Source organism: Trachurus trachurus (assembly GCF_905171665.1).
Source record: "Trachurus trachurus genome assembly, chromosome: 2".
In the NCBI taxonomy this organism is placed as follows: domain Eukaryota; kingdom Metazoa; phylum Chordata; class Actinopteri; order Carangiformes; family Carangidae; genus Trachurus; species Trachurus trachurus.
This window is the reverse complement of record NC_139914.1, coordinates 13,136,003-13,271,397: the sequence shown is the minus strand read 5'-3', so window position 1 is coordinate 13,271,397 and position 135,395 is coordinate 13,136,003. Positions and strand designations below refer to the sequence as shown.

The following is a 135,395-nucleotide window of genomic DNA, read 5'->3' as shown; positions in this document are numbered from 1 at the left end:
AGGAGCATCGCTTTTTATGTTCACGATTTCAGCAGCAGCAGCGTCAAATCTTGTTGTTGTCACCTCTGAGTTTTCTAATTAATTCCTAAAAAGTTTGCACCTCCTGCCAGATGTTGTGTGTCCTAATCACCGCTCTGTGGCTTCTAGCAGGCACACGGTGTCTCATTAAGGCGTAATCATCAGCCTTTCCTTGGTGGAGGCTGTGGGTGTGTTTTCAACCTTAGTTTTCCTAAACCACGAGGCCGAGAGCGACTTCTGAATTAAAAACTCGGAGCAGGAGAGAGGAGAAACTTCCCAAACCACATCCTAAAACTTTTTTTTTGAAAAAGAAGAAATGATAAAGCAGGGACGTGATGAGAAAAACAAACATGAACACAAAACAAAAAGTAAATGTTTTCACAGGGCTGGAGTCAAACATAAATCACACACACTAAAAAATGTCGGGTTATCTCTGTAACCCAATTTCTGAGTTATTGGTGTTGGGTTAAATTTTGGGGTTATTTTTCCAGAGTATAACACATTTTCAGTCCAATTCCTGGGTTGTTCAAGTAATTGGGTTATTTTTCAGTGAGTAACCCATTCATTGGGTTAAGGATGTAAAAATAACTCAATGTTGTAGTTAGCATAACCCAACTCTTGGGTTGAATATTCAACCCAAAAGTTGGGTCAAAAAGAATAACCCAACCTGTTGGGTTAAAATAACCCCAAAAATGGGTTCATCCTTATTTGAACCAGCAGTTGGGTTATAATTGGATTATTTTTTAACCCAACTGTTTTTAGTGTGCAAATACATGTCCAGCATTGGAAATACAGCAATATGGGTCAACTTCATGAAAAGGTTTATATATTTGCATTGGATAAAAGTTTATTTCAGCACAGAAAACTTATTTTATGCTGGGGTTTTTTGTCGGCTAAACAGATCAGGTATCAACCAATCAGAGGACAGATGTGGGGCGGCCGTCACTCACCTTTCTTGGTATCTTCTTGGCAGCTCACAGCGATCACCTGAGCCAAGGTGAAGGCCAGGCAGACGGTAATCCTATAGCGCAGCGAGGGGCCCATGTCTGCCCCGCCACACACACACACACACACACACACACACACACACACACTCTTACACTCACAGACTCACACACACGCGAGAGAGGAAGTCAGAGAGAGAGAGAGAGTCCGACCCCGAGCTGCAGCATCCAGACTGGAAAACCCAAATATCCCTGAGTGGATGAAGTGGTGAAGCGATCACTGCAGAACTGAAACAAGCGCCCTCTTTACCCCCCCACAGCAGCTCTCCTCCTCCTACTCTCACTCTCCTCCTCTTTCTTGTCTCCTCTCTCATCATTTTTTTTTCTTGTTTTATTTCAGGGCCAGCCTCCTCCTTCTCGAGCTCTGACAGTCGCCTTGGAAGATGTAGCTAATTAAAGGCTGCGTTAAATTTGTCCAACCGAGAGACTGATGAAAGAAGATGGGCTGGATGATGATTATGCTTTTTTTTTTCTTTTTTTTTAGCATCTTTTTCTTTTCAGTACATTGCTGCTTCTTTTCCAGGAAAAAAAAACCTACATTTAACATTTACAGCTTAAACTCCATATGTTGAAACTGGAGGAATCTGCAAAACTGCAGCTCATTCTTTCTTTTTCTATCTTTAACTCTGGTCCTGCATCAGCTGCTAAAATCCCCTGTCAAATATCCATCCAAAAATACTTTGTTTTACTTTATTAATTCATCTACAAATGTTTTTGTTTACTCTACAGACATGAAACTGTGGGAAAAAGTATGGAAATGTGCCTTTATGTTGAAGAAATAGTCCCCGTTTCCTCTTGTTAGCAGTTTTTATGCTAAAATAAGCTAAACTGGTGATAGTTCAACATTAAAGGGACATTGTGTAACTTCTCCTGTTATCTGTTCACGAAAATCGATTATTTGGTTCAAAAGTCTGTTTTTCATTAATCAGTAATCCGTTACACTGTTACACTGATGCTGCATTCACCTGCAGTCGGGCAGACGGCCGCCGGTAACAAACCAGATGTCATTTTAGTCCAGAGAAAGCCGGTAAAACGTGGGTCAGGTAAACATTACGACATCGCCCTGACAACATATTGTCACGTGTATTGTTTTGCCTCGTGCTGATGGACCACTTGTGTGCATGCAGCAGCTGTCGTCCGTCTGCCGTCTGCCCAATTTCAAGTGAATGCAGCATGAAAAATACGATTGAGTTGCTTGCGATATACAACCGCAACGCTAGATGGGAGTAATTCCTACACAATGACCCTTTAAGCATGATATAAGTGGGCCCAGTCTTGCAGATAATAGATCATTAAAGCTAAATAAGAATGTTTTTCCTCACATTATATGTGAAATATCATCATCAATGACATAAATCCCCTCTCAGACACTTAAAGATCTTTTTGCGTGTTTGTTTTCATCTCTACCTGAGACTCGACTTGCTGACCCACATCTGTTTGCTGCAGCCTGAGCGCTTTACAACGTGTGTGTTGTGCTCTTCTGATGTGTTTTCCATGCGGGCCAAAGCCGTGCTGAGTCGGTGCACACCGTCGGTCCCCGAGGTGGTGATTGGGAGAGAAACAAACAACGTCTCTCTCCGTCCTCCACCGGCCATTCCTGCAACAGATCAACGTCGTCGTCCTAACAGGTGATTTTTAGCCCGAGCTGAGAAATCAAGAGACATTTCTGTCAGGAGATGAATCAGATTTCTGCTTGTTTCCTCTGCAAAACATGTCAGGAAGTGTGTGAGGAGAACAGACTGATTTCCCATCAAGGAGGAGATAGAGCCACAGGGGAGGCAGATGGGAAGACAGTTCCTCCATCAGGTCTGAGCCTTCAGCTTTTCTTTTTTTTTAATGTAGTGTGTGGAAGTGGACTGCAAAAACACTGCAAAAACTCAAAATCTTTCCAAGAATATTCGTCTTATTTCTAGTCAAAATGTCTCATTCTACTTAAAATAAGACTCATCACATTAAAAGCAGCTTGTTTTTAGACACTTTTTACTTCTTTCAAGCTGATTTTCACTTGAAATAAGTAGAAAAATCTGATAGTGGAGCAAGTTTTAGTTTCTTATTACGAGCACAAAAAAACCTGCTTTCACTGGCAGATTTTTCTACTTATTTCAAGTGAAAATTAGTTTGAAACAAATGAAAATTATCTGAAAACAAGTTTGTTTTTAGGTGATGAGTCTTATAGAGACTAGAAATTAGACATTTTTTACAAGAAATAAGACAAATATTCTTGGAAAGATTTTGAGTTTTTGCAGTGTAAACACATGTAGAGCTGCTGTTACAGCTGTGAACAGATGTGCACCATTTATTCTGTCTTTTTCGTTGAATTAGTTTGAGCCGGGAGACGATTTACGAGTTTGAGGATGTCTTCACATATACAATACGTCCCGTTCAAATTGTTTAATGTACAATTAAGCTGCAAAATCATGGGAATGTAAAGCCAGATAGACTCAGTCTTCAGTTTTAGGGCAGGACACTAATAGTGACCTCAGCTGCTGAGGCCAGAAAGCAGTTTATACATGTGGTTTTCTTCAAAGCCTCCAACATACAGGCTATTTCTGGATGTAGGCTACTGTATAGACTAGACAGCAGCGTAAACCACAGGAGAGAGATCGGCCCCACCATCGCACAGCGAAGGAGTGGACACACAGTAAGGTGGACATTATCCAAACTAAAAAAAGCTGCAATGAAAAAACATTAGATGTTAGAAAAACCGCAGAGAGAGACATCCCTAAAAAAATTCTGTAATCCAGGCCAACTCCCAGATGTTTCATGTATCACAAGAGTCACAGATTAACCGTTGTAATTGATGGAATTCCTGTAATTTATTGTAAATGTGCAGATTCTGTGTTTTCTATGTATTAGTAACACTTAAAGGGATAGTTCAACATTTTGGCAAATTGGCCCATTGCCATAATCCCTATAGTTTTAGGAGTAGGTTTGTTACCTTTTATAGTCGGTGCAAGCTGTTTTTAGAACAGCGGAGCAGAGCCGTGAGCTGCTCAGAGCTACGCTACGGAGGCTCATTATGGGATTTCTTGGTTTTCTTGGTTTTTTGGGACTGGCACCCGGTTTACTTTTCTTATTCTTGGGAGTTGAGCACGCCTTCCCTCATCAAATACACAATCCAACATCTAACGTTGTGTTATTATCTCATAGTGTGGTGAATGTGCAGGTCACAACTTGTCCACCAGAGCGTTGTGGAGTTGTTGGATTGTGTATTTGATGAGTTTGATGATGAGGGAAACCAAGAAATCCCATAATGAGCCTCCGTAGCGTAGCTCTGAGCAGCTCACGACTCTGCTCCACCGTTCTAAAAATAGCTTGCACCGACAATTAAAGGTAACGAACCTACTGCTACGACTATAGGGATTATGGCAATGGGCCAATTTGCTAAAATGTTCAACTATCCCTTTAAGTGTTAATACATAGAAAACACAGGATCTGCACATTTACAATAAATTACAGGAATTCCATCAATTACAACGGTTAATCTGTGGCCACAGACCTTGAAGAAGGTCACTGGCTCAAAATGCCGGAAAGAAGAAGTGTAAGAAAACTCCTGTCATTAGTTTTTCCAGCTGATTTCCCACGTGACAGGAAGCAGCAGGTTCACACACACCTTGTCCCATATTCGCTTACACACCACCTGCATTATTTAACATCAGCAGCAAACACGAGCAGCGAATAGCTACACCCAGTGAGGCTGCGGTGGTCGTCTTTGGAGCTGCTTTTCATACACAGGACTGCGTATATATATGCTTTTTTCTTTTTTACTGCCCTAGTTCAACCCTCATGCATGTTTTGAAATGTTCGCCTCGGCCACTAAGAACTTTGTGAAGCAGGTGGGCGACACCGGGCGGCTCATCCCCGTGCCCAGCCTGAGCGAGGCCGACCGCTACCAGCCGCTCAGCCTGGTGACGAGGAAGAGGAAGAGGCACTTCTGGAAGAAGAGCAAGTACGCCTCGTCCCCGTTCTCGCTCAAAGACATCCTGGTCGGGGAGAAGGAGATCACAGCAGGTACGGCAGAATAATCCCTGTTTCATCAAGACAGAATTATCAGGATTACATTTCACCTCTGAGGTTAAAAAAAAGGCAGACTATTTTAAATATTCTGTCTCTAGCCCTACTGGAAATATTTTCCCAGAATTCAGCACTTTTTTTACTTGGAAAAGTTTGTTGATCTCCATTAAAATGTAAAATAACATCTAGGTTGAACAATTTTGGCCTTCACATGACTTAAAAACTGCAGATTTTGCACATATTTAACAAACAAGATTCAACAAACAAGCTTAATATTAAAGTTCCTCCATGTTCACAGCAAAATAAAACCATTTTATATAGATTCTCTGCATAATTGGTTTGATACTGTTGCAGGTTACACTTATTTTCAACTCTCTTTATTGATTTTTCTCATATTTTGAACATAATACACAACAGATAGTACAAACATACACATTTACACGTTTACACATGAAGCTCATTATAGTTCAAATAAAAGATGTATCTCAAAATAAAAATAAACAGGTCACAGGGGATTAATATGAAAGAAAAAGTATATAAATATACATACAGTATATACAAAACGGAAAAAAAGAAGAAAAAAACCCCTAAACAAAGCAAAAAAAAACAAATTTCTTTCCTTATATTGAGGTTTAACTTGTCTTATTTAGATATAAACATCTCGTACTTTAATTCTGAGGGAAAAATTTAAATATTTCCAAAGGTTGTGGAGATAATCTGAACTTTTTATTGTGTGTTTTGTGTCTTTAAATGTCATTTGTGATTCAGATTCAGATTATGCGTTTTTCTACCACTTTTTCTATGTATAGTTTGTTCTTTATATTTTACTATTTTATTATGTATAGTTTATATTCTTATTCTTTATATTCTTATACTACATGTTGTTATCGTCACTGTGTGTCTGTGTAATGCTGCTGCTGCTGCACTGTTATTTCCCATCTTGGGATCAATAAAGTCTATCTATCTATCTATCTATCTATCTATCTATCTATCTATCTATCTATCTATCTATCTATCTATCTATCTATCTATCTATCTATCTATCTATCTATCTATCTATCTATCTATCTATCGTTCTATCTATCGTTCTATCTATCTATCTATCTATCGTTCTACTGTATCTATCGTTCTATCTATCTATCTATCTATCTATCTATCTATCTATCTATCTATCTATCTATCTATCTATCTATCTATCTATCTATCTATCTATCTATCTATATCTACCTATCTATCTATCTATCTATCTATCTATCTATATCTACCTATCTAGTCTGTGCTAAATTGAAAAAAAAAAATTAAAGCTGCACCTAGTTAGCTATAGCTTAGCATAAAGCCAAAATGTAAGTGCATGCACATCTATCTATCTATCTATCTATCTATCTATCTATCTATCTATCTATCTATCTATCTATCTATCTATCTATCTATCTATCTATCTATCTATCTATCTATCTAGTCTGTGCTAAATTGAAAAAATAAAAAATTAAAGCTGCACCTAGTTAGCTATAGCTTAGCATAAAGCCAAATTGCAGTGAGATATTCATACAAGACAATACAAAAACAGATAGAAAATAGTGAAATACAAAAGTACAAAAAGTAATTAGGTAAGGGGTAATTAGTATCAATAATAACTCTCTATTCTCTGCTTCTACAGGAGTGTCGTCCTATCAGCTGCTCAACTACGAGGACAAGTCCGACCTGGCCCTCAACGGTCGCCTGGGCAACCACATCATCAACGACGTGGGCTTCAACATCAGCGGCTCGGACTCGGTGGCCGTCAAAGCCTCCTTCGGCATCGTGACCAAACACGAGCTGGAGGTGCCCACGCTGCTGCGCGAGCTCAACTCCAGGTATCCCAGCATGCAGTGCGGCGCGAGCGCATACGTTAGACAGCTGCTCAGCATCATCATCATCATCATCATCATCACTGTGGTGTCACTTAAGACTAATTAGATGTATGATGTATGAAGCTGATCCTTTATTAATTATTAAGTCAAATCATCTCAGTGTGATCAATTATTCATCTTGAGATGGAGGTAGAGGCTTTTATTTTGAAATATATATATGTCCATTTCACATTTCAGTTCAGATATTTTATCTAAATTTAAAGGGATAGTAGCATTTTTTTTTTAAAAGTGGGGTTGTATGATCTACAAATAGCCCCTAAGTACTTTAATTGCAGTAGAAGACTCTCTGCACTCCTCCCGTTAGCAACGCCAGCCCATAATAGCCCTGCCCAGAGATTTACAACATACAGTGTTGTGAACAGACCCAAAGAAACGGCCTATTTTCGTGGCCTAAAAGAGGTTTTACCTTTACCTTTTACCTTACCTGGGCGGAGGGATACGTGAGTTGGTTAGGTCCAAATAAAAACTGTGTTTTTCCTGCACTTTGAAGGGCTGGAAAAAATTATATTATAGTGAACAATGGAACTGTGTATTTTTTTTTCTGGTAAAACCTCTTTTAGGCCGTGAAAATAGGCCGTTTCTTTGGGTCTGTTCACAACACTGTATGTTGTAAATCTCTGGGCAGGGCTATTATGGGCTGGCGTTGCTAACGGGAGGAGTGCAGAGAGTCTTCTACTGCAATTAAAGTACTTAGGGGCTATTTGTAGATCATACAACCCCACTTTATTAAAAAAAAATGCTACTATCCCTTTAAGGTTTTTCCTGACAACATCTGACCTCTGACTTCTGTGTGACAAGGGGAATGTGAGAAGAGGGTTTCCCTGCGAGGATGAATAAATGATCATGTTATCCTACACTGGCAACATACAGCCGTTACAATGCACGGCAGGAAATACACATCACATCATCATCAGGTGTCAGATCTAGTAAATGAGTGTTTGGCAGATCAGAGATCAGAGTTTCTGAGTCTGTTTTTTGTTCAGGAAAGTGGACCTGGATCACTGTCTGATCCGTCAGTCCAAAGAGAGCAGACGCAGCGTCCTCTGCGTGGTCGTGGAGAGCATCCGCACCACGCGCCAGTGCTCGCTGACCGTCCACGCCGGCATGAGGGGGACGACCATGAGGGTAAAAACACACACACACACACAGACAGACAGGGACAGACTCAAAACAACTGTTCTTGGATCAGATTTGACCAAATCATCATCCAATAATCACAAACTACACACAGTTGTTAAACTTAATCCCCTGTATTTGACTTAACAATGCAATTTCCTTATGAATAGGTGAATTTGCCAAAATGTTGAACTATCCCTTTAATGCTGATTAAAGGGATAGTGTAACATTTTGGCAAATTTGCCTATTGCCATAATCCCTATAGTCATAGCAGTAGGTTCATTACCTTTAATCATCGGTGCATGTTGTTTTGAGATCAGCGGGGCAGAGACGTGAGCTGCTCAGAGCTACGCTACGGAGGCTAATGGGATTTCTTGGTTTCCCTCATCAAACTCATCAAATACACAATCCAACAACTCCAAAACACTCTGGTGGCTATGAAATAATCATGTATAATTATGTAACACTACAACACATGAAGCAAATACTCGGAACTACTTGCACTTTTGAAATCACTCCGCCCAGCAGCCGTGTCTGGAATGTAGTTCCAGCTGCATTTGCCTCAAAAACAACTCTGTCTCATAATGTTACATGATTATTTCATAGCGTGGTGAATGTGCAGGTCACAACTTGTCCACCAGAGTGTTTTGGAGTTGTTGGATTGTGTATTTGATTAGTTTTGCACCAATAATTAAAGGTAATGAACCTACTGCTATGACTATAAGGATTGTGGTAATAGGCGAATTTACCAAAATGCTGAACTTTCCCTTTAATCCTGATTTAGGGCTCACTCACTGACACACTGACTTGACACAACTCTCTGCTCCGCTGCAGTTTCAGATCGACGACGGCAGGAACCCCAAAGGTCGAGACAAGGCCATCGTCATCCCGGCTCACACCACCATCGCCTTCAGCATCTGTGAGCTGTTTGTCCGACTGGACGGGCGCCTGGGTACGAAGTCCACCACCTTCACCACCACCACCTTCAGCTCCCTGTCTTTAAACCTTCTAAATTCAATATATTCCACTGTTGCAAACATGAAAATTAGAAAATTGTGCATGCAGAGGTGAAATTAGGCTTTGGAGCGTTGAATGAAACTGAAAGGAGTGTGTTTTCTGAGATCATTAAAGGTTTGAATCCTTTGTCTCCTCCATCAAACGCGGTGGTTTTGTTAGTTGTGGTGAACACCTGAGGCCGTGCAGCACATTCTTACCTTAAAGGGATAGTAGCATTTTTTTTTAAAGTGTGGTTGTATGATCTACAAATAGCCCCTAAGTACTTTAATTGCAGTAGAAGACTCTCTGCACTCCTCCCGTTAGCAACGCCAGCCCATAATAGCCCTGCCCAGAGATTTACAACATACAGTGTTGTGAACAGACCCAAAGAAACGGCCTATTTTCACGGCCTAAAAGAGGTTTTACCTGAAAAAAAATACACAGTTCCATTGTTTGCTGTAATATAATTTTTTCCAGCCCTTCAAAGTGCAGGAAAAACACAGTTTTTATTTGGACCTAACCAACTCACGTATCCCTCCGCCCAGGGTTAGCGCCGCCGATCAGCAGTTGGTTAGGTCCAAATAAAAACTGTGTTTTTCCTGCACTTTGAAGGGCTGGAAAAAATTATATTACAGCAAACAATGGAACTGTGTATTTTTTTTCAGGTAAAACCTCTTTTAGGCCGTGAAAATAGGCCGTTTCTTTGGGTCTGTTCACAACACTGTATGTTGTAAATCTCTGGGCAGGGCTATTATGGGCTGGCGTTGCTAACGGGAGGAGTGCAGAGAGTCTTCTACTGCAATTAAAGTACTTAGGGGCTATTTGTAGATCATACAACCCCACTTTAAAAAAATGCTACTATCCCTTTAAGTTTAAAAGTTACAGTGCTGGAGAAGAGGATTTCATTGTCCAAACTGTGACCACGTGGCCTAATGGACAAGGCGTCTGACTTCGGATCAGAAGATTGAGGGTTCAAGCCCCTTCGTGGTTGGAATAGAGATTATAGGATTCGACCTTTAGATCAAGGTGCTGTTTATTCTCTATGGCTTTGAATGTGGAGGAAATAATGTTGGGGAACAGGCCGGTTAGCTCAGCTGGTTAGAGTGAAAGCCCCGGAAACAGAGCTTTCCCCATCCAATCCTTTTCTTTTTCATTCTTAAAAAGTTTTCCGTGACTTCGATTCCTTCTTTACTCCCTCGTTTAAAATCTGAAATTCAATAAAAGTCTGTCCAGAGTTAGATTTACAGCAGCTTAATCTCACTTTTCCTTCCTCTCCCTCAGATATCTGCGTGGCCCCGGAGTCTCAGGGTGGATTCGAGCGGGAGCAGATCAGGGAGCAGCTCGGCGGCTTCATCGGACACTTCTCCATGGGCCGACTGCGGCGCTTCCTGTCCGGCATCATCTATGGAAACCCCTTCAGAGCAGGTGCACCATCAAACCTCTACTTAAAGTGATAGTTCACCCAAGATTGAAATTTCACTCATTATCTCCTCCCCCTCATGTGGACTAAGGGCTGGGAGAAGTGTCAGAGTCCTCCGTGTCTTCTCTGAGTTACAGGGGGTCTCGGCGTAGCAGTGCATGTCCATATGACGGTTGCAAATGGATACCAACTGTCTACGTAACAAAAAGACACACCAAAAAACATCCAAATACCTCCATGCTGCTCGTCTGTAATGTCCGTCTTGTATTGAAGCCCCGAAATGCGAAACTGTCCCGAAAAAAATTAAATAAGTCTATATTTCAAGCTTGTTTTGTAGCGGACAATTTCACATTTCGGGGCTTCAATACAAGAGGGACATTACATACGAGCAGCATGGAGGTATGTGGATGTTTTTTGGTGTGTCTTTTTGTTACGAAGACAGTTGGTATCCATTTGCAACCGTTATATGGACATGCACTGCTACGCCGAGACCCCCTGTAACTCAGAGAAGCCACGGAGGACTCTGAAACTTCTCCCAGCCCTTAGTCCACATGAGGGGGAGGAGATAATGAGTGAAATTTCAATTTTGGGTGAACTATCCCTTTATTTAAAGGGACATTGTGTAACTTCTCCTGTTATCTATTCATGAAAATCGATTATTTGGTTCTTCAGTCTGTTTTTCATTAACCAGTAATCCCCCCCATCAACAAAGTGAAGTGTTCCTTTCAGCTCTGAATGAGCCGTTCATATCATTCATATCTACATGGAGCGTTACACTGATGCTGCATTCACCTGCAGTCGGGCAGACAGCAGGTCGTCGCTAACAAACCAGATGTCATTTTAGTCACAGAAGTGAACAATACGACATCGCCATGACAACATATTGTCACGTGCAGTGGTGTAGTCTAATTTTTTTTAGTGGTTATACTGCTTTTAAGGTGGGTAGACTGTTCATACTTGTATCACTGGTGGTTCTCAAACTTTTTTACATCAAGGACCCCAAAATTGACAGAAATTAGACCATGGGACCCCCATTGGACAAAATTTTGAAGCAAACACAAGAAATACACAAACAATCAATGTACATTCAAATTAGGCGTACATTTTTGAAAGATTATAGAGAACATTCTGGAAAAAAGTGGTAAGATTTAAATAAATAAATAAATAAAAAAGTTAAAGATTTTTTAGAAAAAAGTGGTAACATTTCTAAAAAAAAAGAAAAAGAAAAAAAAATTTAAAAATTGAGAAAAGAATTCTAGAAAAAGCAAAAAAGTGGTAAGATTTCGCAAAACAATTTAGAAAAATGTGGTACAATTTCTCTCTCAAAAAAGGGGGAAAACAATAATACAAAACGGGGTAAAATTTTGTTGAAAAAAAATAGTAGTAAAAAAGAGTAAAATAGTAAAAAAGAAAAAAAAAAGTTTAAAAAATCTAGGAAAAAGTGGTAAAATTTCAAGAAAAGGTTGTGGACCCCCTTGAACCCTATCAACCCTCCCACTTTGAGAACCACTGCCAAATACTTTAGTTAGATAGTTTTGTTGTACTGGGTATACTGAAGTATGTATGCATTTTCAGTGGGTATACTGAGTATACCTGAGTATCACATAGACTACACCGCTGATCACGTGTATTGTTTTGCCTTTGTCTGCCGTCCGCCCAATTTCAGGTGAATGCAGCATGAAAAATACGATTGAGTTGCTTGCGATCTACAACCGCAACGCTAGATGGGAGTAATTCCTACACAATGTACCTTTAATATATATTATTACAGTATTTTCCCTACACTTTTAACTCGCCCCACTTGTTTGCAGACGACCGGACGTTCGAGGAGCTCACCCACACCGACACCTACATGGACGACGTGGTGACCGACTACTACGAGAAGGCGGCCAGCATGACGGACGTGTCCACCGCCTACCTGAGGGACAGCAGCCACACGCGGGTCAACCTGCTCAAGCACAACATCCCCAAGGGGCCGTGCGCGCTGTGCGGCATGGGCAACCAGCGGCGCGAGACGGTGTACGGCTGCTTGGAGTGTCCCGCCGGGGGACAGAAATACGTCCGGCTGCACGTGGTGCCCTGCTTCGACCTCTGGCATAAAACGCTGAGGTGAAAAAAAGATGAACGCTGCTGACTCATGAGAAGAAGCTTTGTCCTTTCATAGGTTTTTTATTTTCCCTGCTGGTGCGAGAAAGTGTAACTGTTTGGTTTTGTTTTGTGGTATATTGATGTGTTGATGAAGAGAAGGGATCACCGCCGACACGTCTTTTCTTGCATTCAAAAAGAGTTTATTACAAGAAAAAGAACAGTGTCAAAAATGTCGAATCGTGGAGCATCTCTGGTCCAATATCAGATCTCTCCCTCTTGGCCTAAAGCTCTGACCTTATATACGTTTTCTAATTCTCCACCTTCTCCCAGTATAAGGATATGTGTGTCCAAGATGGTCAGACAAAGACAGGATCTAAAAACAAAATCTAACCTAAGCCTTCTGACATTTAACCTCTTGACCAAGCTAACTAAACATAGATACAGTGTCAAGTTTCCCCAAAAACTATGACCCACAGAGATGGGTAGATGACAAGGAACACTAGACACCTAATCTAAACATCTTGCTGTAAATGTATGCATGTGCCTTTTCTCTCTTGTAACATCTGAATTTATTCATATTTATTCCATTCAACTATAAACTGTTACTTATCACAAATGAAGTTCCTATCCAAATGGTGAATTACCTCTGACATATCCCTTAACTTTTAGGCTAAGAAAACACCATGAAGAACATAAGATAATTGAAGATATTAAAGCAAAAATGTTCAGGTGGATAATACACTACATTTTTCTTTCTAAATAAAAGTCACCGAAGCAGCCATGATGACGGTCGGTCGCCTATAAACAGCTTGAGTAACTGTCTCACCTCCTATCCGGCCAAATGTTCCAGTAAAGTCCAGCTGGGTGTCGTGTGTCACTCTGAGGTGTAATGGCCGGTGTTGTTTTCAGTCCACCTTTGGCGCCGGCCCATTTCCACACGTGTGCTGTTTGTTGTTTTGTGCCACAGCAGCTGGACGATGAATTATTCATCACCGGGAGAGATCGTGTGGAGGCCTGGCCTGGTTTTGTTCGGTTCCAAGTGGGGCATTCATCTGGAGCAGGTGGTTTCTGATTTGATAGGGGTGTTTGTTTAAGAGAAAATGATCATGGTCAGCTTTAAAAGTCATCAAATTCATCTTCATTGTTAACAACAGCCTCAGATAAACCTTACATTATTGAGTTTCCTATTAAAATTTACACCAATTCTTTTTTTTTTCATGATTTGTGTCTATCTGTTTCATTGTGGTGAGTGTTGAGAAGAGGAAACGTAAGATTATTTTACAATAAAATAGAAGAAAAATGTAGTTATAAATATTTCATCTTCATATTATATTTAAATCAATTATTTGTTACAGTATGAAGTAAACAAAAGTCATAAAGCTATCTCATTTTCTCACTTTTATGTGATATATACGCCATAAATAATATTCCATTCAGTATAAACTAATTAATGATGTTTTATTTATTTTTTATTTTTTTTTGTGGCCTTGATTAATTTGTTTTTTGTTTTTTTTTCAAAACTTTTTCAAAACTTTATTTAACCGTTCCAATCACAGTCAGAACATTGACCGTGGACAATACAAACAGTCAGGCATCAAGGAAGTAAATGAACAAATACAGTATGAGACATAAAGTGGATGAAGTGCATAAGTCATTACATAAGTAACATAAATATAATAATAAAATAAATGAATTTAAATAAAAAGAAGAAAGAAAATGGCAGGACATATTACATTTCTCCAAATATTTCTTCAATTATGTTAACAGTGTGTATAATTTTTTTATTATCAATTATTTTTAATACATTCAAGGTAGTTCTTGAAATCAATTTCAAAAACAGGAATGTCTCGAGTAAAGTTTCTTTTTTTGCCGTGCTTTTATTTTGACACGCCGCGGGGCTTCCCCTCCCTTCCGCCAGGGGGCGCCGTCACCGAGCGCAAACCCGGAAGTGGCAAATATCAACACAACTGCAACACATGTGGAGGAAGCAGCATGTGAAGTGAACCAGTGGACACATATTATTATTATATTTAACCACCACGGGGATGTTTAAAGTATAAAGAAAAAGATCAGTTTCACCAAGTTTGATGAATATTAGTGAAGATGAAGTTCGCGTATAAGGTGAGTTAGCTGCTGTTTGCTAACTGTTAGCATCCTCTCTTGTACAACAAACTGCGTTTTATTACATAGTTTTAATGTGTTGTAACAGCGGATAAATACGTGTATCAGAACATAATGACTTTCGGTTGATGAAAAACGAAATAAATGTGTTTTATGTTGTAGTTTTCCAACCTGCTCGGAGCTGTTTATCGTCAGGGAAATCTGAATTTCTCTCAAGATGGAAACGCAGTGATCAGTCCGGTTGGAAACAGAGTGTCAGTCTTCGACCTGAAGAAGTGAGACTTTATTATACTTATTCTATTTGTTCTATTATTATTATTATCGTCCTTGTTAATTATGGTTTAAGGTTTAATCCTGACAGTTTTATCTCACTCTGTAAACTGTCTTTGGTTTCATGTTTTGTAATGTTTAACTTTTTAACTTGTTCTGTAAAGCACCTTGTAACTGTGTTTTGAAATGTGCTATACAAATAAAGCTTATTGTCATCATCATTATTAAGTATTTATAAGCTACACAGGGATGCAAACAGCGCGCCGAAAAGCGAAACTCGCTTTTTTCATGACCAATTAGGTGACTTGTGTGAATCGTTCAGATCCGAAGAGTTTTTGTTTTTGGGAGGGGGGGGGGGGGGGTCTCAGCTGGGGTCAGTAAAATGTTTTTCTAACAGGCTGACAGTGACAATCACGTGAAACTGAGGCGAACTCATACATGGTTGTCTCTGGTTATACTGATAACTGCCGACCTCCAATGTTGACGCGCGACGTATCCGCGTGGTATCCGCGTGCATTCGGTCGTTTTTCCCCGTGCATGTCCGTTGCTGTGTCAGGCAGGTGTTTCCCACGGAGCTCTGCCCCGTTTCAGGGGTGAAGGAGAGAAGTCGCCTCCGCGATGTAGAATGTGTTCAATTAAAGTGAAACTAACACATTATATAGGCCTATATGTCCATTACACACTTTTAGGCCTTAAAATGTCTTAAATTTGTTGAATTATTGTGTTCAAGACTTAAATAAGACAGCTCTTAAATTTTCGTATGCCCACCATGGGCGAGCATTTCGCTCGCATTTGCCCCTAAAAAAAAAAAACATGTGTTAACCAGGAAAATCACAAAAAAGAAAGAGCACAACCTGCGATTGGTCAAAAACTACAAATCCCACAATTCTCTGGCCTCCACAATAACAGTAGTTAGTGTAAGTAAGGGAGAGTGGAGCTGTCGGTGAAAAGAGGAAACAACACCACGTCTGGTCCTGTTCTATGTTGTTGGTTCACACCGTCACCGTTTATTCGTTACGTCCGCGGTGTAAAAGGCCGTGACGCAAAGACGCGATTAGGCGCGAGACGCGGTAGACGCGACTTTTTTTTTTTTGCGACGCAATACACGCGATTCTTTTATGGCGACGGGACCCTCGCGTCTTCGTCTATTTCATCGTGTTTTGGTGGGAAGACCCAAAGGGGCTTCCCACTCAAACACGAGGAACGCTTTTTTTTCGCGCGAGCTTTTACGCGCAACCAAACGCGAGATACGCGAGATACGCGATTTAGCGCTCGTTTTCACTCGTTTCAAAAAAAAAATTTCACTACAACAATTTTTTTTTTTTTCTTTCTTTTTCAAAGGAGGTTAAATCGAAAGCAACTGGACTTAGTTATTTACTTATTATAACTAAGTCCAGTTGCTTTCGATTTAACCTCCTTTGAAAAAAAAAAGTATAGGAAGACGTTTCACCTCTCATCCAAGAGGCTTCATCAGTTCATGTAGCATCTGACCAGGCTGGGACTGGTCCAACTATCTGGTGTGGAGACTCAGTATAAGTCCAGTTGCTTTCGATTTAACCTCCTTTGAAATACTATGACCTGGACAAATGAGAATATGCACAGGCCTACAACAACATTTCTGCTCTCACCAACCATGGTTGAGGCGATAACGTGACGCACAGTATACTGTTATGAGACACATTATGCATCCCAACTGTCTTTTTTTTTAGAGGATTTTTTTTTTTACCAAGAATGCGCCCAAAAAAATCATGATCCAGGGGCCAAAATTCGAAACAAATATATATTTTTTTTAATCATAATTCTCATTATTCTCCTGATGTCGGTTTAATGTAAACAGATTGCGCTGATATGCGTCATGTGACAGCGGGGCAGAGCTGCAGCTGCTGTGCTGTGATGGACCTGATCAGACTGGTGGTGGTCCACAGTCAATCAGTCCCAGAGCCTTCCTATTCACCTCCAATGTAGACGCGACGTGCGCGCTCGTTACCCAAAGCGGCGCGTATCCGCGTGCATTCGGTGCGACGGCGCCGCCGTTCCCCCCCCCCCCCCCCCCCCCCCCCCCCGTGCATGTCCGTTGCTGTGTCAGGCAGGTGTCTCCCACGGAGCTCTGCCCCGTTTCAGAGGTGAAGGAGAGACGTCGCCTCCGCGATGTAGAATGTGTTCAATTAAAGTGAAACTAACACATTATATAGGCCTATATGTCCATTACACACTGAATGGGATGTTAAATCCCATGTCTTTATTTCTTCAGTTCATTTTAATAGTAATAATTATGACTAACATTCAGTGAAGACCTAAAAATCAGTATCTCCAAAATGGAAATATTGCAATGGTTTTTATTTTTTTAAAGCATTTTTAATATAGAAATGTTGGCCTTCTGAAAACTGTCCATCTATATGCACTCAATACTTGGTTGGGGTTGAACTACTGGAAATAGACTTTTCTGTGATATTGTTAATGGTGAGCCCCCCCCCCCCCCCCCCCCCCACGACAATTCCTCTCTTTTTTGGTCCTGACCCGTTTGCATCCCTGGCTACAGTGCATAAAATCAACTTTGCCAACATGTTGCATTAGAATTTGCAGTGGATGTGTTTTGCAAAATATGTGTAAGCATGTGTTTTTGTCTATAAACACATGCATTTGATCAGTTTTATCCATTTGATTTCAGACTCAGACTGAAAGTTGTTCTTGTTTGTCTTCCAGCAACACATCCGAGACGTTACCTGTCTCCACTACAAAGAACATCACATGTGTGGGTCTGTCCCCTGATGGACATTTGGCGATTGTAGTAGATGAAGGTAAGATTAAAGGGATAGTAGCATTTTTTTTAAAAAAGTGGGGTTGTATGATCTACAAATAGCCCCTAAGTACTTTAATTGCAGTAGATAATAGGCCGTTTCTTTGGGTCTGTTCATAAAAATTGAAGCATCTATTACAAAAACATTACAACGATTCCATGTTTGTGTCCCAGATGGAGCAGCCTTGTTGGTCAGCCTCATCACCCGCGCCGTCCTTCACCACTTCCACTTCCACAAGCCTGTGAACAGCATCCGCTTCTCTCCGGATGGCAGGTAAATGATTTTTATGGATGGATGGGTTTATTTTTGCTGCTGAACGTGAAAATCACCCATCAGAATTACGTAAAAATAATAACATTACATTCACTGTCGTTTTCTTATTAGGTATCTACCAGTTAACATAGGAAGAAACAATGATTATTTGTAGTAATTATTTATATCATTATTTCATTGTGTATGTATTTAAATTGTTTTTTTTCCCTCTGTCTTTATTAGTTATTTTATGTGGCTTTTTTGTTGTTATGTCTTAAAGGGATAGTCCAACATTTTGGCAAATTCGCCCATTGCCATAATCCTGATTTTTAGGAGTGGGTTCAGTAGAGGCAAATGCAAACAACTCCGTCCGAGTTTTTGGATTGTGTATTTGATGGGTTTGATGAGGGAAATCAAGAAATCCCATTATATTATTATTATTATTAGCCTCCGTAGCGTAGCTCTGAGCAGCTCACGGCTCTGCTCCGCCGTTCTAAAAATAGCTTGCACAGACAATTAAAGGTAACAAACCTACTCCTAAAACTATAGGGATTATGGCAATGAGGCAATTTGCCAAAATGTTGAACTATCCCTTTAATCGTATAGAGAATAAAGATATTGTTGGGGGGAAAAAATTACCATCCTACAGTATATGACCCTGTCTGCTTCGTCTCTCAGGAAGTTCGTGGTCACTAAGGAGAACGTGGCGCTGCTGTACCACGCTCCCGGGAAGCAGCGGGAGTTCAACGCCTTCGTGCTGGACAAGAGCTACTACGGCCCCTACGACGAGACCACCTGCATCGACTGGACCGACGACTCCAAGTCAGTTCAACTGGCTCAGTCTGTCATATATATATATATGTATATATATCGTGGCGGAGATGAATTTTCATAAATCATAAATGTTTGTGTGGCGTTTCCCCCCTGCAGGTGTTTCGTGGTGGGAAGCAAAGACATGTCCACGTGGGTGTTTGGCGCCGAGCGCTGGACCAACCTGATCTACTACTCCCTGGGGGGACACAAGGACCTGATCGTGGGCTGTTTCTTCGAGAAGGACAGTCTGGATGTGAGTTTTTTATAAAAGACAAATGGTTTAAAGAGACAACGAGCAGTTTTGTAAAAGCGAAGCGTTTCCACACTACATTTATGAGCCTCCGCACCGTGAAATTCTTCGACCGGCGCAAGACAGACTCATGTTTTCATTCATCAAGAATTAAAGTCAGAGGTTGGAAGACGATCACATACCGTCGTAGTTCCCACCATAAACGGAGATTCGGCGGCGTTATTCTCATGACTCGCCACAAAACCGAAAGTAAAGAAACGCTGGTCGGCTCGCCCAGCATTTCCACCACCACTAATAATAACAAAATAACCATAGAGACAAAACCATAGATTTATCTAAAATGGACCATTAACAAGTGTGGGTAGCGGAGATTCATCCACATTAACGTGAGACTTTTTTATAACCAAATAGAAACTCCTCGTTGTCCCTTTAAGATGGTCCAATGTTGGATTTGTCATATTAATAAAATGAAAAACGTATGATTTTAACTGTGATTTTAACTAAAAAAAAGATTTCATATTTATTTATTTGGTAAGTGACCATGGTATAAGCAGGATAAAGCCCTTCGAGATGTCAGATTTATCAGGAATGAATGGTATTATCCCTAATGTAATGCATTCATTTATCGAAAATGGAGCCATTAACAAGTGTGGGTAGCGTAGATTCATCCACATTAACGTGAGACTTTTTTATAACCAAATAGAAACTCCTCATTGTCCCTTTAATAATGGATAAATTCTGATAAACATCTAACGTGTAACGGCGATGCGCCTCCAGCTTTACACGGTGAGCCAGGACGGGACATTGTGCGTGTGGGAGAGCGACACGGAGCTGGACGGACTCATCCTGCAGAGGAGGCGGGAAAAAACCAAGGTCCCGACAGCGGGAGGAGAAGAGGAGGAGGAGGAGGAGGAGGAGAGGCTGGAGGGAGAGGAAGGAGAGGTCATCAGAGGGAAAACCGAAACACCCAAAGAGAAGGAGACGAAGAAGAAGAACGTCCGATACAAGCAGAGGAGCAAGTGAGAGGAAGAATTTTTTTGCTTTTATTTATTCTTGAGTAAGTGCTTAAAGGGATAGTTCAACATTTTGGAAAATTGACCCATTGCGTTTTAGCAGTAGGTTTGTTACCTTTAATTGACGGTGCAAGCTATTTTTAGAATGGTGGAGCAGAGCCGCGAGCTGCTCAGAGCTACGCTACGGAGGCTAATGGGATTTCTTCGAAGGAAACCAAATGAGGGAAACCAAGAAATCCCATTAGCCTCCGTAGCGTAGCTCTGAGCAGCTCGCAGCTCTGCTCCGCCGTTCTAAAAATAGCTTGCACCGACAATTAAAGGTAACGAACCTACTGCTATGACTATAGGGATTATGGCAATGGGCCAATTTGCTGAAATGTTGAACTATCCCTTTAAAACGATAAAATATCATTTTACTGAGTGACTTTTACATACTTTTATTATTTTACTAAAATAGTGACCAGAGCCAATGTGTGTCATTGAACAGTCTCCATTCATTTCTTAATTGAGCTTTTATTTTGAAATATTGCACAGGAAGTTGGTGTAAAACGACTTTTAAAATGGCATAGTTGCCCTCAGATTTGTTAATAAATATGCAATGATGCAATTAAAAACGGTTTCTCTACCATTTCTGTCAAAGGGGGTCATCATGGTTGCTAAAACATTTTATTTAACTTTATTTCCAGACACTTCTTCAACAAGGAGGGGGATTTCAACAACCTGACTGCTGCTGCCTACCACAAACACACCCACATCCTGGTCACTGGGTTTGCATCCGGCGTCTTCCACCTGCACGAGCTCCCAGAGTTCAACCTGATCCACTCCCTCAGGTGAGAGAGAAGAGGAAGAATTTAAATAATTGAATTTTATTGCATTATTTGACAGTTTAAGTGTTTTTTTCCCTCCAGTATTTCAGACCAGAGGATCTCCTCAGTGTCCATCAACAGCTCTGGGGACTGGATCGGCTTCGGCTGCTCGGGTAAGAAGTCAGACAGATGTTTTGTCAGATGGATTAGATTAGATCAGGGTATCTGCGGGGTCTTGAAAAGTATTAAAAGGTGATAAATCAATTTGGGGAAAATTAAGACCCTTAAAAAGTATTTTCACGTCTTTATAAAGTCTTACATTTTGAAGGTATTTTTTCAGAATTAGCTGTCCAAGAGTTTGAGTCCTAAAACACATTGTAAAAGTGTGTGAATTTATTAATTTTATTAAAAAACAAAGATAAAACGGTACATAAAAAAAGAAAAGAAGATTATTGTTTGTTTTTTTTGGATAAACTTTGCCTTATCTAAGCCTATTTTGAATTCTGTAGCATCACATTGGTCTATAGTCTTTATCACTAACTAAAACTGTTACGTTAAAAGTGTCACTGATATAAATGGTTACAGCTTGAAGTGGCGGTGAGGTATTGAAAAATATTGAGAAGGTCTTGAAAAAGTCTTAAAAAGGTATTAGAATTAACTTCAAGATTCCTGTATATACCCTGTAGATGGTTTTAGAATTTAGTATTTATTTAAAGCAACCATTTCTGTATTAATAGTGGTGGTTTTGTTCTTCCTGAAGGGATGGGGCAGCTGCTGGTGTGGGAGTGGCAGAGCGAGTCGTACGTCTTCAAGCAGCAGGGTCACTTCAACAACATGGCCTCGCTGGCCTACTCGCCCGACGGACAGTACATCGTGACGGGAGGCGACGACGGGAAAGTGAGATGATGGTTTCATGTGGTTGTTAAACTGTAGGCTTTATGCTAAGCTATAGCTAACTAGGTGCAGCTTTAATTTTTTTTTTTTTTCAATTTAGCACAGACTAGATAGATAGATAGATAGATAGATAGATAGATAGATAGATAGATAGATAGATAGATAGATAGATAGATAGATAGATAGATAGATAGATAGATAGATGCAGTGTACGAGCACGAAAAGTGAGATAATGGTTTCATGTGGTTGTTAAACTGTAGTCATCACAGGTGTTAGAGTATTTCTTTCAAAGGTCTTTTTATTGATGACAAGTCATGAATAAGATGGTCGACAACATCTACACATCATAACACATCCCAATGCCCAAATATGGACAAACACAGACAAAATTGTGGATAGACAGACTAAAAATTATATAAAAAAACATTAACAATGCATAGAAAATATAAATAAATGCACTAGATAGATAGATAGATAGATAGATAGATAGATAGATAGATAGATAGATAGATAGATAGATAGATAGATAGATAGATAGATGTGCATGCACTTACATTTTGGCTTTATGCTAAGCTATAGCTAACTAGGTGCAGCTTTAATTTTTTTTTTTTTTCATAGATAGATAGATAGATAGATAGATAGATAGATAGATAGATAGATAGATAGATAACAACTAATAAAACAGATCAATAGAAATGATACATTATACATTAATAGTAACAGAGAAACAGGACAAGAGGGAAAAAGAGACAAAAATTTAAATAAAAAAAAGAAGAAAATACCTGAAAAGAAAAGAAAGAAAAAAAGAACTCAGAGATTATTGATCCACCCGTGACACAACACATCCCACTTTATGTGCCATTCTTGGCCACCTCTCTCTTGCAAAAGAGATGTTGGATCTCAATGGGACAAACCTGGTTAAATAAAGGTTATAAATAAATATAAATAAGAGCAGTGCAGTTTGGAAGGTGTGATGATATTAACATGTGGAATAAAAGATAAAAAAAAAAGATAAAATGAAGAAAGAAAGACACAACAGTGACTGCACAAGTTTCTCATTTTGATTCAAAGGTTAAAAACCAGTGTCGTGTCGAGTAGACCCGTCACCTCGACGACGCTGTGACCCTGAAGTGTCTCTATCTCTGACGTCAGCCTGTGTCTCGTCCCTCAGGTCAAAGTGTGGAACAGCAACAGCGGCCTGTGCTTCGTCACCTTCACCGAGCACAGCAGCAGCATCACCCACGTCACCTTCACCTCCAGCGGCTTCGTCATCGTCAGCGCCTCGCTGGACGGGACGGTCCGAGCCTTCGACCTGCACAGGTGAAGGAGGAGAAGAAGAGATACAACATCTACACATCATGACACATCCCGATGCCCAAATATGGACAAACAGACAAAATTGTGGATAGACAGACTAAAAATTATATAAAAAAAACATTAACAACAATGCATAGAAAAGATAGATAGATAGATAGATAGATAGATAGATAGATAGATAGATAGATAGATAGATAGATAGATAGATAGATAGATAGATAGATAGATAGATAGATAGATAGCACTTACATTTAGGCTTTATGCTAAGCTATAGCTAACTAGGTGCAGCTTTAATTTTTTTTTTTCAATTTAGCACAGATTAGATAGATAGGTAAGTAGGTAGGTAGATAGATAGATAGATAGATAGATAGATAGATAGATAGATAGATAGATAGATAGATAGATAGATAGATAGATAGAGAAGAGACAAAAGGAAAAGTGCATCAATTCTTATTTTAGTCAACAAAATATATCCAAGTATTAAGTATTAAGATAGATAGATGTGCATGCACTTACATTTTGGCTTTATGCTAAGCTATAGCTAACTAGGTGCAGCTTTAATTTTTTATTTTTTTTTCAATTCAGCACAGAAGGGATAGATAGATAGATAGATAGATAGATAGATAGATAGATAGATAGATAGATAGATAGATAGATAGATAGATAGATGTGCATGCACATGAACAAAGTTATGCATATACATTTTGGCTTTATGCTAAGCTATAGCTAACTAGGTGCAGCTTTAATCTAAAGAGAAGTGTGTGTATGTGCTGTTTGGCTCTGTTGTTAAGCGTGTGTGTGTGTGTGTGTGTGTTTGTATGTATGTGTGTGTGTGTGTGTTTGTAGGTATCGTAACTTCAGGACGTTCACCTCTCCGCGGCCGGCTCAGTTCTCCTCGCTGGCGGTGGATCACAGCGGGGAGCTGGTGAGCGCCGGAGCCCAGGACTCCTTCGAGATCTTCCTGTGGTCCATGCAGACGGGACGGTTGCTGGAGGTACACACACTGTTACACACCGTTACACACCGTTACACACCGTTACACACCGTTACACATGTTGAAATGATACAATACACTCATGTAGAGAAATGAGGAGGACACCCCCTTTTCCATTTGGTTTAGGGTGTCCCCTAACCCTCTTAATCTAATCAAATCACACAAAGGGCTTCATGATCAAAGATAAAAATAAAGAAAATACAAAAGTTCATGTTACATCATCATCAAGTACTGAGGAAACAAATATTAAAACAGTAAAAACAAATAAAATTGAATAAAATTTGGTAATTTAAAATAGAATAAAAAATAAAATAAAATACATAAAACAAAATAAAATAAAATAGACTCAATGAATAATACCAATTATTCCTAATCTGTGTATCATTCATTCTTTCTATTTTCGATTGGCAATCAAAAGTCAAAAAATGAAAAAGTGACAGATTATTTTGTTTTTTGTTTTTTAATCTAACACAAAAAACGATTCAACTGTAGACTCAGATCAAAAATACGAAATCGAAAAACGGGCCACGGGACTGAATTTGTTTTTTATATTTTAATATAATCTGTCACTTTTTCATTTCAGACATTTTTTGATTTTTGATTGCCAATCGAAAATAGAAAGAACGAATGATACACAGATTATTCCTCACCATGAATTGCATTTTCACAGTTGCTTTTCAGTTTTAATTGCTCAGTTATACGCCTTGAATCTCCCAGGCTTGTTAAAATTGATATTAAATATCCATATGTCCAAATATGTATAAAAAAAACAAAAAAAAACACAGGTTTTTATAGGGTGTTGTAATGTTTTTCTCATGTGGACCCCTCCTCTCCCTCCTGCTCTGTGTTTCAGGTCCTGGGGGGCCACGAGGGTCCGGTCAGCTGCTTGTGCTTCAGTCCGGTCCAGTCCGTCCTGGCCAGCGTGTCGTGGGACCGCACCGTCCGGCTGTGGGACATGTTGGACAGCTGGCAGGTCAAAGAGACGCTGCCCCTCACCTCCGACGGTAAATCACGACAGCTCCAGTGTAATGGTGTCTTCTTTTCTGCAGCCACAAGGGGGTGCGAAGAAAAGAAAGAAGGAAGGAAGGACGAAGGGAAAGAAGGAAGGAAGGAAGGACGAAGGGAAGGAAGGAAGGAAGGAAAGAAAGAGGGAAGGAAGGAAGGAAAGAAAGAAGTAAGGAAGGATGAAGGGAAGGAAGGAAGGAAGGACAAAGGGAAAGATGGGAGGAAAGAGGAAAGAGGAAAGGAGGACAAAGGGAAGGAAGGAAGGAAAGAAAGAGGGAAGGAAGGAAGTAAGGAAAGAAGGAAGGAAGGAAGGAAGGAAGGAAGGACGAAGGGAAAGAAGGAAGGAAGGAAAGAAAGAGGGAAGGAAGGAAGGAAAGAAAGAAGTAAGGAAGGATGAAGGGAAGGAAGGAAGGAAGGACAAAGGGAAAGATGGGAGGAAAGAGGAAAGAGGAAAGGAGGACAAAGGGAAGGAAGGAAGGAAAGAAAGAGGGAAGGAAGGAAGTAAGGAAAGAAGGAAGGAAGGAAGGAAGGAAGGACGAAGGGAAAGAAGGAAGGAAGGAAGGACAAAGGGAAAGATGGGAGGAAAGAGGAAAGGAGCACGAAGGGAAGGAAGGAAGGAAAGGAAGGAAGAAAAGAAAGGGAAGGATGAAGGGAAGGAAGGAAGGAAAGAAAGAGGGATGGAAGGAAGAAAGGAAAGAGGGAAGGAAGGACAAAGGGAAAGATGGGAGGAAAGAGGAAAGGAGGACGAAGGGAAAGAAGGAAGAAAAGAAAGAGGGAAGGAAGGAAGGAAAGAAAGAGGGAAGGAAGGACGACGGGAAAGAAGGAAGGAAGGAAGGACGAAGGGAAGGAAGGAAGGAAAGAAAAAAGGAAGGAAGGATGAAGGGAAAGAAGGAAGGAAGGACAAAGGGAAAGATGGGAGGAAGGATGAAGGAAAGAAAGAAGGAAGGAAGGAATGATGAAGGGAAAGAAGGAAGGAAAGAAGGAAGAAAAGAAAGAGGGAAGGAAGGAAGGAAGGAAGGAAAGAAAGAAGGAAGGAAAGATGAAGGTTATTTGCTCATTATGGGACCAACAGTGTGATGGTGTATTCTTTCCTGCAGCCACTAGGGGGCGCCAGAGATGGGGAGGTTTAAATTGCACTTACAGTAACTATTCTAATAGATATTTGTGATGTGTTGTGTGTGTTGGTGGTCAGGCGTGGCGGTGAGCTACCGGCCCGACGGGCAGCAGCTGGCCGTGGCCACTCTGAACGGAGAGATCTCCTTCTGGGACCCTCAGACCGCCGCGCAGACCGGCTCGGTGTCGGGGCGCCACGACCTGGAGATGGGCCGCAAGGACACGGACAAGATCACCGCCAAGCAGTCGGCCAAGGGGAAGTGAGTCTGGCTACAGCTGTGTTTGCTTTGTTTTTATTAAATATTCTTTTTATTGCAAGGTGCACATGGCATAAAACATGTGCTACTAACAAAGCAATCATAGTTTTACACGTTTTTTTTTTTTAAGTAAAATAGGGCTGCCACAAACGATTATTTTGATAGTCGACTAGTCACCGACTATTTTTTCGATTAGTCGACTAATCGGATCATACGTAAATTGAATGTAAAACATACAGCTCATCGCACCAGCATGCAGCTGCTCTTATATAGCTACCATCATTAGCTTTCAGCTTGAAGTGTTAAGGTATATGCTAACTAAAAATAAGGACAATTAAGATGATAGTTCATTAAACTTTTAATGAAATATGCAGCTTTAACTGTAGCATAAAGTGCAAACAGCTGAGTAAAATAAGGATAAGGCACTGGCCTAAACAACACCAAAATAAATACTTAAAGGTTTTTTAGATTTTTCTTTCCTTCATTTGTCTCTGGCGTTAAACATAGCTACATTTAAATAAAATGAGGTAGACACCTGAAACTAAGGAATTATTCACAATAATAAAGTTTTGGTAGGCCTATATTCAAATATAACTTGTGCTCAGTGTAAATAATAGTCGTTCTGTTAAAAAAAAAATCGAATAGTTTATAAGACAATCGTATTGTCTGAAAAAATGTAAATGTTCCCTTTTTACTGTCACAAAAGGAGAAACATGGAAAGACTCAAGAGAAAGTTCTGTGTGAAACTGTCAAATGAAAACAGGGTTACCGGTGCCGCTTGATGACGGACAAGAGAGGTAGAGAGAGAAAAGAGAGAGAAGACCTGTTTTGAGAGAAAAACAAAGTTTAAAAAAACAAACAAACAACGACGCATCGACTGTTCAATTAGTTGTCGACGATTTTAATAGTCGACGTAGTCGTGACTAGTCGACTAATCGTGGCAGCCCTAAAGTAAAATATATGAAAGAAAAAAACGGCAGCAACATTGAACATGAAAATAGATTGCAAATAACAATCTGAGTCCAAGTCTTTAGCTACTGTCTGTTTCACTTTGATGATGAACTTCTTATCTTCTGCTTCTCCGCTCCAGGTCGTTCACGTCGCTGTGCTACTCCGCTGACGGGGAGTCGGTGCTGGCCGGGGGTCAGTCCAAGTTCGTCTGCATCTACAACGTCCGCGAGCAGATGCTCATGAAGAAGTTTGAAATCTCCTGCAACTTGTCATTCGACGCCATGGAGGTGCAGTGTTTTTTTTTGTTTTTTTTTGCCATGTGCACGTAGTGAAAAATGAAATATTAAAATTCACAGTAAATGATTCAGGTCTGAGTCTGAATATGATGAGCTCAGGAAAAAGAAATCAACCAGTTGCAAATTAAGATGGTCCAATGTTGGATTTGTCATATTAATAAAATGAAAAACGTATGATTTTAACTGTGATTTTAACTAAAAAAAAGATTTCATATTTATTTGAATGAATGGTATTATCCCTAATGTAATGCATTCAAACCCTGTCTACATATTATACCTGCAGGAATTCCTGGACCGGAGGAAAATGACGGAGTTCGGCAGCTTGGCCCTGGTGGACGAAGGAGCTGGAGATGGAGACGGGGTCAACATCAGCCTCCCCGGGGTCAGGAAAGGTGAGACGGGTTCTTATTACAGTTTTTCTCGATTGCTAAGACACATTTCTTGAAAGCTGCTCACCTTTTCTCAAAACTGTGAACACAAACCCCCAATTTTCAAGCTACATTCACAAAACCTCAGACTCTTCTTGCAAAACCAAACTTTCACCTCAAAACAGTTCAATCTGCGCCCAAAACTGAACTCTGTTGTCAAATCGTGCCCTGAGTCAATCAAAATTAAAAACACTACTGAGCAGTCACTAAACACTACATAGAAAAATAGAAAACACAATGCTCAGCACATGAAGCTGTAGAAATAAATGTTTATTGTTCACTGTAGCTAAATGCATGTTGCAAAACAAAAAACCTGTGCATTTAGCACTGGTACATAGTACTGTAAAAAAAACGGAAAAAAAAAACCACGGAAATCCTGTGCATTTTACACATAGCACTTGTACTAGTACAAAAACAAACAGAAATCTTGAGCATTTAGCACTTGTATGCAGTAAGATAAAGTACAATCATCATCATTCATCCTGAACTAGCTACAGTAGATGTTCCCTCACATCATTGGACACAAGTGTGATCAATTTTGAGTTGTTGTGTTCAACCGGTGAAACTTGTGCTTTAGTTGTGTTTGACTTTTGCCACCTGTGCTCAGCATTATGCAACACAGGTGCATCACAATGAAAATGTGTTGGTAAGTTGTGTCTAAACAGGTGAAAAGTGTTTATAGTTTTGCCAAAAGAGAGAGACTGGTTCAATCAGTGGGTTCAGGCAACTGAGAATTTGGTTCAGACAACAGGTTTAGTGTTTTAGCAATTGAGAAAAACAGTAACGTATGAGCGTTGTTTATTCCCCCAGATTGTGAGGAGCTGTGTGTTGGGTCCATGTGTTTTGTGCTCGATTTGTCTAATATCTTCTACCAGACTCTAAATATCTGTTTTCTGTCTGTGTGTTTAAAGGCGACATGAGCTCTCGACACTTCAAACCAGAGATCAGAGTCAGTTCTCTGCGCTTCTCCCCCACCGGTAGGTGACGCAATCAAACAGGAGATGAGATGTGGCTGGTTAACGCCCCTGTCAAGGCAGGAAGGAAGGAAGAAAAGAAAGAGGGAAGGAAGGAAGGAAAGAAAGAGGGAAGGAAGGACAAAGGGAAGGAAGGAAGGAAGAAAAGAAAGAGGGAAGGAAGGAAGGACGAAGGGAAGGAAGGAAGGAAGGAAGGAAAGAAAGAAGGAAGGAAGGACAAAGGGAAGGAAGGAAGAAAAGAAAGAGGGAAGGGAAGGAAGGAAGGAAGGAAAGAAAGAAGGAAGGAAGGACGAAGGGAAAGAAGGAAGGAAGGAAAGAAAGAAAGAAAGAAAGAAGGAAGGAAGGAAGGATGAAGGGAAGGAAGGAAGGAAAGAAGGAAGGAAGGAAGGATGAAGGGAAGGAAGGAAGGAAAGAAGGAAGGAAGGAAGGACGAAGGGAAAGAAGGAAGGAAGGAAAGAAAGAAAGAAAGAAAGAAAGAAGGAAGGATGAAGGGAAGGAAGGAAGGAAAGAAGGAAGGAAGGAAGGATGAAGGGAAGGAAGGAAGGAAAGAAGGAAGGAAGGAAGGATGAAGGGAAAGAAGGAAGGAAGAAAAGAAAGAGGGAAGGAAAGGATGAAGGGAAAGAAGGAAGGAAGGACGAAGGGAAGGAAGGAAAGAAAGAGGGAAGGAAGGATGGAAGGAAGGAAGGAAGGAAGGAAGGAAGGAAGGAAGGAAGGAAGGAAGGAAGGAAGGACGAAGGGAAAGAAGGAAGGAATGACAAAGGGAAAGAAGGAAGGAAAGAGTAAGGGAGGACGAAGGGAAGGAAGGAAGGAGGGACAAAAGGAAAGAAAGATAGAAGGAGGGAGGGAACAGATGGGTCAAAAAGGAAGGAAGAAGAAATGAGGACAAAGGGAAGGAAGGAAAGAAGGAAAGGAAAAGGGATTGTGGAAAGAAGGAAGGATGGAGGAAGGGAACAGAAGGATAGAAGGTCCTCCTTTCCTCTTTCCTCCCATCTTTCCCTTTTTTTTTCTTCTTTCTCTTTTCTTTCTCTGCAAGTGGCAATGCGTCGCCTAGCATTGTCACCTGCTGAACAATTTGCAACAATATAATTGTAATTGCTGCCAACACCCTATGTAGGCTATTATCTATCGTTTTAAATGTCTAAATGTAATTTTATTTGTTTGTGGACCATGGGACCACGGATGGAAACTAGCTCTCTAGCTAAATCTGGCATATTTACATCAAATAATTGTTTTTGTATGTTCATGAATATGTGGAGTCCCATTTCAAATAAACTAATAAATGAAAATGAAATGAAAAAAAAAACAGGAGTGTTAATGAAGCGTCTCCATGTTGTCCCAGGGCGCAGCTGGGCGGCCACCAGCACCGAGGGGCTGCTGGTCTACTCTCTGGACGGGTCCCTGGTGTTCGACCCCTACGACCTGGACCTGGACGTGACGCCGGTCAGCGTCCGCCAGCAGCTGCGGCTGCAGGAGTGGGCGGCGGCCATCGTGCTGGCGTTCAGGCTCAACGAGAACGCCCTGAAGCAGGAGGTGCTGGAGACGGTGCCGCACCAGCAGAGTGAGTCAAAGTTAAAGTCAAAGTCCGCTGAAACGAAACGAGTCCGACACAGCGTAGTTGGTTTCACATGAAGCCTTAAAGGGATAGTAGCATTTTTTTTAAAGTGGGGTTGTATGATCTACAAATAGCCCCTAAGTACTTTAATTGCAGTAGAAGACTCTCTGCACTCCTCCCGTTAGCAACGCCAGCCCATAATAGCCCTGCCCAGAGATTTACAACATACAGTGTTGTGAACAGGAAGGAAGGAAAGAAAGAGGGAAGGAAGGAAGGAAAGAAAGAAGGAAGGAAGGATGAAGGGAAAGAAGGAAAGAAGAAGAAATTACAAAGGGAAAGATGGGAGGAAAGAGGAAAGGAGGACGAAGGGAAGGAAGGAAGGAAAGAGGGAAGGAAGGAAGGAAGGAAGGAAGGATGAAGGGAAGGAAGGAAGGAAAGAGGGAGGGAAGGAAGGAAGGTAGGAAAGAAAGAGGGAAGGAAGGAAAGAAAGAAAGAAAGAAGGAAGGAAGGAAGGAAGGAAGGAAGGAAGGAAAGAAGGAAGGAAGGAAGGAAGGAAGGAAGGACAAAGGGAAAGATGGGAGGAAAGAGTAAAGGAGGACGAAGGGAAGGAAGGAAGGAAGGAAGGAAGGAAGAAAGGAAAGAAAGAGGGAAAGAAGGAAGGACGAAGGGAAAGAAGGAAGGAAAGAGGGAGGGAAGGAAGTAAGGAAGGAAGGACGAAGGGAAGCAGCGCCAGCCCATAATAGCCCTGCCCAGAGATTTACAACATACAGTGTTGTGAATGGACCCAAAGAAACGGCCTATTTTCACGGCCTAAAAGAGGTTTTACCTGGAAAATAATACACAGTTCCATTGTTCACTATAATATAATTTTTTCCAGCCCTTCAAAGTGCAGGAAAAACACAGTTTTTATTTGGACCTAACCAACTCACGTATCCCTCCGCCCAGGGTTAGCGCCCGCCGATCAGCAGTTGGTTAGGTCCAAATAAAAACTGTGTTTTTCCTGCACTTTGAAGGGCTGGAAAAAATTATATTATAGTGAACAATGGAACTGTGTATTTTTTTTCAGGTAAAACCTCTTTTAGGCCGTGAAAATAGGCCGTTTCTTTGGGTCTGTTCACAACACTGTATGTTGTAAATCTCTGGGCAGGGCTATTATGGGCTGGCGTTGCTAACGGGAGGAGTGCAGAGAGTCTTCTACTGCAATTAAAGTACTTAGGGGCTATTTGTAGATCATACAACCCCACTTTAAAAAAAATGCTACTATCCCTTTAACTGACGTGTCTTGTGTTTGTGTTTGTGTTCCAGTCCCGGTGGTTTGCGGGTCTCTTCCCGACATCTACGTGGAGAAGCTGCTGGGATTCATAGCAGCGTCTTTGGAGAAGTCGGGCCACCTGCAGTTCTACATGACCTGGGCCCAGAACCTGCTCATGCTGCACGGACAGAAACTCAAGAACAGGTCTGTCTGTAGCACGGTCCTGTGTGGTTTTTAAAGGAGTCATCACCCGGAAATCGCAGTTTTTCTTGTTAAAACACTAATGCATGGAAACGGTCATAAATTCGCATTTGCTTTTTGCGCATTTTCACAAAATCCGCTTTTAAATTCGATACGACTTGGATGGAAACCCAACTATTGATGAAATCTAACAATTGTGGCAGTAGCATTAGCTTGTTTGAATGAAGAGTGAAGCTTCACACAGAGCAGCAGCAGCTTTGCCCCGGGGCTCTGTAGCCTACGTACAGAAATCACCACATTTGCATCAATAAATACATGTTTTACAATGAACCGATTAAATTTTATTTTATTTTATTAAGTTATATAACATGGTTACGGTACACGACAGAGAGCAGCATAGTGTGCGGTTTCCAATACAGCCTGCATGTAACCCACTGGGCTCTGTCCTTCCTGCGTCCAATCAATGCGCGCCTCATTACATATTAATACAATGAACATCCGGACCAGTCAAAACCTCGTGCTTACTCTCACGAGAGAAAGTTGCCGTATGAAAAAGTGTCAGAACAAGCTCTATGTTTGAATTTAAAAAAAAAAATGTTTCCAATAAGTTTTAAGAATTGATTCAAAGCAATTTAAGGGGGATTGGATACATAAAAAACCAGGTGATGACTCCTTTAAGTAAACACAAACCCTAAGACACAATAATTCTGACCCACTAAAGAGATTTCCTTCGGTGCACAGGTCATCCTCCATCCTGCCCACCCTGCAGGCGCTGCAGAAGAGCATCCAGAGACACTTTGACAGCCTGTCCAAACTGTAAGTCTCAACACCCACACACATTGAGACACTGCTGACTTGTATCATCAGATCAGACATGTCTGTAGCTTAATTATAGGGCCTCATTCACCAATATCTTCTAAATTATTTTCTTAAATTCTTTCTTAAGTCGTTCTTAAGATATTTCTGAAGAAAACTCTACAACAGATTCATGAATGTGTTCTTAGACCGCAGAAATGTTCTCAGATTGATGGATACCATCTCGTAAATTGAGACCAGGTGATCCTAATTAACATATGATTAGCACAGGTAAAAAAAAAAGCACCACACTGAAAACTCAAAATCTTTCCAAGAATATTTGTCTTCTTTCTTGTCAAAATGTCTCAATTTTAGTCAAAACTAATCTCTTTCCACTTAAAATAAGACTCATCACCTAAAAATTTACTTGTTTTTAGATCATTTTCACTTGTTTCAAACTAATTTTCAATTGAAATAAATAGAAAAATCTGCCAGTGAAAGCAAGTTTTTTGTGCTTGTAATAAGAAAGAAAAACTTGATCCACTGTCAGATTTTTCTACTTATTTAAAGTGGAAAATTTGCTTGAAAAAAGTAAAAAGTGTCTAAAAACAAGCTGCTTTTTAAATATGATGAGTCTTATTTTAAGTATAATGATATTTATTTAGACTAGAAACGACATTTTGACTAGAAATAAGGCAAATATTCTTGGTAAGATATTGAATTTTTGCAGTGCATCAGTCCCCATAAAAGGGCATGAGACTGCAGGGACATGAATGAGACCCACTGAGAATAGAACATGTGAGATGATGAGTCTAAAACCACGTGGTATTCCCTGTAAACCTGTATTTCCTCTGCACAGCTGCGACTTCAACATGTACAACATCCGCTACGCCGCGGCCCTGTCGAAGCAGAGAGGCATCAAGAGAGCAGCCGAGGAGGACAAAGAGGAGGAGGAGGAGGAGGGTGACGAGGAGGATGAAGGGCTTTCTGAGCACATGAGTGAAGGCTCTGTAGAGGAAGCTGAGATGATCCTTTAGTCTGCGTCTTCAACTCGGCTCATGGCAGATTTGACTGCAGAGAGAAGAATAATGTTGAACTGTAAAAAAAAAAAAAACAGATTTTTGTGAGAAAACTAATTGTAAACATGTTTTTTTTTGTTTTTTTTTAATAAATTCATATATAAATGTGAGTGTTGTATATGTGATTTATCCTGTATTCAGTTTTATTTAATTCCCTGCACACACAGGTGTTTCCACTTATAATAAGACCTTTTCTCTACCTCCTGCTGTTTGATTGTATCATAGACTGTAAGATTGTATTCACTAGACCTCGTATAACTTTTCACCAGTGATGGGAATAACGGCGTTAAAATAAACGGCGTTACTAACGGCGTTATCTTTTTCAGTAACGAGTAATCTAACTAATTACTATTTCCACCGTTACAACGCCGTTACCGTTACCGACAATTAAATGAGGCGCGTTACAAACTACTTTGAAGCCGTTGTCCTCCGACTTGGCTCATCTCATCTCAGACACAGAAGCTGCTAAACTGTTGTTGTTTTTTCCTCCTCTCCTTTGGTGAGGGGAGGGGGGAGGAGGGAGGGACGAGACAACCGCATAAGTGATGATGATTGGTTGAGGCAGAGTAAGGTTTCATGCTAAGCCAATCAGAGGCAGTGTTCAGTTTGTACACAAACCACACACGCACGCAGTTTAGCCTCACACACACAGACTAGCAGAGGGAAGCTGCCGAGATCGGAGGGAAAGTGGAAACAGACACTACTTTAATCTCCCTGAGGTAAAAGACAAGAACATGTGAGGTGTAGCTACATTATGTCCCGGAGCGAAGTGTTTGTCCTGAGCTTCTGCTCACCTGACTGTGCAGCTTCTTCATTAAATCCAAACAGTCCGACACAGCGACGCACTGCTCCTCTTGACTCTAAAGTCTCTGTAGCTCATCAGCTGGAACTCTTCCAGAGCAGCTACAGCAGCGTTGTGACCTCAACCATGGTTGGTGAGAGCAGAAATGTTGTTGTTGTAGTGAAAATGGGCGGGCTCGTGAAGACGCGAATTTACACAAAGTCAAAACGAGCGATAAATCGCATTTCTCGCGTATCTCGCGTTTGGTCGCGCGTATAAACTCGAGCGAAAAAAAAGCGTTCCTCGTGTTAGGCGGGAAGCCCCTTGCGGGACCCTTGCGGGTCTTCCCGCCAAACACGATGAAAAGGACGAAGACGCGAAGGTCCCGTCGCCATAAAAGAATCGGGTGTAGCGTCGCAAAAAAAAAAAAGTCGCGTATACCGCGTCTCGCGCCTAATCGCGTCTCAGCGCCTAATCGCGTCTTTGCGTCACGGCCTTTTACACCGCGGACGTAACGAATAAACGGTGACGGTGTGAACGAACAACATAGAACAGGACCAGACGTGGCGTTGTTTCCTCTTTTCACCTACAGCTCCACTCTCCCTTACTTACACTAACTACTGTTATTGTTGAGGCAGAGGATTGTGGGATTTGTAGTTTTTGACCAATCGTGTGCTCTTTCTTTTTGTGATTTTTCCGGTTCACACATGTTTGTTTTTTTTAGGGGCAAATGCAAGTGAAATGCTCGCCCATGGTGGGCATAAGAAAATGTAAGACCTGTCTAAAATTATTTAAGACTTGAACACAATAATTCAACAAATTTAAGACATTTTAAGACCTAAAATTTTGATTTTCACATTTTAGACTTTTTAAGACCCCGCGCGCATACCCTGTTATTTCATATAAAAGTTTAAGTGCATACATATTTTATGATGCTGTGTATTATATATTTAAGACCATCTTAGAATTTTCTAATAAATTTAATACTTTTTAAGGCCTTAATTTTAGATACATGAATTTAAGACTTTTTAAGGATCCGCAGATACCCTGTTGTGCGCTCGCAGCAGGACAGATAATCAGATGGATAATCGGTAAAGTTAATAATTTCACTTAATGTGGCCATGAATAAATTAATTTCGATGTTTCGCCTGTTATTAAACGCAAATCTTGAATAGGTCTCCGCTGTTTTCACATTTAAAAAGGTCTTTTTTGTCTTTGTACAGAGACAATATGAGATTTGCTTGTAGCCACAGCACTGTAACCTATTTTCATAGGCACACCAGCCTCGCTTTCAATAAAACACACACTCGCATTCCATAATTGCGATCAGTGAAATATATGAAAACAATAAAATACAATTTAAAAATGAGAGAAAAAAAATCCAAATTCTTCGACATATTTAAACTTAAAAAAAAGAAAGAAAAAGTAACGCAATAGTTACTTTCCCTGGTAACTAGTTACTATTATAGTGAAGTAGTGGAGTTACTAACTCAGTTACTTTTTGGGAGAAGTAATTAGTAACTATAACTAATTACTTTTTAAAAGTAACGTTCCCAACACTGCTTTTCACATTAGCTTTTCACACAAAACATCCTGACAGACTGATTTATTTAACATTTAGTCCTTTTAATGCAATTAATACCTTTTAAAATGGCATTTAATTCAGACATTATTGCCGTGTTCATTGTAAATGACAGTACCGTAGTTACTAACTAGAGAATGCATTTCCTGAAGGAAATACGGGTGAATGCTGAAAGCTGGAAGCTGAATTTCCTGAATAAGTTGTTGAAACTATGCTGAATTAAGTTAAGAAACTGCTGAAGAAATCTTAAAGAGATGAAAAAATATGAAATGGTTGGAAATTACTTGAATTGTTGAAGATCAGTATGAAGAAATTGAAAGGTTAAAGTGTACTCAGATTCATTTAAAACAGTTTGAAAACATTTTTGAACCATTACTAATATAGATTAAACAATATCTGCACAGTAAATGTAGAATAATATAGAAGTAGTTAACTAAAAATAACTATAGCATATCTGAAGGGTAAAAGTAAAACATGTTAATAAAAAGTTTGAGGAAAATGTAGAAATCCTGCATATTTATAGTTTAACAGTTGAAGGCTTGAAATCTGAAATAGGTGACTTCAATTTGAATTGTAATAGATAATAGGTGATTTCAACTTCAATTGTTGAAGATTAGTATGAAGAAATTGAAAGTCTGAAGCCTACTCATATATATTTAAAACTGACAGCTTGAAAACATTGTTGAACCATTACTGATATAGATGAAACAATATCTGAAGTGTAAAAGTAGAAGATGGATTAATTAAACAAATAATACATAAATAACAAATAAATAAAATGTAAATATAATTTAAGATGTTGATTAAGTTACGGTAACCAACAGTTAAACATATATTCAGCAAATACGTGGTGTTTTTAATGAGAATTTATGATAAATATAAGGGAACTACAACCCGGCAGCGAGTCGAACTACGTTACCCAGCAGCCCTTGCGGCAGCGGAGCGGAAGAGGCGGAGTTTGAGCCAAAATGAGGGAAAATAAGAACATGTCCGAGTCCCCTTCTCAAGCGGGAAAAGAAATACCGGCGAAAAAACAGAAACTAAGCAGTGACGAGAACAGTAACCCCGACTTATCAGGAGACGAGAACGTAAGAAGTTAAACTCTTTTGTGTCTTAGTCGAGTAACGGTCGACAGTTAGCTAACAGCCGGTTAGCACCCGGCTAACACCTCCAAGTAGCTAGAGCGGCTAAGCTAGCAGCTTTGTCCATGTATACCGGCTCAATCCAAACACCTGATCTGAAGCCGATATCAGTTATAGATCAGATCGATATCTTACCAATAAGCTACGCAGAGATGTAGTCGTGCTCACTGCCTTGTGTTTTACCTACATACTTGTGTGTTTATGTGTTTAATATGCTCTGATCACAGCCCTTCACGTGTAAACTAAGTTAGCGTTAGCACTAGCGGCTAACTGAAGTGTGCACAATAACAGGGTTATTGATCATAAACGTTTAAATTTATGGTTTATATAGGGATGTAAACATGAGATATGTAAATGAGGGATGCCCTGATTATTTGTAGCAATAAAAACACTAATGTTAACCATTAGTTTTTATCAGTTTCCTTCCTCTGAACAGTTATAAACTAGCTATTAAGAGTAATTATTGAGTGCTAAACCTCTTGTGAGGGCTTAAAAGTTAGTGATAATTGACTTTATGCAACTTTTTGGTGGAAAAAATGCAGATAAATATAGTTACAATATGCACAGGGACCACTGGTGTCATGCAAAGTATTGTCAATGTTATTTAAAAAATCTGAAATTATTGAGTCCAGTGTTTTTATCATGTGACAGGCAGTCTGTAAAGATGCATATTGATCATCGGTGTGTTTTTGGTTCTGCAGGATGATGCTGTCAGTGTGGAGAGCGGGACCAATGCAGAACGCCCAGACACACCCACCAACACCGCCAACGCCCCGGGCAGGAAGAGCTGGGGCAAGGGCAAGTGGAAGTCCAAGAAGTGCAGATACTCTTTTAAATGTGTCAACAGTCTGAGGGTGAGTAGTAGCCTACGTCCACTCACTACGACTCCACACTTCACTCCAAACACTTCCGTTAAAATGCAAATCAGGCGTCTGAGAGTTGTCGATTTCCACAGGAGGATCACGGTCAGCCGTTGTTTGGAGTTCAGTTCAACTGGCACAGCAAAGAGGGAGACCCGCTGGTGTTCGCCACAGTCGGGAGCAACAGGGTAAGTGGTGACGAGGTGGTGTACATTCGTCTTCCTGTAGTCGTGATGCCGCATTCTTGTTCGCATTATCCCCATAATAGTCTACTTGCCAACAATGAGTACCCGGAAATGTTGAGTACCCCAAAGTTTTATGTTAGAAATACATAGTATGGGTCCCCAGTATTCAGAAACTGCCGGATGCTAATTTATATATATTGGGCAATTAGCACAATTGACATAATTAGCATAAATTAGCATATTTTGCCTATGGGCAATATTTCAACAAAATTGACTTGGCTGATCTGGGCAATATTGGAGTGGTTTTAGGGGTTATTGATGATGCTGAATCCATTTCTGACATTTTCAAAATTCAAAATGGCTGTCTAAACCGGAAGTGACCAGATTGAAATCCATCAAAATCGGCCCACTGGCGGTTAAAATCTGGTCACTTCCGGTTTAGACAGCCATTTTGAATTTTGAAAATGTCAGAAATGGATTCAGCATCATCAATAACCCCTAAAACCACTCCAATATTGCCCAGATCAGCCAAGTCAATTTTGTTGAAATATTGCCCATATAGGCCAAATATGCTAATTTATGCTAATTATGTCAATTGTGCTAATTGCCCAATATATATAAATTAGCATCCAGCAGTTTCTGAATACTGGGGACCCATACTATCTATTTCTAACATAAAACGTTGGGGTACTCAACATTTCCGGGTTCACAATGGGGCCCTATGGGCTGGCAAGTAGACTATAATAATAATCCGCTGTGTCTTTTCTTTCCTCCACCAGGTAACTTTGTATGAATGTCACTCTCAGGGAGAAATCCGACTCCTGCAGTCGTACGTCGATGCAGACGTATCCTTTTCACCTTTAAACCTGCTCTTTCTTTCCTTGTTGTCATTTGTTGTACTGTCACATATCAGATTCCAGTGTCACAGAGAGGAAACAGTTGGTAAAAAAACATTATATGACATGATATCAATTGTTTTTAAATTTATGTCTGTAGTTAAAGGTCTAGTGTGTAAAATGAGGGGAAAACAGTGACATCTAGCATTCCGATTCTATTATTTATCTATTAAATCATTCTTTTTTTCAACTCTTTTTATTGATTTTCCTCATTTTAGAATTATAAGGCTATGAAAACAGAATAGATTTTATTTTATCACACCTGCAAACTGGTCACCTTTTGGCTACAGTCACCTTTTTTATGTCAACCAGGGTAGTAGAAGTGAATGAAGAGGGTTTTAGTTTTGTAACTTGTCACCTTTTTCACTACTCCAGAGTTTGTAGGTCTGTTTATAGCGATTATACACTCATACAAATATATTCATTGGTACTATATTCAGATTTTGCCAATAAACTGTGACAAATATTACACACTGGACCTTTAATGGCTCAACCTCAGTTTTAAACATGGATTTCCTTGACTCCGTGCGTGTAAAGGCTGAGGAGAACTTCTACACCTGTGCCTGGACCTACGACACCAACACGAGTCACCCTCTGCTGGCCGTGGCCGGCTCGCGCGGCATCATCAGGGTCATCAACCACATCACAATGCAGTGCATCAAGGTGCGTTCGCGCTCAAGGATTCAGCCAGGGATGCTGCTGCATCTTCCAAGGAATACTCATTAATATCACCCCAGTTCTTAAGACCTTACACTGGCTCCCAGTCAGCTACAGAATAGATTTCAAAGTTCTGCTACTGGTTTACAAATCACTGAATGGTTTAGGTCCAGAATACCAGCAGAACTGAAATCAGCCCCAACTGTAGCTAAGCACTTTTACATCCAGGTTAAAAACATTTCTCTTTTCACGTGCTTATAGCTGAGAACTTAAAATTTTATCTATTTTCTTTTATTTTACTTTTATTTGCTCTTGCTTTTAACTCTGTTTTTAGTGTTTTGTTTGTTTTTATTCTGTTTTATGCTTCTTCTTTTTTTAATGTTTTGTCTTTATGTAAAGCACATTGAGTTGCCTTGGTATGAAATGCGCTATATAAATAAAGATGCCTTGCCTAATATGCTTTTTTTTCTTTATATCTAGCATTATGTAGGTCATGGAAACGCCATCAACGAGCTCAAGTTTCACCCGAGGGACCCCAATCTCCTCTTGTCTGTCAGCAAAGGTAAAATCATCATAAACACAATATAAACACCTGTTTTCTCTCCCATGATTCCTTGCTGCGTTCACCGTGACACAGCAGAGAGGTGCGTCAGGTCACATGAGGCTGTAACAGTTTGATTTTATGAGCATGTGATGGTCAGGTGGTTCCTTAATCTGTGGTAAAAAAAAAAACACACGGGGAGGTTTGATTCTCTGATAAGAGCCGTGGGAACGGCAGCAACGTTTCATCTGTTATGTAGACAAGTGGATTCTCTCTTGGCTCAGTTCATGAAATCTGGTTAATTTCACACCACATCTGCCTGAAACATCTGCCAAAGACTTCCTGTTGTCCTCCTGGGTCAGGGAAGGAAGGGAGGAAGGACAAAGGGAAAGAAGGGAGGAAAAAAGGAAGGAAAGATAGATGGAGGGAGGGAACAGATTGGGTCAATTGGGTCAAAAAGGAAGGAAGAAGTAAGGACGAAGGGAAGGAAAGAAGTAAGGAAGGGAGGGAGGGAGGGAAAAAGGATTGTGGAAAGAAGGAAGGGAAAAAAGAAGGAAAGAAAAATGGAGGGAACAGATTCATTCAAGGAAGGAAGAAGAAGGGAGGAAGAAGGAATGGACAAAGGAAGGAAAGAAAGATTGAGGGAGGGAACAGATCAGGTCAGTTGGATCAAAAGTAGAAGGAAGAGGAAGGGAAAAAGGATTGTGGAAAGAAGGAGAGGAGAAAGGAAGGAAGGAAAGAAGGAAGGATGGAGGAAGGGAACAGATTGGGTCAAAAAGGAAGGAAGAAGTAAGGACGAAGGGAAGGGAGGGAGGAAAGGAAAAAGGATTGTGGAAAGAAGGAAGGGATAAAAGAAGGAAAGAAAGATGGAGGGAACAGATTCATTCAAGGAAGGAATGGAGAAAGGAAGATTGAGGGAGGGAACAGGTCAATTGGATCAGAGGAAGTAAGGATGACAGGGAGGAAGGGAAAAGGATTGTGGAAAGAAGGAGAGGAGAAAGGAGGGAAGGAAAAGGGATTGTGGAAAGATGGAGAGGAGAAAGAAGGAAGGGAAAAAGGATTGTGGAAAGAAGGAGAGGAGAAAGGAAGGAAGGATGGAGAAACAGAACAGATTGAAGGACAACAGGAGGGTTAATGCTGCTGCTGCTGCTGCTTCACTTTGACTATTTTATAACCTGATTTTCTTCCTGTAATTTTGATCAAATTCATATTTTTAATCGGCCATTTTGTGCCTGTTTCCTCAGATCACGCTCTCCGTCTATGGAACATTCAGACAGACACATTAGTGGCCATATTTGGCGGCGTGGAAGGCCATCGAGACGAAGTCCTGAGCGCCGTAGGTGTCCTTCAATCACCCGACTGGTCACAGTAAAGATAAAAAGATAAAATAAAAATGTGTTTATAAAATCTGTCCCTTTGTGTTTCTGCAGGATTTCGATCTCCTGGGTGAGAAGATCATGTCGTGCGGGATGGACCACTCCCTCAAACTTTGGCGGATCAATTCAGAGAGGATGCAGAAAGCCATTCGCGGGTCGTACGAGTACAACCCCACAAAGACCAACAGGTAAAAAAAAACAAGTCAACGCAGCAAAAAAGTGTTGTTTTTTGTGTGTGTATTCGACATAGTTTTTATTAAGTGTTGTGTTTTTCTTTCAGGCCTTTCGTCTCACAGAAAATTCACTTCCCTGATTTCTCAACACGAGACATCCACAGAAACTACGTGGACTGTGTGCGGTGGCTGGGAGACCTCATTCTGTCCAAGGTTGGTTGTTAGAAACATACACACAAAAAAAATGTATTGGGTAATTTCTGTAACCCAATTTCTGAGTTATTGGTGTTGAGTTAAATTTTTGGGTTATTTTTCCAGAGTGTAACCCATTTTCAGGGTTATAGGCTATGAATTTAACCCAATTCCTGGCTTGTTCAAGTAATTTCAGTGAAACAGTTGAATATTCAACCCAAAAGTTGGGTCAAAAAGAATAACCCAACCTGTTAAAATAACCCAAAAAAAGGGGTTTGTCCTTTTCTGAACCAGCAGTTGGGTTAAAATTGGGTTATTTTTTAACCCAACTGTTTTTAGTGTGTAATAAAAAAGCAGCAACAGAGCAATAAAGAAATAATCTACAAAAAAACGGTGAATAAAAACATATAAGATCAAGTTTAGAGCACACAACCGCTTTAGCTTTAGAAGAACAAAGTGCTGACAGTCCCTTGTTGTCATTGTGCATGCAGACAATGTAGCCAGTGCATTCAGCTTTGCTCAGTGTGTGCATGTGCAGCCCCAGTGGCCTAATGGATAAGGCACTGGCCTCCTAAGCCAGGGATTGTGGGTTCGAGTCCCATCTGGGGTGGTTTCCAGCAGAGTGGCGCAGCGGGAGCGTGCTGGGCCCATAACCCAGAGGTCGATGGATCGAAACCATCCTCTGCTAGCGGAAGCTCACGTTTTGTTGTAATGGTCATGAAAATCTGTTTTTCTTTTCTTTTCTTTTTCTCTCTGCAGTCGTGTGAAAACGCCATCGTGTGCTGGAAGCCCGGGAAGATGGAGGAAGACATCGACCACATCAAACCAAACGAGTCCAACGTGACCATCCTGGGACGCTTCGAGTACAGCCAGTGTGACATCTGGTACATGCGCTTCTCCATGGACTTCTGGCAGAAGGTCGGTCAACTCAACTCATCCGTCCAACTTCTATATTCATTTACAATGTGAAACCTTTAGGGGCCGTGTCCACCAGACGCGCTTTCAGCTCTGACAGCGCTCTCAGCGCTGCTTTCCCAGCGCTTAGCGCTCTCTCTCTCCCTCGTCAGAATGCCGCTGTTGCTAGGTTACAAAATGAGTCCTCTGACACTTCCGTGTTCCTGCCTTGTTTAATGTAAACACTACAACGAGTGTCAGAAATACACAACAGCATTAGCGGCAGCTTTTGACATGGACCCTGAGGTCGGCCTACCTTCAACACAAGTGATGGTCATGATATAAACCGAGCCACGTCTCCGGTTGTGTTGCTGTGGTAACGTATGTCCCGCCCCTTCTTGATTCTGATTGGTCAGTGCGGGGAAAAGTGACATTGACGAGCGCGGCGCTGTTCTAAAAGTTGAACAGATTTCAACTCGAAGCGCTCTGAGCGCCGCGACAAAAAGAAGCAAGCGCCGAGGGCGTTTTACCGCCGAGGGCGCTGAGCGCTGTGAGCGCCCAACTCAATAGGGTTTGAATGTAAAATAGACGCCCAGAGCGCTGAAAACGCGTCTGGTGGACACAGCCCCTTAATATGTCTGATTCTGACTCAGCTCTATGTATTGATTTAAACTCTGATGCAGATGCTGGCGCTGGGCAATCAGGTGGGGAAGCTGTATGTGTGGGACCTGGAGGTGGAAGATCCTCATAAAGCAAAGTAAGCTCGTTTATTTTGCATTTCTTCCTTCTTTCTTTCCACAATCCCTTTTCCTTTCCTTCTTTCCTTTCTTCTCCTTCCTTCCTTGAACAAATCTGTTCCCTCCCTTCCTTCCTTCCTTCCTTCCTTCCTTCCTTCCTTCCTTCCTTCCGTCCTTACTTCCGTCCTTACTTCTTCCTTCCTTTTTGACCCACTTGACCCAATCTGTTCCCTCCCTCCATCTATCTTTCCTTCCTTCTTTCCCTCTTTCCTTCTTTCCTTCCTTCCTTCCCTCTTTCTTTCCTTCCTTCCCTTCGTCCTCCTTTCCTCTTTCCTCCCATCTTTCCCTTTGTCCTTCCTTCTTTCCCTCTTCCTTCCTTGAAAAAATCTGTTCCCTTCATTCCTTCCTTCGTCCTTACCTCTTCCTTCCTTTTTGACCCACTTGACCCAATTTGTTCCCTCCCTCCATCTTTCTTTCCTTCCTTTTCCCCTTCCTTCTTTCCACAATCCTTTTCCCCTCCTTCCTTCCTTCCTTCCTTCCCTTCGTCCTTACTTCTTCCTTCCTTTTTGACCCAGTTGACCCAATCTGTTCTCTCCCTCCATCTATCTTTCCTTCCTTTTTCCCTTCCTTCTTTCCTCCCATCTTTCCCTCCATCCTCCCTCCCTTCCTTCCTTGACCCAGGACAACCCAACAGAGGGTTAAAACAGTTCCTTTTCCTCAGTATTAGCTGGTCGTTTCGTTCCTTCCTGCTCCGATGTGACTCTGTATCTTCTCTTCTCTTCTCTCTCTCTGGTTTTCCCAAGATGCACCACTCTGACGCTCCCTAAATGCACGTCGGCCATCCGACAGACCAGCTTCAGCCGCGACAGCAGCATCCTGATCGCCGTGTGCGACGACGCCTCCATCTGGCGCTGGGACCGACAGCGCTGAGAGAGAAAGACCCACAGAGAAACATGTCGCTTTCACCTCTCTCCTTCCTTCCCATCCCTTCTTCCCTCTCTCCTCCCCTCCTGACACGAGACAGGTGTTTCCTAAAAGAGTGAGAAATGGTGACGGGGGAAATCTCGAGGAGTTTGTCTTCTTCCCCTCCCGTTTGTTTGAGGACAGAAATAGAAATAACGTGAGAGAAAATTACGTTTTTTTGAGAATTTCAAGGATATAATAAGTCGACGTCAGATCTGAGATTACTGTAAGCCACAGAAATAAAGAGGAAAACTATTAAAATTAGTTCTAAATAAGAGATGAATGTTTTAATTTTTAATAAACAGGGAGTCACTTGTTCATGAAAGTTCGTGAATTGATCGATTCTACAACTTTTCAACAGTTCTTGAGAAAAGAGAAAAGATTGTGGGGATCTCAGATTTTCTTTCTCACTGAAACAGGTGTGGATGTTTTTATTTTTCCCCGTGTGCCATATTTTATATCCATTAGTGCACACAAAGCAAAATGAAGATTTGTTTTGTCCTCAGTTATTGGAACTTTTCCTTTGCATCGTTTTTTTTTTTTTTTTTAAGTCTTGGTTTGTTTCAACCACACACAGTCTGACTGTTGTTGCATCATTGATGTTTGAGGCTTTATTGATCACAGTCAATAAAAAGATTTTTGTAAATAATAAACTCAGAGTCGGTTTGTGCAGTCAGTTTTTCATTTTGCATTTTGGATGACTGGATCTTCTAAAAGAAAGATGGCTTTTATTTTGAAAAGTTCGACTTAATTCCATATTATCAAGGTCTAGTAGAGGCAGCCCCCCTCTCTTTCCTCAAGGGTCTTTTTTGCTTTCCTGAAGTGCTTGTATTTGAATTTATCTGGATTAAAATAAAACATATTTTTCTACACATGTCATGGTTTATTTCTGTGCTCAGAGAAGAAAAGTCCTGATATAAATATTTTAAATCCCCAATTGTATAGTAGTAGTAGTTTTTTTTTAACCCTCTATGGTACCATGTTACCACTTTTTGGCCTGTCACATCTCCACAATGTATCCCATTTAATGCTGTAATACTTTAAAAAAGAGAGGAGACCTTAGAGAACCAATAACAATGCTTTAATTTATCACATGACCTTCAAGAAGCCACTGAAACCCTTTTTTGCAGACTTTTTCAAAGGAAACAGGTTTGCCATTTTGCTCCACTAAAACGGTCTGAAAACATACAGTAACTTCCTGGCCCTTTTTCATCTGGAAATAAATATATTTACACTAATAGATTAGTAAAGTTTAATTTTTAATAGTTCCATGCAATTTATTTACTTATTAAATAATGGAAACTTGTTCAAATGCACCTGTTGCCCCAAAGCAACAACGTACCATTATAGAAAATTGCAGTGTTGCCTTGAGGCGACAGTGGACCATTATGGAATCAACATTGCATTATGAGACTATGGTAGTGTGTGTTTAGGTGTAAATATAATGTTCAAAAACATATAATTCATCATAATTGTGTTTTTTTATCCTTAATAAATTAGATGTTGGATGCAGTAAAGTAAACATCAGGCTATTATGATGATGATGAGGAAGATGAGAATGAGAATTCGTCATGTGGTCGCAGTCTTTGCACACGCCGTCATCGTGCACAACTCTGATCAAAAACCGCAAACTCCAGCTGAGAGTCCAACTCACCAAAGAAAAAAAAAAGAAAAGTCCAGTTCCTCTGCGGTGCGCACCCGCGCTGCGCCGCGCCGCGCGCCTCTTATCTCCATGCAGGAATCGGACTCGGCCGCTGCGGACTTTTGCCCCTCGGGACTGACTGTTGACAGGTAGCAGCAGATAAAGCCGCAGCCCGCAGACTTCAGATCAGCTGCTCCAGTCCAGACATGTTTTCCCACAAGTCGCCAAAAACTCTGAGCAGTTATGTCCCCGAGGCGTCGCGTGGACCCGGACTCGGACCTGGACCTGGACCCGGGGAGCAGATCTGCATGGTTGAATGCTGCAGTAAACCGGACTGCACCTGCGGGGTCCACTCAGCGGACCGAGACCGAGACTGGAGACCGAAGGTAGGTAGGCCCACTCTCAGTCCGGGTCTCCACAGACCAGGACGCAGCTCTCTGAGTCTTATTTTGAAAGTTTCAACCGGCCATGCACTGCAAAAACTCAATATCTTAACAAGAATATTTGCCTTATTTCTAGTCAAAATGTCATTTCTAGTCAAAACAAATCTCATTCTACTTAAAATAAGACTCATCACATACAAAGTAGCTTGTTTTTAGACACTTTTTACTTCTTTCAAGCAGATTTTCATTTGAAATAAGTAGAAAAATCTGATAGTGGAGCAAGTTTCCGTTCCTTATTACAAGCACAAACAACTTGCTTTCACTGGCAGATTTTTCTACTTATTTCAAGTGAAAATTAGTTTGAAACAAGTGAAAATGATCTAAAAACAAGTTAATTTTTAGGTAATGAGTCTTATTTTAAGTGGAAAGAGATTAGTTTTGACTAGAAATGAGACATTTGGACAAGAAATAAGACAGATATTCTTGGAAAGATGTTGAGTTTTTGCAGTGTGTCCATCTTTTATTTACTCACTGTTTCTTGAAGGCCAGCAGAGTTTCCACTGATAAAGTCAAGATTTATTATTCTGCTTTTACATACAAACACATTATTTAAGGGCGATTCTTCAACTACGGGCACTTTCATGTCCTTTGATCATATTTTATACAGAAAAAAGGGAAATTCCACACTTTCATAGTTATCTTTACAATGAAAGTGCTTTAGAAAAAATGTACCGCTAGTCTACGATGACTTTTTCACCTTTTTCAACATCTTTATAGATGCCAATATTGCTGTTTTGTGCCTGTCCCACACCCAGACTTCTGATCTTCAATAATGAAAATGAAGTGTAAAAAAAATGATTTATCTTCATTTTTAAAACGTGAATGAATAAAGTATCAGTAAAATAATCAAAACCTAATTGGGGTATTTAAGGTCAAACAAATATTTATGTGATTTTCTACACCAAATCAGATTTCAGATTCAGACTCAGTTAAATGGTCATTTTCATGCATTTGCAATAGGCCTACATAAAAACCAGAGAATGAAAGATACAAGTGCTTATTATTAATACACATTTATCTACCTGTGGAAGTAACAGCTGAAGTTAAATGTCCACATAATTATAAGTTTAATTCTCTGTGTTATTAACCATTTCATAATGTAAAATGATCATGAGTTTGTGTGAATCCACAAAAGGTCAGAGGGCACAGATGTGACAGTGCTTTTACTTTGACGTATAAAAGTCAGTATTTCCATCTTATTCCACATTAGGCCTCAGCTCAGAGGGAAAACTTCTACTTTAAAAGAGAAAATCTTTGAAGGGAATGTGTTTAGAGGAGTCAGAGATACAGTAGATATAGTAGGAGCAGGTGAAATGTAGCTGCAGACAGTTTGTGTCATATTTGATTTCTCTATAAGCGATTCAGCGCTGGACAAGAGTCTGATTGTGATGGAGTCAAACACTCGAGTCAGTGGATCTGCTCGTGTGTCAGCGTCTATACTCCGCCGGCTGTGGAGGTTGAATGCAGCGATTGTATGAGTCCTGGACAGAAGCCACACGGACGTAATGTAATCATGCAAAGTCGTAGAGATCAGCACAGGAGTCAGGATTGTGCTGTTGATTCAGATTTTCTTTCACGTCTTCTAGTCTGTTACGTTGAATTTCTTCAAACTGAGACACTGAAGAAAGTTTCAGTGTTTCTAAAACTCACTTTGAGTCACAGTTAAAGGTCCAGTGTGTAATAATTAACAAGGTTTATTGGCAAAATCTGAATGAATATGTATATGTAATGTATCATCGCTATAAAATAATTTACTCACTGGACCTTTAAACTAACAGAAACTTCCATAATGGGTCAAATGTGTCAAATTGCATCTAATTCAGTTAAAGGGATAGTAGCATTTTTTTAAAAGTGGGGTTGTATGATCTACAAATAGCCCCTAAGTACTTTAATTGCAGTAGAAGACTCTCTGCACTCCTCCCGTTAGCAACGCCAGCCCATAATAGCCCTGCCCAGAGATTTACAACATACAGTGTTGTGAACAGACCCAAAGAAACGGACTATTTTCGCGGCCTAAAAGAGGTTTTACCTAAAAAAAAAATACACAGTTCCATTGTTTGCTATAATATAATTTTTTCCAGCCCCTCAAAGTGCAGGAAAAACACAGTTTAAAAAAAAATGCTACTATCCCTTTAAAGTAAAACAAAACTGATACAAAACTTTCTCTCTTTTTTACATTTTTTATTCAGTTGACAGAGAAAAATGTGATTGCATTCACCCTTCTAATGCTACATTCATGGTCCTGCAGTAATCACCTCTCCCACGTTCAGTGAACGCCTCACACTGTAAATAGCCATACTGCCACCCCTCTGTAATAATAATCCCCTTGCATCATTTCTGCCTTTGTGTGTGTTAAAAAATGCCTTTATTCCCTGAGCATTAATCCAGTCAGTGATGCCATAGCCGGGCGTTAACGGGTAGATTATATCAGCGCTTGGATTTGATTGGCGTAAGAGTTTCTCACGTCGTTTATTTATGTTTCCTTGAGCGATAATGTGACACATGCCAGAAAGTATTCACACAGCGGCAAGGTGAGACGGCCGGCAGCTTCGCATGATGCAGGTAGGCACAGGAACACTTACTTAGTGTAAAAATAATAATATTAATACATGTGTTTCTCTTATTTTTTAATGAAAATTGTTTCAGGGAATAAATGGAATTGATTTAAAAGTATACAATTTATTTGAAAAAAAATAAAAAATTAGGCAAAATTTTAAAATGTATCTTTATTTCTTTGTTTTTAATTTAGATTTGTTTAAACTTAAACTTTTCTCATAATGGCACATAGTAAATACACAACAGGCAGTTTGACATTCAAGCGACGGTAACAAAAACAGAGATAAAACGATAAAGAAAAGAGACAGGATTTATCTGATAGAGGCAAAATAAACTAAATCAATCAATGAAATATAAAAAAAAAAACCCGTTGTAAAGTGAAATAGTTATGATCCAGTATGAAGTGGTGAAATAAGTAGCATCTGTTATTTTAACTTTGACCCCCTGGAGGCTCTTTAACGGCCCCTGCGTGGCCCCCGAACCAGAGGTTGAAGCTCCCTGCACAAAATTCATATGAAGTAGCTCTTGATTCTCCAGTTTAAACAAACATTTACGTTGTAGTGTCGTGCTTCAAAATACACCGGGCTGTGACGATGCAGCACAGCAGATAACACAGAGTTTTTTCTGAGAAGTGTTTGTCTGTGTGTGATTTTGCACTTTGATCAGCTGCACACGCCGGTCAACATTTCTGTGTTTGCCTTTACTGTATGGAAGAGGGACAGGAAAGGGGGGGCAGAAAGATTGCACTGGAAACATCCCAACCATACAATACAGCCCCAGTGGCCTAATGGATAAGGCACTGGCCTCCTAAGCCAGGGATTGTGGGTTCGAGTCCCATCTGGGGTGATCTTCAGCAGAGTGGCGCAGCGGAAGCGTGCTGGGCCCATAACCCAGAGGTCGATGGATCGAAACCATCCTCTGCTAGAGACGATGTTTTAACTCGACCTTTAGGGAGGTTATGTATTTATAATGAGGCGTTAGAAGTAAAGCTCTTCCTATGTGTCTGCTTCCTCTGCTCCGTCCTCACTACTGACTTTAAGCAGAGTCACGTTGGGAGGCTTATGTGAAGGAGTCATGTGGCTTTTACCACAAAAAAAAAAAAATCTGCCAATGCACCTGACACCACCTTTTCCCCCAGTGATGCCTGGATCATTCATTTCTGTGTGTGGGAGCTGATACTTGTCTGTATTTTAAGTTTTGCCGATCGGGAATGTGATAAGGAAGCAGCTCTATGTGTGTTTAAAGGACCAGTTCAACCTGCTTTTTTATTTTTATTGACTTAACCCTCTCTTTATAACCGCACGTTCAGCAGCTGGAGTGAAAGAGGAATCAGTGTGGTGTTCCTGCACTGATTCACTGAGCTGATTTCATCCTAAATCTTCCACCGAACCACGAAACACAGACTTCCTTCTGATTTATCGGTCCATTTAGTGCAGTGAGAGCAGGGATCGAAGGGAGGTGGAGCTGAAACAATGGGCGAAGGAACATGAATGGGGTCAAGTGGGGCTTGTTGGGTGTCTGAGTAGAGGAGAGGAGAGTGCATCCATCAGCTGCAGCTGTTGAGCAAACCAAAACAGAGCGGGGACAGGAAATTAAAAGAGTGTTTGAGGTCTGTGTTGTCTGAGCCAATACAGTAAGCACACAGTATTACAAGATATTTATGCAGCCACAACAGGGGGGATAAAGCAATATTTATTCTTGCTGAAGGGATGGTATTTCTTTTTCTTTTTTTTTCTTTTCTTTTTTTTAACCCATTCTAATTCTAAAAGAGCTTTTTCCCACAGGCCGTAAGGATCATGAACATGTCATGATTTTAAGTGCCTTTATGGGCTTGTTTATCTATCTATCTATCTATCTATCTATCTATCTATCTATCTATCTATCTATCTATCTATCTATCTATCTATCTATCTATCTATCTATCTATCTATCTAGTCTGTGCTAAATTGAAAAAAAAAAAATTAAAGCTGCACCTAGTTAGTTATAGCTTAGCATAAAGTCAAAATGTATGCATAACTTTGTTCAAGTGCATGCACATCTATCTATCTTAACACTTAAAACTTGGATATTTTGTTCACTAAAACAAGAATTGATGCACTTTTCCTTTTGTCGTTTCAGGAGAGTTGTGCTGCAGCTGAGAAACAAGGCCTCGACAACTTGGCCTACGAGTATGGGAGTCAGAATGAGCTCTACGCTGCGGCCAAAGCTGCAGTCTCTAGCGTGACCTTTAAACTCCCCGGCCTCTCCACCGAGCACCAGGCCCAGGCCGTGGAGAGCAGCATCTCCATCCTGAAGGGAGTGCTGGGCGTCGGCCTGTCGCTGCCCCAAAAACTCGCCAAAGTGAACTATGACACCTCAGTCATCACGACCAAAGAGATCGCCGTGGAGCTGCAGAGGCTGGGGCACGGCGCGGCGGTGCAGGCGGCGGTGCGGATCGGGGTGGACGGGATGCACTGTCAGTCCTGCGTGCAGACCATCGAGGGCCGGGTGGGCGAGCTGCCCGGGGTGTCCCACGTCCGGGTGTCTCTGGAAGACAAAGCGGCGCTGGTTGTGTTCCAGCCGCTCCTGGTGGCACATCGGGAACTGAGGGACAAGATCGAAGACATGGGGTTCGACGCCGCTTTATTATCACCCGAGGACCCGTCCGCACAGGATGTCGACTTCTGGCGGACTGAGACTGTGATTGTGTGGATCGTAGGGATGACTTGCAACTCTTGCGTGCAGTCCATAGAGGGGAGGATCTCTCAGGAGACCGGAGTGCAGTCCATAGCGGTGTCGCTGAAGGACGAAAAGGGAACGATAACGTTTGACCCCCGCCTGACGCAGCCGGAGCGCCTCAGGGCGGCGATCGAGGACATGGGCTTCGACGCTTCGCTTCAAGGCAGAGGTGGGAGAAAGTCCCTATGTTGCAAGATTAAGTAGAGTCTCAAGTCTTTGCTCTCAAGTCCCAAGTCAAGTCCAAGTCCTAAGATTTTTGTTTTGAGTCCCAACCAAGTCCTAAAATTCCAAGTCCTAACGCTGCCGACCGTTTTACGAGTCGATTGTCAGGAGAATTTAAATCTTAAAGGGATAGTAGCATATTTTTAAAGTGGGGTTGTATGATCTACAAATAGCCCCTAAGTACTTTAATTGCAGTAGAAGACTCTCTGCACTCCTCCCGTTAGCAACACCAGCCCATAATAGCCCTGCCCAGAGATTTACAACATACATTGTTGTGAATGGACCCAAAGAAACGGCCTATTTTCACGGCCTAAAAGAGGTTTTACCTGAAAAAAAATACACAGTTCCATTGTTCACTATAATATAATTTTTTCCAGCCCTTCAAAGTGCAGGAAAAACACAGTTTTTATTTGGAGCTAACCAACTGCTGATCGGCGGGCGCTAACCCTGGGCGGAGGGATACGTGAGTTGGTTAGGTCCAAATAAAAACTGTGTTTTTCCTGCACTTTGAAGGGCTGGAAAAATTATATTATAGCGAACAATGGAACTGTGTATTTTTTTTCAGGTAAAACCTCTTTTAGGCCGTGAAAATAGGCCGTTTCTTTGGGTCTGTTCACAACACTGTATGTTGTAAATCTCTGGGCAGGGCTATTATGGGCTGGCGTTGCTAACGGGAGGAGTGCAGAGAGTCTTCTACTGCAATTAAAGTCCCCACCTCTGCTTCAAGGTAGGACCCGATGATGAGACCGATCGGGTGTCTTGTCTCAGCTCTTCATCTTGTTTCCGTTTCCCAGCAGAGAGGAAGGAGTTTGTTTTGGAACGCGAGTGGCATTGAACTGGTTTTTCAGCTCGTCGTAGAAAAGCTCTTTGTTAGAGCCGAGGCCCTCAAACGATTTATATTGCCGCCGTCATTCATTCATGCAAAGAATTTCACGCCGCCCAGGAATTCCTGTGCATGATATGTTAAGATGCATTCATGAAAACTCTGTTATTTATAAACCTCATGAGAACCACGGCAGCGGAAGCTCCTGTATGTTATGTGGAGATTAGTGTCTAATCTGCACCGGTCACCTCATATTCACCTCACCTCAGTTTCCACCAGTTACTGTGGAAACCAGACCAAGTATGCTCTCGGAGAGCCCTTCACGTGTCTTTCTTGTTGGATTTAGTAATGACAAAAGCAGTTTTTGCCAAGACGTGGAATTAACTCAGATTTGAGTCGACCCTTTTTAAATTTTCAGCTGTCAGGGCGGAGTCGACTCAGAGTTTCAGCTTTTAACGCACGAAACAGTTCATTTCAATTCGTAACAGCTGCTCAAACTGAATTCATTTCAGAGGGAATGATGAGTTTGGATGAATTCCCTCAACAACAATCATCTTAGTGGCTTGAAAATTGTATTTATTCATACACAAAACACTTTGTAATGCAAAACTAGAGTCACAAACACGGATGAATGCAAATTTAAACAGACAAACAAACAAAGACAAGCAGAGAAAATGGAATAAAAACAGTAAAAGCTGCAAAAACACCCAGAGAAAAAGCAAAGAATCAGGGAAATGAACTATTTTTCCCCCCAGTATAGATGTAAATTACAGCTGTAGTCTGTATTGTTGTATGGCAGCTGTAGTATATGGGCCAATGATGCAACCCAGTCTCAAGTGGTGTAACCGGTATTTTTCCATAAATATCTGACTATATACAGGAAAATATATCTGGACTCAAATGTGGAATAGTTCACTTTTGCAAAGCAGCACTGTTTACGGAAATACAGCAAAATATCTATTTCCATTCAAAGTTTTCAGAAAAAAGTATACTTTTTTATAAGTACACTTGTAGATGGATAAAATATTTTGCATTTATCATTGTTTTGTGGTGACACCCAGGGCCGTTGCTAGGAATTCTGGGCCCCCTTAAAGAATACTAAAGCGGGCCCCTACCCCCTAACTTTTCCAGTTTTTTTTTCTTAGACTACGTATGTATTATCATTTTTTATTTAGCCTACTTTGTTTTGATGCTAATGCAGCATTACTATGAGTATTAGTCAGGGTCTTATGCAGAATAATTCAGTCATACAAAGATTAGACTACTGAGGTTTTTTATGGGCCCCACTGGGCGCTGGGCCCCCATCACCTTTCTCCCCTATACAACGGCCCTGGTGACACCATTTGACATTTTCAATGCATTCAGTCTTACTTTTGTTTAAAAAAAAAGGTTCAAATGTCATAACAACAACAAATCTGATAAAACATTTATTTATTTTCAGTTATTTAAATCAATTTTTCATTTGTCTTCCTCCTCAGAGCCTGTAAACTTCCCCCAGAGCCCCGACAGGTCCGACTCGCCGTCGTCCAGTAACAGAGTCAGTAACGGCACCGGATCGCAGATCAACGCTGCAGGATGTCGGCCCAGCTCGGCCGATGTCAAAGTCCAGAAATGCTTCATCAGTGTGACGGGAATGACCTGCGCCTCCTGCGTGGCCAACATCGAGAGGAACCTGCTCAAACACAAGGGTGTGTAGGGTGTGTTGCATTCAACTGCATCAATGGGGGATTCCCTGGGTGTTATTGATTGAGTAAACTCAGCTCTGACTTGAATTATAAGATAAACAAACAGGAATCTTGTTTGTGTGACCCTCAGATGATACCTTAATTTTTTACCACACCCATTAACCCCTTCCTGGCCAGTTGTTTTAGCTGCAAAAACACATGATTTCTCATACTATGTTCTTATTTTATTATTTATTTTATCATTTTTTATTCCTGTGACTGTCTATATTCTGAAGGTTTTTACAGAAGGTATTGTTGATATATCGTTCATACAACATTTTATTCCAAAAACAAAAAAACAAAAGGGCTGGTGACAGTATTTTCTCATTTACAGAGTGATAAAAAGAGATATCCAAAATCCCCTTTTGACTCTAATATGTCAACAAAATAAAACAAGAATTTTGAAAGCGGCTTTATCCATTGTTCAGATTTCAGTTCTGTAAATATATGTAAAAATTGCATATGCATAATGCATATTTCATTAGATATTGCCCCATTTACACATTTAAACATAAAATTTTACAAAACTTGTAATACAAAAAATATTTGTCTTAATGTGAGTGATAAACTTGGGAAGTTTCATGGTGATATCTGTTAGTTAAAATTTTTACTTTAAAATACATTAAAAAACCCATAGGCGGAGGTGGACATTTGTCCAGCGAAGGGTTATGGGTGTGGTAAAAGTTCACTACGGGTCCAAAAAATGGACTTTCATTCTGAAATTTGGGACATCCAGAGTTGACCCAAAGATACACCTCCTTGCCAAAATTCAGGCCCCAGTGACCTTTCATTTGACCGTGGGGGGGTGGGAAAGTGTGAGAGGTGGACAAAAAAATGTCCAGGGGTCATCAGTGTTTCGCAATTTTGTGACTTCCAGGAATCGTGTCCGTGCTGGTGTCGCTAATGGCGGGAAAAGCAGAGGTGAAGTACGACCCGGACGTCGTCAACGCGGCCAAAGTGACCCAGCTCGTGGAGGACTTGGGCTTCGGAGCCAAGTTGATGGAAGACGACGCGGTGACGCACGGGAAGCTGGACCTCACCGTGAGTCTTCTCTTTGCCAACACCACATGACCTCTAAGCGCCAGAACCAGTGAACCTCACCCAGGGCCGTTGCTAGGAATTCTGGGCCCCCTTAAAGAATACTAAAGTGGGCCCCTCCCCCTAACTTTTCCTTTTTTTTTCTTAGACTACGTATGTATTATCGTTTTTTATTTAGCCTTCTTTGTTTTGATGCTAATGCAGCATTACACTGCAAAAACTCAAGTATCTTACCAAGAATATTTGTCTTATTTCTAGTCAAAATGTCATTTCTAGTCAAAACAAATCTCATTATACTTAAAATAAGAAAAGTAAAAAGTAGCTTGTTTTTAGACACTTTTTACTTCTTTCAAGCAGATTTTCACTTGGAATAAGTAGAAAAAATCTGATAGTGGAGCAATTTTTTCTTCCTTATTACAAGCACAAAAAACTTACTTTCACTGGCAGATTTTTCTATTTATTGTGAATTTAAGTGAAAATGATCTAAAAACAAGTTAATTTTTAGGTAATGAGTCTTATTTTAAGTGGAAAGAGATTAGTTTTGACTAGAAATGAGACATTTGGACAAGAAATAAGACAAATATTCTTGGAAAGATGTAGAGTTTTTACAGTGTACTATGAGTATTAGTCAGGGTCTTACGCAGAATAAATCAGTCATACAAAGATTAGACTACTGGGGTTTTTTATGGGCCCCTAGAGTTATCATCACCTTTCTCCCCTATACAACGGCCCTGACCTCACCGTCTCACACCCGTGTCTCGCTTCCAAAGGTGACGGGGATGACGTGCGCGTCGTGCGTCCACAACATCGAGTCCAAGCTCACCTCAACCAAAGGGATCCTCGGGGCCTCGGTGGCACTCGCCACCAACAAAGCGCAAATCCAGTTTGACCCGGACGTGCTCGGAGCTCGAGATATCATCAAAATCATTCAGGTAGTTGTTGCTGATTCTTCTACATCCTTGTCTTTAAGGCTTTGACATCACATCTTGACGTTGTGTTTCGCCGCAGAGCCTCGGGTTTGAGGCCAGTCTGGTGAAGGCCGGATTCAAAAACAACCTCGACCACGCAGAAGAAATTAGACAGCAAGTATCTGTTTTAAAATTGTCCTAAAAATGCTGCATTATGCTCAGAAATATGTTTGAAGTTGATTTAATTAGTTTGAAATAAGGATGTTCTGACCTCTTTGACCTCTGCTGTTATTTTCTCAAACCCAGCATCCCTATTTTAATAAGCTTGAACATCAAACTCTTGTGTTTGCATATTAAATTCATGCATCAGCTGCTTAAAGGGATATGCCAACTTTATTTTTTCTCGTGTCTTGCCTCACTCCCGAGTCCATGACCAGCAGATAGACACCATCCTTTCGACTGTGCGTGCAGTAACGAGGGAGATAGAGCCGTATCGCCCGTAATTAGCTTAGCTCAAACACTGGAAGTGTATGGGTAGTGTTAGCCTGCCTCCACCTAAAGTCATCAGAGAAACTCTTCAGCAACTCTAAACGGACCGATCTTCGTCTCAGAGCTGACAAAACTCTCCGGTAAGGCATCTTGAGCGGTCAAATGCCGCTAACGGGACGAGATCGGTCAAAACGGAGGGTTCAAGCAAAGACACTTTATTTTGGTTCAAGCTAGCTACATGGAGGGTAGGTTAGCTTCCTGTTTCAAAGTAAAAGCACAAATTCTATCGTCATGGTTTTCTGTATGTAAAGGGCAACGGGTGTTTTATTTTGTGAAAGTAACCGGAAGTGCGTTGGTCACAACAGCTAGCTTGAGTAGCGCCGAATTTGTCCTAACAAAATTGTAAACAGCTGGTATTTAGACAAATTAACGACACACTGCTGATCTAAACGGCTACTTTCTCACCTAAACATGTTTGAAATGTTGATAAAGTGATATATTTATAGAGTTTAGAGCTAAAACGACTCAGGTAGGAGGCAGGCTAACACTACCCATACACTTCCAGTGTTTGAGCTAAGCTAATTACAGGCGATACGGCTCTATCTCCATTGTTACTGCACGCACAGTCGAAAGGATGGTGTCTATCTGCTGGTCATGGACTCTGGAGTGAGGCAAGACACGAAAAAAAATCACTTTTATCACTTTAAATGTGTGAAAATCCTTAGAAAACGATGTGTTTCTGATGTGTGTGAACAGGTGGAAGAACTCCTTCCTGCTCAGCCTGGTCTTCGGCCTGCCCGTCATGGGCCTCATGATCTACATGATGGTGATGGACAGCCAGCACAAGGAGCACGGAGGCTCCATGCCCGAGGACCAGAACCTGCTGCCGGGCCTGTCCCTCCTCAACCTGGCCTTCTTCGTGCTCTGCACACCTGTACAGGTAAGAACGACGGGAGAAAAATAACCCGAGGAAGAAGCACAGCAGAAGACAATGTCCACTCCCTTTCTTGTTCACTGCAAAAACTCAAAAATCTTTCCAAGAATATTTGTCTTATTTCTTGTCAAAATGTCTCATTTCTAGTCAAAACTAATCTCTTTCCACTTAAAATAAGACTCATCACCTAAAAATTTACTTGTTTTTAGATCATTTTCACTTGTTTCAAACAAATTTTCACTTGAAATAAGTAGAAAAATCTGCCAGTGAAAGCAGGTTTTTTGTGCTTGTAATAAGAAAGAAAAACTTGCTCCACTATCAGATTTTTCTACTTATTTCAAGTAAAAATATGCTTGAAAGAAGTAAAAATTGTACAAAAACAAGATAATTTCTATGTGATGAGTCTTATTTTAAGTATAATTTGATTTGTTTTGACTAGAAATGACATTTTGACTAGAAATAAGACAAATATTCTTGGAAAGATTTTGAGTTTTTGCTGTGTTCCCTTCAGATCTTCGGCGGCCGGTACTTCTACGTCCAGGCGTACCGCTCGCTGAAACACCGCACGGCCAACATGGACGTCCTGATCGTGCTGGCCACCTCCATCGCCTACGTCTACTCCTGCGTGGTGCTGGTGGTTGCCATGGCGGAGCGAGCCAGCCAGAGCCCCGTCACCTTCTTCGACACTCCGCCCATGCTCTTCGTCTTCATCGCTCTGGGTCGATGGCTGGAGCACGTTGCAAAGGTAAAATGGGAATTTAAAAAAAGACAAACTCTTGTGTCAGAATATATGAAAAATACTGTTGTTATTGGTCTGTTTTTTCATTTCTGTTGTCTAGTGGTTTTATTTTTTGTTACATGAAATAGATTCGAACATGAAAATCAAACAGTTTTTAAAGGGATAGTTCAACGTTTTGGCAAATTGGCACATTGCCATAATCCCTATACAGGGTATCCGCGGGGTCTTGAAAAGTATTAAAAGGTGATAAATCAATTTTGGGAAAATTAAGACCCTTAAAAAGTATTAAAGTCTTTTCATGACTTTATAAAGTCTTAAATTTTGAAGGTATTTTTTCCGAATTAGCTGTCCAAGAGTTTGAGTCCTAAAAACATTGTGAAAGTGTGTGAATTTATTCATTTTATTAAAAAACAAAGATGAACCGGTACATAAAAAAGAAAAGAAGATGGTTTTTTGAGAGTGGAGCAATGTTTTTTTTTTTTTTTATTATAAACTTTGCCTTTTTTTTTATTATCTCAGCCTATTTTGATTCCTGTTGTATCATAGTGGTCTATAGTCTTTATCACAAACTAGAACTGTTAAGTTAAAAGTGTCACTGATGTAAATGGTTACAGCTTGAAGTGGCGGTGAGGTATTGAAAAATATTGAGAAGGTCTTGAAAAAGTCTTAAAAAGGTGTTAGAATTAACTTCAAGATTCCTGTATATACCCTGCTATAGTCATAGCAGTAGATTTGTTACTTTTAATTGTCGGTGCAAGCTATTTTTAGAACGGCGGAGCAGAGCCGCGAGCTGCTCAGAGCTACACTACGGAGACAGAGTTGTTTTTGAGGCAAATGCAGAGTCTGCTTGCCGAAAAACTGCCCCCAACTGGAACGCGTATCAGCTGTTTTTGCATGAATTTCCCTCTACAACAACTCTGTGTGGTAACGTTGTGTTATTATCTCATAGCGTGGTGAATGTGCAGGTCACAACTTGTCCACCAGAGCGTTGTGGAGTTGTTGGATTGTGTATTTGATGAGTTTGATGAGGGAAACCAATAAAAATCCCATAATGAGCCTCCGTAGCGTAGCTCTGAGCAGCTCGCGGCTCTTCTCCGCCGTTCTAAAAATACCTTGCACCGACAAATAAAGGTAACGAACCTACTGCTACGACTATAGGGATTATGGCAATGGGCCAACTTGCCAAAATGTTCAACTATCCCTTTAAAATGTAGTCAATTGCTCTTTGACACTCAAAAAGAAGAATGCTTGTGTTTCAATTTAATCTGGACTAACTGAGGGTTTATTGTTTTATTGTGATATGACACCGCATGTGGAGGTGTGTCTGCTCATGATGCCGCTCTAATATTTTGATGACTCCTCACTGGGATGCTATTACAGGTCACGGCAGAAGTGGCTGACTGTAGTTGTAGATTAACTTTCCATCAGCTGCTGCCGTAACTCTGTCAGAAGACCACAGTAAATTCCGCTTGTGACCTTGTTGTAAAATCCCATGCCAGCAGCAGCAGCAGCAGCAGCAATCAAGTTCGACCGGTTTTATTCATCATGAATCACCTTTATATAAGAGTTCATTTTGAAAGGAAAAGCTTGAGACAGCTCGATTTTTGTCTTTTCCTGTGACTTTTATTGTACTTTTATTGTTGTAATAATTGAGAAAACAAAGATGAAACAAGAAATGTATAATAATATGTAGCCTACACTAATAAATACATTCTTCTGTCTGCAGAGTAAAACCTCAGAGGCGCTGGGCAAACTAATGTCTCTCCAAGCTACTGATGCCACTGTGGTCACTCTAGGACCCGATCACTCCATCATCAGGTGAGACACCACATATGTCAATGATATATATATTTTTAAAGACCCCCTAAACCAAAAATGCACTTTTTTAAATGATTAACATGTCAATTTAGTGTGTGGGCTCTGCTACAAAGCATTTCAGGAGCAAAATTGCTAATCCACGCCATAACTGAGCATTTTAGACTTGAAAATGCAGTTTCAATACCAGACTCTGAAAAAACTGGATTTAATTTTTCAAATTGAAGTCCGTTTTCGTGCGTCACAAAACTGTAGCAACCAATCCCGTTGATTCGCTTGCTGTAGTAGTTCACCGTGACAGTAACACTTCACATATATAGCTAGATGCGGTGTGTGTAAGCAGTTGGTTGCAGTGGCTGAGTGGCAACATCGCCACCTTGTAAATGGGAGACCTCTGTTCAAGTCCAGGTGTGGTCTTTTTTTTTCTTCTTTTTTTTCTTTGTTATAAACTTTATTCACATTTCGGTTTACATTCAAATTTACATTTACTCGCCTGAGGAAACACAAGCTTGCACGTGAAACCTGACGTGAGCTTCGTGTTTTGAAATCACCTTTCTGTCTCCCTTGCCCCCTGACGCGCACCGCTGTTACCTAGCAACTCTGACCAGGCAGTCATGCATATTATAATAGCAGATGAATTTTTCAATAAGGGAGAAATAATGGACGTGTTTTTAGTGTCTTGGAGAGTTATTTTAAACAACTTTGTGTAGGTAAGCAATTTTAATCAAAGAATAGTCATAGCAGAGCATTTTTACAAATTTTAAAATGCCTCTTTAGGGGATCTTTAATCATATTTTTTAACAGTGAATATCTGTGTGTGTGTCAGTGAGGAGCAGGTGGTGGTGGAGCTGGTCCAGAGGGGCGACGTGGTCAAGGTCGTCCCGGGAGGGAAGTTCCCCGTGGACGGGAAGGTGATGGAGGGAAGCTCCATGGCCGACGAGTCCTTGATCACAGGTAGGAGCTTCTGGATTCAATCTGCTATGACTCATGACCTCAGGTTCATGTTTCCAAACTCTTATTGCGTTATTATTTTATACACAGCTCATGAAATCTGATTTTACAGCCTTAGGATGATGTCATCAGGGCCGGTCCCTGGCATAAACCCTCTATGTGGTTGTTTAGGGCCACAGCCGTTAGGTGGGGGGCCACATGATCAGAAAGGTACCGGGGTTCATCAAGTCATTTAAACATCCTGAGGTCTGCACGTGCAGCTATGAGCTTTATATGTAATGTGAAGTCAATATTCAGCTTCTTTTATCTCACATTTGAGACATTTGGTGAAAATAGAACGGCAGAATGACAACATTTGTGCTCAAAAAACAATCTTACAAAATGTCATTTTAGACTTGTTTTCTACACTTCTATATTACTGTATTCATATCCTATTTCAAGCACCAAAACAGTTCATTCTCATGACTGAAGGAGTGTTTTCACAAGGGATTGGACATTTTTCAAAAAGCAGACCTCAGATTTCCAGCATTTGTCCTAAATTATTTCTTTCTACAGTGTTGTAGGACAAACTGGCCTCAGTGTGCTTACAGCGGAGGTTCTAATATTTAGACATAAAACACTTGAGTATTGTTACATCTGCAAGTATCTTAAAAAGATCAATTTAAGAAAATATGTTAAATTTGAGAAAATGGCCTCAAACCTGAGAGGCATAAACACGTCTGTATTCAGTTTTAACCAGTGATTTGGTGTTTGAGCTTAGAGTGCAGGGCCACAAACAAAAACCTTGTTTAGGGGGCCACCAACATCCTAGGACCGGCCCTGGTTGTCATAATGAAGTAAACCATTTGTTCTTTTCTCCCTGCTCTTCATAAAGGTGAGCCGATGCCCGTCAGTAAGAAGGTGGGCAGCCTGGTGATCGCCGGCTCGATCAACGCCCACGGCGCCCTGCTGGTGGAGGCCACGCACGTCGGCGCCGACACCACGCTGTCTCAGATCGTCAGACTGGTGGAGGAGGCTCAGACCTCAAAGGTAACGCGCCCACGTTCATTTTCAGAGTTTCAAAATTCGGAAGCTGCTTTTATTCTTTTTTTTTAATCAAGGTCTTTTTATTTTCTTTTTTAAATTTACAAAAACAGGAAACTAAACCCCCTCCAACCCCATCCCAACTTTCATCTAATAGACTTTTTAACAGTATAAAATACAGAGTTCACATCGCCAGACATTTAAAAATGTAATTTAATTCAACAGATGAATAACACTGAAATGAAAAGAAATGACAGAGGGCAGCAGCAGAGGTTTACAGTGCTATATTATCGGCCTTCAACAAACATTAAGAAAGGCTGCCAAGTATTATGAATATGAATGTTGGAGGTGCTGGGTCTTTCCATTTCAATAATAACATTCTCCTAGTTCAAAGAGAGCAGAAAGCCAATTGACCTATGGCTAAGCCACGCCCCCAAACGCGATGAGCCAATCACAGTGCACATAGCTAGCCCATACACTCGGACATTCTCTGCTTCCATGTCCATTGAAATGCATTGCAGTTGGTCAGTTTTCATTCGTTTTTATATGTTTTTTCTTGACATTTTAAGTTTAAAATGGTCAAACGGTGTTCATGGGGTACATGCAACTCTGACACTAGGTATCCTGAGAGGCTGGGCAACGGGGGGGATTTTTTTTTACCTTTTCCCAGCCACATCTCAACCGAGAGAAGTGTCTGCTCTGGATAAAGTTATGCAGTAGACCACAACACCAACTAAACCTGGATAAACTTAACAAGGATGTCTACATCTGTTCTAAGTTAAGTCAACAACGTATTTGAGGCAACATGTTGTCAGAGATGTTTAGATGTTAGCCAGCATCACAACTAAGCATAAAGTCCTCTAGCTTAATGCTAACGTATAATGTAAAACTCCATAGACAGGCTAACAGAAATTAGCCCGTCGCTATCGGCGTTTCGCAGCAACCGACAGCCATAGCAGTAAAGCTAAGTGAAGTTTTGGTGACTTCGAGATGATATTTAATCTTTCTGTCTCCAAAAATCATCAATTGCCTCCTGTGAAATGTCTCTACTGTGACTATAGAATTAAATGGAAAATAAATAGGAAATAACAAGAGCAATGCCTTAACAGCTGGGGTTCTGGGGGGGTGGGGGATGTCCCCCCCAAAGAATGTGTGGTTACGCCCATGGGTCTATGCTATCTTTGATAGTAGAACGTCTAACTTTAGACCAGTGTAGATGGTGTACAATTTTATTCAAAACTGAATAACAACATGTCTAAGAAGAGAAGATTCCCTGTATTATTTTGTGTCTTCTGTGATTGGTTCATTTAAATCTCATTTAAATTGTGTTATGAGAGTAAAGAATTTCTAATGTTGTGCTCATAGTTCGTTTTCTAACTAGTTTACAATCAGAAATTGAGTCAAGTTGAAGGACATACTGTATGGGAAAACATTTGAGGCTAAATTTTGACACTGCAAGTATCTATAGAAATGTGGTACAGTGCTTTTATTCTGATTTAAATGTGCTGACGTCGTTGGTTGACCTTGGTTTAGTTTAACTCTGCTGTTTGCTCAGGCTCCCATCCAGCAGTTTGCAGACCGGCTCAGCGGCTACTTTGTGCCCTTCATAGTGATCGTTTCTCTGCTGACGCTGGTGGCCTGGATGGCCGTCGGGTTTGTCAACTTTGACATTGTGAAGGAAAACTTCCCGGTATGTGCTCACGCCTGTGTTTTACCATGCAGATAAAAAGCAGCTCTTATAGTATTAAAGCGATAGTAGCATTTTTTTTTAAAGTGGGGTTGTATGATCTACAAATAGCCCCTAAGTACTTTAATTGCAGTAGAAGACTCTCTGCACTCCTCCCGTTAGCAACGCCAGCCCATAATAGCCCTGCCCAGAGATTTACAACATACAGTGTTAGGTCCAAATAAAAACTGCATTTTTCCTGCACTTTGAAGGGCTGGAAAAAATTGTATTATAGTGAACAATGGAACTGTGTATTTTTTTTCAGGTAAAACCTCTTTTAGGCCGTGAAAATAGGCCGTTTCTTTGGGTCTGTTCACAACTATGTATGTTGTAAATCTCTGGGCAGGGCTATTATGGGCTGGCGTTGCTAACGGGAGGAGTGCAGAGAGTCTTCTACTGCAATTAAAGTACTTAGGGGCTATTTGTAGATCATACAACCCCACTTTAAAAAAAATGCTACTATCCCTTTAAGGCTTTGGCATCACTTTCACATCTCCTCCTCCTCCTCTTCTTTCTCCTCTTCTTCCTCTTTGCAGGGTTACAACCAGAGCATCTCCAAGGCCGAGGTCATCGTCCGCTTTGCCTTCCAGGCGTCCATCACCGTCCTGGCCATCGCCTGCCCCTGCTCTCTGGGGCTGGCGACCCCGACGGCCGTCATGGTGGGCACGGGGGTCGGAGCGCAGAACGGCATCCTGATTAAAGGGGGCGAGCCGCTGGAGATGGCTCACAAGGCAAAGCACTTCACATTTACTTTTCTGACCTCTGAGAACTATAAGCACTTCACATTTACTGCTTCTACTACAATCATTGGAAAGATGACACTTATAATTAAAGAAAAATGAACTAAAAGTCTGATTTAAGGCAGAAAATGAACTAAAAGTCTGATTTAAGGCAGAAAAATGAACTAAAAGTCTGATTTAAGGCAGGAAAATGAACTAAAAGTCTGATTTAAGGCAGAAAATGAACTAAAAGTCTGATTTAAGGCAGAACAATGAACTAAAAGTCTGATTTAAGGCAGAAAAATTCATGTTATAACCCTTATCAGTCATTTGTCTGCAGTGTTGCACCTTATCGTGCAAGGACAAGACTGATATTGAAACTTAAAGTGTGACATGCAGTGACTCAGCTGGCAGCGGTGTCGTTGAAACAAAAACAACAAAAATATATCTGTTGCATGAGTTGATTAACACAAGGTATCAATGTCACCATTATTGTCAGGAAGTGTGAGTGAGGAGCGGTTTGTTCTGGTATGCAGGTGTGCAGCATACCTGCAGCATACCAGGCTCAACATGATACTGTTTAATCTGCTTAAAGAGAAACTTCACAGAGATCAAACTCAACAGAGATTTTTATGATTAAATCTGTTTCTATTTGAATTAACTACTGACACCCTGTGGCGCCGGACGTTACTGCTTTTTTATTCTAATAAAGCACAAATTAGGAATTTATGGTTTGTTAAATGTTATTTATAGGGCAGAAATACACCAGAAGTATGGTGGCCTTGTGAGCCCAAAACACATGCAAATTAAGATTACACTTTAATCCAATGCAATCCACTTTTCAAAACATAAAAGTTTACCAAAGTGCTGCACAGTGATATAATAAGAAATCCTCCCCGAAGCAAAACAAATAATTACCTGTCCAGCAGAAAGAGAGCAACCTCGGCATCACTTTTCAGGCCCAGATCCCTCCGTTGTTTCCACCGACCTGAAGCTACACCGATGTACTCTGGTTTAGCCTCTTGCTGTATCCAGAGCATTGACTGATCCCGAGCCGTTTTGTCAGCAGCCAGCCTTTTCTTCCTCCGGCTTTCTCTTCCTTGCCTTTTTCTCAGGGCGAGTCGTTACAAGTAACCGTGGAAGTGGTGATTTGGGCTGCGTTTTCTCAGCCATTGCTCAGAAATGAGCATGAAATCCGTTCTTCTGCAGAGCAGTGCTGACTTTTTCCAGCCGGGCAACAACAGCGAGACGTGAAGACAGTGCACGCGCGCGTAGGAGGGGGGCGGGCGCAGAACGAGACACGGAGGCATCTGATTGGTTCTTTACTCTCCGAGCAAACTTCGACCAATCCGTGCCCTTCGGTCTGAAGGATACAGATTGGGCGGAGTTTTCTCAGTCCTGCGGCTGTCACAGAGCTCTGTTTTTCTCCGTTCCTTTTCCTGATGACATAATGCACTGATTCCTCTGAAATTAGACGGGCCATTTCCCCCAGTATAACGAAAAGTGCTTCTGAACAGGATTACAGACCCCAGCTTTAACATATAGGACCGTGTTTTTCAACTTTGGGGTCGGGACCCCATGTGGGGTCGCCTGAAAGGTCTAGTAATTGATTTTTTTAAAATTACTGATAAAAATATATTTGTAACTAATTATTATTCTTTTTAAAATTATGATTAAAAACACCACACACAATCTTAAACAACTGTATTCTATACTTTCACTTTTAACACTTTTAAATAAAATGCAGCATATAAAAATGAGCTGGCACATCTTGATTAATTTGAAATTTGTGGTGTCAGAATGGGGTCACACGCCAAAAAAGGTTGGGAACCACTGCACAAAATGGTTACGAAAACACCTAATAAGAATTAAAAATTAAAATGAAAAATAATTTTAAAAAAAAATCTCTATATATAAATAAAAAAAAAAAAAAATAGGTAAGAGCTATAAAAGGACAGACTGATTAAAAATACAATAAAGTGTATAAAAATGAATAAAAAGACATACAAGAACAGATGTCACATGCTGAGTTAAAAGCCAAAGAATAAAAATAAAAACTTTAGCACAAAACCCAAGAAACAAATCCCACTTGTAACACAAAGATGACCGTGTCTGTCCTCTCTCAGGTCCGTGTGGTGATGTTCGATAAGACCGGCACCATCACCAACGGCGTTCCCATGGTGACGCGGGTGCTGGTGCTGTGGGAGATGGCCCGCATGCCGCTGAGGAAGATCCTGGCCGTGGTGGGCACGGCCGAGGCCAGCAGCGAGCACCCGCTGGGCATGGCCGTGGCTAAACACTGCAAACAGGTGAGAGAGGAGAGGAAACACACTGGAGTTAAAGGGATAGTTCACCCAAAATTCAAATTTCACTCATTATATCTACTCACACTGCAAAAACTCAAAATCTTTCCAAGAATATTTGTCTTATTTCTTGTCAAAATGTCTCATTTCTATTCAAACTAATCTCTTTCCACTTAAAATAAGACTCATCACCTAAAAATGTACTTGTTTTTAGATCATTTTCACTTGTTTCAAACAAATTTTCACTTGAAATAAGTAGAAAAATCTGCCAGTGAAAGCAAGTTTTTTGTGCTTGTAATAAGAAAGAAAAACTTGCTCCACTGTCAGATTTTTCTACTTATTTCAAATGAAAATTTGTTTGAAAAAAGTAAAAAATGTCTTAAAAACAAGCTGCTTTTTAATGTGATGAGTCTTATTTTAGGTAGAATGAGGTTTGTTTTGACTAGAAAATACATTTTGACTAGAAATAAGACAAATATTCTTGGTAAGATATTTGAGTTTTTGCAGTGCACCCTCATGTGGACTAAGAGCTGTGAGAATTTTCGAACTATCACTTTAATCTGATCCTGCCTATCAGGATGGAGAGTTTATATTCAACCTGTTTTTTATGTTTTTATGCTCTTTTATGATCTATATGATGAACAGGAGCTGGGCTGTGAGGTGCTGGGCTACTGCCAGGACTTCCAGGCGGTGCCGGGCTGTGGGATCAGCTGCCGGGTGGCCAACGTGGAGCATCTGCTGCAGCAGCAGTGCGGCGAGGAGCGCTTCCTGCTGCCGGGGGTCACCACGGACGAGAGCAGCCTGCTGTCGGCTGCAGACGCCCCCCCGGCCCCGACTACAGGTCTGAGCAGTCACAGCACCAAGGAGAAGAGTTTGGGTTGGGTTTGTTTCAATGCATTTTCTGAAGAGTGTTGATCGTTATATTGTAACTAGAGCTCTGTAAAAGAGAGTAACGACAGCATTGGTCCAATGGAAGCGCCTCCTGGTGGAGGAATATGGGTTTTGCAAAAGCGCCCAAGAACTGACATCTCTGCATTGTTGGTGAATGAGCAAGTGTGGTGTTTTCAATAATTTAAGGACATTTGAAGAGTTCATTTGCAAAAGCAGATAATAATAATAATAATAATAAAATATAATTTTTTAATTATTATTTTCACCAGGTGATATCAGTCAAACCAAAGTTGAGTGGCTTTGACCAAGTAGATGAGACATACAAAAACATATGTAACTCAAAAAAATAAAGCTTTATTGAAAACAACACTATGTAAAGAATAATTCAAAAGCATCAGCTATTTTTTTTCAAAATGGCATTCATTTGCTTTTGCAAATTAACTCTTCATTTATAGATCACACACGTTAGCATCATTGAGGATCCTTTACAGATAAACATTAACACATAGGCCAGTAAAAAAAAAGAAAAAAACAGTTGTCTACATTAATGTTTCAATCTACATTTTGTAATAAACAAATTATAAGTGTAATTTGATATGACCAAGACACCTAAAAACAAAAACACGGCCGTTTTCATCAATTTACAAGCAAGTGGGCAACACACATACATTGGAGTGAATGGGTTTTCTGGGCGCTTTTGCAATACCCATATCCTGCCACTAGGGGCGCAAAACCCTGCTCTAATTGTAACTAACTTAGTATTGGGTATATATGGTATATATTTAATTTTGGAGATAGTTTATATATATATATATATATATATATTTATATTTATATTTATAAGGATATGTATGTAGTATATTTTTATATTTGGGATTATATATTTATACAGATATTTATGATGTGTATTTAGGGTATATATTTATATAGGTGTATTATATTATTTAGGATTGAGATAATTATTATGTGTGTATATATTTATATAGGTATTATGTATTATGTAGTAGTTCCAAACTGAAGAATAGTTAAACAGGGGTGGGAAATTAAAAAGTTTTTTACTCCTTTTTCGAACAATATGCTGTGTTTTGTTATGTCTTGGCTCTATTTTATTTTATTTTTTTCTTTATTTTGTATGTACAAATAGTTACATATAGTTTTTTTATACATGTTCGAAATGAAAATACATTCATTCATTCATTCATTCATTCTGTACGTCTAAGGTGAAGCATCGTCGTGCTCGGTCCTGATCGGAAACAGAGAGTGGATGAGGAGGAACGGTCACCACATCGGAGCGGACGTGGACGCCGCCATGAGCAGCCATGAAACCAAAGGGCAGACGGCCGTCCTGGCGGCCATCGATGGTGACGATCACACAGTTCTCTACTTTTTAAAAATGTTTTATTTAACCTTTATTTACAAAAGCAAGCAATTAAGAACAAATTCTATTTTACAAGTGCAGCCTGAACCAAAGAGCAAAGACTCTTTACTACAGGTGAATAGGGAAAAAAAAATTAACTAACAGATATCACCATGAAACTTCCCAAATTTATCACTCACATTAAGACAAATATTTTTTGTATTACAAGTTTTGTCAAATTGTATGTTTAAATATGTAAATGAGGCAATATCTAATGAAATATGCGCTATTTTGCATACATTTCCAGAACAAATCTGAACAATGGATAAAGCTACTTTCAAAATTCTTGTATTATTTCATTGGCACATTAGAGTCAGAAGTTTTTACAGAGGGGATTTTAGATATCTCATTTTATCACTCTGTAAATGAGGGTGGTGCTAAATGTAAATGTATAATCAAGGTTATATAAATTACAGAATAACAACCTATTATTAAATAAATACATTACTTCTCTGTTGGCTGCAGCTCAACTCAACTCAACTCAGGTTTATTTATATAGCACCTAAAATAAAAGACAAAAAGGAGAATAAACACAATAGAAAAGGAATTAAAAGGAATTATAGGAAGAGAAAGAAAACCAGATATATGGAGTAATGGTGCGAGCTGTGTGTTTGTGTGTCTGCAGGTGTGCTGTGCGCCATGTTTGCCATCGCGGACACGGTGAAAACAGAGTCGGCGCTGGCGGTGCACACGCTCAACAGCATGGGCATCGAGGTGGTGATGATCACCGGGGACAACCGGCGCACGGCCAAAGCCATCGCTGCACAGGTCAAACACACAATTTTTTTAAAAATATATCTGTTTAAATATCTTTTCCTGGTCATTTACATTGTACATTTTAGTTTTTGAACTGATTTCATTCAGTTTTACCAGTTCAGCTTTGTGTCGTAAATAGCGACTGCCGAAAAACAGAAGAAACAAGGCATTTACACTCACAAGGCATTTCCACAAAACAATCATTTTGTTTTTAGGAGATTTCTGTCCATCTAGGCCTAACAACCACTCTCTTTTGTCAAAAACGGGAGTGCATTGCCTTCTTTTCTCTACTATAAGTGTAATTGTAACCTGAACATCAATGCAAAACAGTATTATAGCAAGTATAACTGTTGTAATGTGCATAACTTTGCATGATAATATATGATTTTGTAATAAATATTTACATTCCTTCCAATTTGATACAACATTTTAACCAAATTTCAACCTTTATTCCGAACTTGGAAAGACCAGCTTCTCTTACTGTGCACCTACAACCTGGAACACTCTGCAGAATCATTTGAAACTTACCTCACTTTTATCAGTGGGACAATTTAAAGCCATAACTACATCTTATTTTACCTCTAACTGCTCGTGCTTTTAACTATGTTTCAATTTATATTCTGGTATTCTGTTATGTTTTTGTATGTTTCAAAAGTCTTGTCTTCTGTCCTTGTGTGTTTTGTGTTTCATCTCGGCTATATTGTAAATGAGGTTACTCCTCAATATATCTCTGAGTTTAAATAAAGGTTATGAAATGAAATGAAATGAAATTAGTCAGGGTCTAAGCAGAATAATTCAGTCATACAAAGATTAGACTACTGGGTTTTTTATGGGCCCCACTGGGCACTCGGCCCCTAGAATTATCACCACCTTTCTACCTTTCTACCACCTATACGGCCCTGCTCCTGGTGCACGTTGCATATAAAAGCAGCTGGATGGTGAATTAAAGCTGCTGTGTTTGCTGAACCACAGGTGGGCATCAGGAAGGTGTTTGCGGAGGTGCTGCCTTCACATAAAGTGGCTAAAGTCCAAGAGCTGCAGGAACGAGGCCTGAGGGTCGCCATGGTGGGGGACGGGGTCAACGACTCGCCCGCCCTCGCCCGCGCCGACGTCGGCATCGCCATCGGCACGGGGACGGACGTGGCCATCGAGGCGGCGGACATCGTCCTAATCAGAGTAGGTGACTGACAGTACACTGCAAAAACTCAAAATCTTACCAAGAATATTTGTCTTATTTTTAGTCAAAATGTAATTTCTAGTCAAAACAAATCTCATTCTACTTAAAATAAGACTCATCACATTAAAAGCAGCTTGTTTTTAGACACTTTTTACTTCTTTTAAACATATTTTCACTTGAAATAAGTAGAAAAATCTGATAGTGGAGCAAGTTTTTCTTCCTTATTACAAGCACAAAAAACTTGCTTTCACTGGCAGATTTTTCTACTTATTTCAAGTGAAAATATGTTTGAAACAAATGAAAATTATCTGAAAACAAGTTCATTTTTAGGCGATTATTCTTATTTTAAGTGGAAAGAGATTAGTTTTGACAAGAAATAAGACAAAGATTTTGAGTTTTTGCAGTGTATATATTCATACGTATATATTTTTTTCTATTTTTAAGTAATATATATATTTTATTCATTTTCAGTTCAGTCATCATCATAATAATGACATAATGAAAATTAAAATGAAGCTACCCATCAAAAAATAATTCATAGGATAAAACATTCAGAGCAGAGATACCGTGGTGTGTTTAAGAACCGTCTAACCTGTGGGATTTTGCGCCGTTCAGAATGATTTACTGGATGTGGTGGCGAGCGTGGAGCTGTCGAAGAAGACGGTGCGGAGGATAAGGATCAACTTTGTCTTCGCTCTCATCTACAACCTTCTAGGAATACCAATCGCTGCCGGTGAGAAAAAGATACCACATCCACATCCACTCCAGCAGAGCAGAATAAATCAGGCAGAGAAAGAACACTCAGAACTTGGTCAAACTAAAGTTGCACTTGCATAGAGACAGAACCAGACTCACTGAGGTCACGGACCTGAAATCCACTAACATGACCGCAAGAAAACTTTCTACCAAAACTTTCTTTAAGTTTCTGATTCTGAAGTTTTTTCATTTCTTATGAGAGGATAAATAATCAGTAATATAACATAGTCTTGACACTTTCTCATTTAATGGTCTGTCTTTGTTTGTATTACTTTCTACATTGTAGATTCACACTTAAGACATCAAAACTATGAAGGAACACATATGGGATTATAAAGTACAACTGAGATAGTTTGGGATGAGCCAACAAGTGCTCAACTTCTTCAAGACTGTTGATGACAGAATCAAAAGTGTGTGAAAAGCTGCCATCAAAGCAAAAGATGAAAAATGAAAAATCGAACATATAAAACACATTCTGCTTTAAAACTTTTGTGTTTACTACATAATTCCTTATGTGTTCCTTCATAGTTGTCTTCAGTTTGAATCTAGTTTGTGAAAGTAATAAGAATAAAGAAAAAACGTTGAACGAGAAGATGTATTCAAACTTTAGACTGTTAGTGTATGTAAAAACTTCACATGATCCCACATCTGCCCTACAAAGGCAAAGTGCAGTAATTATTTTTGACCAATCAAAAGTGTGGCATATTCCCTTCAATCTGGTAGAATTTGATATTGGTACTGCTAAAATTTCCAGAGTTATTGGGCTTTTTATTTTGCTGTCCATCCTAAAAAGCACTGTGAAACCAAGGCAAAGTGCAGTATATCTGCCATAAAACGGTCAAAATTGGTCAGAAAGACAAACTACAAAATACATTTAATTCAGTCCACCTTTATCTAATCAATTATAGACTTGGTAGTTCTTCATAATTTGATGAAAAACACAATACGCTGTTTTTCTCAGTTTGGCATTTTTAAGAGATACTGCACTTTGCCTTTGTAGAGCAGACATGGTGTCAGTGTTTCAGCTGCTCAACAAAGTGACCTCATCCTCTCCGGAGCAAATTTTAGACTTTATCGCATCAACTTTTATTTTAAGATGAACTGACAGCAGGTGAACTCCTCTCCTGTGTGCAGGTGTGTTCATGCCCGTTGGCCTGGTGCTTCAGCCCTGGATGGGCTCGGCTGCCATGGCGGCCTCGTCCGTGTCCGTGGTCCTGTCTTCTTTACTGCTGAGACTGTGAGTCATGTTCTTTCTTTCTTTTTATTTATTCCAACCAAGGCAATTTCACAATTTGACAACATCATCACAACATTTCTTCCATTGGTTGGAAGGGAGCAGGGAGAAGATACATCTTATATTGCCTGACCCTCACTTAATATCTAAGCTGAGCAACATTCTTGCCATAAAACATACAAAACAAAAGAAACAAAATGACAACAACAACCAATCAGCATTTTATTGGCTTGGAAAACATTAGTACAAGTCTTCAATTCATTACTTTGAGAGTTCCATAGTTTGACTCCAGCTACAGAGATACACATCTGTTTCAAAGTTGTTCATCATCCAGCAACATTTTTTTTTTTTTCTCCCTCGGATTTGGATGTGAACATAAGAACTCTGTAAAACAGAATCAAAAGTGTGCAAAAAGCTGCCATCAAAGCAAAAGATGAAAAATGAAAAAATCTAACATATACAACACATTCTGCTTTAAAACTTTTGTGTTTACTACACAATTCCTTATGTGTTCCTTCATAGTTGTCTTCAGTTTGACTTCACTTTTTAGTTTGTGAAAGTAATAAGAATAAAGAAAAAACATTGAATGAGAAGATGTATTCAAACTTTAGACTACTATCACACATCTGCCCTACAAAGGCGAAGTGCAGTATCTGCATTTTTTTTTTGACCAATCCAAAGTGTGGCATATTCTCTTCAATCTGGTAGAAATTTCCAGAGTTATTGGGCTTTTTATTTTGCTGTCCATCCAAAAAAGCCCTGTGAAACCAAGCCAAAGTGCAGTATCTGTAGCTAATACCAAGCCAAAGTGCAGTATCTGTAGCTAATACCAAGCCAAAGTGCAGTATCTGTAGCTAATACCAAGCCAAAGTGCAGTATCTGCACCAAAACCAAGGTAAAGTGCAGTATCTGCCATAAAACGGTCAAAATTGGTCAGAAAGACAAACTACAAAATACATTTAATTCAGTCCACCTTTATCTAATCATCTGTTTCAAAGTTGTTCATCATCCAGCAACATATATATTTTTTTGCTCCCTCGGATTTGGATGTGAACGTAACAACTGTGTTTCCTCCAAGGTTTAAGAAAACCTCGGTGGAGCTGTACGAGGTGCGGGCGCGGGGCCAGATGAAGAGCCTCCGCTCGTCTCAGATCAGCACGCACCTGGGTGTGGACGGCCGCCGGCGGAGCCCCGCTCTCCCCGCTCGGCCCCGGGAACCGCTGAGTCACAGCAGCGGCGGCGCGGCCTCACCCGGCCTCTCCAGCCAGGGACAATCCACTACTACCAGCGTCCAGGAGCAGCAGGACCGCCGCTCCCTGCTGGATCACCAGACTGTGTAGGAGGGAAAAGGGATAAAGGGAAGAAGGACTGAGACGAAGCCTGGTGGTTCCCATGTTTACGTATTCACCCGAGCTCTTAAAGGACAATTCAACTCAGGGGTTGTATGTTCCTATCATTTTAGGTCTAAAGGAATGGAGGAAGGAATCTGAAGATTTTCAGTTTAATTGCTCCTGTTTTGCGGTAGTTGTGTCTGTCCCTGCATCGCCACAGCAGCGATGAATGGGAGCGGATGGAAGTTCTGCTGCTTAGGCTGTTTCCATCCCTCAAAGCCACAGACAGCGTCAGATGGCGACTCAAACATGCACCCAGAAGTTTATTTACTTCAAACAAGCCGACATGTTTGTAAAACTAGATCTAATTCAAAGTCTCAGTGCACGGTGTGTTCAGGTGCAGTGGGAGCTCCCGTTTGTGTCATAAACACAGGAATATCTACTCTTGACTTGCCTCAAGTGTACATTTTTTCCACAGACAGCTTCAGGTGGCGACTCAAACATGCGCCGAGAAGTTTTTTTTACTTGAAGCAAGTGAAGAGTTGATATTCCTGTGTTTATGACACAAACGGGAGCTTCCCACTGCACCTGAACACACCGAGCACGGCAACTTGGGTCTTGCGCCTTTGAATTAGATCTAGTTTTACAAACATGTCGGCTTGCTTGAAGTAAACAAACTTCTCGGTGCATGTTTGAGTTGCCACCTGAAGCTGTCTGTGGAAAAAAATGTACACTTGAAGCAAGTCAAGAGTTGATATTCCTGTGTTTATGACACGAACGGGAGCTTTTCCCACTGCACCTGAACACACCGAGCACGGCAACTTGGGTCTCGCGCGAGAATTAGATCTAGTTTTACAAACATGTCGGCTTGCTTGAAGTAAATAAACTTCTCGGTGCATGTTTGAGTCGCCATCTGACGCTGTCTGTGGGAAAAAATCGCGGCTTTGAGGGATGTAAACAGCCTAAGCAGTGGAACTTGCATCCTGCTCCCATTCATCGCTGCCGTGGCGATGCGGGGACCGACACAACCACCGCAAAACAGGAGCAATTAAACTGAAAATCTTCAGATTCCTTCTTTTAGACCTAAAATGATAGGAACATACACCCCCGAGGTGAATTTGCCTGGAATTGTCCTTTAATGTGTGTATTTCTATGTATTTATGTAAATAGACGAGGCTGATTCAAGCTGCTCGCACCCATTTTTTGTGTATCTTGTGCCACACATGAATAATGAACACTGATATAGAGAATTAAATAGCTTTACTTGCTTGTCACACAACCCAAAGCAACTGCTGCACTTTAACAATACACACATGTCCAAGTCTGTTCTCAGGTTTCAAGAAAAATCCACATTTTCTACAACATTTTGTCACTTAGATAAGAAAAAATACTTTTTCTATTGCCGTGTTTTAGACACTTATTCTTCACCATAACCTCACAAGTTCCTATGTTAAATATAGAGATGAGGAACAGACTGTCTGGACCTCCATCCTCGGCCCTGCTGCCGCTGGTAATAAATGGAGGAGATTAATCAAATGATCTCATCCACGGACTCTATACTTAACCAGAAAGAATCAGTTTCACATTTTTGTCGAGCTTAATCACAAGCGAACAGACATATGGATGTTAGAGATATAAATATGAGTCATTATGGAGCGGCAGGATGTAACACGGAGGCAGGGAAAGCAAAGATGTTATCAATAAGAAATGTCAAAAAGTGTAATAAATTATTTTTGCTATGATTCTGACGTTAATATAAGGAACACGGTTTTTGTTCTCTGCTGCTTATTCACCCTAAATAGGATTTAAAAGAGGACTTTATTCATTTATTGGCAGAAATAAAACATTACAAATGAACTAAAAAGGTTTAATAATACCAATTGTGTTGTATCACAATCATCTGCAATATTCTCCTGTTGGTATTCACTCTTGCTTTGAGTTGCTTGGTGGATTAGATGATTGCACTCTCCCACAGTAATAAGAAAAAACCACAACAACACCTAGAGGTCATTTTTACACTTAATTCATTTGTCAGGGAGCATTGTGGGAGATTCATGCGCAGCCACAAGCTGATTTCACAGGTTTGGACTCACAACAAGCCACTCCATCCAGGGCCGACCCTAGTTGGGACCTTAATGATCATGCCAGATCAGAATTGGGGGTGGGTGCTACACACACGTTAAGCTGTGTTGCTCATTCCACAAATGCACAATCCTTACAAGTTGTACCTTGTTGTAAAGGTGATTGATCAGGCTTTCCAACAATATCAAATACAACACCAATCAATGTTATAAAAGGGGAGAAAGGATTGTATAACGCTTCCAAACCTTTTTTAGTGGAGTTTTTCATTGTATATATAGGATTTAAAGGAGGCAACATGCAGGTGAGGGCTCACGTTAAAGCTCAACTCAGTGTAAATGTAAAAGTTAAATCACAAAGGTCGAAATCTAGAAAAAGTCCACAACTTGTTTTGTACAATTCATCTCATATGTGTAGATAATTGATTGCATCCCCCCTTTTAGTATCTTCTTTTATCGCTGCGGTTTATCACCATGCAAACACGTTTAAAGTCAAGCCTTTAAGTGCACGTCACAGTGTAATTTACAGCATTGTTATATGGATGCACAGGATGCTGGGGAGTCCTTTGCTTGCTCAGCTTTGCATCTGTAATCATGCCAAGTTTAAGGCTGAGCTGCAGCTGAAACAGCCGCAGACACAGTCCGGCGGCCTCAGAACAACGCCGAGGTCTCCGGAGAAGGTGTCAGCCTCATTTATTTATTCATTTTACATCTCGGAGAAGGAGAAAGAAAGAAAATCTGCGGTCTGTGGCCTTGACTTTGACGACCTGCAGAGGGTTTTTTCCAGTGTGAACAAGCAAATCCCACAGAGTATCACACAATCTAACAAAACCTTCACTTTGCCATAATGATGCTCTATACTTTCCTGAGGTAAATACAGAGCACCATTATAATGTAAGTAATGTCAGCTTTATAAAAACCCTTCCACAGTTTGGAGCTCGCAAACCCCAAAGTGAAGATTTTTCTGCCATTCTGCAAAGAAGAGAAGCAAAGGAGGAGGAGATCAAGTGTGCTTAACGGCAGCCCGGAGGGGTCAAACATTCCTCCCCTGCAAAGGTACACATATCTGTGATATATTGTAGTTGTTTTTATGTAACTTCCCCTTGTATTGATGTGAACCGGTTCTTTGTTATGTGCTCTTGAGTCTGATAAATGACCTCCCCAGCCACTGGTTATAATGGGCTGCTGCTGCGGGCGCTGACTGGTCTCAGATCTGCTTCTGCAGCTCTAAATCCTCCTGGAACAGGCCTTCAAAATACAGAATGTCTGTAATTAAGTAGTCCTTTTTTTTTTTTCTTAAAAACTGAATTTAACAAGTTTAGTGAACTCTCAGCTGCTCATTCATGCACATTCTGTCAAAGGAACAAGTCTAAAAAGTAAAGTTTGAAATTATTGCAAGACTCTTATGTTTACATTAAAGGGATAGTAGCATTTTTTTTAAAGTGGGGTTGTATGATCTACAAATAGCCACTAAGTACTTTAATTGCAGTAGAAGACTCTCTGCACTCCTCCCGTTAGCAACACCAGCGTTTTTCCTGCACTTTGAGGGGCTGGAAAAAATTGTATTATAGTGAACAATGGAACTGTGTATTTTTTTTCACATAAAACCTCTTTTAGGCTGTGAAAATAGGCCGTTTCTTTGGGTCCATTCACAACACTGTATGTTGTAAATCTCTGGGCAGGGCTATTATGGGCTGGCGTTGCTAACGGGAGGAGTGCAGAGAGTCTTCTACTGCAATTAAAGTACTTAGGGGCTATTTGTAGATCATACAACCCCACTTTAAAAAAAAAATGCTACTATCCCTTTAAGTTAATGAAAGGTTTGGTGACTCCACAGGTTTTGTTCTATGACATTTTAAACTGCTAAATCAATGTGTAATTGACTTCAGTAGCAGAGGATGGTTTCGATCCATCGACCTCTGGGTTATGGGCCCAGCACGCTTCCGCTGCGCCACTCTGCTGGGAATCTGAAAGCTGACACTCACATCTACATCTCCAGAGGCATCCACATACCTCTCTGTCTTGTCATGCATGCCTACATTTAAAAGCTACCTACATATTTGAAAATGCCTCTTGAATCATGATTATTTTTTTCCTCCCTTCTTTATCTGACTCGCACAGAAAAACACATTTCAAATGATTCATATCTTAAAGAATTCTGATCGGCCTTCGCCCTGCGTGTTCATCCACCAACTCCTGTGCAACTCAATAAGAGTGAAGTATCCCCCCCCCCCCTAAACTCAACTCCTACATCTTCATTCAAGCCTGCATCCCAAATCGAAAGACCCCCCCTGAGCAGGAGGCTCTTAACCTTTTGTCACAGTGTATTGAGTACTTTTATTTGTTTGTGCCTCCTCTATGCTTCTATGGCCTTATTAAAATTACAATTCGGAAATGAAACAGGCTCGGAGAATTCACCCTGAATGGATTGGAGACAAAATATGATGCCTGCCTCATTAGCGTGCATAGTTACGCTGTGCAATTTCAGAGAGCAGATGCTCACCGTGAACCATTATGTGCTTCATGAACATCCTAACAATAGGGATTTGTATTCATCGCGGGGTCTTGTTTGTTTCTCGAGTGTCATCTCACATCTTCTCACCCTATTGTCCATCTTCCGAAACAATTTCCACGACAATGGATGTGTACGTGTGCCAAGAATGTCAAAGGCTTGAAAGGCAAAAGTTTTAAGAAAAAAAAACAAATAAAGGAAAAGAAAAAGTAAGACAAAGAAATGCGTTTCAGTACCTTGAGGGAGAAAATGTGCTTGTGCATGAACATGCTCTGAATATGAAAGTGGTTGCTAGGTGATCCAATTAAGGGGAACACATTCATGTGGACTTAATTGAATCAGGTGTGCAGGAGCAGAGCTGCGGCGAAACCACAGCAGGCCAGAAGAGACTCCATTAGGTTTATTATATGGTAATAATAAGTTTAAAGGGATAGTAGCATTTTTTTAAGTGGGGTTGTATGATCTACAAATAGCCCCTAGTACTTTAATTGCAGTAGAAGACTCTCTGCACTCCTCCCGTTAGCAACGCCAGCCCATAATAGCCCTGCCCAGAGATTTACAACATACATTGTTGTGAATGGACCCAAAGAAACGGCCTATTTTCACGGCCTAAAAGAGGTTTTACCTGAAAAAAAATACACAGTTCCATTGTTCGCTATAATATAATTTTTTCCAGCCCTTCAAAGTGCAGGAAAGGCACAGTTTTTATTTGGACCTAACCAACTCACGTATCCCTCCGCCCAGGGTTAGCGCCCGCCGATCAGCAGTTGGTTAGGTCCAAATAAAAACTGTGTTTTTCCTGCACTTTGAGGGGCTGGAAAAAAATATATTATAGCGAACAATGGAACTGTGTATTTTTTTTTCAGGTAAAACCTCTTTTAGGCCGTGAAAATAGGCCGTTTCTTTGGGTCTGTTCACAACACTGTACTGTATGTTGTAAATCTCTGGGCAGGACTATTATGGGCTGGCGTTGCTAACGGGAGGAGTGCAGAGAGTCTTCTACTGCAATTAAAGTACTTAGGGGCTATTTGTAGATCATACAACCCCACTTTAAAAAAATGCTACTATCCCTTTAACCCATGGATGTATTTTAATTATATTATCCCCCCCTAAGTTGTTTAGGGCCACAGCCGCTGGGGGCGCTACCGCCACACGGCTTTCTGTGTTGTTTTCTCTACAAGCTGCTGGTTTGGAGGCTAACTTCCGGTTAGCCGTTTGCTAACTTGAACAGGTATTATTTTAAGTTATTTCATTCTGTGGCTCTTTTAGACTGTCAAATATTATGATATGACCGATTAATTTACTAAACTCTTAAGTCGTTTCGTGGGTTTCGTCGTTAAATAAGGCTGAAACTAATTTATGAACCGTTTACAGCGGCGAGCTCAGTGTGTTTCCATGGTAACGAAGACGATTCGTGAATCTCTGGAAGTTTAACAAAATACTTCCTTCAGAGATTCAAAACTTTACATAAATGGCTAAATAAAATAATAAAATTTAGCGGTGGTAGTGCTCAAGGATGAAAAAAATAAATCTGAGAAGTTAAAATAGTACAGGATAAAACTAAAAGTATGTAATTATTTATTGAGAAACTGAATCAAGCCAAGCTAACGTTACCTGGCTGCCTAGCTAAACCAAGTGGAATTTTGTTTGCTAATATAGGTAAGTTAGCATTGTAACATCACTCATAAATAATAGCTAAAACCTATATTTCCTTACCTTTCCTTGCTTTTATAAAACTAGCACACAATGCTCTTTTTTTTCTTTTTACCTGCAACATAAAAGTTGTGTTTTAAGTTACTATTTTGATGCAAAACCTGTCCAAATTGGCTTCACTTCTTTCAGGTTAGCAATTAGCTTTCTAGCTATGTTAAATTGAATCTTTGTAGCATCATGTTTGGACATATTAACTGGACAATTTGCATATTTTAAAAACAAAATGCATTTGTTGTTAATAATTAGTGGACTAGGGGAACAACTCTGGCTGTGCTTTATCTGCAAGCAACTGCCTCTATGACTGTACTTGGTTGATCTATTCAGCATTTCAGTTTGAGACTAAAAGTAGCCGCCCTGTCACTTTACTGCATTACACAAATTTGTCTTTGCAGAGTGGGGCTCTTGGGATGAAAAACAAATAAGTCAGCCATGAACTGAAGCAAGAGAGAGACGTTAGGAAACAGACAGAGAGGTCACAGCTTTAAAGGCACCTCAGTGTTAACATTCCTCTTGTTACGTCTCTCCTGCAGCTGCTCGACCCTTGAACAATGATCCATGAAGGTGCCACACGCAATACATCAGCTCTGACCGATGGTGAGTACTGTACTTTGTCAGTGTTTGTGTATGGGGATTTAATTTATTTCTTTTTGACTGGAAGCAGGGATGAAAACACTGAGCAAATCTCTTTTCATGCCCTCACATAACCTCCTTTTAATTTCCCGTAAAGTACAATTTAAACATCCAACCACGAAGGGACTCGAACCCTCAATCTTCTGATCCGAAGTCAGACGCCTTGTCCATTAGGCCACGTGGTCACAGGATTTGCTCTCCCCTGGGTCCTCCTTTGCATTCTCTTAATTTATTGATTACAGCACACAGCAGAGGTTTTGATGTAGCCCACTGGTCTGTGCAGGTCCCTTGTTAATACTTTTCATTAGACATTCAAGCATTAACCAGACTGTCTGCGGACGGTGATAAGAGCAAAACTAAAACCACGATGCATATACACATTCACCTCGTGACGTTTCCTATTTTACTGAAGGTCGCTGTTGAGTTGTTAAGGCGCACGGTGGCCTTCAGATACAGATACATAATCTGTACAAGAAATGGTAAATCTCCATAAAGGGGGGGTTTATCCTACCTCTTTGAAGCTGGCAAACGCACATCATAAATCAACGACACAGTGATGGATTCCAGTAAATAAAAATACAGAAAAATGCGCCCATTAATAAAACAGCATATGTGCCAACTATCCTAAGAGTTATAGTGCAGAGTACAATTCATTTTCACTTTGCAGCAACAGAAAAACAGGATGGCACAGTTCATTTTGTGCTGCACTGCACCAACGGGTACATTTCTTGTATGAATTTAAGTATGCACATCATTTTTGTGTCTATATTCTGAGAATATTTCCTTCTGATCAGCACTATAGTGCCACTCTGCGACACATTGACCTCGACTGTATCTGGCTAATTAATAATATCCACTTCATTAAGATATACACCACAGGCTGTAGGGCAAAGTAACGTGGAGTGTAATTAATGTTGCGACCGCGTGACAGGCAGCATGGGTCGCGTTTTAGACACTGCAAGGTCAGCATTAGTCACCGTGCAAAATATATTAAGTGCTCAATGAGGCATTGAGAGAGCATAAACAGAAGAATCAAGTCATTCATATCATTATAAATATAATATACATATTAAACGAGTCTTCTACAAAGCCCTCTAAAGGATAATTAGATTTATGGGTTTGAACTGTCGGCAGGATGAAACTATTTTTGGGTCGTGAGACACATATTAATATTCTGCCTCATCCAGATCTTTGCAGCTGAAGATGTATGGCTTCCATATTCGGAGATGTGAGTATTTCTCATAGTGATCTGTAGCAATACATATCAGGGTGGTACTGTATTGTGAAGGATGTGTTGCAGCTGCTCCAGGAGAAAGGTCTGAAAGGTTTCAGGCCGAGCCATTACTTCACCGACGCTTGTGGGAGAGAAAGAGCTTTTTGACGTCTGTATTAGACTTATTGAACATCAGAATAAGATGCTCACAGATCTATGAAAGGGCTGGCACTCAGTGTAAACACAGACGCTGGAAAAATTGACTCGAGCTGGCATCAAGCTGCAGTTGTGACAGCGGTAACTAAAAGAGATACACCTGTTTCACGAGTGCGAATCCAACGATACAAGACGGAGTTTGTTTCCTATTTCCCATCAACATTTGTAGCATTTATCCATATAGGTTGTAATTCAGATGTTTATTCAGGGTGGAAACCTAATGGTGAAATTTACCCATATTCATTTCAGGTGTCCAGAAAGACAGTCAGGGAATGAGGAAGCCGTCCACTAAAGCTGATGGAAGCTTAACAAGCATCGACGTCCAACAGAGATGAAATTCAGACTGAGTGAGTGCACAAATCATTTTTCTTATGAAGTTGTTTGACATGACACAGATGTCCGATCTTATTTGTAAGAGAGAACTGAAATCTCAACAGTATTTCTTTAATATCCAAGGCGATCGTTTTTTTTTTACCCCACAAAGTGACAAAGTTATGACATTTTTTCACACAGCAGGAAGTGAGGTGACAGGTGTTCAAACATGAAATTTAATCCCTCGATGCAATTCCACCTTAAACATGAGATGTAGGAGCAGCAGGAACCACACAGTATCCCCCTATACCGGCCTAGATTCTTCATGAATGACTGAATATACAAACTTTTTATATTATTAAGATGGAAACAGACACTCGACAGGGAATTGAACAGACAATACATCTAAATGTCACTTCTACTTCTTCCTTTCTCTGCTACTCCTCCCCATAGTCGTCGGCTGGGATTTACTTCTGTAAAATACATCATAAAACTTTCGCAATCCAAAAACTTCGGTCACAATCTCCTCTGAAGCTGCGAGGATTATTTTCCATTTACCTCATTTCACTGAACTCTGATTGACGCGAGGGGTCGCCTCGCGGGGAATTCTCTAAACCACATAATGATATGCAAAACTGTTTTAGGTGAAGTTTACCTTAGAGATGCTTTTTATGCATTATACATAAGAACTGAGTGGAAAGTAATGATCTTCCCCCCTTTTGTTTACAGGGAAGGGAAACAAATCAATATGCTCAAACGTCTAAATATTAACTCTTCTCTCCCTGGACTTTTATTTTTAAGTGTTAGCAGCTTTTAGGAAACTCTTGGTACACTGCAAAAACTCATAATCTTTCCAAGAATATTTGTCTTATCTCTTGTCCAAATGTCTCATTTCTAGTCAAAACTAATCTCTTTCCACTTAAAATAAGACTCATCACCTAAAAATTAACTTGTTTTTAGATCATTTTCACTTGTTTCAAACTAATTTTCAATTGAAATAAGTAGAAAAATCTGCCAGTGAAAGCAGGTTTTTTTGTGCTTGTAATAAGAATGAAAAACTTGCTCCACTGTCAGATTATTTCAAGTGAAAATAGGCTAGAAATAAGTAAAACGTGTCTAAAAACAAGCTACTTGTTAATGTGATGAGTCTCATTTTAAGTAAGACTAGATTGTTTTGACGACAAATGAGACATTTAGACTAGAAATAAGTCAAATATTCTTGGTAAGACTTTGAGTTTTTGCAGTGTACTTGATAATAATGAGATTTTTTTTTTAAGCCTCCTCTTTTTTAAAGTCCTTGTGCAGCCTGCAGTATATCACAGATTAAAGTTTTATCTCTTGACACCTCTCGGTTCCTTATGCGCTGTAAACATTGGTGCACTTGTCATCTGTATTCATCCGTGCACGTTCATCTGTATTGGTTGTGGCTAGGGATGTCACGATTACTGGTTTTCACAATTAATCGTGGTATTAAACAGCACAATTAATTGATCGTAAAGATTCCTAAATACCGTCACTTTCTGAAAAAGATTATATTGGAACCGTATCTGCAGCAAAGTAAAGGTAAATGCACAGATACTGGTCCATTTATCTAAAGTAACACTGAATTAGTAGGAATTCAAATGTTAGCGTGTCATTCGTATTGTGAAAAAAATGATTAAAATAAACGTAAACATTTGGTCTAGAGGACAATTAATGACATAAATATTTCAAACACTTCCCCCTGGGGATTAATAACTGGTCCTAGAGATTAGTAATGTGTAAATTCAAATAAAGTCAAAATATAATTTTATATTTTGACACATTCATAGCGTTGTGAAATGTATTGATGCATAAAAAATCGTGGTAATCGTAACACCGTGATTAATTTCTCTGACAATAATCGTACCAAGAAAATCTATAATCGTGACATCTCTAGTTGTGGCTGCATCTTTTCTCCAAGCGGACTAGAAGACGCTGCTGGCCGTGTCGTAGTCCTTGCTGATGTGGGACGTGCTGGGCAGAGACTTGAGGTACTCCATGTGGCGCCGGGCGTCCTCCTGGTTGTGTTTGATGTAGTAGATGATGTACGCCGTCACCATGGAGAACCAGCAGAACATGGCCACGAACATGGCCACGTCCGTCGTCTTGTGGTGGAAGGTGCAGAAGTTGATCCCCGAGTCCAGCACCTGGATCACGGGCTGGCCCACGTACTCGTCGCGCACCGCCGTGCTGCAGCTGACCTCGTTGACGGTCTCGGGGTCGAGCCGCAGCTCCCGCAGCACCTCCTGCAGCGAGCACTCGCAGTGCCACGGGTTGTGGGAGAGGCGGACGCGGGCGTGCAGCTTCCCGAACGTGTCCCTCGGTAGACCGCTCAGGTGGTTGTTGGACAAATCCAAGACCCGCAGGCCGTCCGAGACCCCCCGAAAGGCGCCGGCCTCCACGCTCTCTATGGCGTTGTGGGACAAGTCCAGCTCCCTGAGGCGGTGCAGCTCGGCGAACACCTCCCCGTCGATGTGTCGGATGCGGTTGGACGAGAGCAAGAGGACGACGGTGTCCCGGGGCAGGTTGGACGGGACGTGCTCCAGGTTACGCGACGTGCACTGCACCACCATGCCGCTCCGCTCCGAGCAGTGGCAGGTCTTGGGGCAGGCGTACGTCGTCGTGCTCACCACCACGGACAGCAGCCACAGCGTTCCACAGGAAGCTGCAGGATGTAGCGATGACGATGACGCACGCCGCCGCCGAGACGCCCCCATTGGCCGGGCGTTTCAGATCAGATCAGCCCCGTCGCATTCATTCAAACAACGGTCCTTAATAATAATATCCACGGGACATGAGAGACAAACAATCCAGGAAGTCCAACTCAAGCTCATCAGATGTCAAAACTCCAGGCAGTCACATACCCAGCATGCACCTGCACGAGCGATCAAAGTGCAGCACAGTTGAGGGGAGAGAAAAAGAAAAAGTTTGAGCCCAGTCATCATGATCATGTATCCAGAGTTGGAGGAAACCTCTACTTGGAACCTGTGAGATATAAAATAAATAAAAAAAGATGGAAGAAGAGGAAAGGTGAGATATATAAGGAGAAAAAAAGCCAAAAAATCAGTATTCTGCTGCCTCAGATTGGTTCTCTGCTGCTGAAATCCTGATATTATGTGAATTTGACAACTCTCCTATACTTCCTGATGCTTTGGATGAATTTGAGGTTGTTAAATTTCTGCTCCCGTCCTGTAACAAGAGTCTATTCAGTTCCATTTCTTCACCGCTTCCTCTCCTCAGACTCCTTCCTCCTCCTCCTCCTCCTCCTCCTCTGAGGGGAAGCTAGTAAAGTTCAACATTATCATAATAATAGCATGTTTCTTTAGCGTGCGTCTTCTATTCCTGTGAGAAAATGAGAAAGCAGGTGTGGGTTCATCAAAATGCAGCAGATGAACTTTGAAAACACTGATTTGTGATAAAACAACAATAAAAAAAAAAGAAACTAGTTTGTAGTCTATAGGATTATGTATATGTGAAGGGCACAGTGCCTATTTAAAAATGACTACAGGACATGATGTGTTACAGATAACACAGAGAACAAATTGATAAGCAGCTTTCTGATCAGGATGATGAATGTCAAACAAGTTTCTGATTTATCCATGAGCCTGAGGATGATGATATTAATATTGATACTAAAACTAAATGTCTCAGACAAATGACATTAAGACCCAGTCATTTTGTAAGAATAATACAAGAGAAAACAGGATGTTAGGGAATAAGGGAGATGAAACAATTACAGCTGCAGCCAAATAGTTGAAATAATATTATGACGAATCAATTCTTAATAATATGAATCTAAATATGAATATTTGCAGATTTGTCTGTGATATGTGATAATAAATTGAACATTTATGCGTTTTGCACAGCTGGTTGGACAAAACCCAAGATTATCACCGGCAGTAAACAGCAGTCTAATAGAAATAGAAATAAATAGCTGCAACTTAAAATAAGATAAAGTTCCCCGAACAATATTTACAGGCTATAAAAATATCTTAGGATAATATTTGTTTGTGTAAATCAAGGCCACCAGATATAAAAATCAACTTGCGTGATGTTGAACAGCTGGATGATGAATCTGATCCACGTCTATAACATGAAGCAGCAGGAGCGGCTCAACTCCCGCTCTTATCAACGCGGATAATAATAATAATAAAGAGTGACTTTAGATTGTTATCTAAGTCGGCACCGACCTGATAGCGTCACCCCGTCCGGCTCAGATGACCGTGCAGTCTCCAGGGGAGGGGGGTGGACTGGAGGAGGGGGGGCAGCTCCATTTGTCAGCGCTGACATCCAGGAACAACACAACAACACCGCTCCATCCTGTGCAGAAGAAACGCGCAGCAGCTGCAGGTGCCGAGGTTCAACACTTTACTGCCAGTTTGCAAAACCTCCTCCCGTCGGTGCGGCTTCGCTTCGCTTTGCTTTGCTTTGCAGCACGGTGCGCGCGCGTGCGTGTGCGTGCGTACGGGCGCGCGTGTGGATGTGGATGTGTGCGCAAGGTCCCGGTGCACTCAGCAGCACCCAGCCAGACCTGCGAGTCACCGAGAGAGAGTGGAAAGTACAGAGCCCCAGAGAGCACAGCACAGCCCCCCCTCCCCTCCCCTCCTCCCCTCAGCATCAAACTTTATGTCCTCACGTCAGTCAGTCGGTCTGTCAGGGCAGCCAATCGAGTTAGCTATTAATTATTTCTCCCACCTATACGCTATAATGACATTGTACCCATTAATATTCAATCAATTACACTGAATTAATTAGGTTAGTTAAAGCAGATATCAGTGGAATGTTTTTGTTAATATAAGTCCTAAATAGTCCTATTTTCCGTCAGCAATCACTTACATGAAGTATTTCAGCCTAAACACGAGTCTCTCCGTCACTCTGCTCTGCTGTAACCCGAGGAGAAAATTTTCCTTGTGGGATACAAGTGTTATCCAATGAGGAGAGAGAACGGCATGAAGGGCTGTGTGTGCAGCCAAGGGATGCGCGTGAATGTGGTGACGTAGCACGAGGACCAATTGATGCCTGACAAGGGCGGGGGCTGCTAACTCATGGTGCGTTCAAAGAAACTCGTACTTTGTGTTTTTCCTTCCTGTGAAGTCATACCAGTTCGATCTGGTACGAGTTCACGGGTCGGAAGTTACGAGTGGCCGTTATAGGGAACTTTCACAGACAACAGGATGGTAAAAACACGAGCTACGGGTTACCTGGAACGCTACCAAGTCGTAGTTGTGACTTGAAGCTGTAACTTACGGTTTCAAAAGCCTGCCTTGAACACAGCATTAGCCGAAACGGCCGTGAAGCTGATATCTGCTTTAAAATAATAGGCAACCTTTCTGTAGAAAAATACTTTTTTCCCAACTATATCTATCTATCTATCTATCTATCTATCTATCTATCTATCTATCTATCTATCTATCTATCTATCTATCTATCTATCTATCTATCTTTTTTTTTTTTTTTTACCCATTCTAATTCTAAAAGAGCTTTTTCCCACAGGCCGTAAGGATCATGAACATGTCATGATTTTAAGTATGGGCTTGTTCTATCTATCTATCTATCTATCTATCTATCTATCTATCTATCTATCTATCTATCTATCTATCTATCTATCTATCTATCTATCTATCTATCTAGTCTGTGCTAAATTGAAAAAGAAAAATTAAAGCTGCACCTAGTTAGCTATAGCTTAGCATAAAGCCAAAATGTACGTATGTGCATAACTTTGTTCAAGTGCATGCACATCTATCTATCTATCTATCTATCTATCTATCTATCTATCTATCTATCTATCTATCTATCTATCTATCTATCTATCTATCTATCTAAAAAAAAAAAAAAAAATTAAAGCTGCACCTAGTTAGCTATAGCTTAGCATAAAGCCAAAATGTATGTGCATAACTTTGTTCAAGTGCATGCACATCTGCGTAAACCCACATGTTCTGTGACATTTTACTTTGTGCTGATGAATTCAGTCTCCTTCCTCTGTTGAGATACTAAGATGATGACAGTTTTGTTTTACGTAAGTCGATGAAAAATTAGAGAACTTGTCTGAGCCCTCTGGACGTGCTGTGACATCATTTCTGCCAGTGGCTAGACTAAATGATCGTCGGATTTATCGACAAAAATATTCAATTGGGCTGAAAATGCATATCTGTTGCAGCTTCATCCTGCATTATGCTCCATCACCATCAGCACTCCGCTCATCCCACCATATGCACCGGTGTATCAAATTTAAATTTCATGCTCACTTGCTCCGAATGACATCTGACATTTTTTTTTTCATTTAGGGACGTCACCTCTGCCTGTTTCTTTCATCCACCTTTGCACAGGTAGAAAACTGAATCTCCTGAGTCATATAATCGATCAGAGGGCCGTCCTACATCCAAATTGAATTACAGAGTCACACGGTGTCTTCCTCGGGGACCGACCCGAACCCCTCTCAGGCCGCCCGAATGTCCCTGAACCTCATTTTAGTCGACCTGCAGCCGCCTCGTCCTGCTCATACTGCCTGTGACTGATTGTTTGCCCTTTGTGTCGCGCGCTGTCGTTCCTCATAAACATTGATTACAATTGTCCTGCCCCTGATGGAGGACTTCAGTATGGTGGCTGCCACTGCTCAACGGTGACAAAGGAGCGTTGAAGTTACACCCAGCTGTGTCACTGCGAGGTGCAGAGACCACCTGAACGCAGCCAGCACTTTTTTTCCCCCCCTCCAAAGCCTCTGTGTGATTAAATGGCCGCCGCCGTGTGCAGAGTTCAGCCCTGTCAATTTCGCTGAAAGGCAGATTCACTGATTTTATTGACTAGTCAAGCGATTTTCGCCCGCATGGAGTTTTGCTTTATCGTGACAGTATCCAAAATCACAACGCTCACACAGAAATGACAGTGTTGCTTTTTGTTTTTTTTCTTCCTGTGCTCCAGGGTGATAGATATACTTCACATTCTCCACTCTGAAACCTGCCAAGGCGTTTGTTTAACATCCTTACTCATCGTGTCCGACTCCTGGCAACCCATCTTGGATAAATCCCTCCCCAGGATCACAATGATATGGAGCCGAGCCAGTTCAGGAGGAGGCTTTGCTGGCTTATCGTTATACAGACTGGGTGATCTAGCCCTAACACACACTCACGAGACATATTTGTCATATGAGATGATTAATCCACCACTATTTCAACATGGTCCTAGTCCCTCTGTGCCTCCTGGACCCGGCTTTGCTTTGCTGCAGATGACATTGTGCAGCCGCAAAGTGCTGCCCCACAGTATATATTGACCTCTCCGAAGCCACGCTCACTACATTTGATGATGCTTTCCCGCTGCAGAGCCTATCTGACATTGGATTTCGCTCCCTCTCTGCTCTGCGATTGCCTCTAACGAGCGAGGACACATGCAGTCAGCGCCGAGACCCCCGCGTCCCAGAATCAGATTGGAAAAACAGAAGAAGTCCAGCATCCCCGCAGGCAGGACCCCAGAGACTCGCGGCAACTTTTTTAGATTTGCACGTCGTCTCATTGCTCGCCTGCTGTGACATCAGTCCTTCTGCATTATAGAGAAGGTTGTCGGTAAGCAGGTTACAGCAGCGCTGAGTGATAACATGGACCCGCTCCAACTGTCACGCCAAGCCGGCACAGGGGCAGAGCATGCCTCCATGCCTCCATGCCTCACGTCCAGCCAGACAAAACCCTTATCGAACCGTTATTGAAGGGAAACTGACAGAGGAGAGAAGAGTCCGATGCACAGAGCACACAGGCCTCTTTAGATTCACCGATGTCCTTCTAGTTAAAGGTCAGGCCTCGGAGCAGCCCGGGTGAGCTGTAAGAACAGAAACAAACAGGATTTCTTCATTGAACATCTGGCAAAGATTCTTATCTCCCTTGCACGGACAAATAAAGGAAATGAAACTGGGAAAAAAACAAAAGAAATATAAAAACTGTCACAGCTGAACTAATGTTTGAAAAAAGAAAACAAAAAAACTTGACCTTTGAGTCTGAGCTGTCCTGTCAACTGTGGAGACCTGAGGGGAAAGTGGGTGAAGAATGATTTTTGCCACTTGATTGGCCACTGGCTGACTGTGTCATATCCTCTTCTCTTCGTAAGACCCGTTCTACTTCTCCACTGCGTTGTTGTTGTGATTTGTTTCCAGCGAAAAGCTTTCTGAAGTCGCTGCATCTCTGATTCACACCTTGACCGACTTCTTCTTATCAACAACAGCAGCCGACGCTTTGTGTTTGTTATTGTGGGAACGGACAGGAAATCCATGACTTGGTGGAAATAATAATTAAAAGCAGCACATAAACATAAAACTTTTTTATTATCATTAAATGATTCAGCAGAAGTCTCTGCTTCTGGAGCGCAGAGAGGATTTAATGAGAAAATTGATACCTTTGCTTGTGCAGACGTGCTTTATTTTTGATTTTCCTATATGCAAACACTCGTCCTGGTTGAGTGGCAGGAGCTGCTGCCTGCAAAGCTCTGCGCTGGACCTCGGCCAATAATTACACCTGCCTACCTATTAACATCTCAGACAGCTTCTTGGCTCTCACCGAAAAAATTTCCCGATCCACCTCCGAGTCCCTGAACTCCTCTCTGTTTCGCCTCGAAAACTGCAAAGCTCCCCGTCCCGCCAGCATCAGTTCTAGGCCATCACACACGGTGCCGCCCCTCCGCCCGACACCATGAAATGAGACCACTTTTCTGTCCTTGAGGATCTTCTCAGCCCGAGTCCTAATCCACACACGGACCAACTTATTCCCCCCTTACTAAATATCTCCTGTGGTTCGGCTTAAGAAACCCTCCAGAAATCCTGCGTTGTTTACTGTATTATGAACTTTTCACCTACCCACAGCTGCTCGGTTGAAGTGGTATTAGCAGAGATAAAGAAAGTGAAAGTGGCCTCTTGGATTTATCTGTTTTTCTTCGCCGTAATCCAAGTAAAATTCCCTACATAACTGCATAAAGTGATAATGCAAAATGTCGAGAGCTCTGAATAAAACGCTGTCTGGATGTTCAACAACATCTACTCTGGCCGGCCAGTTCGTATCAAGATGTGCCTTTCACTACAGAGGAGAGATGATTTTTAGAGACAACAGACAGAAGATAACAGCTCCATATGTCATTTTGTGGGGCTGGCTGTTTGACAGGGAAATTCACTTTATGTTAGATTTAAGTGCCAAAGTAATGGGTGGTTTATGGAGAAGAATAAAAGTGAGGGATTCAATCCAGGAATATTCGAAACTGAAAGTACATCTTGAAAGTTTGACAATATTTTATCCCAGCGGACCTTTATAAGAGGACGAGTGGAGTTATCTGTTTGTACTTGAACCTTTGATTTTCTTCGCTGCTTCTTCAATTAAGCCAAATTAGAAATAAATTAAAGTTAATGGCAATCATTTTAGTTATTCCTCATTATGCTGTTAAACTCCACCCTTTATTTTACAGCCTCCACTCTAAACAACAAGCATGCAACCGCTGTTTGATTGTATCATTTGTAATATTTAATTGCCTTTTTCAATCTGATTTTAATTTTAAATCCACTTAAATCGCACGGTAATCTTTGAAGAAGAATAGATGAGACTCCCATTCAAATCTTATCATCTAATTACCATAATCACTTTGCCATACAATAATTAGCTGTATTCATTACCCATCATAATACCCCCCAGGGGGGATTGTTGCTGGATGTGGGCCCTCGTCAACTGATGGCTCATCAGGCTTTAATGCGTGCACATGGATGGTGTCGAAATAATGTGAAGCAGCAAAGAGAAACAAGAGAAGAACGAGTCACAGAAAGCAAAAATGAAAGTTTATTTGTTTTTATACTTACCAACACTTTGAAATTAAAACCTATGTTATTACTCACAACTAATATAGATCTGCACATAGCAAATAAATCAATCGAAAATAGTTACAAAGTTCTATCACTTTTTTTCCCCAAACTGCAATACACACAAACAAAAGCTGAAAAAAAAACCAACCCAAAAACAAAATAAAATGTCTAGTCATTCTTTTTTTTTCCTGCTGTTGCTGCCACATGGAAAGTGGTCAAATTTCAAAAAAGCATTTTTCACCAAGCTACACAGCTCTCCTGTTTCCTATGCTAAGAACTAAATAACTGAATAAATAATTGCACATTGCACCCTATTATTGCATTAGTTGCAGTTTGTTTCAAAGTCGTAGTATACTCAGGCATATACACAAATGTAAATACAGTTTTCAAACACTGAGTAACACATGAATATTGATGTTATTGAAATCACACTGCCATCATTACAACTCAAAATTCCCACTTAGCAATCAGATCCAAAATGACACAACAATAATTTGCCAAATGCACGTGCTAATAACCATTAGCAATTCTCGATTATCCATGTTTTAAGCAAACATTTGAATGGTACACATGCACTGATAACTGTTGTATAAAAGCCATAATACCCTTGAGGATGTTCTTCACTGTAACAGTGTGTGGGTAATTCGGAAAGAATGCCCTCTTAGGTATCAGCTAACTGCTCTAAAAAGCAAGTTTGCCAAAAATACAGAATTTCAGCTTCTTCATTTGACAAACATTCCCACTGAAGTACAAGCTATGACAACTGAGAATAAAAATAAACACAAATCCATAATGTCAATGTTAGCACTACTACTTGAGTTCACATCGAAATGTAAGAATTATTGCAGAATAATCACCGACTATGCATCCTTCAGTATAGTGATACAGCATTTGGTCCATTTACATCATCACATTTATGTCATCAAAGCGCTTAAAAGAGCCAAACTCCAAGGAAAAAATTGACATTACGGCAAATGTGCATGTTTGCTTGACCTGTGTCCAGTCTTTATGCTACACACTAAAAACAGTTGGGTTAAAAAATAACCCAATTTTAACCCAACTGCTGGTTCAGATAAGGACGAACCCCTTTTTTGGGTTATTTTATTCTTTTTGACCCAACTTTTGGGTTGAATATTCAACTGTTTCACTGAAAAATAACCCAATTACTTGAACAACCCAGGAATTGGGTTAAATTCATAGCCTATAACCCTGAAAATGGGTTACACTCTGGAAAAATAACCCAAAAATTTTACTCAAAACCAATAACTCAGAAATTGGGTTACAGAAATAACCCAACATTTCTCAGTGTGTAAGCTAAGCTAGCTTTCCGATGTTTTAGTTGACGACTTGGCGGCAAAGCAAACGAGCAGATTCTCCAAATGTCAAACTTTGTCCTTTAGCTCGGCGTAGGCTACTGGAAGTAAAAGAAATGCAGTGGTATATGTATGAAGAAACACGCAGAACGTCGCCGCAGTAGATAATGTGATTCAACAATAACATTCAACAGCTGTTTGTATGCGTCAGCGCTGGATTGAGCTCAGCTGAAGCTTGGAAACGAGATGACTTGAAGCTGTCCGATCGATCGTAACTTAGAGCATCCTCATGAGTAGAATACGCGTGGGATGGCTGCAACAACGAATCAAATATCCCTCCCACACCTCCCTCTCAAACGAAATACAATACAACAGAACTAACTTAGCTTAAGTTTCATGATCGACAAACAAAACGTCATTATGTGCATCACCACGTCGTAAATAAATACGGTTTTACTGAAAAACCGGCGAAGCAGGAATTGTCATCCAACCTGTCCTTTAAAAAAAAAAAAAAAAAAAAACCCAACAAAAAAAATTAAAGTTGCTGACATAGTCGTGACAATAAAAAGACATTCAAACCTAAAGCGTCAAATCAACCGTATGACAACAAAAAGAAACATGACAAGATGAACAATCGTGAAAAAGAGACTGAGTGGTCACGTCCGCCCAGGTCCCGTGGGTTCCCCCCAATGAACCCCTGAACATTCCTTGGCCCAAAAAATACCATTCGGCTTCGTCCAAACGTTTGGGCCGCTTTGCCGTCAAGATTCGGCTTCTTTCCCTTGTGTTTGGCTTCTTTTTTTTTCCCCTTCAAAAGCTTCCACAAGGACCCAGAATTTTTTTCTTTTTCTTTTTTTTTATTATACTATATTCTTTTATTTCCCCCCTGCTAGCAGCCTATAGCGAAAACTTTCCGGCACAAGGGAAGGAAGCAGAAAAGGTTTGGACGCAACACTTGGCTTTTAAGTCCAACTAAATCCTCCCACATCAGAGGCAGTCCAGAGTAAAGTGTTGTATAGTCTATTGCATGAGCGCCGCGTAGTCGACTAATGTGCTAAGTCACAATAGTCCTTGTACAAAACAAATACAGTAGAATAATAATAAGTTAGTAAACAATCATTTAAATTTTTAGTCAGTGTTTAGTCGCCACTGATTTTTCACTAATTCCCATTCATGCATCTATGTACTAATAATGGGTGCTGATAGAAGGAGGCTATGTGGAGAGTTTCTCATCTGGGCAGGGAGTAGGACTAGACGTGAGTGGCCAAAAATGCTGAAAAAGTTTGCAGGAAAAGAACAGGAGCACAGAGATATAATAATAACATGAAGGAGCACGAACACTGAACAGGCTTACTCAAATACACAATGATACGACACTGAACACATGCAATATAAGCAGTAATGTAAATACAGGAAATAAACATGAGAAGGGAGGCTCTAGGAGTGATACCATTGGCTTAAAAGGGTCATGTGATGCAGCAAAGAGTCATGGGTAGAGATTGGATTCGTATAAGTAGACAAAAGATGCAAATTAGGACGAACGCAGAACAAGTCCAAATTTTTTTTTTTCCTTTTCAAAAATGTATTATCAAAATTTGATAATTTGGCTACATCCCACCACACACTCTGCCGATAGCATCACTGAGCAGCTGTAATATGCAAATAAACTACGCTCTACGAAAATGTTCAATCTTTTTTTTCACTAGTACTTCTTATACTTTTAAAAGATGTTCTATGACGCAGCACTGACAGAGAGGAAGAGAAAGCAATAGATAGAGAGAGAAAAAGAAGAAAGAAAGATTAACACAAGTTGTTCCTAATAAACATTCAACATGCTTCAACAGTTCTCTAAAAAACCTAATCAACAGAGAATTTCTTTTTTGTAATTCTTTTTTTGTTATGTTTAATTTGGCTCTCTGAAATGAAAGTGAACACCCAGCCCTCCCTGATGCATTTTTTTTTTTTTGAACCAGGGTGGGAAGGTGGTCGAGGTTTTTCTTTTTTTTCCTTATTTTTCTTTTTTCGGAGAGCCAGAGCCAGAGTCCGAAGGGCTTCATCAGGGTTGTCTGCGGTAGTCAGTCATTGGAAAGGGCCAAACGGAGGAGCCAGTCAGGGATCTCAGGATGTGGTCATGGAAGATGGGTCGTTCCACATGGCCGCCACGTCTCTGAACCTACAGATAAAAGAAGTAGAGGATAGTTAAAGGGATAGTAGCATTTTTTTTTAAAAAAGTGGGGTTGTATGATCTACAAATAGCCCCTAAGTACTTTAATTGCAGTAGCAGACTCTCTGCACTGCTACTCTCTCTACACACTCCTATTTTCGTGGCCTAAAAGAGGTTTCACCTGAAAAAAAAATACACAGTTCCATTGTTCACTATAATATAATTTTTTCCAGCCCCTCAAAGTGCAGGAAAAACACAGTTTCTATTTGGACCGAACCAACTGCTGATCGGCGGGCGCTAACCCTGGGCGGAGGGATACGTGAGTTGGTTAGGTCCAAATAAAAACTGCAGTTTTCCTGCAGGTAAAACCTCTTTTAGGCCGTGAAAATAGGCCGTTTCTTTGGGTCTGTTCACAACACTGTATGTTGTAAATCTCTGGGCAGGGCTATTATGGGCTGGCGTTGCTAACGGGAGGAGTGCAGAGAGTCTTCTACTGCAATTAAAGTACTTAGGGGCTATTTGTAGATCATACAACCCCACTTTAAAAAAAATGCTACTATCCCTTTAACTCCAGATTTAGACAAGCATTTTTGTACTTTTTCTCTTTCAGTACAGTTAGAATTTGGCAAAACAAATAGTTCTGTTTGCCACCTCAACTTAACTTAATTTATCTCTACATTAAGAGCACTTTGTAATTAGCTGCTTTTTGCAATATTACATCACATCACAACAAATCAATATAGAGCTGTGCAGGGAATTAAAAAGCAGCAACATCAACAATAAGTTGAGGCAATGAAATATTAAAAAACGAGCAAAGATAAACGCCGACAGACGAGAGGTTTCCAGCTCATTAAGATAAGACAGCGGACGATGTGCGCGAGCGGCTAATTGGGCCATTTCAAAAACAGAAGCAGCACCGTGACAAACTCAACCCTGACCTTGCATTGATGAGGTACTGGGCCAGGCTGATGTTGGCGGGGGTCCCTGTGATGGTGATCTGGCGCTCCGATGACCCTTCCATGGCGTTAGCAATTTTGATCTGCGCCCCAGACATCTGACGGATCTCGTTGATTTTGGTTCCCTGGCGTCCGATTATGCAGCCTATTAGCTGGGAAGAAAATGGGGATTGCACTTAGGATGGCCAGGACGCATTAAACAGACATAAATACACACATCTCGAGCCCCGATTTGATGGGATGTGGATGAATGTGAGCATTGTCAGCTTTCGGCTATAACTTTAATTCTCCTTTTCTTGGCTCCAACCAGTCTTTTCCATTAAGGACATTCACTTTACGGGGCCAGATGCCTTTGGCTGTGTTTTTATCTTGGCTGTGGGAGGAAAAGGAGATCTCAATAGTTGCGGCTGAACTGCTGCTGTCACATTGAATCGCTGTAAACTTCAACAGGAAGCCATGTTAAAAGATAATAAACCACCGTTTTTGACATTGTGGTCCAACAATTCGAGCTTTGGTAGCAGTTTTTGCTGTTTTGGAGCCGATTTTATTTTGTGATTGAACCGATCAATGAAGAGTTCATTAATCTAATTCCTCATTAAACCGCCTCTAATATGAGGTCTGTAAATGTGCCTTCACTTTGAAAGAGCCGTTTTTCCTTTTTGGCAGTGGCTTTGACAAATTGGCACCAATGATCCAAACTGCTGAATAATATGTGTGGTGGTACATTTCTGCAGCAACAACAACAACAACACTCCTCTCAGTTTACAAAATGATACATCTTTCATTTTGACTCACGGCGTCATCTTAGGGATTGTTCAGAATTAATCTCTGTCAGGGAAAATGGAGGATTGGACGTTTTTTGCACGTGACAAATGTACTCACATCATTGGGAATGGTGAGTTCATGAGTACTGGCCTGGTTACTGGCATCCAGACCTGCTGCTGAACACAGGAAGCAGACAGAGAGGGAAGGGAGAGGACATAAAATAGAGTTTGGCACATTTAAGGAGCGAGGAACAATGATGAAGTGCAGTCCTGGAGGGTTTTTCTTTTCTTTTTCTTTCTTTTCTCATTCCCTGTCTATTGACCAGTGGCATCTGTGTCACTGGGAAGTCTGGCTCAGCACAGAGCCAAGCCTATACTCTAGAAAGATAAAACACACATCCACTGGCTGTTTAAATCTCTAAGTGAGAAAAAGGAAACAATCTGAAGCGGCTGCACTGCAAAAACTCAACATCTTTCCAAGAATATTTGTCTTATTTCTTGTCAAAATGTCTCATTTCTAGTCAAAACTAATCTCTTTCCACTTAAAATAAGACTCATCACCTAAAAATTTACTTATTTTTAGATAATTTTCACTTGTTTCAAACAAATTTTCACTTGAAATAAGTAGAAAAATCTGCCAGTGAAAGCAAGTTTTCTGTGCTTGTAATAAGAAAGAAAAACTTGATCCACTGTCAGATTTTTCTACTTATTTCAAGTGAAAATCTGCTTGAAAGAAGTAAAAAGTGTCTAAAAACAAGCTACTTTGTGATGAGTCTTATTTTAAGTAGAATGAGATTTGTTTTGACTAGAAATAAGACAAATATTCCTGGTAAGATTTTGAGTTTTTGCAGTGTGAGTCGTTTAAAAAAAAAAAAAAGAAGGACGCTAACGGGGGGGAAAACAAGAGAAACCTCAACACCAACAAGAGCAGACCACCAGCAGGCCATGAGAACGACGAGAAGAAGAAGCAGAAAAAGAGAAAGGACAGAGACAGGAAAAGAAGAGAAAGAGAGAAAAAAAGGAGGAAGAGAATGTGTTTGTCTCTACAGGTAAAAACGAAGAGAAGGAGCTTTGGTAAAGAGGGTGGTGGTGGTGGTCGTGTAGGTGGGTACGTACCGGGGAAGGCAGGGGTGGTCTGTCCGAGGGGGGTAAAGGGGGTTTGCTGCATAGCCAACTGGTGGAGCTTGCTCAACTGCTGAGGGGGGGAGGAGGAGGACAGCAGAGCTATGAGGTCATCGTTAAGAAACGCACTCAAACACACGCTCGTACACACACACACACACACACGCACACGTACAGGTGTGTTTCCGAAATATGCTACAAGAGTAAAAGAGAGGATCTGAGGAGAAGTAACAACACAGACAGGTGAAGGACGAAGACCCAGAGAGAGAGAGATAGAGAGAAGAGGACAGAAGAGGAGAAGGAGCTCATAGAGGACTTGGCCTGAGACTGGGTGTGATGTGATGCTTGTTAACAAATTACTGTAACTAAACTGCACAGTGAAGACTCTTTTTATCTTATTAGAGCAGATCAGGGCCGTTGTATAGGGGAGAAAGGTGATGATCATTCTAGGGTCCCAGCGCCCAGTGGGGCCCATAAAAAACCCCAGTAGTCTAATCTTTGTATGACTGAATTATTCTGCGTAAGACCCTGACTAATACTCATAGTACACTGTAAAAACTCAACATCTTTCTAAGAATATTTGTCTTATTTCTTGTCCAAATGTCTCATTTCTAGTAAAAACTAATCTCTTTTCCACTTAAAATAAGACTCATCACCTTAAAAATGAACTTGTTTTTAGATAATTTTCACTTAAATTCACAATAAATAGAAAAATCTGCCAGTGAAAGTAAGTTTTTTGTGTTTGTAATAAGAAAAACTTGCTCCACTATCAGATTTTTTCTACTTATTCCAAGTGAAAATATGCTTGAAAGAAGTAAAAAGTGTCTAAAAACAAGCTACTTTTAATATGATGTGTCTTTATTTTAAGTAGAATGACATTTGTTTTGACTAGAAATGACATTTTGACTAGAAATAAGAGGAATATTCTTGCTAAGAATCAGTGTCAATCAGTGTCAGGAGAAGGTTTTTAAAACTAATTCACCACAGTAAAGATGTGAATAAAGAGTATTGTCTAAGGCAGTGGTTCTCAACGTGGGGTCCGGGGACCCCTAGGGGTCCTTGGGAGATCTGAAGGGGGTCCCCAATTTATTTCTTGAAAATGTACCACTTTTTTCTGGAAGTTTTTTTTTTTAATTTTACCACTTTTTCTAGATTTTTTTTTTTACTTTTTTGTTTTAGAAATTTTACCACTTTTTTCTAGAAAATTTTTACTTTCTTATTTTGAACTTTTTTTTTTACGAGAAATTTTACCACTTTTTTCTAGAAGTTTTTTTTTTTAATTTTACCACTTTTTCTAGATTTTTTAAAAAACTTTTTTGTTTTAGAAATGTTACCACTTTTTTCTAGAAAATTTTTCCTTTTCATTTTGAAAATTCTTTACGAGAAATTTTACCACTTTTTTTTAAAGAACCTTTTTTTTTTTTTTTAGTTTTTACTTTTTTTTAGAGAATTTTTACCACTTCTTCCTAGAAATGTTTAAATGTTTTTGGAGGAATTGGACCACTTTTTTCCAGAAATTTCTCTATAATATTTCCAAAAATTCATTGGCCCTAATTTAAAAGTATAAAAAAGTAATGTTCTTCAGTCTCAGAACAAATATTTGTGTATTTCTGGTGTTTACTTCTAAATTTGGTCCAATGGGGGTCCGTGGTCTAATTTGTGTCAATTTAGGGGTCCTTGATGTACAAAAGGTTGAGAACCACTGGTCTAAGGAGATGAAGACTAATCTTTAAAGACTCTTAAATCTGACTCTTTAATCCATAGTCTCTGTTTTCTTCTGGTTCTGCTCTTAAATAAAAAGTCTTTTTTTTTTGTCATTTCAGATGCTGTAGAAATGAAAACCCCAGTGCATGCTGGGATATGGTCGATCGATGTCGGGTCTGGAGACGAAGGGAAACCACCCGCCGCCGCCAGGCCAAGCCCCATGAGGTTTAACTTCCAGACAGAGAAGTCAGAAGAGTTAGAGAAGCTACAGGAAATACATATCAGAAAAAATAAAAATCTGTATTAATATTAACAATTAATATTAATAAGTAAAGGAGCAGAGAGAGCAAGAAGAGCCTGCAACTCAAAGAGAGAGATGAGAGAGAGATTTGTAGGTGCAGTGTGTGGACTGCCTCATGGGGTTAGCACTCACATCTGGATGAGGGATGGCGTACTGTCCTTGAATGGTATAAGCCTGCAAACACGAGGAGAAGAGCTTATTGTTATCTCGTTACGTCATCGCAGCAACAACACAAAAAATACTGGCTTCCAATCAAACACAGGCTGAATTAAATCAAGTTTTAACACTGAAAAATCACAATAACTGACATTTCTACAACTTAAACTGGGATAGTAGCATTTTTTTTAAAAGTGGGGTTGTATGATCTACAAATAGCCCCTAAGTACTTTAATTGCAGTAGAAGACTCTCTGCACTCCTCCCGTTAGCAACGCCAGCCCATAATAGCCCTGCCCAGAGATTTACAACATACAGTGTTGTGAACGGACCCAAAGAAACGGCCTATTTTCGCGGCCTTAAAGAGGTTTTACCTGGGAAAAAAAACACAGTTCCATTGTTCACTATAATATAATTTTTTCCAGCCCTTCAAAGTGCAGGAAAAACACAGTTTTTATTTGGACCTAACCAACTCACGTATCCCTCCGCCCAGGGTTAGCGCCCGCCGATCAGCAGTTGGTTAGGTCCAAATAAAAACTGTGTTTTTCCTGCACTTTGAAGGGCTGGAAAAAATTATATTATAGCGAACAATGGAACTGTGTATTTTTTTTTCAGGTAAAACCTCTTTTAGGCCACGAAAATAGGCCGTTTCTTTCAACACTGTATGTTGTAAATCTCTGGGCAGGGCTATTATGGGCTGGCGTTGCTAACGGGAGGAGTGCAGAGAGTCTTCTACTGCAATTAAAGTACTTAGGGGCTATTTGTAGATCATACAACCCCACTTTAAAAAAAAAAAAATGCTACTATCCCTTTAACCAGCTGTTTTTTTTTCATAAACATAATACAACACAGTCATGCACTATTATATAGACTCCCTGTCATACTGTTCTCCTGCTATTCATCAATCAGATCCAGTTGAACTAAATCAATAAGGGAGGACGCAGACAGTGGGGAGGCAACAGGGAGGGTGTGGAGGGGGGGAAACCAGAGGAGGGTCCCTGAGAGGAGGAATGTGATGTGACCTATTGGATGTGTCGTTTATAGAGGCCACAGAGGTCAGAACTGGGCTAAATTCAGACGTCCAGAGTCAGAATGAGATCGTCTCAGAGGAATCGAGCAGTTTTTGGGGTAAAAAACAAATGATGATCCACTGATTTAAATATTTTCTTGTGTTTCTGCATGTAAAAAATCTAAATGTTTGATTTTTTACTGCAAAAGCATCAGATTCCCTGTTTATTTAACAGAATAATTAGTATATTTCATTATATTATGTGATTTTATCTATGATTGTCTCTATATCTCAAAATCGGCAGCTTAGTTTCCAAATAAAATAATAAGATAGATATGATAATATTAGATTATCTAAGAAAATATCAATCTCCTGTCATTCTCCTCCAGTCCACTAGGTGTCCCTACTGAGTTTTCCTTCACCTGAGTCACCCACCTGTCCACACAGGCTGCAGCCAATCACCAGCTTGCTTCCCTACCTCTGTCACCATGGGAAGTAACTTTAGCCCTGCTGCAGACATCTACAGAGGTTATTATGGGTAAGTTTGCAAACATTATGACCTTTGAAACATTATTTTCCTTTTAGTATGTGCAAAGGAAAATGCATTTTCTTGTATTTATTGTATTTTTGATTATTTTCTAGTCTGTAGTTTGATGTTTTCTCCTCCTTCTCTAAATGGAAATGTGTTTACCTCTGCTGGTCCATAATATAAACAGTCTGTGGAGATAAATACTCATAAATATTCACTTCATTAGCTAAATTCAGGGTGTTTTGTCTTTGCCTGCTCAGGTTAAACACGGTGTCCTGCTGATGGAGAACACTGGGATCTCTGCACTGGCCCCGTTCTCATCAATTAAAAGGTAAGTTGGCCGATTCCCCAACAAACAGCTTGATGCAGACTTAAAGGACAATTCCGGGCAAATTCAACTCGGGGTGTATGTTCCTAACATTTTAGGTCTAAAAGAAGGAATCTGAAGATTAGATAGATAAAAGATAAAACTAGAGAGAGACTTTGAATTAGATCTAGTTTTACAAACATGTCGGCTTGCTTGAAGTAAATAAACTTCTGGGTGCATGTTTGAGTCGCCATCTGACGCTGTCTGTGGAAAAAAATTGCAGCTTTGAGGGATGGAAACAGCCTGCAAATCTTCAGATTCCTTCTTTTAGACCTAAAATGTTAGGAAAATAGGGCTGGGACGATATGCTTTTCTCCCGATTCGTTTCTTCTACGATTTTTTGGATGGCGATTCGATTTAAATTGCGATTCTACTACGATATTGCCGATTCTCTCGATTTTTAGTCTTTAGCATTTTTAACATTTATCTGCACACAAATACTGTAGGAGCCTATAAATTAACATACTCCATTATAAAGTGAACTTAAACCCTTTTCAAAACCTGGACTCTCTGTATGTAAAAAAGGCGAACAAATGCACATTACACAATATTAAAAAAAATGTTAAAAAAATAATAATAAAACATAAAAAATCGATTTAAAAATCGTCAAAAAAGATATCGCAATATTTTTGTGAATTGTTTTTTTCTCCCACCCCTATAGGACAATACACCCCCGAGTTGAATTTGCCCGGGAATTGTCCTTTAAAGACTTCTGTCACTTATCCCAGTTCTGCACTAAGTGGCTGGAGGTGATGGATGACGGTGAGGGATGGGGGCACAGTAAACAGCAGTGATGGAGGGGGGGGGGTCATGCTAGTCGAGGGGCGGAGGGGGGGAAGGGCGAGGGAGTGAGGAAGAGTGAGTAAAACCTGGTGCGACACTAACAGGCAGTGGCTGGTGCTGCAGTAAGAGGCTGAGGTTGGCTGTGGACGCCCCCAGTGGGTCTGCTCTTACCTGGCCACCTGAAAAAATGACAGGGGTGGAGGCAGGCTTGGGGCGGTAGGGGATGGTGGCACCTTTCGGTGGGGACTGAGGAGAGCAAAGGAGGAGAGAGTGAGGGACAGAAGAAGGGGTGAGAGTGTTAGAGCAGAAAGAAAGAAGAAAAGGAACAGAAAGAGAGAAAGAAAGAAAGAAGTCGCATAAAGTGAGACCAGCAGGGACAGTGCCTGAGGGAAGACGGCCTGTGACACTCAAAACAAAAGTGCTCTTCACTTCACTGTGTGTTCATGCCGACAGAAAATGTCCAAAATCGTGGTTCAGTGCACAACTAAACTCGGATTTACCTGCAACATCACTTTCAACTGGATAATGATGACTCAACACACTGCAGTTTATATACTAGCATCTATTCAAATCCACAGTGTAGAGACTTACACTCATCATGTCACATATCTCCTAGCATCCATGGTTGGTGCCATCATGAAGGCCCAATGTTGGAGAACTGGCTGTGCAGATTTAAGTTAAAATTAATGGTGCATGAAAAATAGACACAACTATGTATGTGTATGTGTAGTGTATGTGTAGCGCTTTGATATGAAGCAGTAACCCAGTGGTGACATTGATCTACAAGCTCACAGTGAGTCTGAGTCTTTCTCCCATGTGAGGAACTAGAGCCAAACAGGGACAACGCAGCCAGGGCCGTTGCTAGGAATTCTGGGCCCCCTTAAAGAATACTAAAGTGGGCCCCTCCCCCTAACTTTTCCTTTTTTTTTTCTTAGACTACGTATGTATTATCGTTTTTTATTTAGCCTTCTTTGTTTTGATGCTAATGCAGCATTACACTGCAAAAACTCAAGTATCTTACCAAGAATATTTGTCTTATTTCTGGTCAAAATGTCATTTCTAGTCAAAACAAATCTCATTCTACTTAAAATAAGACTCATCATATTAAAAGTAGCTTGTTTTTAGACACTTTTTACTTCTTTCAAGCAGATTTTCACTTGGAATAAGTAGAAAAAATCTGATTTTCCTTCCTTATTACAAGCACAAAAAACTTACTTTCACTGGCAGATTTTTCTATTTATTGTGAATTTAAGTGAAAATGATCTAAAAACAAGTTAATTTGTAGGTAATGAGTCTTATTTTAAGTGGAAAGAGATTAGTTTTGACTAGAAATGAGACATTTGGACAAGAAATAAGACAAATATTCTTGGAAAGATGTTGAGTTTTTAAATCAGTCATATAAAGATTAGACTACTGGGGTTTTTTATGGGCCCCACTGGGCGCTGGGCCCCGAGAGTTATCATCACCTTTCTCCCCTATACAACGGCCCTGAACGCAGCTCTCCAGAGGTCAGGAACAGCAAAATAAGCACCTTGTGTTATCGATCTCATAGAGGAGGGGGGGTATTTTTATTTACAATCAATGGCTTGACAAATCTGCCGACATGTTTTGGCATTAAGCGTGTGGAGCGGCAGCTGTGAGCTCACGTCGGGCGGTCACCGATCAACAGACTGGAGCGGGGAACAGCGCATTGTAAATAAATAAAACCCCGGTGATTATTTTATTATTTGTGACCACAGAGAGCCGACGTTTCCTGACATGTTTCACCACAGGAGAGCAGTTAGCAACACAATCTGTGCCATATACTGTATTTGTTAAGCTACTGGACAAGGGGAATGTAAAAGTGTTAGCAGTACAGTGATGGGAAGATTTGCATATTACTTATAATAATAAATCAAACGGGAGTGAATCGATAGTAGCAGAAAATAACACAAGAATAAACCATCAGAGAGTCGTCAATACAGTAAATCAGACTCATAACTGTGTTAAAAATCATATTTGACTGTGTAATATATATTCAGTTATTAGCTTTAATAAAGTTAACATATAGCTCCTGCTGATTTAAAGGGATAGTTCACCCGAAAATTCAAATTTCACTCATTACAGTATCTACTCACCCTCATGTCGACTAAGAGCTGTGAGAAGTTTCAGAGTCCACAGAGTTTTCACAGTCCTTCCGCTACAAACAAGCTTAAAATATAGACTTATTTAATTTTTTTCGGAACAATTTCTCATGTCGGGGCTTCAATACAAGAGGGACATTACAGACGAGCACTATGGAGGTATTTGGATGTTTTTTGGTGTGTCTTTTTGGACGAAAGAAAAGTGAGCTCCATTCACAACCATTATATGGACAAATACTGCTTCGCGGACCCCCCCGTAACTCAGAGAAGCCACGGAGGACTCTGAAAATTCTCACAGCTCTTAGTCGACATGAGGGTGAGTAGATGATGAGTGAAATTCAGGGTTCTTAGGGATCCTTAAAAAGTCTTAAAAGGCATTGAATTCATTAATCTAAAAACAAGGCCTTAATTGGCATTAAAATGTCTTAAATCAATTTTTCAAAAGTCTTAAAAATGTTAACACATAGTAAGTGGTATTTTATGGTTGTAATTAATTTTTATGCATTTATTTTGAAAGGACAGCTGGAAAGAGACACAATCCAATGTTCATGTAGCAGTCACTTTACCTTGGATCACATAGGAAAGTGGGTAAAATTGTCCCTAACCCTATGTAATTGATGAGGTGTTTTTTTTTTTCTCTCTGTATTTGTGTTTATTATGAAGTCGGTCTTAAATTTCATTTCAAGTGGCTTTAAAAAAGTCTTAAAAAGTCTTAAATTTATCTTGGCTTAAGCTGTAGGAACCCTGGAAATATGAATTTTGGGTGAACTATCCCTTTAAAAGAGAAATCGTACTGTTTTCTTCTGTATTCCCAGTATGTCGTTTATTATTGTCACTGTTAACTATGTTTCCTCTGTTTTGTCTTTATCTATACTGTACCTCCAGCATCACCACACATATCTGTTTGACACACTGGATGATGGCCTCGGGGGCCCCTGAGATGGTCACCGCTCTCTCCGTGGAGTTGGGGAGCATGTCGCCCGCAACCTGGACCTGCGCCCCCGTGGACTAGAGGTGAGAAAAAAACGTACGAAAACACAAAAAAACGATGAGCAGAGCGATTTCCATCCCACTTCCCCGTTTAATCAACTTCAGTCAGAGTTAGAGATGAGGCAGCAGAATAATCTCCAGGCTTTATATTACACTCTGCAGGATTATGCTGCACTTCAAGCTTTAATAGAAACTATATGAATACGTGTGGGATTTAGAAAGATTACATGGAGAATAATTGTGGTTATACCATTAATAAACTTATAAATATAATTAATTAAAGGGATAGTTCACTCATAATTGAAATTTCTCTCCTCATTATCTCCTCCCCCTCATGTGGACTAAGGGCTGGGAGAAGTTTCAGAGTCCTCCGTGGCTTCTCTGAGTTACAGGGGGTCTCGGCGTAGCAGTGCATGTCCATATAACGGATGCAAATGGATACCAGCTGTCTTCGTAACAAAAAGACACACCAAAAAACATCCAAATACCTCCATGCTGCTCGTATGTAATGTCCGTCTTGTATTGAAGCTTCTGCTACAAAACAAGCTTGAAACATAGACTTATGTAATTTTTTTCGGGACAATTTCGCATTTCGGGGCTTCAATACAAGACGGACATTACATACGAGCAGCATGGAGGTATTTGGATGTTTTTTGGTGTGTCTTTTTGTTACGAAGACAGTTGGTATCCATTTGCAACCGTCATATGGACATGCACTGCTACGCCGAGACCCCCTGTAACTCAGAGAAGCCACGGAGGACTCTGAAACTTCTCCCAGCCCTTAGTCCACAATACATGAGGGTGAGTAGATAATTTCTATTTTGGGTGAACTATCCCTTTAATTCTCAGTCCAAGACAGGTGTGTGTTGATACTCTTACCTCTCTCATCTCTTTGATTTTGGAGCCTCCTTTGCCGATGAGGGAGCCACACTGGCTGGCCGGCACAACGAGCCTCAGGGTTACAGGGGGTTTACTGGTGGCCGGACTGTTGCTCATGGAGTTGATTATATCCTGAGGGGCGGGGGGAAGCAGAGAGCAGGGTTTTATCAGTTTTATAGTGTAAATATTATGGATGTAATATACATTTATATTTGCTGAACTACATTTATCATTTGCAGGCAGTGTGTGCAGCTTTTTCATTATGTTTACTTTATTTTAAACGCACATCAGCAGTGAAATGGAGCAAATTATTGTACATATCTGGATTCATCCCTTACTTTTCATTTCAGTGCAACTTCATGCAAATAATGACAAACTTTGTAGATTTATGTGGTGAAAAGTAAACACATTGCATTTCTTAAACATTAATCCACACTTATTTTTAGTTTCATGAAGACAGAATGAAATAGTGAAGCATTAATTATTCCATGTGCGGTTGGGGTTCTGTTTATTCCCCTCAGCCTCGGCTCATGCATATTCATTTCTTTGCGCCAGGTTAATGTGTAGTGTCTCGGTCCAGCTCGTAAAACGTCCAGTTTAAACACGGCACTGGCCCTTTTCCAAAAAGGTGCTGCAAGGTTGGATCAGCACATTTCTGTCCTACAGTACGTAACTGGGCCAAGTCTGCTTTGTATTCCATTTAGAAATGAGTCAGGTACAGTAGCTACACCACTGGTGGGGAAATAAGTTATTATTCTAGTCATTTTTCATCTAAAAGTACCAAACTTTATTTCTTATTTCATTATTCTTGAATGCAGCTTTTCAAATGTGAGGATTTGCTACTTTTTCCTTCAGTTAGTTTGAATTAAAATAATTAATTTTGAGGTTTAGAGGTTTGGAAATAAGCAGGAATCACAGTGTGGTGTTACTACTGTAGTTCTGTTTATATATAGGCCTCATATATAGTGGATTAAACCAGGGCCGTTGCTAGGAATTCTGGGCCCCCTTAAAGAATACTAAAGTGGGCCCCTCCCCCTAACTTTTCCTTTTTTTTTCTTAGACTACGTATGTATTATCGTTTTTTATTTAACCTTCTTTGTTTTGATGCTAATGCAGCATTACACTGCAAAAACTCAAGTATCTTAGCAAGAGTATTTGTCTTATTTCTAGTCAAAATGTCATTTCTAGTCAAAACAAATCTCATTCTACTTAAAATAAGACTCATCATATTAAAAGTAGCTTGTTTTTAGACACTTTTTACTTCTTTCAAGCAGATTTTCACTTGGAATAAGTAGAAAAAATCTGATAGTGGAACAAGTTTTTCTTCCTTATTACAAGCACAAAAAACTTACTTTCACTGGCAGATTTTTCTATTTATTGTGAATTTAAGTGAAAATGATATTAAAAAAAGTTATTTTTTAGGTGATGAGTCTTATTTGAAGTGGAAAGAGATTAGTTTTGACTAGAAATTAGACATTTGGACAAGAAATAAGACAAATATTCTTGGAAAGATGTTGAGTTTTTACAGTGTACTATGAGTATTAGTCAGGGTCTTACGCAGAATAAATCAGTCATACAAAGATTAGACTACTGGGGGTTTTTATGGGCCCCACTGGGCGCTGGGCCCCTAGAGTTATCATCACCTTTCTCCCCTATACAACGGCCCTGGATTAAACTAGTACCTCCTCAAACTTGTAGGCGATCATGGCAAAGGCCTTGAAAATGGCATCTGTCGGCCCGGTGATGGTGACTATCCTTTCAGGGCAGTTCCCCTCTGAGATGTTGATACGGGCACCGCTCTAAAAAGGACAAAACAACATATGATTAAAAGACAAAAACAGTTTTGAGGACTGCTAAAAGAGTGAGAGATTTGTTTTCGGGAAAAGTTAAACTCACGTCTTCGCGCATTTTCTTCACAGTCTCTCCTTTCTGGAAGCAAAAGAAAAGAAAAGGAACAGTGTTGAGATGCTTGGTGTGTTTCCTACAGGCATTATGATGCTTTACATGGTCTGTTTGCTGTGCAGGTGATAAAGATAAATACCTTTCCTATGATGCTTCCAACCTCCTGCAGAAACACAATACAACAATATCATTAGTTGTATTTTTTGCCACGGGGACCGTTTTCTTTTTGTGACAGATAATTATGAGAAAGAAAGTTATAGAATAGGAAATTGAATCTCTGTTTGTCTGTTTGTTTGTTACCTTGCCGTGCATCAGCAGCCTGATGGTGAGGGTCACATTCAGTCCACCTTCTGATTGGACCTTGATGGGCTCCATGTCGGGATTGGATGTGGAGGAATGAGGGGCGTGGTCACGAGAGAGAGGAGTTCAAGGGCCAACGCGAGTGTGATGGTGGAGTCGGCCAACCGGTCACCTGACAGGTACAAAGTAAGAAACATAATAAATAAACAAACACATAAAGAATCAGCTGATTAAAGGGATAGTAGCATTTTTTTTAAAAGTGGGGTTGTATGATCTACAAATAGCCCCTAAGTACTTTAATTGCAGTAGAAGACTCTCTGCACTCCTCCCGTTAGCAACGCCAGCCCATAATAGCCCTGCCCAGAGATTTACAACATACATTGTTGTGAACAGACCCAAAGAAACGGCCTATTTTCACGGCCTAAAAGAGGTTTTACCTGAAAAAAAATACACAGTTCCATTGTTCACTATAATATAATTTTTTCCAGCCCTTCAAAGTGCAGGAAAAACACAGTTTTTATTTGGACCTAACCAACTCACGTATCCCTCCGCCCAGGGTTAGCACCCGCCGATCAGCAGTTGGTTAGGTCCAAATAAAACTGTGTTTTTCCTGCACTTTGAGGGGCTGGAAAAAAAAATATTATAGTGAACAATGGAACTGTGTATTTTTTTTTCAGGTAAAACCTCTTTTAGGCCGTGAAAATAGGCCGTTTCTTTGGGTCTGTTCACAAGAATATATGTTGTACTGTAAATCTCTGGGCAGGGCTATTATGGGCTGGCGTTGCTAACGGGAGGAGTGCAGAGAGTCTTCTACTGCAATTAAAGTACTTAGGGGCTATTTGTAGATCATACAACCCCACTTTAAAAAAATGCTACTATCCCTTTAATATTAGTGTATCTATATATATATATAATATTAAAAAGCACATAAAGTGTCTTATTCTGTGTTGATCTGTTATTCCCTCTGCTGTCTGTGCTGTTTGTTCCTGCTAAGTCTTTACACAGATTATGAATCTACTCTCATCCATAAAAATAAAAAAAAAAGTTCAGTGATTCTGTGAAACAGCTGGACTCTGTAGTTTTTAGCGAACAAGCGGGGAGCAAAACCTGGATTTGTTCAGGCATTAATCCTCATTTAGAGAAACAGGGTGGGTGGGCGGTGTGTGTGTGTCAGTGTGTTCTCATCTCGTTGTTAGTACGTAAATGAATATCAAATGTGAGCAAATGTAGATTTTATTGAGAGCTGAGGAGTGTTTTAGTCACAGAAAGAGGGAGATAAAGGGGTTAATAAGGGCGCAGCGTTTGATTTGTGCCCCGAGGGCGGAAAAGAAAATATGATAATCTGTCTGTAATAATGATTAATATACACAAACACTTCCTTTTCTGCTGTGATGCAACGCACGCACGTTCGCCACAGGAATGTAGGTCAGCATATGTCACCTCAGTCACGAGATGAGCCATCCGACGTTGAACAAGCGCTGTATTTATTTTTATCAAGCCCCTTTCAGCTGGAACCCCTCTAAATTCTGCCTGACAAGTGATGTAATGAGTCGCGGCGATGCCTCAGAGCGGACACAAGAGGGCGCTGCAGCCTGCAGTCTGACTCCAGAACAGTGGATCAGACCACGGGGATTTAAACGTGGCTCAAGAAGATGAGAAATATCACAGAATGTAAATGACTGTGACTCATTTTCTATAACTGATAACACTCTGTTATACTGGAGGAATCACGCTGATAGTAGGAAACTGCACTGACTCCGTTTATTAAGCTTCAATAATGATTTTGGCTCATAAGCTCCTTAATTAATGTAAATAAAATATTCAGATTTTAATTAAATTAGCCGGCGACTGTTTGAAGCAGCATTTAAAAGCATTCATTTAAGGAATTTATGTTATAAACGTCCTGTTTTTGCTCTGTTACATGCAAATACAGATGTAAACCGTCATTAAAGAGCAATAACATTAAAACAGTGGTGGATATTTCATATTATTTAGCTCAAAAAGCACATTAAAATGTCACATTTAATGCAAAGCTGCATGTTTGTACATTTTGCATTTGATAAAATGATTAAACTTATGCAGGGAAACATGCAAACGACTCCATATCTGATGAATAACATATAATTTTCTCTTTACATATCAGCCTTGCAGCCTGGTGAAGGGTGACGTGTGGACAGAGAAGCTCCTGAAGCGTCTGACCTTGACTGAAGAGACAGGACAGGTAATGTCACCGTCTGCCAATCAGAGTCATTGTTGCTATGTGAAAATGGAAAAAAAGATATCTGCTGTCTCCCTCATCACCTCTGTTCCCTGTGCAACTGTTAATTTGCAGCTGCATGGTAAGAAATAAGAGTATTTCAAAACTCTGACATGATTAAAATGAATTCAGCTCATTAGGCAGCAAATTATAACTCGACCTGCTGTGTGCGTTTAATTAGAAAAGATGAACGTTTCCAGGCTGCTCAGTTCACAGGATGCAGTGGTGAATGAACGGTTCAGTGCAGGTTTATCAGCTTGTTTGACCTTGTTGTCACCGTGTCGAGATATAAATCTGTCAGTGCGTGGGTCAGTGTGAGACAGGTGATGGTGGTTTAATGGTCTGAACTGGGCCAGTGTGGCTGCTGCTGCTGCCTCAAAACAAGACTAAACCATCCAGCGAATGCTTTGATAAAACAAAAAGATGATGCAAGTTTGTGAACAATCTCCTTTGGCTTTGAAGAGTGGGAGCTTCTTTTCCTCCAGTGTATTTTCTACAAGAATGGATGGATATATAAAAGCCGAGGGCGAGAAAAGCAGGAAATCCTCACACCAAAGACGCCTCGATCGGAGGTTCAGTCACGTTTTTGTCAAAATAGTTTCCCCTTTTTTGTTCATTGATCGGAAAATAGAATAAAAGTGTACAAATAATAAGCGGACGACAACTTCCAGAAATGCCAGAAGAGTTGTTTTAGTCTTCAATCTGACCAACAGTCCAAAAAACAAAACAAAACCTAAGTGAAAACCATCAAAAATTCATATTTACAAGGTTGTGAACAAAGGTTTTGTTTTTTGTTCCATTCATCTGTGAAAACACTGAGCATGTTTTATTCATTTATTCATTTTATACATAATGAAACTTGTAATTGTTAATATTTCAGTTTAAGTTGCTATAAAATGACTAAGGAATGTAAATAGAGTATCTTTCTGTGTCATTATACGTCGAATATGTATAATATTGGGCCAAAAATGAACCCACAGCTGATCAGTTTCATGTCGCTCCACTAATATATCAATCAGTTCATCATTAAATCTCCTGCAGGAACTTGTTGTGAGTTCATGGTTTTAAACTGGACGCACACGTCACGTATGTTGGAAAAGGAATCCGCCGGGCCTCTAATCTACGCTGCATGCAGAGGCAGAGCTGAGGGATGTGCTGGTCTGAGGCCAGCGGAGGTTGGAGAGATAAGGGGACAGGGATTCTGTTGCCAGCTGTCTCTCCAATCTCCCAGAGGAGACCAGATTACATAAAAAGCCTTAATCCGGGTTTAAGACCCAAGCCAGCGGTGTAGGTCCTCTCCAGGGGCAGGATGGAGAGGAGGGGGGGGGGGGCAGGGGAATAAATGAAAAAAAACCTCCTAAGATTGACGATTGCGATTCAAACTAACATGGATGTTGGACGGCTCAGTGTTAGGACGACAAACTGAAGCAGAGAGGAAGTGACTCACTCCACAGACTTGTATCTGGAAGTTAGAATCACATCTTATTCTGGATGTTGCTGCTTCCTGTGAAACCACACTGCAAAAACTCTACATCTTTCCAAGAATATTTGTCTTATTTCTTGTCAAAATGTCTCATTTCTAGTCAAAACTAATCTCTTTCCACTTAAAATAAGACTCGTCACCTAAAAATTAACTTATTTTTAGATAATTTTCACTTGTTTCAAACTAATTTTCACTTGAAATAAGTAGAAAAATCTGCCAGTGAAAGCAAGTGCTTGTAATAAGAAAGAAAAACTTGATCCACTGTCAGATTTTTCTACTTATTTCAAGTGAAAATCAGCTTGAAAGAAGTAAAAAGTGTCTAAAAACAAGCTACTTTTTATGTGATGAGTCTTATTTTAAGTAGAATGAGATTTGTTTCGACTAGAAATTACATTTTGACTGGAAATGAGACAAATATTCCTGGTAAGATTTTGAGTTTTTGCAGTGCACCTTCCTTCTCTGCACTGCGGCCCCTAAAAAACCTCCTCAAAGAGCCTCGGCCCCCGTGATTAAGACTCTGGGAGACTCTGCCGTAGATTTAGGTCAACAAATACGAGTGTGTGTGTCGGACCTCGGAGACGATCGAGGTCAGCGTTAAGAGCCACCGCGTTTTTCAATAGTCGTCCGTCCTCCCAGACTGTATTTTGCTCATGCATCCTGTAGCATAATAGAATTAGGTCAAGGCCCCGTGAATCATTTGCCCCAATGGGCTAAAACCTTCCAGCAGAGAGAAAAAAAAAAAGAGGCCGTTTTTTTGATTTCTGCAAATAATTTCTGCAAAGAATCTTCACAGCTTAAAGAATAATCATGTTTTGGGTTTGCAGTCCAGTCCTTCCAGGCTCTGCGGCCGCTCTGTGATCGTTTCAGACAGGTCGGACGTGCGTCAACGCTGTAATTTCCCCCTCTCTCTCTCTCTCTCTCTCTCGTGTCTCTTTGTTAATCAGGCAGGAAGTTGGGGAAGGGGGAACGAGAAACACAAGCGGAGGGGATGGCAGGGAATTTTTCATGACATCTGATGGGGAAAGTGGGTCATGCTCGGTGTTGCAGCGCTGCTAGCCTCCTCCTCTATGGCGGCTATTGAATTAATCACGCTTTACGCTCGGCTGGACAACGCAGTGCACAAAATGGCTCCCCCACCTCCACCCTCGCCTCCCATCTCTCCCTGCGTCTGCTCGCCGCTCGCCACAGAAAAGACTTGTGCATTTGCTCTCAGAGAACTTGAATCCGAGGTCTCTCCTCTTTTTTTTTTTTCTTCCTTCATCCTTTTCTGTGCAGCTAACAATGAGGAGATGCTGCTCTTATGCAGAGCCACCGGTGTGTGAATGATGGGTAAACACAGGCCGATGGATGAAAGAGAGGCAGATATCTGTCATGTCAAAGAAGATTTTTAAAGATGCTTTATTTCACATCTTATTTTTTAGAGTGCAGGCGTGGAAAATAGAAGTATTGATGATGCTCTCTTGACTCTTGCAGATATGGAGACATCTCATCACAGCACTAAACTGAACTCCACTCTCTGTGAACTCCAGTTAAAGTGACCATCAACTCCGCTCTCCTCTGAGCTGGAGAGGTGAGTTAAAATGTGAAAACGCTGCAGCGAATCAAAGATAAAAGAACGGTTTCTCTTCCAGGAGCTTTTAAAGGAAAAGGAAATAGATTTTAATCCCAATGAATTGAGCTCTAAGCCATTTTTATAGGTTGTACTGTAGCTGAAACCTAAAGCAGCCACAGAAAACACCCAAATCTAGGTTAATGAATTCAGAAGCTGTTGCTGTTTTGAATTTAAAGCAGTAAACGACAGATAAAGTCACTGTCACCTCCGCGCTGTGTATGAGTTGTGTTATTTTATTCATGGATTCACACTCTGGGGCCTTTTGCAAATACATCTGCTGCTCAAGCTGAGCATCCGTTTTTTTTTTGTTTTTTTTGACACATCGGGAACTGAAAACTACAAATATTTGATCGTTTTATTCTGATGATCACAAAATGCGAACATATCCTCATTACAGACGACGTCGAGGAACCTGAAAAAATAACGTACAAGAGAAGGAAAAGGCATTTTTAAATAGAACTGAGCAGTGACGTTTCTTAAAATAACTTGTGCTGCAGTTACTGTCGATAAACCGACAGAGAGAGAGAAAGAGGGAGCTGAGATCACGTAAGGAAAATCATTAAATGGATGGCCTGCAGTCTAATCTAGGCCAAAGCTCCTGTCATCTGTTCATCCTAATCCACGTATCTACAGATATGTCATTATGACGTTTTGATATAAAACCCTTCGTCACCGTTCAGCTCTGTGCTGCACAACGACGAGGAGGGTTTTTAATTCGTAGGATAACGAATCTAAAGTGACCGGGGTCTTTCATTCTCTTTAGGAAATCGTGTTGTTGTGCCGTTTTAAAACGAGCGACGTTGCATGAAAACCGCTGGAGAATGTGACATAAGAGTGTGAACCCAGGAGATTAACTGGTCGCCTGGTTGGTTTTGACTTCCCTGGTGTTGTGTGATGAGAGTCACAATCAGAAGTAAAAGAGGAGAAGACCAGTGCATGAATATTTCCTGTCCCAACTCAGTTCCACTGTGTCTCGTGTCCTCGCCTGAGCTCTTTGACCTTTACAGCTTTTTACTTTTCCCAGATCTCTGTTTTATCCACTGTGGCTTTTAAAAAACCGACACGTGTAGCAACTAATTAACCTCCCGCTGCAGCTTAAAGAGGCTTTTATGTTTAGTGTTGGGAGTTTTTACTCGCGGTGACAGTCGTCGAATTAAATGTTGAGTTTTTAAAGCTCAGTTTGATTTAAATGCGGAGCAACGAAAGGTCAGATGGAAGGTGAGATAGCACAGTTAAAAATCGTAATTATTATGCTTCTGCCTTTGTTCAGAGGCTTTTTAATATTCATCAGTGTTTCTCTGCAAACACAAAGCTTCTTTCCCACTAAAGAAATGAAGCGAAACTTGAAAAGATCCCCCCTGGTCTCTGACTGAACCATCAGCGTGGGCGTCTCACTGCAGCTTCTCCAGTTCCAGGCTACCATGACATCACCTTGGTTTTGTTCATCATTTCCTGGCATTTTCAGCTGCAGCATTAGTTGTGTATATTTGCACCACAGCTTCCCTATTTGTATTTCATGGTAAGTGCAGCATGCAGCAGAACTGAACTGCAGATGTTTGCAGATGCTGAAATGAAAATCTGGCATCTGATCCAGTCGAGCAAGAAAACAGGTTTATTGTTGTTGTAATGCGGCCAATATGTTGTTGTGTTGTGCTCCAATTAAGGGTGATGAGCGTGCATACAGAGAGGGGGGGGGGTGACCTGGTTGATGCATATGTTGTATCTGTTTGTAGCATCTCAGCTCTGCACGGGCCGACCTCAACCTCAACCTCTCACTTTGTGGGATAAAACGTCGGATACAAAGTTTCTGACAGGCCGAGCAAGAGGGATGGAGAGTCTGAGGAGCAAAGGGGGGGAGGAAGGGGGGGGGGGGGGGGGGGGGGGGGGTGATAAATAATTGGTTGACGGTCTCTCCTGTCAGGAGGAGTAGCTGTAGGCAGATCAAGTAGAAAGCAGCAGAGAGGAGTTCCACTGAGGTTCTTCCTGCTCCTCAGTTTGCTGGTATATGAGCAGCTCTTGTCTCGTCAGGCGCAGGCTTTTGTTGTATGTGGCGCGGCGGAGCGGGAGCGGGAGGGGGAGGGGGGGTAGGGGGGTGGGGGGTGCAAGCATTCGGCCCTCTTCCTATACGCCCGCTATGACAGTGCTCTCAAGAGCTGTCAGGCCGCATCAGCAGCCCAGCGTCCTGATCGCTCAGCCTAAATCACAATCAAAAACTGTGTGTGCCACCACAACCAGTCGACTCAGAGGAAGCAACAAGCCGAGAGAGGACGACGACACCGGGACCAACTAGCGCCAAGTCGCTTTTAAAGAAGAAGTGGAGAGGACTGCGTGTTCGGCTTCAAATAGTCCCAGAGTGGGAGGGGCGGGGGCAGAGGAGGAGGAGGGGAGGGGAAGGGAAGGAGGGGAGGGGAAGGGGGGGTTCCAGTGAGCTTTACAGTGCAGGCACACCATGTTGTGCGCCGTGAAACGCAGCGCTAAGAGCCCCAGCGTTAAGTCGGCCATTTTAGATTTGCCACAATTTGTAATGTGAGATCACCGCTTGTCACAAAGTCATGGCTTCCCTACGTGTGTGTGTGCTCGGCGCGGGTGGTGGGGGTGGGGGGTGGGGGGGCTCGCGCCGAGCACTCGTGGCTACAATCGGCTCCAAAGTAGCAGCAGCAGCCCCCTTCACTTCCCTGACATCTGCCCTCCTGCCCTTCACACCCCGTTTTAGCATCGTAAGAACAAGACTTTCACTCTTGAGCAAACAAAGGGAGTTCTTCCTCTTCATCAAGTCAAACGCAGCGTTTAGCTTCTGAGCTAATGACGAATGACGTTTTTGGTCTATGACGAGCCGAGGATAAGGCCATCATCAGCAGCGCTAATATCAGCCTGACGATAATTGGAATAACGATCTCATCTCGGGGATGTATCAATTCCACTGACGATCACGTTGCGTTACCGTCCCCGCAGTGGAAAAAGGTCAGCCAGCCTGGCATCCTAGCGCTCATTTATTTCATCCTCCACATTCGTCACTAATTCTCCAACAATAAAATCGCTCACGCTTTAATAAATTTGACCCAAGACAATGGAGGAAAAAAACCAAACAATGGTAAATCAAGAGCGGAGAGCTGCGAGCGAAGTCGACTGACCGGAAAATGGACCATTCTCCGTTGGGGAAAACCAAAATATTTCCGCCCTGCATGCCGTCACCGCTGAGGGTAACTTCTGAAAATGTGAACTTGATCCTCTTGGGATTATTAGATAACGAGTCAATAATAATAAGTCGTGCCGTGGCGTGTCACAGCTCATTATCAGGATAATGATTATTCTTGACTGCGGAGAAGTTATCAAGTTAATTAATTATTGATGTTGATGTTGCCCCAACTCTGCACTCGCCGCTCGGCCCTGGAATCCAAGCGCAAGTTTGGATGCTTTCGGAAGTCGGGAAACCATCAGAGATCGTCCCATCCCTTCCCCTCCAAATGTTAATAAAAATAAATCATGCATTTCAATAGAAGCATCCTATGGGATGCTTCTATTGAAATGCATGATTTAGATTTAGAGAACAGAACAGAGCACACCTTGCCCTATAGGTTTCACCAAACCAGCCTCCCTCCATAAGAGCCATAAAAAGAGAGTTTACCTTTATGGAAGCGCAGGACACAGCAGATGATGACCACTTGGAGCGTTGCAAGATTAAAAAATCGCAAAGGGAAAATATTTTTTTTTCCCCTCTTCCTTTTGCTCTGCCCAGGACAAACCGTGCGTCCCTATTGGTCCAAACCACCAAGTCACATGAGCGACCACGGGAACACGTGACACCCCCAACCTCCCCCCTTCCAACCTTCTCGAATTTATATGATGGAAGGAAACGGACTGGCAGGCGTCCTCGGTCGGTTTTTAGCCACCGTGGTGCGATGCTGATGCTCTGTTTGCCGTACTGTTTGGTGTCAAGTGTAAATAGGCCGTATGATGAGGCGTAATCTGGGTGACCATCACATATACCCCACCCACCCCCCAACCCCGACCCCAACCAAACCCCGACATCCTCCCTCCTTTTCCACTGCTGCAACAAACAAAAGGGGGGCATTGCATTGCCCAGTGAGGCAGGCGGGCATCGTGGGGGCAATGTCTGGGGGATGAGGTGGCCTGGATCGGGACTGTAGCCCAAGGGGAGGGTCGAGCACCCCCCAACTCCACGAGCTGTTTGTCTTTGTCATTGCTTACACCGATTGACAGAAGAATAACCCGACAGAATTCTGCTTTTTGAGTGTTTTCTCCAACACTCGGGACAGTTGAGGAACTTTTTTTGGGGGCTCGATGCGTCTCAGAGAAGTAGAGGTCAAACCAAACCAAAAACCAAACCAAAAACCACAACATTTGGTCGTGCACACACAAGCTCCAAGCAGTGCACAAACACACCACCACCGTGACATGCATATCCTCTCCGGCCCCCTCTGTTCCTCTGCTTTTTAATCTCTCTCCGAGTGTGTGTGTGTGTGTGCAGACTTAGAATTACAGAGCTTTGGAGGCATCCCATCCCATCCAGATTTTCCAATCCAGCACAAATCCAGCCCTCATGTCAGATGGACAGTTGTGCGAGGCTTAATCTGACATTATTAGGGTTGGGACGGCAGCAGAGCGTTTAAGGGAGCTGCCAGCGGAGAGCAAACAGTGGGGTTATACCAGTCTGGATTAGGGGCAACGCACACAATGAGGAACGTGCTTCACCTCATTGTCAGTTGTTTTCATTTAGCACAGATGCTCTCCATGCAAAACACAACAACATAAAGGCTTGTTTGTACCTACGCAACACAAAATGCAATACAAAACCATGCCCTTACCTACCAACCCGACTGTAAAATGGCCCATGGGATAAACTACAAATAGAGCATTAAATTTGCTCCACATTGAATCATAAGAGGCAAAAGAAGAGGGTGTGGGGTAAAAACCAAACCCCCACCTCTGCTTTGTATTCAAACCGTTCAAAAACACCAAAAAACCAGGAGAGATGGTGGCTGCAGATAAAAACTAGTCTTGTATAATTGTGTAAAGTCTAATCTTTGGGAAACAGCACGTAATCTGTAAAGAGCTACGTGGTAGAGCTGCGTTTACAGGCCATAATAAGGCATAGAAATGGAAAACTGAAGTCATACATGTAGATAATTATCTGACAGTATCTGTGAGGTTAAACAAACGTCTTACCGGTGAAGTTGTGGGGAAGCTCCTGACCAGGAGAGAAGAGGTGCAGCCTGGGAGTTTAAAGACCAAGATGGCAGGTTACGGGCACACTGGGGGGCTGCGGCTGCTCCCGGGGTCCTATAAGTTGACTCACCACCCCCCCGACCCTCCGCCCATGGCCTGCAGCAAGGTGATGCCCCCCCACCCCGCCCCCTCATGTCCTCATAGACACCCAGCACTCCTATCAGGGTGCCAGGGACCTAATGGAGGCAGAAGGGCGTGAAGGAGAGAGTGAGGGAGATCACAGCGACGGGTCAATCTCCCTGATTGTTGACGAGTGGCGACAAAAGGGGGCCGGGGCCCACAACACCCCCCCACAACACCCCACCAAGTTGAAAAATTTAACTTTTGAATGTTATTATTAAATCAGCACCCATTGTTTATTGAGGATCCCCATTAGCCAAACGCACAAACGCCAGGCTAGTCTTCCTGCATGGGGTCCTTTTCCAGAAAAAAAAAGTTCTCAAAATGATAACACACTGCAAAAACTCAAAATCTTTCCAAGAATATTTGTCTTATTTCTTGTCAAAATGTCTCATTTCTAGTCAAAACTAATCTCTTTCCACTTAAAATAAGACTCATCACCTAAAAATTAACTTGTTTTTAGATCATTTTCACTTGTTTCAAACACATTTTCACTTGAAATAAGTAGAAAAATCTGCCAGTGAAAGCAAGTTTTTTTTGTGCTTGTTATAAGAAAGAAAAACTTGCTCCACTATCAGATTTTTCTACTTATTTTAAGTGAAAATCTGCTTGAAAGAAGTAAAAAGTGTCAAAAAACAAGCTACTTTTTGTGTGATGAGTCTTATTTTAATTATAATGAGATTGTTTTGACTAGAAATAAGACAAATGTTCTTGGTAAGATTCTGTGTTTTTGCAGTGCATGAAAGATTAACTCTTGAGTCTAAAAAGTGACTTTACATGTTTCTTAAATGCTTTTTTTTTTTACTGGGAATAGTCCTAATATTTAAATGAAGAGTATTCCATAACGAAATGCCTCTATATACAACAGTGTTTTTAATTGAATTAGTTCTTGGTTGTGGTAATGCCCATTGAGGAAGAGGAGGGGCCAACTGAGCATCGCACATGGAGTCGCTGGTTTGTGGCAAAAATAGAAAGTAGAAAAGTGTTGGAGGATCCTCGGTGGTTTAATAATAAGCTCATAAACATTTTTCTATACGTTTTATGTATAAATTATAGGAATAAAATAGTTTTTTATTCGTGGAAAAGTGAAGTCGATTACATGAGTAAAAGAGAGTGAGAGCAGGAGAGTGTCTGTATTGGCTACGAGCTGTTTCTGCCCCACTTTCCCTCTGTGATCAATGCTGGTTTTCCATGAGTAACAGCGAACACACAACTACTGACGGTCAGATAACTGGACTACAGCCAGTTCAGTGTCTGTCACCACAGACTGGAACGGTTTACAACAACGGCTCGGTCTTATTTATGAGGAACCACGTCAGAAAAACTCAATAAATGACCTCAGAAGTTAAACGTCGGTGAACTCCGGTGATCTTCTCTGGGCCTCCGACACATTTATTGCTCTTAATTAACTTGTACGCTGATGATAATAAGTTTCTGATTCCAGCTCCTTTGTCCCTGAGGCATCAATTTCTACATTTAAGTTAAAGATTTGATTAAAGTCCAACTCCATTTTTAATTTCCATGTTAAAGGGATAGTTGACTCATTATCTCCTCCCCCTCATGTGGACTAAGGGCTGGGAGAAGTTTCAGAGTCCTCCGTGGCTTCTCTGAGTTACAGGGGGTCTCGGCATAGCAGTGCATGTCCATATAACGGTTGCAAATGGATACCAACTGTCTTCGTAACAAAAAGACACACCAAAAAACATCCAAATACCTCCATGCTGCTCGTATGTAATGTCTGTCTTGTATTGAAGCCCCGAAATCTTTTGCTTCTCGAAGCTCCTCTTCCCAGTTCCCAGTTCAATTTGACGAATCGTCAAGAGGAGCTTTGAGAAGCTTCTGCTACAAAACAAGCTTGAAATATAGACTTATTGAATTTTTTCTGGGACAATTTCGCATTTCTGGGCTTCAATACAAGACGGACATTACATACGAGCAGCATGGAGGTATTTGGATGTTTTTTGGTGTGTCTTTTTGTTACGAAGACAGTTGGTATCCATTTGCAACCGTTATATGGACATGCACTGCTACGCCGAGACCCCCTGTAACTCAGAGAAGCCACGGAGGACTGAAACTTCTCCCAGCCCTTAGTCCACATGAGGGTGAGTAGATAATGAGTGAAATTTCAATTTTCGGTGAACTATCCCTTTAAAGCAGAAGTAAGGTTAATGTTTGTGTTAATCTAAGTCTTAAATAGTTATATCTTCCGACAGCAATCACTTCTATAGAGTGTTTGGACTGAAACACGGGTCTGTCAGTCACTCTGCTCTGCTCTGAGCCCAGGAGAAAACTTTCCTTGTATCCTACAACCTTTATCCAATGAGGAGAGAGAACGGCATAAAGGGGCAGTCCTCTCTGTGTGTGCAGCCAAGAGATGCGCGTGAATGTGGTGATGTAGGGACGAGGGTGGGGACTGCTAACTCCATCTGCTGACAAGAAGTTAGCCAAAACCACCGGATCGCTTACTTCTGTTTTAACTATTTGATGCAGGTACTCTTTATTTATTCCTATTATTTCAGTATTTAATCTCCGTGTTGGTCTCCATAGACAAACCTGAGTGTTGGATAGCCCTGTTTCTATCTTCATCTTTGTAACACCTGAGATGTTGGCTAGAAGTTATTTTCTTGTCCAGAGACTGAAGGATGTCTTCAATATTTCATTCAGCTTGAAAAATACCATCCCCAAAAAAGAAAGAATAAAAGAATACCTGTTCTTTTTGTCTCTGAGGTGGAAACACTTTGGGCTCCAGATGTGAAGTGATGACTCAAATGATAAGAAAGAACAGACAAACAAAACAAAACAGGTAACGGACAAGATAAGACAATTTATAAGTTTCCCTTTTAATGAAAATGTCAGTTTAATCTCTGATCTGGAGGGAATTGTCTCCTTCGATCCATAAAATGATGCTATTTATTTGGCAGCTGTTATTCTACATCGGCCCCTCTTCACTTTGATTTGCTTTTAGCAACTCGTAACAAAAAAACGCCACAGCTGCCGAAAAAAAAAAAGCAAATGGTCCCGGAGAAACCTGGAGCACTTGAACACATCGTAGCTATCAGGGGGGATTTGACATCTTAACATAACTGAGGGCCAAGTTACACAAGGAGACAAACTGGTTCACACAAGGTTATTATCATCAGTATTATTATTATTTTCCAAAGGGGGACGGAGAGAAAACTTAATTTGGCTTTGACACACTGCAAAAACTCTACATCTTTCCAAGAATATTTGTCTTATTTCTTGTCCAAATGTCTCATTTCTAGTCAAAACTAATCTCTTTCCACTTAAAATAAGACTCATCACCTAAAAATTAACTTGTTTTTAGATCATTTTCACTTGTTTCAAACTAATTTTCAATTGAAATAAGTAGAAAAATCTGCCAGTGAAAGCAGGTTTTTTTGTGCTTGTAATAAGAAAGAAAAACTTGCTCCACTATCAGATTATTTCAAGTAAAAATAGGCTAGAAATAAGTAAAAAGTGTCTAAAAACAAGCTACTTTTTAATGTGATGAGTCTCATTTTAAGTAGGATTAGATTGTTTTGACGACAAATGAGACATTTAGACTAGAAATAAGTCAAATATTCTTGGTAAGATTTTGAGTTTTTGCAGTGCAGAGCTATATTCTAAATATTGATTATTATAAATAAGCCATGAACTCATTCTCTGGCCTGAATCGCAAAAGAACAGCACTTTAAAATGCACGACCTTTGCTTGAGATGTGAAACTACAAAGACTTTTCGATGCACATTAAAAAAAGAAGCCATAAGGCTCTGAATAAAAGAGGATTCAGGAATTCTCAGTGTTGCGCAGCATGACGGGGGGGGGGGGAATTAGTACAGAGGCAGAATATAAAAAGGTAATAGACACAAAGACAAGAAGCTGTACTTAAACATAAATAACCGTAATCCGTAATAAAAGAAACGTCCAGGCCCCTTTGAACCCTTTTCCGTTTTAAAAATGTCTAACCTCCCCTCTTTGATGTGGAGGGTTTATCCCCGACAGCCATAACCGGTGCACTCTTGTGTCTTGGGAACAATAAACCTCCCCGTTAAGTGTTCGGCATGCTCTAAAAAGCCCATGTCCATAACTCTAAAGCTGCTGCACAACAAAGCAACCCCCTGCTCCTAATGGAAAATATGGCCTGACCCTCTGCAGCGATGTGGTCAATGCAGCCAGTAATGGGTACACGCTGCCTCCTGGCAAAAACCGATGATGATGAATACACTTGTGTTTGTTTGGTGAGGAGCTTTGACTGTGTGTGCGACTCCTCTGGGGCTGATAAACACACCGGAGCATGAGATACTGTACTGTACCATGCAGATGTCAGATAACAATGTGCAAGTTAAGTTTGCGCTTTAGTTTAGTTGAGTTTGTCCCACTGGGAGGAGGAGGAGAGGTGGATGTATTACACATTGATGAGGAGATTCTGTTTTTCCCTGTGATTAATCCAACAAGCTGTTTAGCTACTGGATGAAATATTAACCTCCATTTCCTGTGGAGATTCTACCCAAAACATTTAAATATAAGCTGATAAAACTTCAGACTTTATAAAGTGGCTCTGCACCACTGTATTTAAATGAGCATCCTCTTTAGACAAAACAAAAGCCCCATGAAAACAAACGTGGATTTGGTTGTTGGATCTAAACTGCCAAACAGAAATTTGATCTCTAACAAAAAAAAAAGATAATCTTTATGTTTGATTTTCAATATAAATCCTCTCCTTTTTGTGCAGTTTAATGCTCAACTTGATCCCTTTTCCCAGACTGGCCATGCAGCAAGTATAGTATAGCACTTTTTTGTTGTTGTTGCTCTTCAGTATTTGAGGAAACACTATCAACACAGCATGAAACGACACCGAGCTTTAGTAATAAAGAAGATGATAAACAAATCTGAAGCTGAAGAGCCAAATAATTTCCCTCGGGAGTTGTCAAACAGAGCCGATCTGACTTTTTAAACCGGTGTTTTGTTCAGTTTAATTATGAAATACATCTTTTGTGTCGCCAAACATGTTCTGGTTGGCTCGAAGAGAAGCATGGATTTTTATTTTTTCAGAATTTCTTCAATTCTACCTCCAGGAAAAGTTTGAACCTTAAGTTTTTATTGATTTCTATTGTTTCCTCCACTTGCTGTCCGTACTGCAGGTCCTCCTCGCCTCCTTCTGAGGATTACCTCTGCTGGTATCGAGTCATAACAAACGCTGTATGATGGAGGAAATCTATTTTTAATCAACGCCGCGCATCGCATCGACACGTGGGCTCTCTCTCCCCTCTGGAACAATCCCGACGGGATTTAGACTCCAATGAGATCTGTCATGTTAAGATGCGGCGCACATATACAGCTGTGAAATCAGATGAGGAGGATGATGATCGGGGGCCAACCGTGTGCTGCTGAACTGCGGCGATATGAGCCCGGGGGGGATTAAGAGGTGCGGTTACTGCAGGGCAGGCAGTGCACATCTGGGCCCGAGATGATGGGGAAGCCGTGGTGCAGAGATGAGGGTAGATGAGGAGGTAGATGAGGAGGTACCTGAGTGGACAGATGAAGGGAAACGGTGACGACTGGTGCATTGCGGAGGCGGAGAGAAAACCCGCTTTCCTTTAGTCGTCCGAAGAGAAGAGAAGAGAAGAGAAGAGAAGAGAAGAGAAGAGAAGAGAAGAGAAGAGAAGAGAAGAGAAGAGAAGAGAGAAGAGCGAACGCAGTGATAGAAATCAGACCTGACCATGCCAGAGGCTGGAGATGAGACACACTCGCACACACATGGAGGAACATCACAGAAGCTCAGAAGGACAGATTTTGACGCTAGCGAAGTTAGAGGGGAACCCTAACACACACACACACACACACACACACACACTTGAGACGACCTCGGGGGCCTCAAGTAGCAGCAGAGTCGACTGAAAGAGCCAGAGTGGAACATTCAGACTGTAAAATCTCACATGAAGCTCAATATTAGAAATGTGCTGCTGCAGCAGAGAGTGTTTTAAAACTATTATTATTATACATTTATTTATTTTTGGTTTAATTATTACAAATACCATCTTAAGATAAGATAAGATAAGATAAGATAAGCTAAACTAAGCTATAAACTAAGCTATAAACTAAGATAAGCTAAGATAAGATAAGATAAACTAATATAAGATAAGATAAGATAAAATAAGATAAGAAAAACTAAGCTATAAACTAAGATAAGATAAGATAAGATAAACTAATATAAGCTAAGATAAGATAAACTAAACTAAGATAAGCTAAGCTAAAATAAGATAAGATAAACTAATATAAGCTAAGATAAGATAAACTAAGATAAGATAAACTAAGCTATAAGATAAGATAAGATAAGATAAGATAAGATAAGATAAGATGAACTTTATTAATCCCACATCAGGGAAATTCACTTCCCACAGCAGCATATTACATGATACAAAAGATTCTGTAGAGTTAGTAAAATAAAATAAAAACACACACACACACACACACACACACACACACACACACACACACACACACACACACACACACACACACACACACACACACACACACACACACACACACACACACACACACACACACACAATCATTACAATAAATGAATAAATAGGGGCTGAGTCATGTTGCATTAAACAGTCTGCAGATCTGCGGTAACGCTTTAATGTGACCTCTGACCTCTGAGGTCACTGTTTGCATCCAAATGTTATTTCTTAAAACCTTTAAAGACTTCATACAAAACCCAACTGACATTTAAAAACTAGAGTTACTACAGTACCACTTCCCATAAGAGGAGGAGGGTCGGTGTCGGTGTCGGTGGGTCGTGGTCGAGATACTGTGTGATTGTAAAGAGGGCGATGGTGAGGGTCCGTGGACGTGAATCACAGAGGTTTGTGTTTCTCGTGGCAGCTGCTCAGCGTTCGGACGGTGGTGAACCCCGGGGACAAACTAATGAGAGAGACGGGAATCGACAAGACGAGAGAAAAGACAATAATTGGCCTAGTTTTGACTCGCCTCCTCCAACCCGCAATATGAAGGATGATGTAAGAGAAATAAAAAGAGTGGCTAATATATATTTAAAAAAATCCACTCAACATCCTCAAATTAAAAAGTGTGAGAGCGTCAGGGTTTTTGTGAAGAATTGCAGTAAGTCTTTGTTTTGGCTTCAGTCCCCGTTGGGAGAAATCCACCTTTTTTTCTTCCTTTCTTTTCAAGATGACTGATCAAGTGCTGATGCATCTTGTCTCCGTCCTTGTTGCTAAGGACTCGTAGCTTGTTGCTAGAGCTGGGCTGTCAATCAAGCGGCGCCAGTATGACTGTAAGAGGTTTTTTTTGCATTTGGATATGATCACACAGCGCACATATAAACAGTGATGTCTCTCTCTCTCTCTCTCATACACACACACACACATACACACACACACACACACACACACACACACACACACACACACACACACACACACACTGAGGTTGCCTCCTAGCTGAAGCTGTGTGTCAGTGTGGCAGAACCAGTTGCTTTGACAAAGGACACAAGTTCCCCTGGGTGTCAGTGGGACTGAAGCCTTGATGCCCTGAATATACTGGAAGTGTCACTGTTTGCATGAGGGTGTGTGTGTGTGTGTGTGTGAGTGTGTGTGTCTCTATACTGTATGCAAAGGGCCTGTGAGGTCTTGTTGTGTAGTTGTGAGGACCCCGTGTGTTGGTTTAGTGGTTTTTAAGATGAGGCTCAGGGTGCAGAACGGTCTAGATGATGATGAACATCGGAGCAGATTTAAGGATTTTTCTATACGACCGAAGGAGAAAATCCTGGATTGAGGCATTATATTAAACACAGATTTGAAACAGATTGGGAATATTCTGATATCAGGGTGTGTAGATTTAAACATGCACAGTGCAGCTCGGTACAGCAGAGTGGAGTGGAGTGGTGCTTTTCTGTTTTAACCTTGAGCTGCATCATCAGGTGTCTCCATAGATACGCAAACATTCATCGCAGCGAACAAGGGAAAGACATGGTGGAAAAATACTGATGTACAGTAAAGCAACATTTTGTGGTTTTGTTGTGCGTCTTGTACCTTTATTTGCTCTGTTCAATAGTGCTTGTATGAATTTTGTTGCTGTTGTACCTTATACCTGTATCTCTCACTGTCGGTTTTGTTCTTGTATCGCTTCGAAATCGCACAAATACACACATGCCTCCACCGAACAGTAGTGATGTAGTTAGACCACATTCGGAATTCTGGGCCCCCTTAAAGAATACTAAAGTGGGCCCCTCCCCCTGACTTTTCCTTTTTTTTTCTTAGACTACGTAGGCTATGTATTATCGTTTTTTATTTAGCCTTCTTTGTTTTGATGCTAATGCAGCATTACACTGCAAAAACTCAAGTATCTTAGCAAGAATATTTGTCTTATTTCTAGTCAAAATGTCATTTCTAGTCAAAACAAATCTCATTCTACTTAAAATAAGACACATCATATTAAAAGTAGCTTGTTTTTAGACACTTTTTACTTCTTTCAAGCATATTTTCACTTGGAATAAGTAGAAAAAATCTGATAGTGGAGCAAGTTTTTCTTCCTTATTACAAGCACAAAAAACTTACTTTCACTGGCAGATTTTTCTATTTATTGTGAATTTAAGTAAAATGATCTAAAAACAAGTTAATTTTTTGGTAATGAGTCTTATTTTAAGTGGAAAGAGATTAGTTTTGACTAGAAATGAGACATTTGGACAAGAAATAAGACAAATATTCTTGGAAAGATGTTGAGTTTTTACAGTGTACTATGAGTATTAGTCAGGGTCTTACGCAGAATAATTCAGTCATACAAAGATTAGACAACTGGGGTTTTTTATGGGCCCCACTGGGCGCTGGGCCCCTAGAGTTATCATCACCTTTCTCCCCTATACAACGGCCCTGCCAACAAGCTAAATAAAGAAATGGCAACAAAGAGCCGGAGAACCAAGGAGGAGGCCGAGCCATTAGCCCCTCTCGTGTCTGCATGAGACTATTATGGGCTTGTTCCATGCATTAATAAAAAGCTGAACATTGAGACAAAACCCTAATTTGTTCCTCGCTGCACAGACTCAGGATGTCTGGTTTTTTTTTTTTTTTTCCTCCACCAGATCAGAGTCTTCTTGTTCGTGGCGACGCGGCGATAGATGTGGGCGCGCGGTGCGGAGAGAGAGAGAGATTTTTGCTGCTTACTAAAACTGACATTCCTCATGGCTGCAGCACCATATGTGGAGCTGCTCACTTAGCTCATGCATGGCTGGCTTCCCATCATTAGCAAAAAAAGATAAAAAATAAATAAATAAGTCCTATAAGGCCTTTGCAATTTTCCTCCCCCGCCCCCCCCTCAGGTAAAAAAAAGATCTGGCAGTTTTCACGTGGGCGGATTCTGTAGAAAATCAAGAATTAGGAATGTGTTTTTAAATAAAAAAGGAAGGAGGATAAAGTGTGGCACTGCAGCAGCCATTTGTAATTCTGGCCATCTTTTTCATTATGTGTTTTTAATTTGCATTCACATCTGTGGGGGATTGTGTTAGCATAAAGCACTGGGCTGTGAAGAGTCAGACTGACTGAAGCCCCTTAGCCTTGTGCATGCTGTCTTCTTTTTTAAACATTTCTTAGCCCATAAAGTCTTCTAGATGAATAAATAAACACATAACTCTATGTATTTTATGTCTTATTGGAATAATAATCTCTAAACACTGACTTTATCTTCTTATTTGCTGCTGTTTTGTTGCCTATGTCATTTATATTCAGTTGTCTAGATGGTCGTGGGTGTGCATGCAGTTAACACAAGTCCGCGGGTGGCGAGTTAGTCCCTTTAAATCCAGCTGCTTGTGATTTACAGCCCGTTTGTGCTGACACATCAGACTGTATATGTTCCCTAGTGATGCATTCTGGCCTTTACAGGAACCAGCCTCATGTGTGTGTGTCTCTCTGTGTGTGTTTGTGTGTGTTTGTGTGTGTCCTGCTGGAGGAAGACTTGTGCTGAAGTTGGGTTGACTCATAGTCTCGGTGTGGCCACGGGACACGCTGCGTTGTTGTGCAGGCAGCTGGCTCCCCTTGGTGGACGCGGTGGGAACGCCGGGATGTTAATTAATGAAGTCACCGGGATGTCTTTATTATCAGGGTGCAGGGCCGTTGTATAGGGGAGAAAGGTGATGATAATTCTAGGGGCCCAAAAAAAAACCCAGTAGTCTAATCTTTGTATGACTGATTTATTCTGCATAAGACCCTGACTAATACTCATAGTACACTGTAAAAACTCTACATCTTTCCAAGAATATTTGTCTTATTTCTTGTCCAAATGTCTCATTTCTAGTCAAAACTAATCTCTTTCCACTTAAAATAAGACTCATCACCTAAAAATTCACTTTTTTTTAGATCATTTTCACCTGTTTCAAACAAAATTTCACAAATGTTCATATCTGCCAGTGAAAATGTGTTTTTTGTGCTTGTAATAAGGAAGAAAAACTCGTTCCACTATCAGATGTTTTCTACTTATTCCAAGTGAAAATCTGCTTGAAAGGAGTAAAAAGTGTCTAAAAACAAGCTACTTTTAATGTGATGAGTCTTATTTTAAGTAGAATGAGATTTGTTTTGACTAGAAATGACATTTTGACTAGAAATAAGACAAATATTCTTGCTAAGATACTTGAGTTTTTGCAGTGTAATGCTGCATTAGCATCAAAACAAAGAAGGCTAAATAAAAAATGATAATACATACATAGTCTAAGAAAAAAAAACTGGAAAAGTTAGGGGGAGGGGCCCACTTTAGTATTCTTTAAGGGGGCCCAGAATTCCTTGCAACGGCCCTGTGTAGCGGTGTGAGGTGAGGGAGAAAAAAAATCTGCAAAATAATTTATTCCCAGTTAATTTGTAGTCAGGTCATTTGTATTCACTCCCCCCAAATCAATTAAGAAATGAGATAATTGCTTTCTCATTCACATCTGGAGCTCTGTTTGGGAGCCAGGCTGAAAGTAAAGCTAAAAAAAAGACAGTTATTGAAGCCAAATGTCAGCTTAAAATTAGTCAAAGAAGTTCCCATCAGGCATTTCTCCTTCATTGTGTCTCATTCCCTTAATCCGTTCTCTATGCGTCATGACTTAAGGGCTTTTTCTTTTTTTTTTCCCTTTATACCCCAGAAACAAATTAGCATACTGCAATAAACAAGGATGTAAAAGTTGCTTGATTTTCGTCCCCGCTCGTCCTCCAGGGAGCGGAGAGAGGAAGCTGAGCCTGTCGAGCATAAAGGCAAAGTAGGAAATTAAATAACAAAAGCTGATTCGGTTGTAATAATAACCAGTGATTTAACAGAGCGTCGTTGGTGCAGAATCAGACGTTTAACATGAGCAACAAAGACAGCAGGTGTTAAAGGACATAGGCGCTTAATTGCCCCTCCATTCAGTGCAGTTAATTCAGCCACAGTGCAGAAAACAAGGCTGCAACAGGTGTTTAAGGGAAGGCACGGTGGCCACAGTACTGAATTGCTAATGTGCAGCATTTGTGTTTTCTTTTTCTTTTTTGTTCTTCAATATAGATAGATAGATAGATAGATAGATAGATAGATAGATAGATAGATAGATAGATAGATAGATAGAAAGAAAAAAAATAGAGAAAAGTACAGTCATTACCGACACAAACACAAAAAAGCCTGTTCAAATACCATACAGACATACAAGTCAACTCAATTGGCAGCTGTGTTGTTAAAGGGATAGTTCAACATTTTGGCAAAGTGGCCCATTGCCATAATCCCTATAGTCTTAGCAGTAGTTTTGTTACCTTTATTTGTCGGTGCAAGCTATTTTTAGAACGGCGGAGCAGAGCCGCGAGCTGCTCAGAGCTACACTACAGAGGCTCATTATGGGATTTCTTGGTTTCCCTCATCAAACTCATCAAATACACAATCCAACAACAACTCTTGCCTGGTAACGTTCTGTTATTATCTCATAGCGTGGTGAATGTGCAGGTCACAACTTGTCCATGACAGCGATTTGGAGCTGTTGGATTGTGTATTTGATGAGTTTGATGAGGGAAACCAAGAAATCCCATTAGCCTCTGTATACAGCGTAGCTCTGAGCAGCTCACGGCTCTGCTCCGCCGTCCTAAAAACAGCTTGCACCGACAATTAAAGGTAACAAACCTACTGCTAAGACTATGGCAATGGGCCAATTTGCCAAAAATGTTGAACTATCTCTTTAAGCTGACATGCATTGACCTCTCTGGGCCACCGTATTAAACAGTTTGTGCATCAACCTGAAAACTTGAAACAGCTTCTTCAGATGCTGCTGAGCTCTGCCTCTGTGTCGCAGAAACGTTCCCCTCTCCTGTGGATGATTCAGCGTTTGAGTGTGTGTGTGTGTGTGTGTGTGTGTGTGTGTGTGTGTGTGTGTGTGAGTGTGTGTGTGTGTGTGTGTGTGTGTGTGTGTGTGTGTGTGTGTGTGTGTGTGTGTGTGTGTGTGTGTGAGTGTGTGTGTGTGTGTGTGTGTGTGTGTGTGTGTGTGTGTAGGGGGGGCATCCTGAGGCGTGGCCAGACCAGATGGGGTATCTGAACCCTCCAGCATGTTCTTGATCTTCCTCGCTGTCGTCCCAGTGGCTCCAAAATATAAGCGCCACAGGGAGGCGTCCTGGAGGCACGCTGAGCAGATGTCTGAGTCTCCACTGTCAACAGCAGATACACACACACACACACACACACACACACACACACACACACACACACACACACACACACACACACACACACACACACACACACACACACACACACACACACGCCTCGATCATTTATATCACAGATACAATCTCAATTTTAATCACAACAACTGCAACAGAACAGAGTGTGGAAAAGTTTCTCTCCGTGTGCTCGATGTCCAGGTGGTGCAGCTGCAGACAAGACAATTAACACAGATGATGCACACTAAAAAACAGTTGGGTTAAAAAATAACCCAATTATAACCCAACTGCTGGTTATTTTAACCCAACAGGTTGGGTTATTCTTTTTGACCCAACTTTTGGGCCAGACAACATCGGTCACATATATTTTTTAACAAATTATTATTCTTTTTAAAATTATGATTAAAAACACCACACACAATCTTGAACAACTGTATTCTATACTTTCACTTTCTCAAATATAAATCGAGTTCAAATAAAATGCAGTATAAAAATATGAGCTGGCACGTGATCGACAGAAATTTGCGATATCAAAATGGGGTCACGAGCCACTGCATTAATGAATGAATGATTTATTTCATTCATTTTTTGTGTATTTCAGTGCACATTAAAAACAGTTGGGTTAAAAAATAACCCAATTATAACCCAACTGCTGGTTCAAATAAGGACAAACCCCTTTTTGGGTTATTTTAACCCAACAGGTTGGGTTATTCTTTTTGACCCAACTTTTGGGTTGAATATTCAACCCAAGAGTTGGGTTATGCTAACTACAACATTGAGTTATTTTTACACCCTTAACCCAATGAATGGGTTACTCGCTGA

At 40.8% G+C, this 135,395-nt stretch overlaps 6 protein-coding genes across 7 annotated transcripts; 4 read left to right on the top strand and 2 right to left on the bottom strand.

Annotated features, from left to right (window-relative positions):
- Positions 1-4,822: 4,822 nt before the first annotated feature.
- On the top strand, positions 4,823-12,591 carry pjvk (pejvakin; the record flags this gene model as incomplete). Its single annotated transcript, XM_083986002.1, has 6 exons — positions 4,823-5,033; positions 6,694-6,889; positions 7,930-8,071; positions 8,897-9,014; positions 10,340-10,483; positions 12,290-12,591. 6 exons carry the CDS (start codon positions 4,823-4,825, stop codon positions 12,589-12,591), a joined length of 1,113 nt encoding a protein of 370 aa, XP_083842128.1.
- A 1,917-nt stretch (positions 12,592-14,508) lies between these two features.
- pwp2h (PWP2 small subunit processome component) lies at positions 14,509-34,004 on the top strand. The gene is made up of 21 exons (XM_083988878.1): positions 14,509-14,687; positions 14,850-14,962; positions 17,661-17,755; positions 17,929-18,028; positions 18,686-18,829; positions 18,938-19,073; positions 19,848-20,089; positions 20,770-20,913; positions 20,992-21,062; positions 21,650-21,786; positions 22,955-23,103; positions 23,947-24,094; positions 24,948-25,098; positions 26,292-26,472; positions 27,560-27,707; positions 28,000-28,108; positions 29,056-29,121; positions 30,458-30,676; positions 31,976-32,126; positions 32,865-32,939; positions 33,778-34,004. The coding sequence occupies exons 1-21, from the start codon at positions 14,670-14,672 to the stop codon at positions 33,953-33,955; spliced, it is 2,775 nt and encodes a 924-aa protein (XP_083845004.1). The 5' UTR covers positions 14,509-14,669; the 3' UTR covers positions 33,956-34,004.
- Positions 34,005-37,328: 3,324 nt separating this feature from the next.
- Positions 37,329-45,015, top strand: eed (embryonic ectoderm development; the record flags this gene model as incomplete). Its single annotated transcript, XM_083989159.1, has 12 exons — positions 37,329-37,448; positions 38,204-38,356; positions 38,458-38,550; positions 39,327-39,392; positions 39,981-40,106; positions 40,581-40,662; positions 41,886-41,977; positions 42,072-42,205; positions 42,298-42,403; positions 43,142-43,300; positions 43,960-44,033; positions 44,817-45,015. The coding sequence occupies 12 exons, from the start codon at positions 37,329-37,331 to the stop codon at positions 44,941-44,943; spliced, it is 1,332 nt and encodes a 443-aa protein (XP_083845285.1). The 3' UTR covers positions 44,944-45,015.
- Positions 45,016-46,799: 1,784 nt separating this feature from the next.
- On the top strand, positions 46,800-75,559 carry atp7b (ATPase copper transporting beta). Its single transcript, XM_083988719.1, has 21 exons — positions 46,800-47,004; positions 51,736-52,504; positions 54,859-55,068; positions 55,982-56,145; positions 56,913-57,074; positions 57,151-57,224; positions 58,296-58,479; positions 58,985-59,218; positions 60,939-61,030; positions 61,854-61,981; positions 62,853-63,007; positions 64,557-64,691; positions 65,264-65,458; positions 67,573-67,755; positions 68,395-68,590; positions 69,861-70,001; positions 70,683-70,825; positions 71,786-71,989; positions 72,606-72,723; positions 73,881-73,983; positions 75,059-75,559. Exons 1-21 carry the CDS (start codon positions 46,825-46,827, stop codon positions 75,318-75,320), a joined length of 4,032 nt encoding a protein of 1,343 aa, XP_083844845.1. The 5' UTR covers positions 46,800-46,824; the 3' UTR covers positions 75,321-75,559.
- A 10,372-nt stretch (positions 75,560-85,931) lies between these two features.
- LOC310998261 (leucine-rich repeat-containing protein 3-like) lies at positions 85,932-86,723 on the bottom strand (the record flags this gene model as incomplete). Its single annotated transcript, XM_083988225.1, has 1 exon — positions 85,932-86,723. The coding sequence occupies one exon, from the start codon at positions 86,721-86,723 to the stop codon at positions 85,932-85,934; it is 792 nt and encodes a 263-aa protein (XP_083844351.1).
- Positions 86,724-97,257: 10,534 nt separating this feature from the next.
- On the bottom strand, positions 97,258-111,261 carry LOC310998987 (poly(rC)-binding protein 3-like; the record flags this gene model as incomplete). 2 transcript variants are annotated; one of them, XM_083989267.1, is made up of 12 exons in its annotated part: positions 97,258-97,312; positions 98,242-98,411; positions 99,142-99,194; positions 100,140-100,215; positions 102,283-102,324; positions 105,095-105,238; positions 107,995-108,123; positions 108,985-109,116; positions 110,667-110,783; positions 110,881-110,913; positions 111,026-111,049; positions 111,187-111,261. In XM_083989267.1, the coding sequence occupies 12 exons, from the start codon at positions 111,259-111,261 to the stop codon at positions 97,258-97,260; spliced, it is 1,050 nt and encodes a 349-aa protein (XP_083845393.1). The 2 variants fall into 2 exon arrangements, with proteins under 2 accessions (XP_083845393.1, XP_083845394.1); XM_083989268.1 differs by having other exon boundaries at positions 100,140-100,218; positions 105,164-105,238.
- Between the last annotated feature and the right edge of the window lie 24,134 nt (positions 111,262-135,395).

What these genes read in the sequence shown, in the direction of transcription:
- pwp2h (XM_083988878.1), top strand. An exon ending in GACTGGACCGACGACTCCAA is followed by an intron (nt 18,830 to 18,937) that starts GTCAGTTCAACT and finishes TCCCCCCTGCAG; the next exon opens with GTGTTTCGTGGTGGGAAGCA. An exon ending in TCGAGAAGGACAGTCTGGAT is followed by an intron (nt 19,074 to 19,847) that starts GTGAGTTTTTTA and finishes ATGCGCCTCCAG; the next exon opens with CTTTACACGGTGAGCCAGGA.
- atp7b (XM_083988719.1), top strand. Translation starts at nt 46,825, where the DNA reads ATGTTTTCCCACAAGTCGCCAAAAACTCTGAGCAGTTATGTCCCCGAG. An exon ending in CGCTTCGCTTCAAGGCAGAG is followed by an intron (nt 52,505 to 54,858) that starts GTGGGAGAAAGT and finishes CTTCCTCCTCAG; the next exon opens with AGCCTGTAAACTTCCCCCAG. An exon ending in CACGCAGAAGAAATTAGACA is followed by an intron (nt 57,225 to 58,295) that starts GCAAGTATCTGT and finishes GTGTGTGAACAG; the next exon opens with GTGGAAGAACTCCTTCCTGC.